Source organism: Plecotus auritus, assembly GCF_963455305.1.
Source record: "Plecotus auritus genome assembly, chromosome: 9".
NCBI classification, from domain to species: Eukaryota; Metazoa; Chordata; class Mammalia; order Chiroptera; family Vespertilionidae; genus Plecotus; species Plecotus auritus.
Window position 1 is genome coordinate 26,589,673 of NC_137783.1, and position 144,179 is coordinate 26,733,851.

Here is a 144,179-nt window from a genome sequence, read left to right on the forward strand (position 1 = left end):
GTGAGCACACTCCAACTACTACTTGAGGGACAGTCTGCCATCTTAAATAGCTCAAACTCTAGAAAATGTTTATGATCTCATATACTCAACAAATTTCAACAAAATTTGCTATAGTTGTACCTGATACTTTTCAATGGAGATTATAATCTACAACTACTATTAAGGATGACAGACAATAAGTTAGGCAATCGAAATTTTAATAACAAAGATACTATTTTTAACATGGTCAAGTATACTTGGCTAAGTCCATATTTTAAAAAACAGAAGTATCTAGCCCAACAGTACGACCATACAGCTTTGTACAGAACATTCCATAGATCAACAGAAAATACATTTGAGCACAAAAATAAAAAATATTTAAAGATAATCTCTAAGCAGCATTTTATTTCTGCAAAACAGACATATATCTTGTACTGATTAAATATCTACAAGTGCTTTTCCTTTACAAAAATACATATATTCTTAATAGACTAAGTCATTAACAATGACCTGGTAATCTTTCACTTCAATTTGAATGATTCATAAGCTAAATCTTACAACCACAAAAAGGTTTTTTATTTGTATTAAGATGTTACCACTTTTGACAAAAAAAAAAAAGCTTAAAATATCTTATATTTCAAAGGAAAATCAGCAACACAACTGTACACTGTACTCTACGATGCTTTTGTTTAACGTGAGGGCTACTCTACAACACTGGTGCTCGCTGGTGCTGCCCGACGCGAGGGCGCAGCAGGACCCGGGCTCCCTCACGGGCGCGTGTCATGGACCACAGCTTCATAAGGACACTTGGGCCCCCACCCCGTTCTAAAAAACACAGCAAAAGAAAACTGACCCCAAACAATATGAGGCTGATCCCATTACATCTCCAATGTGTTGAACCCCTGCTCCAGTGGACTGACGTGTGTCTGTGGATAAATAATCTGTTTACTAACTCTACTGTTGCCCAGAAACATTTAATCTTCATTTGTACTAGATTAGTTTCTTATTCCACGAAGCTCTGGAAGATGGAAGAAAACTAGACCCAACATTTAACAGACATCAGTTGCACTTGATTCTAGGTTTAAAGATAATGAACATTAAAAAGCATTGCTGAACAATATCTCAGTGCTGGCTCCTAGGAAAAGGGGCATAACAGGTACACAGACACATTTTAGTGAGCATTTAAAATTAAATTATTTTTAAGTTTAATTTCATAACTTTCTGAAAAGGAAGTGCTCAAGCATTTTAAGTGTTTGAAAGCATAGTAAAGACTAAGAATTAAACACACTGTATGTGACAACTACATTATACTGGGAAGAGAATCACTTTTAAATTATTGGGGAAATGCCATTGTTGTAGGAAAAAAATGGTGAAAACCTTGTAATGCATATTTAAGTACATTTTAACGAACTTTCAATCTCATGTTTTTCCATCAAAACATTACTGAACTAGGTCTCTCAAGTCAATCCAGCATTGGTTGGTTATTTTGTGCTTTCCAAGGGTTTCAGAGTCTCTAAGTATATTAATATTTTTCAACCTCTCATATGCCAGATCTGGCAGACATGCTATGTTCCTTATTGTGTCTCTGTGTGTCATTTATAATAGCGTTTCACGTTTTTGTGGTTCTAATCCAGGTATTTAAAGTTATGGCAAACACATTCATTTTTGCAATTCTACAACCAACATCTTGAGTATCAAGCTTAGCCTGTGGGAAATTCCTTATGATAAACCACAGTATTTAACAGAGGCTCACGTATGGCCTATCAGAGAGACTTCAGGATGTGAGCTTTACCTGTGAGGTAGCCCACAGCCTGAGCTCCCAAGGAGAATGGTGTAAGAAGAGTGCTTAATTTGATGTATGTATGATCTAGATCTGAGACCCATTTTGCTAATTTGGCTGTGTGGCTGAATTCTAATAACAATAGAGCAATCACTGAGAAACAGGACAGGGAGGTGAAACAAGCCTTTATGAAAATTATGCTTTTGAATATGGAAAAAGCATTTATGTATGTGAATCCAATAGAATGTTGGATTCTATTTTTTATACAAGTAAGCATGTCAACACTTTACCCAAGTCTGTCTTTAATAAAATTTATCGTATTACTAAGAACTCAGGAACCAAATAAATGTAATTTTTGTTTCTATTTCCTTCATGAAAGAAAAAGCTTCTCAAGTTAGAAGACTTTCAAAGTATGTCTTTCTCCCACTTTTCATCCAGAGGAAGGCTATTTGTTGTGTTTATCTCTTTCTCACCTTTGAGGATTTCCTACGACCTGTCAAATGGTGCAGAAAAACAAGGGTATTTGAAAGAAAGTGTGCTCTGCTAATTATAAGAAAAAAACTGCATTTGGTTAATCTCACCATGAAATTTCAATTTAAAGTCTTTCTTTGGTGATATTTTAGCAATTAATCAATGTTATTGCCTCATAAAATTAAATTGCAATAAAAAAATTTCCAAACTCCAAACTGTTACAATTATCTCTCCAACATGGTTGTTCATTAGCAGTAAAATGTCTTTGGTGATAGGTATTTTCTTATGAAAATCTTTAAAAAAGTGATCACTCTAACTTACAAGTGTCTATTTAGATATGAAATAATTAATAAGAGACAGGTACAGATAACTCAAACTGTATGCAGTAAATCTAAAACAAATGCACAGTAGCAATGAGGCACTTTCTCTTAAATATTTCAATAAAGCTAAACAGTTCATAGTATTATATAACATACCTTTTTTCCTCTTAAAGAATCATTTAAATTTAGATTACATTTGAGTATATAACATAGTTGAGCAAACTCATTACATTTATAAAATGTGGCAAATTAGTATGGGAGAGGTTTTCAATGAATAAAGAAATAACACATCTTTCTAAAAGTAGTTAAAAGACATCACCCAAGGTAGCTGTACCCCAGATTGAATGAGCTAATGAGCCTTTTAGTTTCTTTTTTTGTACTTCCTGAAAGTATTTTGTCAATCTAGAGAAAAGGCCATATTCTGATTTTTCTATTAATGGATGTGATTACCTCAGAGTGATGTGTATAAACTATGGACCTTCAAATCCCAGGTTCCTTGACCCTTTTACTGATATGATATCTAAAGCAGAGAAAACAGATTACAAAACCTTTTATGAAAGTAAAGTTCTTTCAGGTTGTTGCTTAAGAAACAATAGACTAAATAAAAACTTACTTTTATTTATTTTCCCAATTTTGCAGATTCAGATGATTATTCCTATAGTTTATTTATATAAAGAGTTTGTTTTACTATTACCCTAAGTTTATAAAACTAACCACAAAAGTTGTCTGCATATTTTTTCTATTTCTGGTTTCTTGCAAATTTCACAACCTAACTTAGGGAATAATTAACTGGGATTTAGTGTATTACTAGATATGAAAGTAGTCCCATACTTAGAAAATCATAGTTGAATATATCAAAAGCGGTTGGCTGAAGAAGTCTGTGGTTCTGTAGTAATACAGCATTACTCAGGACCATCACAAAGTGTGTACCTTGCCCCAATGACAACTGATGTCCTTCTTTATGTAAATTTTTCACACGTTTTGGCACATATTCCATTGCATTTCAGTAAAAATACACAAAAACTATTCTAAATTTCATAATTGCTTCCTATGTATTTTCTTGGAAAATAATGAAATTGCATATGATGAAGCAACAGGACGAATGTAAAGAGACTGTATCCATAAAACTCACTTAAGGTTGTAGGTTTTGGCTGATGCCCCCAAAACGACCAGGTCTCATTTGTGGTTTTTAAAATGTACTCTCAATGCATTTTGCATTAAGTCAATTAAAATAAATTCCCACATGTAAAACATTATTTTAATTACTGACCTAGATGTAACAAATTTATGACAAATTTTGAAACTTTTTAGGGATGCCAGGAAGTTAGCTTTTAGGGCATAAAATCATTGCTGTAGCTAAAGAATAAATTTAGTTTTTTGGTTGAGTATAATGGTAATGGTCTATTCCAACCATTCTTATAGATTTTTAACAAAAAAAAATCTCCCTTTTAAATTCTGCTTGTGAGCCCTTCCAAGCACAAACACCATTTAACAAATGAAATCAAAGTACTGCCCTAACCTTTTTCACAAGTCAGAACAAAAACAACAGAAAGCTTTAATATAGGCTGTTTGACTTGAAACAAAGATATATGGAAAAAGAACTATGATATTTCAGCCTTTTATATTGTGAAATGGATCAAGGCTTAGTTGTATTTTGTATGTGTTTCTTTGAGTTCTACAATGTTTTATTTCTAAGAAGCATTTTGAGATTTAGAAGGCATTAATTTGTGATACAATTTACTGGAAAATGTAGCACATCTACCATGTATACAGTATAAAAACCATGTGTGTAACACACAGATTGTGCTCATGTCAAGTTTCTAAAATAAATATTTTTCCTAACTTTCAAGGTTTTTCCTAAGTTTCAGAGGTTAACTTGTTCTGAAGCAATTAATAAAACAATTGCCAACGAAGTTTTTGGAAAACAAATACACATTTTAAAACATTTAAATGAAATTCTTCATATAATTTAAGGTAACAAGACTTTCTTTGACTTGCAAACTAATCTCAAAATGGATGGAAGACTTAACAAAGCTACAAAATCAAGGCCATCCCATAGCTCTGACTGTAATGAACTTAGGTATGAACAGTAATCCCACCCCTCTGATTGCTGCAGGATCTAAAGTGAAATATCCTCAGACCACTAATTGTGGTTAGCATATTTATCTACTACACTGCATTTATTCTATTTTATGCAAATGGTTTGGAAATGTGATAGGTAACAGTTTTAATCTACAACTGTTTTGAGACTTGAAATCCATAAAATAGCTAATGTTATCTGCTCTGAAGATCCTAATATTTAAAATCATCGTAACCCTCTGCATGCCACAGCAACACATACCTAAGGCCAACTTAAAAAGAGAAACAATGTACTCATTAAATGAGACCAACAATATAGTGATGCATCCATAAAATGGGCTACACAAAGATGGTTCACAGCAGTACCCGCTTGTCATAAGGCATTATGAGAGAAGAGGAACCTTACTTACAGTCATTTTGTTAGAAGTAAATGTGATCAGCTGCCAACATTTTGAATGGTTGTGAATCCAGCTTCAGTTCTCCCAGAATCGCACACATTTTCAACCTGGAGGGCTAACAGGCCCTCCTTGTGCAGTTGGTAGACTACACTGACAGATGACTTTAGATGCCTACAATTTCAATGTGCTCTAATGTTAATAACTGGAATTCTTCCCAAAAGATGAACTATGTTGCACAGAGAAAGCTTACTGAGAATAGGACAGTGGCTCAAAAACCATTTTTCTAAACATATTTGCCATATAAAATAATTTCCAGATATAATAATTACCAGTTTCTTATACAATACTCTATTTGAACAAGAATAAAAGAGAAAGTATGTGAAAACTGTAACACCACAAAGATTGAGCCATATTACTAGTGTAACTGAACATTAGGACAGTCTGGGGACAACAAGCAAAGTATTCCAAAGGCTGCAACAGGGATGCACACCCAGCTGACCTCAGCGTGACTTGTACACTGTGAGACAGCACACGTAACTTACACAGGTGGTTCAGTAGCAGAATGGCACTTGGTTTGCTCTTAATAGAAACGACATAAATGCAACTGACAATTTAGAGACAGACAATGGCCTTATTTGCATGCTGAAAATCTGGTTGTGTCTCTTTAGTCCACACACCTCTTGCTGTGCAATCTGTCCATGAGTAAACAAACAGTGCAGGATTCATCTCAGTGGGGGCCAGGCCCCTTGGTCTAACCGAAGTCAATTCTTGGTCGATACTGCAATACCATGGGATATGACTACAAACAAAAACAGATGATGAGGAAGACTTTTATATGAAAACAATATAGATCATATACAAAAGATTTTAAGGAGTTATAATTTCCAATATTTGCTGATACTAGTGATTATAACAAGGTGACATTAAAACTATATATTTTTTAAAATTTCTTTATTGATTAAAGTATTACATATATCTTCTTTTTCCCCCATTGACTTCTCCTCAGCCACTCCCACCCCCCCAACACATGCCCTCACCCCCCCCCCCAGTGTCTTGTGTCCATTGTTAATGCTTATATGCATGCATACAAGTCCTTTGGTTGGTCTCTTACCGCTCCCCTCCCTGCCGCCCCGCCTTTCCTCTGAGGTTTGACAGTCAGTTTGATGCTTCTCTGTCTCTAGATCTATTTTTGTTCATCAGTTTATGTTGTTCTATATAGTTTTAACTTATTGAGGTAACAACAATGGTTAATATTATATAAATTTCAGGTGTACAATGGTATAATTTGCTATCTGTATACTCTATTGCTTGCTCACCACCCAAAATCTAGTTTCCTTCTATTACCATATATTTGACCCCCTTTATATAATTTGCCCTCCCCTACCTCACTTCCCCTTTGGTAACCACCATTCTGTTGTTTGTATCTATAAAAACTCTATATTTTTAAATTGCCATAATTTTTCTAGAATCAGTAAAGTTTTCCATAATATATGACAAAGGTCAAGTTTAAAGTCCTATAGACCTTGCACTGGTTGCACATGACTAGTACTGATGTGACACTTAGGGGGAGGCAGGGTCTGTGGGCACTGAAAGCTGTGATGCCTCCTTAAAGGTGTGCACCTGTGGGACTGAACAAGCCAAGGCCGCAGGCTGGGTTCCAACAGAGCCGGACTCTGTGAGAACCTACTGAGTCACAAATTAACACACACCTCCTGCTATGAATCTATGAAAGTGGGAGAGTTTTCATAAATGACATTTTTTAAGTCAGTTCGACACTCTTTCTTTTCAGCTTTAAAAAAACACACAAGTAGCTGATTTGTTACATGAAACATTTAGGTTACTGTCTCCTTTCAATAATCAGTTGATCCTATTAAATATTTCGATTTGATTCTTATGTAATTGAATGGTTCAGGTTGTCCTTCATGTCACTCTAGTAGAAAAAGTGCCATCACCAGCACATGGTACTAGAGAGGAAACAGCTTCCGGTAGGCAAATGGTATGTGGCACAGTGCTACCTTTCCATCCGCATTTACCCTCTGTTTTACCACATGTATAGAACCCAAGTCAGAAAGGGTCTGGAGAACCAATGGTTTTCCGTTTCTTAAAGCTGCAGATTCTCCCTTTTAAAATGAAATTTTGAGGAGCTACTTTTATGAAACCAAGAAAGGGCTGAAATGGCCCTTGACTGTTTCCCCTTCATCTCAGTGTGGGTGAATGCAAAAATCCAGTACAGAGAACTGTCTTCTTTATGCAAATCAAAGGGACAGACTGACAGTCTGTAACCCTGACAATGACCTGACAAAGGTCTCAATATTCAGCATAGCTGTGCTACATACTGCGAAAACCCTGGGTTGGATTCTCTTCTGCCATTCAGCCAGGATGGGATTGAGAGTCGGAACGGGAATTCCTAGGATCGCTCCTCCCAGCTGAATAAGGTGGCACCACTACCAGTTTTCTAGGGGCTGGAGTAAAAGTCAGTCTCTCAGCGTTTCCACGGTCAAAATCATTTTTGGTCTAAACTTTGTTTGTTTTTATTTTAAAATTTATTTTGTTCCCTATGAATCAGAGCATCTGGGAGTGGAGACAGAAATCTGCCTTTTATAGAACTGCCTGCGTTTTTGAAGCTCAGCCAGATTTGGAGACCTGTATACTCTATTGCTTGCTCATAGACATCCAACTCTGACTTTACTGCTTCCCATTCTACCAACACCCAGCCTACGGCCTGCCCTTCATCCCAATATGCCTCCCACCTCTGCTTCCACTCCTGATGCTGAATCTGCACACTCTCTGCAAATAATTAAGTCATTGTTCTAGAATCCACTCATAATACACAGGAGAACCCATCACCGATTTTAGTAGCATGAAGGTAGACAGGGAAGTAAAATGGCTTGGTTGTAAGTGGTTGGGACTTTCTTAGTTTTTAGCCAAAAATGGTTTTGCCTCAAAGTAACCATTTGTGTTTGTTTGATTTATGAAAACATATGGAGGTTAATAAATTTATTGAAATGTGTTACAATACTGGAAATTATGATGAACTTTAAGTATTATTTGCGTTTCAGTTGCTTTCTTACTCTAATGAATTATGGCACATCACTCACTCCTCCCGATGTTGTTCAGTGATTGCACTGAATCAACCCACATTTCGCAGGGTTGCTAGTCCCCAGTCTCATCAGGTACTAAAATAAAGAACAGATACTCGAAATATACTTCAAATGTGATGTTAGAAAATCCTAAAATTAACTTTGATGTACTCTTTTTCTTAAAAAAGTTTTTCTTTATCATAAAAATAACTTGGCTTTACTGTAGATTTGGAAAATATAGAAAAGCACCATGAAAAAAAAATTAAAATTTTATTTAAATACTACCATCCAAAGATAACACCATAATCATATCAGTGTATATCCTTCCAGTCTCTTTGCCTATGTACTTCTTTGTTTTTTAAAACTGAAATCATACTACACATATTGTTCAGTAAATAATTTTGTCCATTAAAAAATTCCATACATTTGTTTCTACTCAACTTGATCATTTTTAAAGGCTGTATATAATGCCTTTACAGAAATGAACCCGTAAGTTATCAACAAATATCTTTTTGCTGTACATTTTACTTTATTCATTTTTTTCTATTACAAATTAATGCTGACCCAATGATCTCTCTGCTCTCTACCTCACCTCCTGCCCGCACCCTCCCCCCCGCACCTGGTTGGTCCTAGAAGTGGAACTGCTGGTTAAAACACACATACTTTTAGAACTTTTTGCTAAATGTCACACAAGAGAGTGGCTCCAAGGAAGTTGTTCTATTTTTACATTTCCAAAAGAAATATTCCATAGCCTCATCAGTAATGAGCACTACCCCTTCTTCCTTTTAATTTGGCAACTTAATAAGCATAAAAATATTTTCTTTCTTTTCTTGGCTTCTAAAGAAGTAAATCATTTTTGTATGCTTATTGGGCAGTTTCCTTTTTTTTGTGACTTGCCTAATCATAGCTTTTGCTCATTATTCTATGGAAAGTTGAACTTGGTCCTATAGATTTGTATGGATTCTTTATGTGTTAAGGACATTAAACCTTTGTGTCATATTACTGATATTTCCTCAATCGTGGTATATTTGTCATGTACTTTTACAATATTCATAGTCAACTCAGCTTGTCTTTTTTTCTTTCGCATGTATAAGGAGAAAGGTCATCCCCACGCTTAGAGTCATTATTCAGCTATATTTCCTCCTTTAAATATCTGCCATTTTAAGCCACAAGAAACTCAGGTGTGCAGATTGAATCTGGCACAAATCCTACCAGAGCACACCCCACCCCCAACATCTATGTTCCGAGTTCACCAGTTAGCCCCAAACAACCAGATAAGACCCTCCTCCAGATCTCTGCTCTGTGTTCCCTCAGCCTGAAGTGCCCTACCCCAGATACGTACATAGCTATTTCTCTCACCTCTTTTTGATCAAATATCATCACCAAGAAATCTTTCCTTGGCAAGCTTATCTAATTCTATTTATTAACTTTAATTTTTATTCTAACATCATAAATTTTATTTATTTTTCATCTGTTACCATCATTAGAGTGTAAACTCCATGAATTTTTTTTTTTCCATTTTTACTTCTGTATCCCCAGGACCTAAAAGAATGCCCAATTAAGGGCTTAACAATATTTGTTAAATGAATCTTTTTCTCCTCCATAATTTAAAATACTCTCTTTATAGATTCATACAAACTACAGTCTGTTCGTAAGCTACTCTTTTTATTCATATGTCTGTGTGTAAGTTAGTCCTCTATTTTAGTTACTCCAGCTTTAAAATACATGTCAGTATGTAGCATTGCACATGTCCCCAGGTTGCTCATTTAAAAATATGACTGATCAGAAACACTGATTTATATTTCCTGATGAACTTTAGAATGATTTTGTCAAGTTAAACAAAAAATTGGTAAAAATGTGCTTAGAACCTCTCTAAATATAATAATTTAATTATGGGGAGAACTGACATCTCTAATATTTAGTACACTAGAGGCCTGATGCACGAAATTCGTGCAAGGGGCTCGGCCCTCCCAGCCCCGGCTTCATCCGGAAGGTTGTCTGGAAGGATGTCCGCAGGTCGTTCAGCTGTCCGGTTTCATTAGCATATTATGCTTTTATTATTATATATTATTTAAACTTTTTTGTGAGTGTAGTGGTATTTTGGTTCTATATGAGAAGGTCTTTGATTTTAGATATTATATGCTGAAGTATTTAGTAGCCTATTGTCATGAAACTTGCAATTTACTTTCAATTGGTTTCACAAAGAAACAACAGGTATATGTATAAAGATTGATAAGATAAGGAGAGAGAAAGAGAGAGGGCAGAAAATGTAGCAAAATGTTACTTGGTAAATCTATGTGTAAGTAAAGAATATTCCTTTGCATTATTATTTCAACTTTTTTGTTTCGAAACTTTTCAAAATCAGAAGCTGGTAGGAAAAAGTAGGACTTTTTGCCAAATGCCTTTTCAGCATCTACTGATGATTTTTATTGCTTTTTTTTTTTTTTTTAATATACCTTACTGATTTTTTACAGAGAGGAAGGGAGAGGGATAGAGAGTTAGAAACATCGATGAGAGAGAAACATTGATCAGCTGCCTCCTGCACACTCCTTACTGGGGATGTGCCTGCAACCAAGGTACATGCCTTTGACCAAAATCGAACCTGGGACCCTTCAGTCCATAGGCCGACCCTCTCCACTGAGAAAAACCGATTAGGGCAGATTTTTATTTCCTGCATTACTGATAAAAGTCCTATTTAGTTTTGGTTTCATTCTTTTAGTATAATATTTAGTATACTATATTATATTATTTATCATTTTTATATTTATATTCAAAATAAGATTTGAGTCCTGGCTGGGTAGCCAGCTCAGTTGGTTAGTGTCATCCCATACACCAAGGCGTATGGTCTGGGCACATATAAGAATCCAAAATGAATCCATAAATAAGTGGAACAACAAATAGATGTCTCTCTCTCTCTCCTTCTCCCTTCCCCTGTCTCTCTAAAAAAAAAAAAAGCAATAAAAATAAGATTTGCTAGTTTTCTAATTGGGAGTCAGTTTTTGCTATCATGATTGTGTTACTTTTGTAAAATGAATTCAGAAGAATTTGATCTTTTCCAATGATTTAAAACAATTTAGAATGAGAATGATCTATTCCTTGAAAATTTGAGTTTGTGACCATAAAACTATTTAGGTATTCTTTGAGGAAGTAATTCTTTAATAATTTTTTTATGCCTTTCATGATTTAGTGATTTAAATTTTCTTTCTTCCTAGGTAAATTTTGGTCCACTTGTATTTTCTACAAAATTGTCCATGTCAGGGACTTTATACACATACCCACACACACAAAATATGGGTGGGTTACTGAAAATTTGGTCTTACTCCTACTGTTCTCTTAGTACTTTACATCAATGTTTAGGAACATATTTATTTCTAAGGAAATAGACATCAGTGCCAACTAAGTGTTCCCCTGATATTTCCAGTACCCACCTGGTACCATACATACTTATTACAATACTAGAGGCCCAGTGCACTATATTCGTGCATGGGTAGGGTCCTAGGCCTGGCTGGTGATCAGGGCTGATCTGTGGGGCAACTGGCAAGGTGGTCAGGATCCCTCGCTTGCACCTGCCTTGGCTGGCCTGGGGCCTGCCGGCTGGGGGCAACTCCTGCATTGAGCATCTGGCCCCTGGTGGTCAGTGCGTGTCATAGCAACCGGTCATTCCGTCGTTCAGTCGATTTGAATATTAGGCTTTTATTATATAGGATTATTGCCTATGTTCCCCATGACTATTTTGTGACTCCCATTTTGTACTTCTTAATGCCTTTGCCTTTTTTGTTCAGTCCCCCAACCCCTCTCCTCTCTGACAGCCATCAGTTTGTTCTCTGTATCTATGAGTCTATTTCTGTTTATTTACATTCTTTAGATTCCACATATAAGTGAAATCATATGATATTTGTATTGCTCTGACTGACTTATTTCACTTAGCATAATACCCTCTAGGTCCATCCATGCTATTGCAAATGTTAAGATTTTATTCTATTTTTATGGCTGAGTAATATTCCAAACAATGGGGATTTTAAAGAAATGCTATAATTAATCCATAGATCATCTCTGTATAGTAATTCTTAACTATACCATCCTTAATCCCTTCTGTTTTCCAAATTTATAAAATGTATTTTTATTGATACTTTCCTCAGATCCATGTTCAAGTTTTCTCAGTGTATTATTAGTTCACTGTCATTTCTATGTTAAAAGAGATAACTCAAGTAAAGCACTTAGGGAGGGCCTAGTAAGCCAGCTCACAATTACATTTAGCTGCTGCCATTATTTAGCTTCACCTCATCTGGCATTTTACCTTTCATTGTGGGTGAATGATTAATTTTAAAAAAGTAATACACAAAAAAGTATTATGTGTGGAGCAGAGATTTCTCAAGGGCTAAAATTGGTAATTATTAAAATTAACGCATAAAAAATGGCCTTAACATTAATAATTTCATTTTTAGTTTTGTAAAATTAAATAGGTATTTCAAGAGAACTAAAGTAATGGAAAACTCTGGGGACATAATTTGAAAGGAAGTTTTGTAGCTCAAATAAGTATTAGTTTCACTAAGTTACGTGTCTTAGGAACTCGAGTTTGGGATGAAAGCAGTCCCCATTGTGGCAGCATCGTCAGGGTCATATGTACAGTCGTGAGTGCCTCTTACCTGATACAAAGGGCCATCCTGAGGGCAGACTTGCGAAGCTGAGCAGTTCAGACACCGAAACTGCGGAGGAGATGAACTCATCAGATAAGAGGCATCCACAACTGGATACATATTTAAAACTGATTATTCAAAAAATATAATTTAACGTCAAACATGAGTCAACATGATTAATTTTAAGTAAACACGTTCCAAAATAGGGTAGGGTTTGTTTTTTTTTAAATTGATTTTAATAATAGTGACTGGTAAAATTTAGCTTGAAGTAATTTTAGTATCTAATAAGAGTTTGGCTAATATTCTGCAAATATTTTACCAAAATATTTTACCCGTCCTTTCCATCTCTTCTTCAAATACTAATGCCTAGGAAAACCCTCACCTCTTCTATCCGTCCCGTCCTATGATTAATCTCCTAGGTCTCCTCCTCAACTACCTCTTGAAAGCATCACTTTTAAGGATATTGGAGCTCTGATAGGGGCATGAAATTTGCCTCAACTTGTAAGGGATCCATTTCCTGTTTTAAATTTTGTTCCTTATATTGTTAGCAGGTTAGATTCTTAGTCTCCATATATATTTTAATAATATCGGACGGTGAGCTCCTTGAGTCTCTATCTTATTTATATTTGTAGTATTAGTAGCTAAGGCCCACAGAAGCCACTCAAAAAAATTTTTATGAGTAAATCAATAAACATATTTTAAAACTATGAGTAAGTAAATTCATTTGCAAACTCACTAACTTTAGCAGTTTAACCATTTATATTTAAAAAAAAAATCATCTCCTAATAATGATTTTTCAACATTATGCATATGTGAATTCAACATTGCATGCCTATTCAAAATGGAAAAAAAAAAATGAAAGGTGTAAATTAACCAGGAGAAATCTAACATCCCTGAGCAGCTTTTAAAAATATATACTTTGAAATAACACTTAAGCAATAATTAAAACAAATATATTGAGAGCCTTTAAAATAAAATTTTAGAAATTTTCCATTTCCCCAAAGACTTTAGCAAGTTCCCCCCTAAAAGTTAGTCCTTGCATTTCTGTGTAGGGCTCATTAACATGTCCTAAGATATGCCCAGCACTGCTGTCCTTGGCAACCTTTCCCTCTCTCAAGAGTCTTCAAGCTCGGCCTGGCCGGATTGGCTCAGTGGATAGAGCACTGGTCTGAGGACTAAAGGGTCCTGGGTTCAATTCCAGTCAAGGGCATGTACCTCAGTTGCAGGTTGATCTGACCCCTGGCCCTGGTCAGGTCTCATGTGGGAGGCAACCAATCAATGTGTTTCTCGCACATCGATGTTTCTCTCTGTGTCTCTCCCCTCCCTTCCACTCTCTAAAAAATCAATGGAAAACTATCCTCGGGTGAGGATTAACAAAAAGAAAAAAAAAAATCTTTAAGCTTTATCTATCAGATTTGGACTAACTACACAAGTCCCAAATAGCACTTATTTTCCCTCCATTAATCTCTCTGGTATTAGTTCAGATAGATGTTTGCTTTTTCTAAAATTGCTTGAAAATTCAAATAAAGCAAAGCAAGGTAAACATGATGTAGTAACTTTAGATATGGACTAGCAGAGGTTGCTGGAAGGTAAAATCGACCGGGACCATCTGGGAAAGATGTGCTGTCCCAAGAGTGGGTACTCAACCCTCCGAAGAGGTGAGCAGGAAGAACATGAGTTCATGATTAAAGCGAAGGCTTGAACAGAAAGAGATAAAAGTGAGCTCTTGGATGAGACCAAGTGTAGGAGGAGAGAATTATAATAATAATAAAAGCTAACATAAGCTATTAATAAAATAACTAACAGTATGCTAGGCACACTACTAAGTACTTTATACTATCTCATTCTCACTAAAATTTTTGAGATAGGTAGCATTACCCAAATTTTAAGGCTTAAAAAAACAGAGGCAAAACTAGAAACCAGGACATAACTGGAAGGAAACAGCTTCAACATATATAGCAAAAGGTTAGTATCCAGAATACAAAAAGAGGTCCTAGAGGTCAATAAGAGTCTTAGCCTTGTTGTAGGTATGTGTGTGTAATTAAACAAATCAGTTTAATATAAAAAATGTACTAGAAGCAAGTGAAAGAACCACAAGGTAGACACTAGTTTAGAAAATAAGCTGACCCCAGCCCAAGGCAGAGTGAGTGAGCAACGGCAGCAGGTAAAGTACTGCAAGCTTTTCAGACATCCTGGCATCTTGCTGGCATTGAAAGGTAGAGATGGAAAGGGTACGTGTTTGCTAGTAAGGGTTTAATCAGGAAATGATTGTTTTGCCCTAGCCGGTTTGGCTCAGTGGATAGAGCATCAGCCTGCAGACTGAAGGGTCCCAGGTTCAATTCCAGTCAAGGGCACATGTCCAGGTTGCGGGTTTGGTCACTAGTAGGTGGTGTGCAGGAGACAACCAATCAATGATTCTCTCTCATCACTGATGTTTCTATCACTCTCTCACTCTCCCTTCCTCTCTGAAATCAATAAAAATACTTTTTTTTTTTTAAAAAAGAAATGATTGTTTTATTTATAATTTGTCCATTCATTTCAAAGGTCAGAATTCATCAATTACTATTACAACTCAAAATTAATTGGAGCAAGACAAATATTTAAAATTTATTTAACAAAAAACAATTGGGAAATTGAGATTCAAATGAACAGAATGATCTTTAAGGGTATATTTTACATAACTACTAACCTTATATAAGAAAAATTTTTATTCAGTTTACCCTTTAAACAAATATTTTTTGAGTATCTGTATTAGGCACTGCTCCTGGTGCTGAGACTCAGCAGTGAACAGAGACAAGCCCTGCCCTCAGATATATTTTAACAAACCATAAACAAGAGACACAGGATTTCAGATAGTAATGAAATACTATGGAAAACAGTAAGGCATAAAAAAGGATTTAGAGTGTCGGAGTCAGAGGCCTCACTGAGAAGGTAGAGAAGCAAAATTCTTTGAGCGAAGGGGTAAAGGGAACAAGTTAGGTGGACACTGGGGAGCCGGAGCAAGTCTGGTACGTTAGAGGAAACGGGCCAGTGAGGCTGAGTGTGGGGAAGCCAGAGGGAAGGAGAGAAGGTAAGATCAGAGACATGTCTAGGAAAATCACTTGGGTCGGTATCTATAGGTCCCTGGGAGGATTTTGGCTTTTGTCTACATGCTACTAGATGTTACTGGAGAGTTCAAAGCAGAGAAATGACATGTTCTAACTTATTTTAGAAGGATTGTTCCAGCTGCTGTACTGGACAAAGATGGGCGGGGTGGGGTGGGAGGGAATGGGTAGGAGACTTAGGTAGAAATTCTGGAGGATGGGGCTAGGGGCCTGGATCAGAGTTGTACAGTGGAGGTGGTAAGACATAATGGGATTGTGACTATCTTGTATACTACATAGGTCACAAAGTTTGCTAAGGATGAACAGAAAAAAAAAAACTAACCAGGACTGACTTCAGGAATTTGGTCTGAGAGAACAAAAGGGAACTACTGAGATTATGAAGACTAAGGGAGAAACAGGCTGGAGGAGGGGATCAAACAAAAGCAGGTTTATCATACTGAAAAATGAAACAGGCTAATAATTACTGTTGCACTAATTATAAAATGTGGTGATTTCTCTATTTATTGGTTTTGTTTTTATGTGAATGAAAAATCATATGATACTGAACCACTATTTGAACCACCTTTTATTAAAGTATGCCTTAAATAACTAAGAACTTCAAACTATTCAGAAATGTGGTCAAACACCTAATTGTAGCAAGGACTGACTGAATTTAGAGTCTATTAGTAACAATTTTTATGAATTAGTAAAAATTTTTATGAATTAGCTTTCATGCTTTGACCTTGAAATAACTGGCAGTGTGGGTGACCTTTGGGGAGGGATCTCAGGAAGGACAGTGAATGCTAGCAGAGATCTTGTGGTGGATAACTACTTACATCTTTTCAACCTTAAGGCAAACCTATTCATCATGATGGCTTCAAGCACACACTGAAATGTCCAAAGAATTATCAAAGGAAGCTAAAATTATATCAATATGACATTAATATTATATGCAATATCACCACACATAGGCCCCAACAGAGCTGGGGAAGAGAGAATGGACTGTGTCTATAATCTGTGCTTGGAACCGGAAGCATTAAGTGAGGGTGATGTATGCACAACCATTTAAAAACTAGGAAATGTCATATAAGGGCAAGTAGTAATTTACCAAATATAATCAGATTTTTATTTTCTTTAAAAAACCCTAGAAAGGTTTAATGAGTTCTTCAAGAGCGTTAGTTGGTGACAGGTAGGATGTAATTTTCCTTCCTGGTCATGAGAATTCATCCTCACAAGGAAGGCTTTACCCAAGTGAGACTCAAACAGAAAAAAAGCTAGGTACTTCATTTATTGTATCATATCAAGACACATTTCTTCTTAAAAATAGCCAAATATCCTACCCATTGAATGACACATAAAGAATATATTTTGAGGTTTGTTTCACAGAAGTTCCACAGATGTTGACATTCAATATGTTTTTGAACCATAATGGCAACCCTCATTATATTAGATTCTATATTATCTACCTTTGTGTGAGGTTACATTTCTTAATTATGTGATTGTTTTTATAGTTAATTTATATTTTCATAATCGCCTGGCCGGTGAGGCTCAGTGGTTGAATGTCGACCCATGAACCAGAAGGTCACAGATGGATTCCTGGTGAGAGCTCAATCCCAGGTCTCGGGCTTGATCCCCAGTAGGGGGCGTGCTGGAGGCAGCCGATCATTGATTCTCTCTCATCATCGATGTTTCTATCTTTCTCTTCCCTCTCCCTTCCTCTCTAAAATAAATAAAAACATATTAAAAAATATAATAAAACCTAGCTTATAGAAAGGTTATTACACAGAGTTTAAAAACATGACATTTTGTACCCTAAACACTATAAAATCTTAAGGTCTAAATGGAGGTCATTTAGTCTAACCTTCTAGCCAATCATAATGTTTATTCATGTGATCAGATTATAAAGAGAATTTCTGTTAGCATTACTACTATATTTACTGTTATATATCAATCCCTAGTCCCTAAAATGTCCCTAATACTGTTACATACAACTCAGATAAGATGTGCTTGAACCTTCTAATTAACCCTAATCAAAGATACAGTTCAAAATACAAAATTCTCCTTCGAAGTTTTTTTGATTTTCTTAGTTTTTCTCCTTATGTTGCCTAGGGCCCAAGGCACAATAATCTGACCTGGTATCAGAAGCCACTGCAAACCCACTTACTCTTCAGTCTAATTTAATACAACTAGAGGCCCGGTGCACGAAATTCGTGCATGGGGGTGTGTGTCCCTCAGCCCAGCCTGCACCCTCTCCAATCTGGGACCCCTCAAGGGATGTCCGACTGCCCGTTTAGGCCTGATCCCAGTAGGATTGGGCCTAAATGGGCAGTCGGACATCCCTCTCACAATCCAGGACTGCTGGCTCCCAACTACTTGCTTGCCTGCCTTCCTGATTGCCCCTAACTGCTTCTGCCTGCCAGCCTGATTGATACCTAACTGCTCCCCTGCCAGCCTGTTTGCCCCTAACTGCCCTTCCCTGCAGGCCTGGGTCCCCCCTCAACTGCCCTTCCCTGCAGGCCTGGTCGCCCCTAACTGCCCTCCCCTGCAGGCCTGGTCCCTCCCAACTGCCCTCCCCTGCTGGCCTGATCGCCCACAACTGCCCCCCCCCCCTTGCAGGCCTGGTCCCTCCCAACTGCCCTCCCCTGCTGGCCATCTTCTGGTGGCCATATTGTGTCCACATGAGGGCAGCAATCTTGTGTGTTGAAGTGATGGTCAATTTGCATATTACTCTTTTATTAGATAGGATAGAGGCCTGGTGCACGGGTGGGGAATGGCTGGTTTGCCCTGAAGGGTGTCCTGGATCAGGGTGGGGGCTCCCTTGGGGCGTGGGGCGGCCTGGGCGAGGGGCCTGTGGTGGTTTGCAGGCCCCCTCCCCACACCCCAGCAACCCTTGTGGAGGCCCTGGTATCTGGGATTTATTTATCTTCTATAATTGAAACTTTGTTGCCTTGAGCAGAGCCAAGCCTCCTGCTTGCTCCGTGGCTGCAGCCATTTTTGTTGGGATTTATTTATCTTCTATAATTGAAACTTTGTAGCCTTGAGTGGAGGCCTAGGCCGGCCAGGGTGTGCCAGGGTGTGCGGAAAGCTTGGCTTCCTCCATCGCCGGGGCAACTCAAGCCTCCTGCTCTCTCCAGCTCCGTGGCTGCTGCCATTTTTGTTGGGATTTATTTATCTTCCATAATTGAAACTTTGTAGCCTTGAGTGGAGGCCTAGGCCGGCCAGGGTGTGTGGAAAGCTTGGCTTCCTCCATTACCGGGGAAACACAAGCCTCCTGCTCTCTCTGTGGCTGCAGCCATCTTGGTTGGGTTAATTTGCATACTCGCTCCTGATTGGCTGGCAGGCGTGGCTTGTGGGTGTAGCAGAGGCACAGTCAATTTGCATATTACTCTTTTATTAGATAGGATAAAGGTACCTGAAAAAAAATTATCTAGATTCTACTCTAGCTGCCTCCTCTACCATGACCAAAAAGTAATATATTATCAGCCATTAAATGTATTAGGGCAGAACTTAGTCTTCTTACCCCCACTCCATATAGTTATGTAAAAAAAATGTGAGTGCCACCTTCTCTGTGTTGAGGTTAGCAGAGCTCTGAACATATTTAGATGGGGTTTTAAACTCACTTTGATATAACACAACTGCATTGAACACAGACCTTGGTCTTGTACTTGGGACTAATTATTAGAGTAGTTGAAAGAAACAGAGGAACCAGTTTTTTTCTTTCCCAAGCTAGTTTGTTCTTTGAGTTTCTAAGTACTAGTAATACTATTAAATTTGAGTAACATAATGGTATATAACTAAATATACACATAGGTAAATATAAAAGCAATTTACGTTTTCGCCTCTTAGTCGCCATCTTGTCATGTAGATGAATTCCATAGTGTGATCCTTCCCCATAATTTCACCATTGCACAGCACATCCAACTTTAAAAAGAATACAGACCCATTAACATATGTAAATTTTGAAAATATGTGTTTTACATGTTTTTTAAAATTTCAAAAAGGATTGAAATAGTTGTATTATCCATTTATTTAAAAAGAACACTGTTTTTATTAAAAGCACTGATCCATCTCATAAGTATCTATTCAGACATAAGTACCATGAAGCACTGTTTGTCATGTCCTACTAACCTGTATCTCAAGTTCAACCGATAATTTTGAAATGCATTGTAGAGTTTCTTAGTCCATGTCTGTGCAACCTTTGAGCTGAGACATATTTCTGATTGCCTCTTATGAAATAAGAAACTGTGGAAACCTTAGTTCCTCACAGCACTTTTGCCTTACAGACTCATCTTTCAGAATCCTTTCACAACCCAAGATTTGAAAGAGTTACTTTCCTCTCATTAGTTTGAATTCAAAGAGGTTAAATGAATGAATGTGGACACGTGATTTATGGGCCCTTCGAGGCATCTGAGAATTTTGAGTAATTACCTGTAGCTAAATTGACAGCACAGTTAGGACCATGCCACTGGCCCATGTTTCTTATGGCTCTTGGCTTCTCTGCTCTGCTTGGTTGGTCACTTGCATTGAAACCTACAGGACTCTTTTCTCACCTTGCATGAAACTTCAAAAAAGGGTTGTACTTTTCAATGCTCACCTTTGCTCTAGTGTTGCAAGAACCAAACAACCCCAAATACTTAAGAAGTCTGTAAAAACTGTGACTATGCTAATTCAACAAAGCACAATTAAATGTTTATCATAAGTCTCTATAAATGAAACATTCTGGTTATCTAGCTATTAAAAGCAAACTGACAGAATTTAATTTAAAGGATGGAAAGGGGGAAGAAAAATGGGTTTTAAATAATAGTTTGGCAAGACAGCGAATAGTTCTGAACTTTAAAATGAGTATAGTTCTAATTGTATTAGGCAAGTTATTAGCTAAAATATATAGATTTTTTGGTTATTTATGTGGACTTATATGGAGCTCCAAATGTTTTTCAGGTATCATTTTATGTTTAAAAAAACAAGATAATACTTTCATTTTATCTAGCCTGTAAAATAAACTCATAAGCAAAAAAGTAAAGGGACTTACTTAGGATGCTATTCTTAACCAGGTATACTGCTTCTATTGTTAATTAATAACTAAGCTATCCTGCCCCAATTAATAATGCTGTTACAGAATCTTCAGCTGTAACATTAAGTTATCCCCCCGAATGTTGGGCAGCAAAGTAAGGGGGGGACCAGTAAATATTTCTGAAAATCCTAGGAAAAGTCCTTTGTACTGGGATAGACAAGGAGCTGTCAGCACACTCTCTTCCCCTTCCATCCTCTCCTACAGAGCAGTGTAGATGCCAGCAGCAAGGCCATAGGAGAATAACAGTTCTCCCAGCTCTAACAGCTTCCTGAAAACTAGAAAATAACGAGTCACACTTAAAAGGAAATAAAACTGCACGTGGTACCTTGCAAGAGGGAAATAAAGTGTAAAACCAAAGCATAAAAAACAATTTTACTTTCTATTTTCGCTGTTGTTGTATTTATAAATTGCTATTACCTCTTATTTTTACCAAGTACATAGGGCTTTAACCCTTACAATTTTTTCCCTAATGTAAACTTGATGTTACTGGAAAATTTTTTACTATTTGTAGAACCAAACCATAACTATTTTTAATCCATAGATTAATCAGTCATGTGAGAGAATTTTCAAAAGTAATCACTCTCCCTTCCTTTCTATAAAATAAAATAAAAGTAAGTTCAGGATCAGAGGCTTCCTCAAGATAGAGATTTAATCCCTACCAATGCCCATGTTCAAATCTTATTTCTGCTGTGATGACTGTTCATGTTAATGTTACTGTCCATAAGTCTGGAAACCTGTTGCCTTCGATGTCTTTGTTCATATAGGAAACTAGGCTTGGTCTGTAGCTTTTTGATGCTACTATCAGAAACCAAAGGGGAGGAAGAGGTCATTAATACAAGTTGAAGACTGCCATTTGGGCAGGTGAAAAATAGTAGCTTTGTTTCCTTATGTTGTTATAGCCACAATCCAAGGATCGCAAACATTCTCTAAACATTGAACATTTTACCAGCTGTGCTGGGATCAATATGAGGGCACTTTATCTCTCCTGCAAAAATATTGTTAAACTGCATATATGCAGATACAATACTAAAATGCTAGCTTTCACCTAGTGCTAAACACTACTACTTTTATGCACCATGAAATTAGACATTATTTACAAAATCCCTTTTGACAAGGTTTCACATTCTAAAAAATAAGTCTATGAAGAATTGGTAAAAATGGATCCCAAATGTCTGATTAAAAATAAAGACACACACTAAAGCACACTGGCATAAAAAACAAAGAATCCATTTAACTTGGATATTTATTTTGACTATACTTAATGTTATTTAAATATTGCCTCTAATTATAAAACACTAAATGTATTACATGTTTTAATCAGGATGTTAAATTTTAAAAATACATATTACATAAATGGAATATTGCATTAAATTTTTTTTAACGTGAAAATAACCCAAAGTTTCCACAAATTTTAAATGTATTCTCAGTTTATTTTCACTTCAGATCAGAATTATCAAAATGATCAAGGTTAGATTATTAACTTACCTCATATGAACTTGGAAGTTTTAGTTTTAAACTTAGAAATTTTTTAATAGTTCCCACAGTTACACGTGTAGAACATCGAATGAATTTCTTCATTAAACCCTAAAGGAAATAAAGATTACTAATTAAAATATTCTACCTTGTTTATAAAGAAACCACAGATGTCATTTCCACTTCGAGTATTTTCAAAATGTATTCTGAAAATGTTTCAGTTCACAGCTCTTTAGTACTTGAGTAAAAATGTTCCAAGGACATCTTGCTTCCCCACATGTCATCAGTTTGGCTCAAATAAACACCTATAAAATTTTTTTTAAACGTTCCTAATTCTTAGATACATGATATTCTTCGAGAATGTGTGTATTAAGAAAATCCTGGCAAATAGACAATCTGCATACCTCTAGACATTTTGGTAAAGAACAGATCATTAGTTTAATTGAAAGTAAAGAAAGTTCATAAAAAGCATATACATATTTTATTATACAATATTGCTTTTGAAAGCATTAGGTACATTTTAAAAAGTCTCAAAACCACTATTTTAAAAAGGAGCACTAACTTCAAATGGGGCTCTATGGAGCCCTAGGGGTGAATAGAGAGAGGACAGTTAGTCCACAAGAGCCCTAGAAACCAAGCCATGTAGAATGGACTCTTAACTGGATCTTTTAAAGATATAAAGTATTACTTCTACTTAAATGTATAGAAAATTAGGTAGACAATTTTAAAATGTTCTTTTTTAAAAATTGATTTTAGAGAGGAAAGGAGAGGGAGAGAGAGATAGAAACATCAATGATGGGAGAGAATCATTCATCTGCTGCCTCTTGCATGTCCCCCACAGGAGATGGAGCCTGCAACCCAGGCATATGCCCTGACCTGGAATTGAACCATGACTTCCTGGTTCATAGGTTGACACTCAACCACTGAGCCATCCCAGCCAGGCTTGAAAATGTTTTAAAATCCACTAAGTCAAAAGTAGAATTATCCAGTCAATATGTATTTCTTAGCAAATGTATTCCCAGGAAAACATTTCCTAGCAAAGACCAACAGAAACAACTCTACAGATGATAGTTTGACATCAATCTAACAAAATTCCAACCTGGAATTTAATACTTAATTTGCAGGCACTTAGAAAATAAAAATATAACAATTATGCATTCTCTCTCTATAAACACTTTATTATTATACTAGTGACCCAGTGCATGGATTTGTGCACATTGAAAAGAAATTAATTGGAAGTGGCCGGCGGGGTGGGACTGGGCAAGACAGGCCGGACATGCCCTGGAGCCAAACTCTCACAGTCCTTCCTGGCGTCTGTGGAGTGAGCGGAGTCCCTCCAGTAGCTGGGGTCCCTCAGCCTGGCCTGCAGGGATCGGGCTGAAACCAGCTCTCCGACATCCCCCGAGGGGTCCCGGAGTGTGAAAGGGCACTCTGCAAAGTTGCTGTCATACAGGGTGTGGAATGCAAACGCAAGTGTGCAGTAAACCAGATTCGGGGCCAACAGTGCCCCAGCAACAACATAACCCATGGACGAAGGTGGAATTGTGCAGCGGGCTCCCTCCTCTCTGGTTTCGGGGTGTGCCACGAGAACTGCTGCTGCCAAGTCACTGCAGCTCGGCAGTTCCTGTGATTGTCTGCCCCCTGCTGGTCAGTGTGTGTCATAGCGACTGGTCAGACGGGTGGAGGGACACTTAGCATGTTAGCCTTTTATATAGATAGATCTCTTATAGACAGCCTATAGTTGTACCATAAATTTTTATCCATTTTACCAATCTCTGCCTTTAACTGGAGAAAGTAATCCATTTCCATTTAATGTAATTATTTATGGGGTCGGATTTATATCTGCCATTTTGCTTTTTCTACTTTAAATGCCTTAGGTCTTTTTGTTCCTCTGTTTCTCAATGACTGCTTTATTTGTTAAAGATATGTTATTTTAATTGCCTTATAACTCCTTTCCCTATATATTTTAAAGTTACTTTCTTTGTGATTTCCCTCAGAATTACAATCTAGTTTGGAGTAATACTATCTTGAAATTCAATGGAGTACAAAAATTTGCTCATATGTATCTCCGTTCTGCCCCCCATCTCAAGCAAAGTTTCAAATAAAAAATACATTCTTTTATATTTACCTGTGTGGTTACTTTTACCAGTGCTCTTTACTCATGTAGATTTTGGTTATGGTCTGGTGTCTTCTCATTTAGGTCTGAAGAATGCCCTTCATTATTTTTTTTGAAGAGAAGGTGGTGAGTGTCCTGTTTTTGTTTATCTGGAAATATCTTAATTTTCCCTCCCCTTCTGAAGAATATAGATTTTTGATGGACAATATTTGGTTGACAGCTTTTTTTCCCCTTTCATCTGCATATGTCATCCGACTGCCTTCTGGTAAGAAATCAACTGCTAATCTTACTGAAGATCACTTTATAAGTGACGAGTCACTTCTTTATTATTGCTTTCAAGATTCTCTCTTGTCTTTCAGTAGTTTATGATGTGTCTTGCTATGAATTTTTTTGAGTTTACCATAGCTGAAGTTTGTTGAGCTTCATGCATGTTTAATATTTTCATCAAATTTGGGAAGTTTTTGACACTTATTTCTTCAATTATACTTTCTGCCCCTCTTTCTTTTGGGACTTTATGTGTATGTTGGTAAGCTTGATGGTGTCCTACAGGTCTCTGAGGATCTGTTCAATTTTCTTCATTACTTTTCCTTCTATTACTCAAACTGAATAATCTCAATCTATCTTAAAATTTTGAGGTTCTTTTCCTATGACTCAAATATGCTGTTGGGCCTGTCCAGTGCATTTTTCATTTCAGTTACTATACTTTTCAATTCCAGAATATTTAAAAAATAATTTCTATCTCTAAAAGGTTAATACGCTAAGTTTCCCTCCACCCTCTTTAATATTTTCAATTTTGGTGAGATTGTTCTTGTTCTTGTACTTTAATTTAGGTGTTTAGAGATGGTTTCTTTCAGTTCTTTGCACATATTTTAAATGAATGATTTAAAATCTATTACCTAGTAAGTCCAATGTCTGGACTTCTGCAGGGACAGTTCTATTAATGGTTTCTTTTCCTGTGTATGTGTTATACTTTCTTGTCTCAATTTCTTGTTGAAACTGAAAATTTTAAATATTATGTGACAACCTTGGAAAATCAGATTCCCGCTGACCCCTGTTTCTTCTTGACTTACCTAAACCAACTCTGTAAAGTCTGTATTCTTTACATCTAGGACTGGCTAATGATTGAACCAAAATTTCCTTATACACTTGGAAAAAATAAGTTTCCCAGTCTTTTTTAATTTAATAAATCTTTATTCTTCCGATTATTACAATTATTCCTCTTTTTCCCCCCATAGCTCCCCTTCACCCGGTTCCCACCCCACCCTCTGCCCTTACCCCCCGCCCCCGTCCTCATCCATAGGTGTACGATTTTTGTCCAGTCTCTTCCCGCACCCCCCACACCCCTTTCCCCCCGAGAATTGTCAGTCCACTCCCTTTCTATGCCCCTGATTCTATTATATTCACCAGTTTGTTCTGTTCATCAGATTTTTTTTTATTCACTTGATTTTTAGATTCACTTGTTGATATGTATTTGTTGTTCATAATTTTTATCTTTACCTTTTTTCTTCTTCTTCTTCTTAAAGAATACCTTTCAGCATTTCATATAATACTGGTTTGGTGGTGATGAACTCCTTTAGCTTTTCCTTATCTGTGAAGCTCTTTATCTGACCTTCAATTCTGAATGATAGCTTTGCTGGGTAGAGTAATCTTGGTTGTAGGTTCTTGCTATTCATCACTTTGAATATTTCTTGCCACTCCTGTCTGGCCTGCATAGTTTCTGTTGAGAAATCAGCTGACAGTCGTATGGGTGCTCCCTTTAGGTAACTATTTTTCTCTTGCTGCTTTTAAGATTCTCTCTTTGTCTTTTGCTCTTGGTATTTTAATTATGATGTGTCTTGGTGTGATCCTCTTTGGATTCCTTTTGTTTGGGGTTCTCTGCACTTCCTGGACTTGTAAGTCTATTTCTTTCACCAGGTGGGAGAAGTTTTCGGTCATTATTTCTTCAAATAGGTTTTCAATATCTTGCTCTCTCTCTTCTTCTGGCACCCCCATAATTCTGATGTTGGTATGCTTGAAGTTGTCCCAGAGGCTCCTTACACTATCTTCATATTTTTGGGTTCTTTTTGCTTTTCCAGTTGAGTATTTTTTGCTTCTTTGTATTTCAAATCTTTGACTTGATTCTTACGATCCTCTAGTCTGCTGTTAGATCTCTGTATATTTTTTATTTCAGTCAGTGTTGCTTAATTTCTAGTTGGTCCTTTTTCATATCCTCAAGGGTCTCGCTAAATTTATCGGTGGTTTCTAGAAAATTCTTGAAAAACCTTATAACCGTGGTTTTGAGCTCTATATCCAGTTGTTTGCTTTCCTCCATTTCTTTCATTTGTGATCTGTTTCTTTGTCTCTGCATTTTGGCTGCTTCCCTGAGTTGATAGAGTGGCTTTGTGTGGTAGGTGTCCTATAGGGCCCAGTGGCTCAGCCTCCCCAGTTACCTGAGGTGGACACTCTTGGTGCACCCCTTTGTGGGCTGGGTGCACAGTCTTGTTGTAGTTAAGCCTTGATTGTTGTTGGTATGACTGGGAGGAATTGACCTCCTGGCCAACTGGCTGTGAGGATCAGCTGTGTCTACAATGGGAGAACTTCTGTGCTGGAGACACCCTTATGAGACAAGACTTGCAAAAACCTCTGTGCTCAGCTTGGGTGGGGCGGAGTCTCAGGGCAGAGCAGACAGCCTTGGTTTCCCGTCAGCCCTGCCCTAATAGACCCCTGTGTCTCAGTGTCCCATAGTAATCGCTGCAAGCACCTCTGAGGGAAAGCCACCCTCGAGTTCTGCCCGCTGCCAGACAGTCCAGTTTCTCCCCAAATGAGTCTGGGTCCCCAGAGTCTCACCCGGAACTGGAGTTCAGTGAAGTCAGGAGCTTTTGTCTCCCTCCCACTTGAGAAAGCCAGCCACATACTCGGTTGCCAGCCCTCTCCGCGCGTGCACCTCAGTACCTCTGTCTTCCGCAGTTCCTCTGAGTCTCAGTGTGCTTTTCTCTTTCCTGACAGTCCACTTTCACCCCGTATGAGTTTCCCAGTCTTTGCTGAGGGATTCTGTACTTGTTTTGGGGCACACCTCCAATACTAAATAAGGTTGTTGAAAAATCTGCCTTAGTTTTCACTTCCTTGTGCAGAGCCTCTAGGTCAGCCACGGGGGAGAGCTTCACGTGTATTTGTGTCTTTATGAACATGTTTGGTATATAGTCTTGTGTATGTGCTTGGCCTTTTATTAGAATCCCAAGAATATGTCAGAGCTTTTCAAAGCCCCTTATAAGTGGGGTATTTCAGGAACCACCAGATAAGGTCAAATAAAGACAATTATTTGGCAATTAGGTTTTGAAAGAGTTCCACCTCTGTTTTGTCCCTTTGGTACCTGAGAGGCTGCAGTGGGAATAGGGCTGGAGAGTGGAGAATGGGACCAATGCATGTGAAAATGGCCCAAAGTCAGACATTTTACTTGATTAAATGCTCCATAGACTTCTGCAAGCCTAATTATGAAAATTCTGGAAAAAATTGACTTTATAAGTTTTGGCAAGTTTTTTCATTGCTTTTATAAAGGAGCAAATTTTTGGTGGTCTTTACTATTTTCACTGCCTTCCTGCTCTTGGCACTGGCTTTTAAATTGGCAGAGCAGTAGCCATACTATGTAAACTACTCTAACACTACATTTGAGAATCATATCCTACTGCAAAGGAATGAGATGGTTGAGGAGGCTATATCGGAACATAAACATTGCTTCTCTGTCTTGAAGGGTATAATCATGTTTCAAGGACAACACCAGAAAAAATAAAAAACAGCATCAATGCCTGGTGCCTAAAGGAACACAATAAATGCTGACTTAGTAAGTTATAAACTAAGCCCTAATTGAGTGATAAATGCAAGTCTTACATAGAATTTCAGAGAAGGAATTCACTAGGGTGAAAAAAAAAAGCATCACAAAGAATAGAGGTCTCTGCTTGGGTCTTGACAGAAGCATAGGAAAGTGGTGAGAAGAGGGAGGAACATGCCAAAAAGGAAAGCTTGTTCAAAGTTTTAGAGGGTTTTAAATCTTAATACAAGCCTTTATATATTCTGGATGCAAGTCCTTTGTCAGCTATGAGTGTCAGCATATATGTTGGCACTCATAAAGAAAGCAATAGTCACTTGACTTGAGAGGAAGTTTCACTGATGGGTATAATGGGAGATAAACTTATCAAGATAGGGACTAGTTAAAGGCCATGAATGCTATTGGAAAGGAGTTAAGACTTGATTCTATTGGCTGGAAGAGTGCAAACTATGACCACAGCTCTCAAGCCAAATCTGGCTGGCCACCTCTTTTCTTAAGTAAAGTTTTATTGGAATACAACCATGCCAGGTCATTCACTCTTGTCTATGGCTGCTTTAGGGCTACTATGAGTAAGTTGAGTAGGTGCAACAGAGACCATATGGCCCACAGAGCCTAAAATATTTACTGTCTGACCCTGATATTGGCCTTGACTCTGACTTTCACCCTCTGCCTTACACACAACATTCAGGCTGTGCCTCAACCTTGGATAAGAGAGAAATTAAGGATACAGAAAAAACTGAAGAGACTGCTTCAAAAAGTCTACATAAAAAGTGAGCAGCTAGGATGGAGAATTTTTCAGGACTAAGACAGGCTGAAGGGAAAGAGTATAAGGTCCAAGATGACTCCCAAGGTTGTGAACTTGTATGATTGGTTGAAAGATGGTAATAATAACCGAAATTGCAGGTTTGGAGTACAATTAAGTGAAAGTATAATGAATTTGTTTTTAAACACCTGAAGTTTCAGGTGATAGGGAAACTCCCAACTGGGATACTTACTTTCATACTAGAAATCCTGCAGAAAAGTAGCCTTTACATCTACTTAAAAAGATATTCAATCTACTATATTATAAAGATATTCATATGTAAAATATCAACTTAATTTTCACTATTAGGTAGTAACTCATGTATTAGCTGAAGGATGATCAAAAGCTCTATTTAAAGAAGAACCTCCCCAAAATGGGAATTACAGGAATGATTCAATGAGCAAGAAAAGTAAGGTCATTAAAAACCCTGATGAAAAGACTTAAGAAAAGGTGCTCCACCAGAGCATAAAAAGCCATAGAGAAGCCTGGGAAGGTCAATGGCCACATCTCTAAAGATTTCTGCACTTTATTACATGCCTTACCAAATGGATAATTAAATCAATTATCGTATTGTATTATAACTGTTTGTGTAAGACCTCACCAAAGTTCCTTGAGTGAATTTTTTTTTCTTATTTATATTTTCATTGTCTAATATCCACATAGTAGATTAGTATTCACTGACTCACTATGCTATATTCTTTGTTGCAAGATGCTTGGAACACTTAATTGGAGATGAAAAAATTTTAATTTCTTAAAAGAAATATATCATTAAATATATTAGTGAAAATTCAACCCACTGGCGTATAGATAACACAGTGGAAGTGAAAGAAGAGACACTGAATATAGGTATTTGAATAAAACATGGACTACAATATTCTCAGGGGCTGACATTTGCTAAGACAAAGTGAGAAAAATCTATTTAACCGGTAAAGCAGTGAACCTTTATATTAAAAACAAAAGTTCCTTGTAACAAAACAAGTAGTATGGTGTCTGAAACTCTATCTAGTATAGAGATCTTTACAAAAAGGTTCAATTAGTAGACAGATACAGGGTTAGAAATGGAGATTCTATAGGAAACATCTGGGATCCTTCAAGGACTTTAAGAGTTCAGGCATTTTATGACACCAATTTTATTTCAGAACCAATTATATTATTAAAAAACATGAGGTGTTTTTTTTTATTTAGTTACTAATAAAAATAGAAAAATAAAGGAAGAAATTAGAAGAGGATGGACAAAAAGATTGGAGATACTGCCCCACATGAAATGATCTGAGTTGGTTACCACTCTTAAAAAAGGGAAAACAATGCATATAAACTCCCAACAAAGGTATGGAAGGAGGAGGCTAGAGAATCAGTGGTGTTATTCTCTGATGAACCACTAGGTGGTGGCATTGGCCCAGGATGGTTCAGTTGTGGGGCTTGGAAATCAGGTATGTGGAGTAAGCAATTGCTTGGCCATTTGTAGGCATGGGACTGTTAGAAGGGTATCCAACTTGATTATGTTAATAAAAACTTTGAAAGCAAACATTTTGAAACAGGACAATTCATCAGCAAATTATCAGAGGTTTACAATAAAATAATTGTAAAAAATACAACTGTACTTGTCCACTCACCTTTACTACATTGTCCCCTGACTGTCCATTATTTCGTAAACAATCTAGACATATAGCAATTTGTGGGTCACTTCTGTGATAGTCTTTATCATCTTGATTTTCATCACCTTCTTCATCTACTTTAGGTTTGTCAACTTTTGAAGTATCATCTGTACAATTTAAACAAAACTCAGATATAACCCAAAGTTGATACTGAAGTTAAGCAACAATATTTAATTATCAAAACAAAAATCAACTTTGAAGAATAACTGGAACTTTCAATACTTTTTAAATGATCCAACTAACTCAACAATGAAAATATTTTTTAAAAACCATTAATGACTTACTGATATAGCCTAAGATGTCTAGGCTTACTGGGGCATCCAACTGAAAGATTCAGGACTAGCTACATTTTGTCACAAAAATAATTGCAATTGGTGATTAGATCACTTAGAATATAGACAGGATATAAAAATACTTCCAAATTCTATATATAGTCTAATTTAAAACTGAGTACTTTTTCTAAGTTCTCAAAATTTTAAATTATTAGATATTCATAAAATGAATTCTTTTTAAACATGTTTACAGCTATAAAATGTTAAAACTTTATTAAGGAAATCTGAATAATATACTTCATATTATATCCAAATGTTTTTAACCTATGAAATACCTGCAACCTACATATAGTTTTACTGAGTGCCTGTAACTCTGTTAGATATGCGTTGTGCTAGGCTTGAGGGAACAATATTGAAACTAGAATTATAATCCACATCCTCACTTTACAAAGTGGTCAAGGTACAGGAGGAGAAACAGGTAGAGAAAACAGAAGTCGGATAAGGCCTTTGATGGAAGAGGTAAAAGAGACTATGCAGCCACATAAAGAAAGGTAATAAACATAAACTGTGGGGTGAAGTAGAGATTCAGGGAAAATTTCCAATGGAAAGAATTAGCCAGCCAAGCATTACAGTGTGGAAAAGCCCCGGAAAAAAAGACAGGTTAGCTCCTCTATAATGACTGTAGTATAAGCATTATGGTTGTATCATAAAAAGCAAGTGGGTTCTCTTCTGCATTCTTTCTTCTACATATTAATATGGAACCCACATAGACAGTGTCACCTTTTAAGAACCTAACTCCCAGCTCCAAGAAAAAAATCCAAACTCTCCATCTAAACTAAAGACAAAATACTTTAGAGAGGGAGAAAAACACAAAATAGGTTGTAGTCCTTCACAAGTCAACCTATAAGATACATAGAGCCATGAACTAAATCTAACAGATAGCTTCTGATGACGATCCTCTGGAACCACTCCTCTTGAAAAGGTAGTCAAAACTTGGGAACATTTAGTCAACTTTATATCACCTATGTTTTTACTATAGTACTACTATCTACTTTACACTTGGGTAAAACAAGCCTTAAGTTAAGTCATTTTTTTTTTTTCACGCCTGGTTTCTTTGCCTATTTTGTTGTTATAAGCAGAAATAATCCCTTGCTATCTTCTCTGTCATTCAAAACTATGCTCAAACCTCCCCTACTACAGAAGTTAAAGAAACTATGATCTCAGTTTTATAGATGAAAAGAGAAAAGAATTTTCTGACCCATCTTAATTATTATGTGTAATTGACAATCCTGTGATCTTATGGAAAAGCCAGAGATGGGAAATTAAGCTCACAATGAGCCTATAAAAACACATGTACATATTTAAAGATTTCAGTGGTACTTAGGTCATCTTGAAATCAATCTTATATTAAATAATCCTGAAAGGATACTTTCTTATAATTTCAGGTATGTTGTACTTTTTCTTTTCTTTGTGTGAAAAAGCCTTTTCTCTGCCCAGTAATGTTTATTATTTTGCTAAAATTATTAAAAATTTACTGATTCTCTTCCCAAAGTCCAATTTCCTATTACCTTTAACTGGAGTGATCTCATGATTTTATATGAAAGGTTCATAATATAAGTAAAAGAGTACATGAATTCTGTACAGGAGACACTTGAGCTGGAAGAGAGATATTAGTTGACCAAAGCTATTAAAAGCTAATTTGTGAGAAGCTGTCAGATACAAATGTAAGAAAAAGTCACCTTGTCCATTTTCTTGAGGCTTATTTTTCTTCCAAAACTCAGATTCACGCTCAAGTTCTTCTAATTTAAAAGAAAAAAGAAGTGTAAAAATAATAGAAACAGTCATGAAATGTGTAATAGAAATGTTGATTTCATAAAACACAGAGTTTTGCAAGAAGCCAAAGAGTAACTTACGTTCTCGTAGTCCAGGGACCAGTTTAAATATGATTTCCTCTAATGTATTATCCAACCTTCCAAAGGGGAAAAGAGAATAAAGTAACAACGAAGATGTCAAAATCCAATACATAAGCAGCTGGGGATCTCTATCTTATATGTACTGCAAATGTAGAACATGCAGTTTCAGCACATCTACTACACCAAACCCCTCTGCATGCGGAGCACACACACCTATTTCTAGCCTTTCCCACAGTGGTAGGTTGATAACAAAAACAGTCCTAGTCCCCAGCTCTCTCTACATATACACCAGTGGTTCCCAACCTTTTATGGCCATGCCCCACCTAAGCATCTCTAAAATCCTGATGCTCCCCCTGTGACATATTTCACGTGGAGGAAGTAGGCCACTAACTTGGTCTAAACAAGCTTCCAAAGGACATGGCATCCATAAAAGAGAAAAATAAAAGAATGACAGAACAGTTGAAATACTGAGGAAGACATCACTAAGAAATTGTTAAAAAAAATATGAAGTGCTATGAAATGCATAAATATGTCACAATATATATATTTATATACTGTATATGAGGCCCCTAGAATGTAAGAAATGCAAAAAATTCACTGTTAAAAACTCACTGTGCTTAGTCCTGAGCCCAAGCCTGAAGAGGCACTGCATGCTTTTGTATGCCCTCTCCCAGAATCCTGCCAACCACGGGAACAGGTCTGGAGAATGAGGCACCATGTGTATGAGAACCCTGCTGTGGCCATCTCAGACTAGGTCACTGACAGCCTTTCCCCAATCTGAGAGGCTGTTCTGCTGATCTCAGCTGGTTCTACCTATCCAGTCAACTGCAGTACCATGAGTGAGCCCAGCCAAGAACAGAAGAACCACCTAGATATGTGAACTGCAGAACTGTGAGGAATAAGAAATCTTTTTTATTTTATTTTTTTTAAGGGTGGTTGATTTTGCAGCAATAGTTGATAAACTCACTCTCAAAATCTCTACTACAACTCTGGCTCTTTCCTATAAAGGAAATAATCTCCATTCTTCTCTTCTGAGAAATTTAGACCATTTAGTCATTCTATCTTCCTAGATTAAAAATGCAAATATTTATCTTGACATTACTTTAGTTTTTTCCTGATGAGAGTGTAACCCTTCCTTTTCATTTCTTTACTTTCATTCTCTTGCTCCCAGAACACCCTTTTCTCTCTTCATACCTTCATCCTGCTCAGTAGCATTACTCTTCTCTAACTACAAACATGTATGCTTTCCTTGCATCTTAAAAAATCCAACCTTTATTTCAAGCTGTTGGCTGTTTTTTAATTGGAAAAACTTTGAAAGCAAAATCTACATTATTTGTCACATATTCTGTGTTTTGCTAATGTTTCCCCAAATTATCCATAACTGCTAACTAAATAGGTTTAAAAATTATTTTAGAATTAAAGTTTAAAATGATTAAATTATTTTTTAAAGTCATTTTTCTCCTATATTGCTCAGCAACCGTTTGATAAGGTTGTCTAAAACTGGTCCTTTCAGGAAAGAACAATTGGGTTTTCTTTTTTTCTGCCTACTCTCTCTTGGTCCCTAGTTATTTTTCTTTTCCAATGCTCTGCTCTCTTGACCTTTTCAGTAGGCTTTTGTGACTTCATATAAGCAAATAGCTTTTACATATATACACACACACAAACTACATCTCTGCTGAGCTTAAGTGCCACATTTCCAACAGATGCTTAGTATCTCAAGCACCTCCTTTTGTTCATCTATGTCAACACTGTCTCATCCATCCTCCAACAAAACACTGAATATCACCGTCATACTTTTCAAAAATTAGAAATGAGACCAAAGACTCAAAATGCAAGAATTATCTTAATACATGCACGTACCTCTCCCCACCCCTTGATTCACACGTTTAAATCACTATGCTTCACCAACAGTTCCTTCTCGATATTTCCCCTATATAGTCTTCATGCTTCCCACCCTTCTACTTCCTTAATTACCACAGTACTTGGAGGACAGAATACACCTATTTTCCTTTAACTTGACATGCTCATAATGATCAAATTAATGCTTAAGGAAGATTCACCATTTGCTTTGCTCGAGAACCAATTTCTTCCCACCACATGGCTTCAAGTGATTTTATAACTTGAGTCTAACCTACAAACCATAACTAGTGTTATTCTCTTATCTCTCTTCCTTAGCCAACAGGCCTATTCAATTTTCCATAAGAATGCCTTGTCTTTTTGCAATCTTGTTTCCCTCATGTTCTTTATCCTGGCTCAATTACTCTTTTCCTACTCTCCAAACCAATGTTACCTTATTCTTCAAGACTTAACTCAATTACTAACTTGTTCACAAAGTTCCCCTGACCATTTAATAGTAATATTTAAAAAGTAGCAATTCTCAATTTAATATTTTCATCAAAGTTATATATATATGTGTAATATACAAGTCTAACTTTCCTGTAAATCTTGTATTAAAATAGAACATTCTCATCCTGATTCCTACAACCCCAGAGGCAACCACTTTCAAACCCAACCAGTTTCTTCTAATATTTACTTTTAGCAAGTCAGAGGTAGGGTCTGAGAACTGTCATTTCTAACAAGAGACTCATAGTTTGGGGACCATACTTTGAAAACCACTGGGCTATCTGTAGATAAATTACTCCAACTACAGCTACTAAAATAGAAAAAACAAGTCTGAAATGTAAGACTTGCAAATCCAGATTCAATGGAATGATGGCAAACATCATACAGAAATGAACATTACATAAGGCTATGAATATCTAGTACTGTTTTTAGATGTGTACTTTCCTAAGATCCCACCATTATCTGTGATAGAGCTATGGTAGGAACAGTGGGGGAAAAATAAGTTTAGTGGTAAGGACAGCTGGCTTGAAGCTGGGAAATGACATTTGAGTTTGCTGAGACCTTAGGCAAAGTCATGGTAAATTTCAATTTTCTAAACGGGAAAAAGGGTTTGGATTAGGATCTTACAGACCATTTCCAGCTTTAAAAACATATGATTATACTTAAGTAAATGGCAGTCATTTTTAAAATTCTGAGTTTAAAAAATTTAATAGTACCAAGATTAGTCTTCCTCACTATTAGGTCTGCTCTCTTTCTACTACCATGTAGTTCAACAAAAGTGGTGTATTGTGTAGAATATTAAAATACTGAAGCAAAACTACAACTAAAGTAACTCTGAGAGCCTGAAATAGTTATAATTTTAATTTGGAAATGTATTTCTTAAATATTTAATATGTACAGTCGTATTTTTTTCTATTTCTTCTTAAAATCTGTATTAATTGAGTCAAGGTGCCAACAAAAATATTACAACGCATAATAAAAATTATTAAGCGTTTATGTATTTACTTACCTCAACATTTCTAATGGATTTGTCTCATGAACCTGGTTGCCACACCTAGGACAATCATTGCTATCTTCAAAGTGCTGAACAATACAAGTCTTACAGACTAAGAAGAAAGAAGGTGTTAGGTTAAAATGCATCATTTAAACTAAATAGTCCTTAAAAATTACCTACTTAGGTAGAGTACTATTCTTTAATCCAACTTTATAAAACCTTAAAATTGTAACACTGGAAAAAACCCAACTGAAATAAAGCCTGCTGAAACAATATAAAAAGTATATACCATTTTGTTGTTTTTCTTAAAGAAGTAGGACCAAAATGAGGTTTTTACCTTAACTGAATTTACTTCTTTTGAATGCAAAATAAATATTTCTTAAAAGAAGTTGTGAGTTTTCAACATGTTTGGATTACTTTTCATTGGCAGGGTGCTCCTGGATCAAAGCAGGAATTACAAGGGAACTTCCGGCCCTGGTGGAGCATGAGGGTCTGTCTGCACTCACAGGTTCCATGATCCCATGGAGCACAAAGGCACGAGAGGCAAAGTGAAAGAATGACTGCAAAACTGACAGGGAAAATTAAGATTTTTAAATAAAGATTCTAAACTAAGGTAATAGAAACATGACTTGTGGATTTTTTTTTTTTTTACCACAAACCTATATAAAGTTTACATTTCCTCCAAAAAGTACTAACCTCTCTCACCTTTCCCTAAGCTTCTATTACCTACTATGCCAACTATCTTGCCCAAAAACCTTAGACAAGCTATTAAAAATTTTCATGCACTTCCCTATCCTAATACCGCCACCTCCATTTCACTACCCTTTATAATCTGAAAATACAGATAGGCTTCCACAACCCCTACTTTACAACTCCATTACAAAATATTCTTTTTTCCACTGCTCATGTCCTACACTGTCTAAAAGTAGTAAAAGTTTAAATGACTGAGCAAGAGTAAACTAAAGGATTCCTACCACTGAGATTAGGTCTGAAAAGTTCAAGCAAATTACATATACTAGTTAGAGCAACAATGGTCAGTGAAGAATTCTATTTGGTATCTAACTTTAAAATCATTAATAAATATAGAGAATATCTTGGCACTTCCTTTCATTGATCCAAGGAACATTTATGGAGGGCCAGACTTTGTACTAGGAGCTGGGGTGCAGGAGTAAACAAAATTCATACCCTTATGGAGCTTATATTCTATTTGAGAAGACAATTTAGTAATAAGTGAGACTAAAAACAAAAAATAATGTTAAAAGAACTGGGGGCTGGCAGCTATTTTAGACAGTGATCAAGGCAGGACTTTCTAAGGTGACATCTGAGCGTATTTTTTTTTTTGTTAAATATACTTGAATCCCATATTACCTACTTCTTTATACCATTACATACAGCTATTAGGGAACACCCTTCAGCATAGTTCTCTCAAAATTTGGATAAAACACAGTATTAGAAAACATTAAAAATAAAAATATTTAGATACGAATATAGCCTCCGTCCTCTAAATCTCTTGGTCCCAGTCCAGCTGGAGTGGCTCAGTGGTTGAACGTGGACCTATGAACCAGGAAGTCAGGGTTCAATTCCCTGACAGGGTACATGCCTGGGTTGCAGGCTCAATCCCCAGTAGGGGGCATGCAGGAGGCACCGATCAATGATTCTAATTATTGATGTTTCTATCCCTCTCTCCCTCTCCCTTTCTCTCTGAAATATATAAAAAATATTTTTTAAAAACCCACAAATCTCTTTGTCCCAAAAAGGTTCTAAAAGTCTTTTAAAAAGTCAAAATAACGTTTGGGAAAGGAGGGCTGCCTTGTTAAGCTACACTGTAGTGCAGGATTGAGAAGCAGAATTCCTAGAAGATTCCTGGTATTTGCTCTTTTCCCAGGGACAACAGACAAGTCTCTGAAATTTGGGGAAGAAGGAAAAAAAAAAAAAAAGAGAGAGAGAGAGAGACAGATTAGAGCAAGAATGAAGGGGTATTACAAAGTCTAATCCTGGTGATTCAAAAGGTTTATCATACTCAAGGATTCAGGAATTCCTGGTTGTCTATCAGCCTTGGCCAAATAGAGAGGCACGTGATATGCCTAGAGCAAGCCCTATGCTGAGTCAGCCAAAAGGCTGAGGGTAGGAGCCTGTCCTCCCAAGGACGAAATACTAACCTAGGTTGCTGAAGAAAGAAATGGAAGCTCATCCATCCAGAGGTACACAAAGTTTCAAGAATAAGGCTGTATTAATTGCTTAAGGCCGAGACACCACCAGTGTCCCAGGGTACTGATGGAAAATACTAATCTATATTCCTGATCTGGACTGTCCGATATGGTAGCACTAGTCATGTGTAGCTACTGAGGCACATGAAATGTTGCTAGTTGAACTTGAGATATGCTTTACATGTAAAATACAGATCTCAAAGGCTTGGCATGAAAAAATCTCAATTTTTATATTAATGTTGAAATATTTTAAACACATTGGATTAAATAAAATATTAAAGTTATTTTATTTGTTCCTTTTTAAAATGTGGCTACTAGAACAATTTAAATTACACAGGTAGCTCACTTTTCTTTCTACTGAACAATGCTGTTCTAGAGGAAGATAGAAAGCCCCATCTGGAGGTCATTTTATATTTCACATCAACGCTTATTATTCTAATTTTGCAGATGAAGAGTTTCCTACAGGCAAATAACCTGTCTACTCTGATGAATGGCACAGAGATTTGAATCCAGGTTTTCTGACATGAAATCACAAATTTTACATCAAATTTTAAAGATTTTAACTTTACAAAGGGAAAAAAAAAATGTTATATAGAAATAACATCTCTCCCAGGTATGAGCTCGATCTGTCTCCCTCTCTCTCTAAAAATCAAAACAGCTTTTTAAAAAAACAGTAAAAAAAAACAACACCCCCCTTGTAGTAAATACATCTCCCACATGATTTTAAAAGCTGTTAATAGAGCCCAACCTTATACAAAGTAGAACCTGAGAAAATCCAAGGCAGAAGTTCAGTAAAGATTTGCTTTCCCTAAGATGTTTACAAAATCATCACTGCAAATCTACCCTTTGATTCTTAGCCTTTAATTTGGTTTATACCAGCTATAAAACATATTTTTAAAGTATCTTAAAAGATTTAATGCCAAGCTCTTTAATTGCTCAACTGCTATACATACTGTTTAACTCAACAGGTCCAAGATAAAAAGGTCCAGGTCTGGGTTAAGACTCTATGGAGACTAATTACAATCTTCATTCTCACCAGCCACCTACAGAAAGATGCTGTGGCCACAAGAAACACCTGGGTCAGAACGGGAGTTAGGCTCACCAATGATATTCCCAGTTGAAAAACCACTTAAATAGCAACAAGTGCTAACATTTCCTGAGCCCTAACCTAGTATCAGGCTCTGGGCTCAGGGCTTTGTATAGATTAAAGGATTGTTACCATCCTCCTTTGGCAAATGAGAAACACAGTACTGGAGAGCCTGAGTAGGCTGCCATGACTGCTCACAGCTGCCCAGCTGTGTAGCAGAGATGGCATCCACTCCCAGGCTTGTGCATCTCCAGGCTTAAAATCCAACTACTATTCTAGGCATAATAAAGTCAATAACACTTGATCCCTGGCATCAAGATTTGTTATTTTTAACTGATCTTTATATTTAGCCCAACACAAACATCATAAAACTTCTGCCTAAAGCTTACAAACTGAAATCCTTTTACCATTTCTTAGATTTGAACTAAGCTGTTGCACAAATCAATAGAATCAGGTGTCATCTAAAATGGTGGTTCCCAAATTGAGATGGGCACCACAATCACCAATGAGATTTTTTAAAGAACAGATTAATGGGCCCCATCCCAAAACAATTAAATCAGAATCTCCAGGAGATCAACAACAGGACTAACTTTGCAAAGCTCTCCACCAAGACAGTCACAGAGAACTAGGAAATCCTGGCCAAAGGAGGCTAGAAGCTGGCCACAAAATCCTTACCAGCGAGTACCTCTGATAGGTGCTTTAGGATTTGGCCCTCTGCCAAATCATAATCAGAAGTCACTTTACTATTCACTATTAGGAAATCAGTCATGGGACAAAACAATTGAAAAAATACGGGATGAAGATACTCTCCCTGTAATGCAGAGGCCAAGGTAGGACAGCATAATGCTCTACCAGTGGTTCTCAACCTTTCTAATGCTGCGACCCTTTAATACAGTTCCTCATGTTGTGATGACCCCCAACCATAAAATTATTTTCGTTGCTACTTCATAACTGTAATTTTGCTACTGTTAATGAATCGTAATGTAAATATCTGTGGCTCTACAGCAGCGGTTCTCAATCTGTGGGTCGCGACCCACAGGTTGAGAACCGCTAGCAGGGTCGCCTAAGATCATCAGAAAACACAGATATTTACATTACGATTCATTAACAGTAGCAAAATTACAGTTATGAAGTAGCAACGAAAATAATTTTATGATTGGGGGTCACCACAACATGAATTGTATTAAAGGGTCGCGGCATTAGAAAGGTTGAGAACCACTGCTCTAGACAAAAGACAATCTGGAGGCAGACTGCCTGGATCTGAAATTCAGTTCTATCACCAGGCACATTACTTACTCTATGCTTCTATGTACAAAGGAGATAACAAGGATACCTATCTCACAGGGTTCTTGTAAGGATTAAATGAGATAATACATGTCAAATGTGTAAATAAGTATATCGTAATAAATATTCAACGAATATTTGAACTATCACTAGATGAGCATAAAACCATAACAAGGAGAATCAGTAATTGAATACTGAATGGCAACAGACTATGATTAGTTTGATGTGTCCATCTGAAATAACAGATGATCTTGCTAATGGGACTTTAAATGTCTATTATGTATTGGTATTAATCCTCTGCAGCTATGACAGCCCTAGAAATAGTCTTACAGCTCAAGTAAGATATTTTCTATACATTGCTTCACCTGAATGGGAACTACCCATCTTTGCATGTATGATACTTCTTTTTCTGGGGTGAAGGGTCCAAGATTGAGCAATACTTCTCTATTATACATTCCTTCTTTAACTTTATATCCTATCCCAGTGGTCGGCAAACTGCAGCTCACGATCCACATGCGGCTCGCGAGCCGCAGTTTGCTGCTCTGTTGACTAATGAGTTTGCCGACCACTGGGATAGGGGCTTAATCACAAGGAACAACAACAGCCTGTAATTATTAGAATCGAGAGTCTAGGTCAGTGGTTGGCAAACTCATTAGTTAACAGAGCGGCAAACTGCGGCTCGTGAGCCGCATGTGGCTCACGAGCCACGTTTGCCGACCACTGTCCTATCTTATATAACGAGGTAATATGCAAATTGACCATCACTCCAACACACAAGATGGCCGCCACAAGATGGCCAGCAGGGGAGGGCAGTTGTGGGCGATCAGGCCAGCAGGGGAGGGCAGTTGAGAGGGACCAGGCCTGCAAGGGAGGGCAGTTTGGGGCGATCAGGCCTTCAGGGGAGGGCAGTTAGGGGTGATGGAGCTGGCAGAGGAGGGCAGTTGGGGGCAACCAGGCCTGCAGGGGAGGACAGTTGGGGGAGACCAGGCCTGCAGGGGAGGGAAGTTGGGGGGGACAGACCAGGCCTGCAGGGGAGGACAGTTAGGGACGACCAGGCTGGCAAGGGAGGGCAATTAGGGGTGACTGGACCAGCAGGGGAGGGCAGTTGGGGGCGACCAGGCCTGCAGGGGAGGAAAGTTAGGGGTGACCAGGCCAGCAGGGGAGGGGAGTTAGGGGCAATCAGGCTGTCAGGGGAGCAGTTAGGCATAGATCAGGCTAGCAGGGGAGTGGTTAGGGGGTGATCAGGCTGGCAGGCAGAAGTAGTTAGGGGCAACCAATCAGGCAGGCAGGCGAGCGGTTGGGAGCCAGCAGTCTTGGATTGTGAGAAGGATCCCAGATTGGAAAGGGTGCAGGCTGGGCTGAGGGACACACACCCCCCCCCCCAACCCCGTGCATGAATTTTGTGCACCAGGCCTCAAAATTCCAACATAGTCCTACTGGTCTAGGAGCTACCTTGTTCAGTCTTTACACTTTGCATATACCTGCTCTGAATTACTACTGCATGTTGATTTCATAGTTTAACTAATAAAGGACTATTCTACATCCTTATTTTTCAAGTTCTTGAGAGGTGGGGGTGTTCTTCACAACAGGTACAAGAACCATTGTTGTTGCTATCTTGTATGTATAGTCCACCCACATCTTTATGTATCAGAGAGCTAGCTTTTCAGCTCTGATGACACAAAGTAATCTACACAAATTTCTCTTCTTGACCACTAATCCTGCTCTCATCCTATATAATAAAAGGGTAATATGCAAATCAATCAAACAACAGAACGACTGGTTGCTATGATGCACACTGACCACCAGAGGGCAGATGCTCAACACAGGAGATGGCCCCTGGTGGTCAATGCGCTCCCACAGGGGGAGCGCCACTCAGCCAGAAGTCCAGAAGCCGGGCTCACGGCTGGTGAGTACAGCAGGGGTGGTGGGAGCCTCTCCCACCTCCAAGGCAGTCAGACATCCCCCGAGGGCTTTTGGACTGCAAGAGAGCACAGGCCGGGCTAAGGGAACCCTCCAGAGTGCATGAATTTCGTGCATTGGGCTTCTAGTTGATAATAAAATAATAGTCTTTTCTGTCATGTTGTTGATGTTATCACTCATTGGTAATGTTCTATTTATTAAAAGTGATCAAATGCTGACTCCTTTGGTAAAATCATCCTAAGGTGTTCATTTTATCTGTCAACACAGAAGCACATTCCTTCCTTCCTTAGCACGTTACCATCTTTATGTGCCCTTCTTGAGTAACACTCATTTGATACAGTTTGCTTTGAAAACTTTATTATCTACTAACAGTTTTTAAGTAAACTGTGGTCATCTACAAAGAGAAGAGGCGACAGCTTCCTGATTTTGAGACATATTCTTTTTTTCTTTTCCTTGTGGAACTTGTGTTTTATTTTGTTTTATTTTTTTTTAAATAAATCTTTATTGTTCAGATTATTACAGGTGTTGCTCTTTTTTTTCCCACATAGCTCCCCTCCACCTGATTCCCCACCCCACCCCATGCCCTTACACCGCGCCACTGTCTTCATCCATAGGTGTAAGATTTTTGTCCAATCTCTTCCCGCACCCCTCACACACCCTTCCCCCTGAGAATTGTCAGTCCACTCCCTTTCTATGTCCCTGATTCTATTATATTCACCAGTCCATTCTGTTCTTCAGATTTTTTATTCACTTGATTTTTAGATTCACTTGTTGGTAGGTATGTATTTGATGTCATTTTGTTGTTCATAATTTTTATCTTTACCTTTTTCTTCTTCCTTCTCTTAAAGAATACCCTTCAGCATTTCATGTAATCCTGGTTTGGTGGTAATGAACTCCTTTAGCTTTTTCTTGTCTGTGAAGCTCTTTATCTGACCTTCAACTCTGAATGATAGCTTTGCTGGGTAATCTTGGTTGTAGGTTCTTGCTGTTCATCACTTTGAATATTTCTTGCCACTCCCTTCTGGCCTGCATAGTTTCTGCCGAGAAATCAGCTGACAGTCATATGGATGCTCCCTTGTAGGTAACCGTTTTTCTCTTGCTGCTTTCAAGATTCTCTCTTTGTCTTTTGCCCTTCGCATTTTAATTATGACGTATCTTGGTGTGATCCTCTTTGGATTCCTCTTGTATGGGGTTCTGTGCGCTTCCCGAACTTGTAAGTCTATTTCTTTCACCAGGTAGAGAAAGTTTTCTGTTATTATTTCTTCTAATAGATTTTCAGTATTTTGCTCTCTCTCTTCTTCTGGCACCCCAAAAATTCGGATGTTGGTACGCTTAAAGTTGTCCCAGAGGCTTCTTACACTATCTTCATATTTTTGGATTCTTTTTTTTGTTTTTCTGGTTGGGTGTTTTTTGTTTCCTCATATTTCAGATCTTTGGTTTGATTCTTGGGGTACATTGATCTACAGTTGAGTTTCTGTATATTCTTTATTTCAGACAGTGTATGCTTAATTTCTGACTGGTCCTTTTCCACTCTTTTGGCATTCTCATTAAGATCCTTAAAGGTCTAAGTTCCTCAGCAGTTTTTAGAAGATTCTTGAGTAACCTTATAAATGTGGTTCTGAACTCTATGTCATCCAGTAGTTTGCTTTCCTCCATTTCTTTCATTCGTGACATGTTTCTTTGTCTCCGCGTTTTGCTGCTTCCCTGTGTTGATGGAGTGGCTTTGTGTGGTAGGTGACCTATAGGGGCCAGTAGCTCAGCCTCCCCAATCACCTGAGGTGGACGCCTTTGGTACACCCCTTTGTGGGCTGAGTGCAAAGTCTTGGTGTAGTTAAGCCTTGATTGCTGTTGGTACACTGGGAGGAATTGACCTCCAGTCCAATTGGCTGTGAGGACCCGCTGTGTCTATAATGGAAGAACTGCTGTGCTGGAGACACGCTTATGGTGCAGGACTTATTTCAGTGGGGCTTTGGTGCTCACTGAGTCTGTCTCTTGAATGTGTCACTTATGGATGTGAGGAGTTTCAATCTGGTGTCTCACACTGACCACTAGGTACACTGGCTTCTGGATCTCCAATGGGATGCAGGTCAGCTACTGTCTGAGGCCACCCAGCAAGAGCTACAGCGAGAACTACAGTTTTCTCCTCTTTGCTTGGGGTTTGGAGGTTTTGGTGCTGTCTGACCTGGGCTGCAAGTTTGCTAGGTTAAGCTGCAATAGGGCAGGCCATTCATGTGCTAAAGCCGCTGCTTGGAGCTTGGGTGGGTTTGTAGGTTGTGCGGGGCAGGGTCTCAGGGCGTCACTAGGCTAGGGCATGGCAAACAGTGATGGCTGCCTGTAAGCCGGCTCTGTGTCTCCGTCCGCGTTCCCGCGTCCCATGCCCCAGCGCAGTAAACAATTATTCCTGCGCTCAGCCCTGCAAGCAAGCCACCCTCACTTTCCGACCCGATGGCAGACAGTCCAGCTTCTCCCCGTAGGAGTTTGGGTCCCCCCGCGTCTCCCCAGAAACTGGAGTTCAGAGTAATCGAGAGCTTGTCTTCCTTCGGGTTGAAAAAAGCAGTGCTCCGAGTCGCCCGCTGCCAGCCCAATTCGCGCACCTCCGTACCTCAGCTTTTCAGCGCTTGTGCACGTCTCAATGCTCTTTTCTTCTAGTTTTAGAACTTCCACTCAGCCAGCTTTCCCGTGGTTCTGGGTGATAGACGTTTTGTCTTTTAGTTGTAGTTTTGAAATTGTTGTGCGAGGCAGCAGTTTAGGTGTTTACCTACGCTGCCATCTTGGATCCTCCCCTGATACATATTCTTATAGGTGAAACTGACAATATTAAAAAAGTTTTCCAGTATTTGCTTCCATGAGACAGTATCTCTTGGTTTCACTTATATAAGGATCTAATAACACCTTCCTTCTGTTATGTTATACATGTACATTTCTCTTGAAGGCCCACGTGAGTTGCAATTTCATGAAGAACATTTAGGATAATATTACTTCCTACTGAGAAGAATGCTATATGATTTCACCACCACAGAGGATCAGGCAGCAGCAAAGAAGAAGGATCTTGTGTCAAGCAGGCCAGGAGACCAAAATGTCCTGGAAGGTTGTACTTCCATAGACAGACTTACAGAGTCAGGGTAGAGTTTGGTAGCTCAGTGAGTGCAGCAATGCCCTCATAACCCCCTGATCAATATAAATTCTTATCAATCATAATGATCACTTCTCACACATACTCCTGATAGCTTTGTTCTTCTGTACTTCAATTTTTCTACCTGTCTCTTCTTTCATTATACTTGCTCAGTTAAACTATTAATCCTGGCTAAATCCAACCTACTCTGTTTCTACAACATTATAACTGTGGGAGAAAAACATGCACCTCGCTGATGGTATCTCACTTTAAATTCATGACCATGAACTTAAAGTGGGTCCTTCATCTGCCAGGTGGTCATACTCAACACCCCAAGTCCATTATGCCCTCCATCAATACTTCATACCTTCTCCTCTCTCCTCAAATCCTCAACACATCCTCCCCCAATCTCTCTCCACTGATGACCTCGCTTCCTCTTTTACTGAAAACAAAAGGGAAAAAAAACTGAAACAAAGAGAATTCACATCACCATATGACTCGTATCTGTACTTTGTGCTCCTGCCTGTTTCCAGAAGTTTCATGTGCCTATCTACAACCAGTCTCTGCTCTGTGCACTCAATCCCCTCTAGATTACCTAAGAACGCTGCTTCAGTATTCTCCCATTTCACTATCATTAGTCTTTTGCTATCTACTGAAGATTTAAACATATTTTTCATCTTAAACAACTGTTGACCCTACTTCCCTTGTCAGCTGTCACTCCATTTCAGAGCTACTTATACTCACTCTCTCCAATTCCTCTCTTCCCATTCGTTTTTCCCAACCTCTTTTTTAACCTTCATTAACATGAAATACTTACATAATCACACTATAATGAGCAAAACGAGGGAATTTTCCATCCTCTCACACTTATCCAGACTTTCCCTCTTTACCACTCCATGAAACTGCTCAACAGGATTATCCATGGCCTCTGTGTTGCTAAGTCCAGTGGTCTATTCTCAGTTCCATCTTACTCAACACAGTTGACTTAGCTGATCCCTCCCTCATTCTTGACATTATGTGTGCTTTGCCTCCCAGGATCCTACCCTGCTTTCTCCTATCTTACTGACAACTCCTCCTCAGCGCCCTGGAGCTTGGTCCTCTTCTCTTCTTTGTCTACACTCGCCCCCTTGGTACTTTCATTGTTTAAATATGATCTATATGCTGATAATCTCCAGACTCACACATCCAACTCCCAACTGACATCTCCATTTGGTGTCTCCAAAAATAGCCTCCCGATCTTCCACCCTCAGCCTTTTCTACATGATTGGATGACATCTTTATCCTCAAGTTTCTCAGACCAAAATCTCAAAGATATCCTTTAAGACTCTTTTTCTCTTATGACCCCCATATAGGTTATCAGCAAATTTGGCTTTACTTTCAAAATATAACCAGAATCTGACCACTTTTACCACTACCACTGCCTTGGTGCAAACCATCACTACTTCTTGCCTGGACTATTGCAACCACCTCTTAACAGGTCTGTTTTCAATAGTAGTCTGAGTGATGCTTTTAAACATAAATCAGATAATGTCATTCCTCACTCAAAATGGGTCATTTCTCTAGAGTAAAAGCCTAATCCTTACAGTGGCCCTCTGAGAACTGCACACTGTGCCTGTGGCTCACATCCACCCTATCACCTCCCTGTGCTCTCCTCTGCTCACTGTTGTCTAGCCACACTGGCCTGACCATTTCTCAACATGTCAGGCACATGCCTGCCTTAGACTCTAGGCTCTTTCTATTCCCTCTACCTGAAATATTCTTCCCTCCTTCGTGTAATTGGCTAACTCCTTTACCTCCTGAAGTCTATTCAAATCTCACTTTCTTTTCTTTTTTTCAAATGTCACTTTTTTAATGAGGCCAACTAGAACACAGGCTTATTTTAAATTTTAACACCTTCCCACTGACTGCCCAATTCCCCTTACCAGCTTGACTCTCCCTTTTTCAATACCATTTATCACCTTCAAATATACACTGCTAGAGGCCCGGTGCACGAAATTCGTGTACAGGGGGCTGTGTCCCTCAGCCCAGCCTGCACCCTTTCCAATCTGGGACCCCTCAAGAGCAGTTGAACATCCCTCTCACAATCCAGGACTGCTGGCTCCCAACCGCTCACTTGCCTGCCTGATTGCCCCTAACCGCTTCTGCCTGCCAGCCTGATCTATGCCTAACTGCTCCCCTGATGGCCAGATTGCCCCTAACTCCCCTCCCCTGCTGGCCTGGTCACCCCTAACTGTCCTCCCTTGCCAGCCTGGTCGCCCCTAACTTCCCTCCCCTGGGGGCCCGATTGCCCCTAACTGCCCTCTCCTGCCTGCCTGGTCACACCTAACTGCCCTCCCCTGCAGGCCTGGTTCCCCTTAACTGTCCTCCCCTGCAGGCCTTGTCCCTCTTAACTGCCCTCCCCGGCAGGCCTTGTCCCTCCCAACTGCCCTTCCCTGCAGGCCTGGTCACCCCCACTGCCCGCCTCTGCTGGTCTGGTCACCCTTAACTGCCCTCCCCTGCAGGCCGGGTCCCTACCAACTGCCCTCCCTTGCAGGCCTGGTCCCTCCCAATTGCCCTCCCCTGCTGGCCTGATCGCCCACAACTGCCCTCCCCTGCTGGCCATCTTGTGTCCACATGGGGGCTATCTTTGCCCACGTGGGGGCAGCCATCTTGTGTGTTGGAGTGATGGTCAATTTGCATATTACCTTTTATTAGATAGGATGATTTACTTATTTTCTACTGTGTCACCTAATGTATCCCAGGTGCCCAGAATCGTACTTGGAGGAGGAGGTGCTCAGTGAATATTTATGGAATAAACGAGGACAGGGTTAGGAACAGTAAAGGGAACCAAGTGCACTATTGTAGTTAAGTCAGAAACCTGCCTATGCTTTCAAATAAAGGGAAGAGATTCTGAGTTTACTAGTAATCTTTTTGACAACTAAAATGAGTTAATTCAATATAAACTAAAATCTGTTTCAGTTTTCTAAAATGTTGAGTGAAGAAATGTCAGTAATGAAGTCTCTGAGGGAACATAGCTTTTGTTCACTGGTATTTAAATTTTTGATATAATATAGTACTAGTAGTCTGGGAAAAACCAGTGTTATGAAGCCTCAGTACCTATAAAAAGTCTTCAAAATATCGAAATGGAAATTACCTTTTGTCTTTTTTACAGGTTAGGGGTGGGCAAACTTTTAGACTTGAGGGCCACAATGGGTTCTTAAACTGGACCGGAGGGCCGGAAAAAAAGCATGGATGGAGTGTTTGTATGAACTAATATAAATTCAAAGTAAAGGAGCGGAGGGGAGAGCAAGAGAACCCTCTGCTCTTTCGGCTCCGCGGGCCGGATAGAACAGCTGAACGGGCCGATCCGGCCCGCGGGCCGTCATTTGCCCACGGCTGGGTTAGACTGTACTTATTCTTAATATTTATATTCAATCTTTCTGTTAGATTGTTTTTCAGATTTGACATTTTTTTACTCCATGATGGATGATGGTCATTGCCACTCTTCCAAGCCCCAAGGCCTCTACTTTCACATTTACTTTCACTCTATAGCTTAGAAAGAGCTCAAGTTTTGGTGGCTGACTTGTGATGGGTCAGTGTGGGTGCAGAAGGGTCAGTGGCATTAATCCACCTGGGAATCCAGTAATGGGTCAGCCAGTCAGTCCGGCCTGGGTAGTGGTGTGCAAGGATTTGACAGTAGTAACAGCCTTCTTTAGTTTCAGGTGTTGCAGGCCATGGGCAGCACGTTGGATCTCAACAAAGGGCATCAAATAGAGTTCCTTTAGAAGCCTCTTCCTCTCCTCCTCGGCTTTTTTCAGGAGAAGGGCCTTGTGAAAATATATGTAACCCTGCATCAGTTCATCTGGACCTTTTCCATGCCGTGTTCTTCCTAATGTACTTGGAAATTGGGTACATACGCACTGAAATGCGAACTGTTTGTAATGTCATAAGCTTCTAAGGAAAATGTGACTTGCCACCCTTCTGGCAGCTAGAAAATCAGAACTGTCTTCCATGCCAATCACAAATGTCTGAAGAGGATACTGGACTTGGGCCTCTTTTAGCTGCTTCAACAGGGTGGCAGCAACCAAACTGGAATCCAAGCCCCCTGATAAAAGATACCCAATCCTTCTGTCTGTCATCAAACATTTTAGTGGCAGTGTCAAAAAGGACCCGGAGGCTGCTCTTCATGGTTTCTATCCCAGAACCTGGAAAGTTTCTTCACACTGTCACAGAGGGCGTGCAGAGGTTCCCTCTGCAGTGATTATATTTAACCACTTCCACCGATGCAACTTCACCATTTGGCTTTAAATCCAAAACTTCAGAGAAAGGAAGATGGATGCTGATGGAAAGGCAGATTGCAAGATAGTGTGTAAGTGAGAAAACAAAGGGAGAGTGTGTGGTCGCACTAGGAGTGTTTGTTGGTGAGTTGAGGGACAGCTATACTCCAGGAGACCGTGGGGGACTGCTTGACAGGGCTCCCCTGTCCGAGCAGCCCCCTCTGCTGCTGGGTTCCCTCCCGGAGCAACCTGCTCGGACGCGGAGACCATGCTATCTTGAAGGGGAAAGTGGATGTTGTAGGGAACCTGAAAAGCCTGGGGAATCAACAACTACAGCACCCACCGAACAGCTGAGAGCCTGAGAACACCAGTCCCCAATTGGCGCAAACACATGGATTCAGAGAAGCTCTACACTCCACTATGGAAAGGTCAGATTTCACCTGGTATAATGAGAGAACCACATAATCAGACACCCGGAGAAGAGAGACCATGGGGAGACAAAGAAACAGCCCACATATGAAAGAAAAGCAGGCATCACTAGAAAAGGAAGTGAACGAAATGGAGGCAAGCAACCTGTCAGAGAAAGAATTCAGAGAAATGGTCATGAGGTGGCTGAAAAGAATGGAAGACAAATTTGACAATATGTGTAAGAACCAAGAGGAAATGAAGAAGAACCAAGAAGAAATGAAAAATGACATCGCTGCTGTAAAGAACTCAATAGAAAGCATCAAGAGTACACTAGAAGAAGCAGAGGACCGCATCAGTGAGCTAGAAGACAAGGTAGGAAAAAATACCCAAGTAGAGCAGCTTCTAGAAAAAAATAAAATAAAAAGCAGGAGGAGAGCCCGAGGGAACTTTGGGACAACACGAAACAAAACAACATCCGCATAATAGGGGTTCCAGAAGGAGAGGAAACTGAGCAAGGAATAGAAAAACTGTTTGAAGAAATAATGGCAGAAAACTTCCCTGATGTAGGGAAGAAAAAACCCACACAAATCCAAGAAGCTCACAGAGTCCCAAGCAAAATGAACCTCAAAAGACCGACGCCAAGGCACGTAATAATTAAATTGGCAAACACCAACGACAAAGTAGGAATCTTAAAAGCGGCCAGGGAGAGACAGAAAGTTACCTACAAAGGAACCCCCATCAGACTAGCGACTGATTTCTCAACAGAAATTCATCAGGCCAGAAGGGAATGGAATGAAATATACAAAGTCATAAAAAGGAAGGGTCTGAATCCAAGAATACTGTACCCAGCAAGGCTATCAATCAAAATTGAAGCTGAAATCAGGAGCTTCACAGACAAAAAAGGACTAAGGGAATTTATTACGACCAAACCAGCAATGGAAGAAATGCTAAAGGGTCTGCTGTAAAAAAAAAAAAAAAAAAAATAGGAAGTGAAGAAGAAACATGGGGTAAAGAATAAAAATGGCAACAAATAAGTACCTATCAATAAACTTTAAATGTAAATGGATTAAATGCCCCAATCAAAAGACATAGGGTAACGGATTGGATAAGAAAACACGACCCATATATCTGCTGTCTACAAGAAACCCACCTCAGAAAAAAAGATGCACACAGACTGAGGGTGAAGGGATGGAAAAAGGTTTTCCAGGCGAATGGAAATGAAAAGAAAGTTGGGGTAGCAATACTTATATCTGACAAATTAGATCTCAAAGTGAAGGACATAACAAGAGATAAGGAAGGCCACTTCATAATACTAAAGGGAGCAATCCAACAAGAAGAAATAAATCTGGTAAACATATATGCACCCAATACAGGAGCACCCAAATACATAAAAAAAACTCCTGGAGGATATCAAGGGAGAGATTGACAGCAATACAATCATAGTAGGAGACTTTAATACCCCACTATCAACATTGGACAAATCCTCTAAATAAAAAATCAGCAAAGAAACATCAATCCTAAATGACTCACTAGACCAGATGGAAATAATTGACATCTTTAGAACATTTCACCCCAAAGCCACAGAATATACATTCTTCTCACGTGCACATGGGTCATTTTCAAAGATAGACCATATATTGGGTCACAGGCAAAGTCTCTTCAAATTCAAGATAGAAATCATATCAAGCATCTTCTCAGATCACAGTGGCATAAAACTGGAAATCAACTACAATAAAAACAATCCAAAAAAAAATCAAACACATGGAGACTAAACAGCATGCTGTTAAACAATGCCTGGGTTACCAGAGAGATCAAAGAAGAAATAAAAAACATCATGGCAACAAATGACAATGAAAACACAATAATCCAAAATCTATGGGACACAGCGAAAGCAGTCTTGAGAGGGAAGTTCATAGCTCTACAAGCCTACTGCAAAAAACAAGAAAGAATGGTAATAAATTACCTAACCCTACAACTCAAAGAGTTAGAAAGAGAGCAACAAGAGAAGCTCAATGTAAGCAGAAGGAAGGAAATAATAAAGATTAGAGTGGAGATAAATGACATTGAGACCAAAAAACAATATAAAAGATCAACAAAACCAAGAGCTGGTTCTTTGAAAGGATAAACAAGATTGATGAACCTTTAGCCAGGCTCACCAAGAAGCAAAGAGAGAGGACCCAAATAAACAAAATCAGAAATGAAAGAGGAGAAATAACAACAGACCCCACAGAAATACAAAGGATTGTTAAAAAATATCACGAACAACTCTATTCCAACAAACTGGACAACCTGGAGGAAATGGACAGATTCCTAGAAAAATACAACCTTCCAAAACTCAATCAGGAAGAATCTAAACATCTCAATAGGCCAATAAGTATGGAAGAAATTGAAGCAGTCATCAAAAAGCTTCCAGCAAACAAAAACCCGGGGCCAGATGGCTTCACAGGGGAGTTTGACCAAACATTCAAGAAAGAACTAAAACCTATCCTCCTCAGACTATTCCAAAAAAATTCAAGAGGAAGGAACACTTCCAAGCTCCTTCTATGAAGCCAGCATCACCCTAATACCAAAACCAGATAAAGACAACACAATGAAAGAGAATTACAGGCCAATATCCCTCATGAACATAGATGCCAAAATCCTCAACAAAATTCTAGCTAATCAGATCCAGCAGTACATCAGAAAGATCATACACCATGACCAAGTAGGATTTATCCCAGGAATGCAAGGATGGTACAATATCCGCAAATCAATAAAGGTGATACATCACATAAACAAATTGAAAGATAAAAACCACAGTCATATCAATTGATGCAGAAAAAGCATTTGACAAAACCCAACACCCTTTCTTGATAAAAACTCTCAGCAAGGTGGGAATAGAAGGATCATACCTCAACATAATAAAAGCCATATATGATATACCCACAGCTAACATCATACTCAATGGGCAAAAACTAAAACCATTTCCCCTAAGAACAGGAACAAGACAGAGATGCCCACTCTCACCACTCCTGTTCAACATAGTACTGGAAGTATTAGCCATTGCAATTAGACAAGAAGAAGAAATAAAAGGCATCCAAATTGGAAAAGAAGTAAAGCTGTCCTTATTTGCAGATGACAAGATATTGTACATAAAAAACCCGAAAGACTCCATCAAAAAACTAATAGACTTAATAAATGAATTTGGCAATGTAGCAGGATACAAAATTAACGCCAAGAAATCTATGGCATTTTTATACACCAATAGTGAACTTACAGAAAGAGAGACTAAAAAAGCAACCCCATTTACCATAGCACCAAAAAAATTAAGATACCTAGGAATAAACTTAACTAAGGAGGTAAAAGACCTATATCCGGAAAACTACAGGACACTGAAAAAAGAGATAGAGGAAGACGTAAACAGATGGAAGAACATACCATGTTCATGGATTGGTAGAATCAACATCATTAAAATGTCCATACTACCCAAAGCAATCTATTCAATGCACTCCCCATTAAAATACCAACGGCATATTTCACAGACCTAGAAAGAACTCTCCAAAAATTCATCTGGAATAAAAAAAGACCCCAAATAGCCACAGCAATCCTGAGAAAGAAGAACAAAGTAGGTGGGATCTCAATACCAGATTTCAAGCTGTATTACAAAGCTACTATTCTCAAAACAGCCTGGTACTGGCACAAGAACAGACATATAGACCAATGGAATAGAATAGAGAATCCAGATATCGACCCAAACCACTATGTTCAATTAATATTTGACAAAGGAGGCATGAACATACAATGGAGTCAAGACAGTCTCTTCAATAAATGGTATTGGGAAAATTGGACAGATACATGAAAAAAAATGAAACTAGACCACCAACTTACACCATACACAAAAATAAACTCAAAATGGATACAGGACTTAAACATAAGACGGGAAACCATAAAAATACTAGAGGAATCCACAGGCAGCAAAATCTCAGACATATGCCGAAGCAATTTCTTCACCGATACTGCTCCTAGGGCAATGGAAGCTAAAGAGAAAATAAACAAATGGGACTACATCAAAATAAAAAGCTTTTTCACAGCAAAAGAAACCATCAAGAAAACAATAAGAAAGCCCACTGTATGGGAGAACATATTTGCAAATGTTATCACTGATAAACGTTTAATCTCTAACATTTACAGGGAATTTATACAACTTAATAAAAGGAAGATAAATGAGCTAATAAAAAAATGGGCAACGGACCTAAATAGAATCTTTTCGAAAGAAGACAGAAGGAAGGCCAAGAGACACATGAAAACATGCTCAAAGTCACTAATTATCCAAGAGATGCAAATCAAAACGACAATGTGGTACCATGTCACACCTGTCAGAATGGCAATCATCAACAAATCAACAAACAATAAGAAAAAGGAACCCTCGTGCACTGCTGGTGGGAATGCAGAGTGGTGCAGCCACTGTCGAGAACAGTATGGAGTTTCCTCAAAAAACTAAAAATGGAGCTCCCATTTGACCCAGTAATCCCACTTCTAGGAATATATCCCAAGAAACTAGCAACACCAATCCCAAAGGATATATGCACCCCTATGTTCATAGCAGCACAATTTACGATAGCTAAGATTTGGAAACAGCCTAAATGCCCATCAGCAGATGAGTGGATTAGAAAACTATGGTACATCTCCACAATGGAATACTACGCTGCTATAAAAAAGAAGGAATTCTTACCATTTGCAGCAGCATGGATGGACCTGGAGAGCATTATGTTAAGTGAAATAAGCCAGGCAATGAAAGAAAAATACCACATGATCTCACTCATTTATGGAAAATAAAGAACATTATAACCTGATGAACAAAAAGATAGATACGAGGCAGTAAATCACCAAGCAGACTGTCAAATTACAGCAGGAACGCTGGGGAGTGTTAGGGAGGGGGGGAAATAAATCAACCGAAGGACTTGTATGCATGCATATAAGCGCAATAAATGGACACAAGACACTGTGGGGGGTGGGGTGGGATGAGGGCATGCAACAGGGGGTAAGGGAGGCTGGGGGAAGGTCAATGGGGAAAAAAAGGGAGATATATGTACTACTACATGTAATACTTTAAACAATAAAAAAAATATATTTTAAAAAAATCCAAAACTTCAGTGTCCCAGAAGAAAAGGCTCCACTTAAAAAAAAAAAAATTGTGGAGTGCTTCAAGTTAAAAAGACCTTTAGCTTCTGAACCATAGCCAAAAATCCATCCTCAATTACAGCTTTAAACAAAGGTCTTACTCCATAGGTATCTCTGCCCAGGAACACTTTCTTATTGGCCGTATCCAGTAAAATAAATGCAAATACACCATCCAACATACAAATCACGTCTATTCAATTCTTCCTTTGACATAAAGATGGATTATTTCACCATCCACGTTAGTGTAATATTCAAGTTCAAAATGGCATTGTAGCTTCTGGTGGCTGTAGATTTCTCTGTTGTAACATAGCCACAAATAAGGGTATTCTTCACTCAAATTGGCTGCATTCCAAATAGCTGGTCAACCACGACCAATCGGGAAAAGTCCAAAGCAGCAGTTGGTATATCCATTGACATTCTCAAAGCAAAATGCATCTGGACCGCTGTGTGCAACCTTCATAGCTTTCAGACAATGAACAGAAAGGCATTCAGTGCTGCCAAAGAGGGCCCAAATGCCACACATGGTGCAATGGAGCTATGGGCTCTCTGGGAGTGAGTAGTTTGGGTGAGCAGGTAGTATGGCAGTAGCAATCCAGGCTGTGGATAGCAGGCAAACAGGGCTTCTGCTAGACTCTTAAACATACCTGTGCACTCACCATGAGTTCTAATTCTGAATACATATTTTAGGTTAAATATTTTCTTTCAAATCATCATTGGTATCAGTTCCAACTCATTATGACATAGATATATTTCTTCTCAGAAGCCAATATAAAAGACAGTTTTATTTTTTATCTATCTTTTAGTGTCCACTCTGATGTTTTGCTCAACTGTTTAAACGTTCTTATTTAGTGCAGCAAGTTTTCAACCTTTTATCTCATGGCACACACAAACTAATTACTAAAATTCCATGGCACTCCAAAATATATATTTTTTGCTAATCTGACCAAAAAAGGTATAATTTTGATTCATTCACACTGGATGGCTATTGTTGTATTGGCTGTTGGGATTTTTTAATTTGACAAACTAAGGGAAAAGGGGCCAGTGCCACTAATAAATAAGTATTGCATGTTTCAAAAATTCTTTTGGCACAGGTTGAAAATTGCTAATCTAATGCATAGTTTCAAAAGCTAAAAGAACCATATATCTCATATAATTCTTCTTTAACATTAATAATAGATAACACCTAGATTAAGACCTATAATTATTCTTCCTTATTTAAAAAGAATCATCAAAATGAGCACTATAATCACTTTCATGAATGAGTGACTAGTTTCTGCCAGAATACTATTTGAAATATGTATTATCAGTATACCAGGGATCTCATTTCTAGTATAACCCTAAAAAATTATATTTGTACCAACTGAGACTTTAATATAACTTCTTAGGCCTTTGATTTTTTTCCTATTCTCTTAAAAAAAAAAACACCCAAAACAATTTATTTAAACTAACAAACACACAAAATAAAACCAAAAACAGTTCATCCATTTCTCCCCTACTTCCGGTAACCACCAATTTATTCTCTGTATCTATCAGTTTAGGGTAAAACAAAACAAAACAAAAAACCCATCTTATTTAGATTCCATCTATCAGAGAGATCATAAGGTATTTTTCTTTCTCTAACTTATTTCACTTAGCATAATGTTACTACAAATGGCAAGATTTCATTCTTCCTTATGAGTAATATTCCAGTGTGTGTGTGTGTGTGTGTGTGTGTCTACCATATTTTCCTTTCCCTATTCATCCACTGATGGATACATAGGTTGTTTCCATATCTTGCCTATCCTATATAATAATGAGCTAATATGCAAATGGTTGTCACACCCTCATGCCAGGGCTAGGGGACCTGAGGCCGGGCCAGGGCACATGAGGCCACGCTGGGAGACCTAAGGCTGAGCCCCCCGTCTAATGGGGCTTGACGGGGGACCTGAGGCTGCGCCCCCCACCCGGCAGGGCTTGATGGGATTGGGACCGGCTGGGCTGGGTCTCGCACGATTTTGAGGCGCATGAGGGTGGGCAGGGACTTGACTCTGGGTCCTGCAGCACTCCCCTGACTCTGACAGGAGGGAGATTTTCATATACATTTTACTAATTTTCTTTAATCTTTGACACTTCTATTATAGAGAAAGGGCAAATAGCAATATTAAAATATTTCCTCTAATTCCCTTTTAATGTGCATGAATTTCATGCACCGGGCCACTAGTCTATATATATATAAAAAGCCAGCGACTGGAATGCTATAATGACCAGAACGACTGGTCGCTATGATGCCCACTGTGGCCAGTGAACTGGCCCGATCTGGGGGTGAGGCTTCTCCCATGGCCTCTCTCCCCCACTCACCTCTCCTCCCCACTGGCCCCGCCTGATAGCCCTCCTACCCCAATAGGGGGTGGAGCTGGCCAGCCAACCTGCTGCAGCCCCTCCCCACAACAGGCCCTGTCCCTGATGGGCCCCCACCACCTCAATTGGCCTGCTCCGCCCTTGATTGTCCCCCTCTACCTGAATAGAGGGCAGGGCCAGCTAGCCAACCTCCTGCAGCCCCTCCCCCCAGCAGGCCCCACCCCTGATGGGTCCCCACTACCCTGATTGGCCCACAGCCACTCTCTCAGCCTGCCCTGCCCCTATTGCCCCCCTACCTCAATAGGGGGCAGGGCCAGCTGACCAACCTCCTGCAGCCCCTCACCCTACCCGGCCCCACCCCAGATTGGCCTGCAGCCCCTCCCCCCAGCCAGCTCCATCCCCAATCACCCCACCCACCAATTGGGGGTAGGGCGGCTGGCCAACCTCCCACAGTCCCTCCCCCCAGCTGGCCTGGCCCTGATCGGCCCTGATCAGGGGTGGGCTGGCCATCCAACCTACCACCGTCTCCTCCTCCCGACAGACCGGGTCCCGGATCCGCCCTGATTGGGGTTGCGCCGGCCGGACCCCACCTGTGCACAAATTTGTGCACTGGGCCTCTAGTTGTAAATAATGCTGCAATAAACATGGGGATTCATATATCTTTGCGAGTTAGTGTTTTTCTTTTCTTCTGATAAGGACACAGAAATAAAATCGCTGGATCATATGGTGGTTCAATTTTTAGTATTTTGAGGAAACTTCATACTGTTTTCTATAATAGATGCACCAATTTATATTCCCATCAACAGTGCACAAGGGTTCCCTTTTCTCCACATTCTCAACAACACGATACTTCGTGTGCTTGATAATAGCCATTCTAGTAGTTCTGAGGTGATAGTGCATTACAGTTTTATTTTGCATTTCCCTGGTGATTGGTGATGTTGAGCACTTTTTCATGTACTTATTGATGGCCATCTGTTATGGCTTTTTGGAAGAATATCTATTCAAAATCTCTGCCCAGTTTTCAATCAGATTTTTTTTTTTTTTTTTTTTTTTGCTATTGAGTTGTATGAGTTCTATATTTTGGACATTAGCCTCTTATTAGATATATGACTTGCAGTTATTTTATCCTATTCAGTATGTTGCTTTTTCCTTTTGTTGAAAGTTTCCTGTGCTGTGCAGAAGATTTTTAGTTTCATATAGCCCTTCCTACTTGTTTATTTTTGCTTTTAGTGTTAGATTCAGAAAATCATCACTCACCAAGACCTATGTCAATGAACTTACCACCTACGTTTTCTTTTAGGAATTTTATGGTTTCAGACGAGTTTTACTTTCAAGACTTTAATCCATTTTGAGTTCATTTTTGTGTATGGTATAAAAGAGAGTCCAGTTTCATTCTTTTGTGGTGGCTGTCCAATTTTCCCAACACTATTTATTGAAGAACTTGTCTTTTGCCCATTTTATATTCTTGGCTCCTTTGTTATAAATTAATTGACCATAGATGCGTATTTATTTCTGGGTTCTCTATTCTGTTCCATTGATATATGTGTTTTTATGCCAATATCACACAGTTTTAATTACTATAGTTTTGTAATATAGTTTGAGATCAGGGAACATGATGCCTCCAGCTTTGTTCTTTATTCTCAAGACTACTTTGGCTATTTGGGGTCTTTTTTGGTTCCATAGAAATTTTAGTATTGTTTGTTCTATTTCTGTACAAAATGTCATTGTGATTTTGATAGGGATTGCACTGAATCTGTATATTGCTTTGGGTATTAAAATTTAATATTAATGCTTTTAATGGTATTAATTCTTCTAATCTATGAGCATGGAATATCTTTCCATGAATTTGTATCTTCTCCAATTCTTTCATTAATGTCTTCTAGTTTTCAATATACTTTCAACTCCGTGGATACAGTTATTCCTAGGTAATTTATTCTTTTTGCTACTATTGCAAATGAGATTTTCTTCATTTCCCTTCCTGATAATCTGTTGTTAGTCTATAGAAACACAGCAGATTATTGTGAACTGATTTTGTATCCTGCAAGTTTACTGAATTCATTTATTAGCTCTAACAGTTTTTTGATGGAATAAAAAGCTTTGACAGACCTTTGATTTTTATTCTAAACACAGGTCTTGGCTCTAAAAGTCAAGTGTTGTAAAGAGTACATTATTAAAAAGTTTGATTTAGATTTTTTCTTCATTATAATGGCTATTTATTCAGAATCAATAATAGATTCAGATCCTGACTGGCTATATAAAGATACACTAGAGTCCCGATGCACAAAATTTGTGCACTCGGGGGGTCCCTCAGCCCGGCCTGTGCCCTCTCACAGTCTGGGACCCCATGGGGGATGTCCGCCTGCTGGTTTGGGTCCAATCCCCCTAAGCCGGCAGTCAGACATCCCTCTTGCAGTCCAGGGCTCTTGCAGTCTGGGATTCCTCGCTCCTTACCGCCCGCCTGCAGTGGAGGCGGAAGAGGCTCCCACCACCTCTGCTGTGCTCACCAGCCATGAGTCTGGCTTCTGGCTGAGTGGCGCTCTCCCGCCTCTGAGACAGCGCTAAGGAGCAGCCAGCCCAGCTTCTGGCTGAGCGGCACTCCCCCTGTGGGAGTGCACTGACCACCAAGATGCAGCTCCTGCATTGAGCGTCTGCCCCCTGGTGGTCAGTGTGCATCATAGCGACCAGTCGTTCTGTTGTTTGGTCGATTTGCATATTAGGGCTTTATTATATAGGATTTTAAATTCACATGTTGTTAAAGAATTTTTAGAAAATATAGCCAAGCAGAAAGAAAAAAAAACAAAAACAGGAATATGACAATTTAATATGAAGATGTGCCCGAGTCAGCTCTCCAGGAGTCAGAACCCAGGGCCAGCACTTACTAGCTGTGTCACTTTACCTTTCTGAGTCTTTGTGAAAAACGCTGGAAAATGAATCTGAAATACTCTGCCCGCAAACCTTCTCATAGCTTGCTCCTTCCTATTACTCCCGTCTGCTCAAATGGTAACTCCCAAGAAAAAACTTGCTCTGTTTTATTTTTCCTCATAGCATTTGATACACACAGCACTGAAATCATATTGTTTATTCATGTATTGTCTGTCTCTCCTATTAAAACATAAATCCTAGGAGGGCACACACTATACATGTTCTTTACTGTTTTGTTTCCACTGGCTAGGATAAAAACTGATAAAATGTAGCTACAAATCTGTTAATGATTAAATACTACCACCTAACTAGAAGGATCCTTGGGAAGATTACATAAGACAATGAAAGTAAAGCTCATGACCTCAAATATGACATTCAATAAATAACAGCTATTAGTTTAATCTTTCATTAGCATTTATTTTAATTACTCTATAATTAAAAGTACAAGCTGCCTAGTTCAAGAGATGCTAGTATTATAAATGTCTGGTCCAGAGCAGTGTTTCTCAAACTTTAGTGCACCACAGAGTCACCTGGAGACTTGTCATTACACAGACTTCCAGCCTTATCCCCAGGGATCCTGACTCAGCAGGCCCACAGTAAGGCCCACAGATATGCGCTCCTAACAAGCTCCCAAGTGATGCTATGAGTGGATGCTTCTAGTCAGCACCTTGCATAGCAAGTATATGTACCACAAGATTTTTAAACACTGAGTATCAATGCATCAAAAGTTCTCTATAACTTAAACACTTGTGTATTTATAATAGTTGTTCAAAAACAATAAATGGTTGGTAGTACTTAAATTTTACCATTTTACAATTAAATTGTTCCTCCATTTTCCATATTACCACATAAAATCATGTCACTTAATTGTCACATTAACTATTTAATTATCAATTAACCCTTGTTCTTTGCTTAAGTTAACAGTAAGTACAACGTTGTGTTTTTCCAAATAATTCATTCTTAGGGGATTAATGTAATAATCTCTGAAAGGGCAAAAAGAATAAAACTTTCCTATATCATACCACAGAATTCTGTGTCTACACCTTCCTCTTTTTCCTGAGAAAAGAATAACCAGATTCTTATAGCATGCTAACCACAAAAGGGTTTAGAACCAATGCACTGTGTTCTCTACACATTTTAACTATTGGAAAAAGGTCCTTTGTTCTTAGTTTAAGTGAAAAGTTTTCCATTTTAAATCAACAACCTATACAGCCTCTATGTAACCTTAAAAAGCTCCTCAGAACCCTAGTGCAAAAGATAGAGCATCCCTTAACTTAGAGCCATCAATCTCCAGTCCTCAACCCAGCATCTCTCCCTCTATCTGCCTAAGGCACAAAAGATTCCCACCTATATTTTAAAAAGGTAGTTTTAAAAAATTTTAAGTGCTAACCAACACTATCTACATGCCTTTCAAGCTACCTATCACTGCATTTGAATCTCTGAAAGGAAAAACACACAAAATAACCAACCGACTGGCTATTTACTTATTCATGTAAGCCTTTATTGAGCACTCAAGTATCAGGTACTAAGAATACACTTAACCCAAATCTGTCTGTGGTAGCAGGTGGATGGCATATCTTGGAGGAAATGATTTTTGAAGAATCAGTAACTGCTAGCCAGGTATACAAGAGAAGTGCATTCCAAGCAGAGCAAGCTGCTAAACAAAATATTTGCACATGGTGTATGTTGGATGGTGGGACAGAAACCGGTCATACCTAAGTAGCTTTAATTTATCCTGAGGGCATTAGGATATCTATAGGAAATTCTGGGTCAGCTGAAGAGTGAGTGATGAAGACAGCAAGATGTTTAAATGATCACCACTATGACAGTGGTTAGGAGTGGGCTGCAGTGACTGGTGAGAAGTAATGAGGACCCGGATAAACAGTCATGGGGGAAGGAAGTGAAGGGGCATATTTAAGAGATACTAAGGAGAGAGACCAGTAAGGACTTTGCCCCTGTTTTGATAGTGAGGGTAAAGGGAGTCAAGTGTGGAATACACCTCTTGTTTGGACAACTGAGTGTTAGAATCTCATTCATTCATTCTTAGATATGTTGAGTTCCACCAACTTTAGGTCATCTAAGTGGACATCCGGTTGGATTCTGAAACTCAGAGGAAAGGACTATGCCAGAAATAAAGATTTGGGAGATATCAACAAGGTAAATGACATCTCAGAGTAGATGAGCTCACACAGAAAAGAAAAAGATCCAAATACATGTGTAGAAATTTCTTCTTGTCTTATGAGAAGTTTTGCTTGATAGAGTTTTAAGTTCCCAATTATCTTTTTTTTTAACCAATCTAACCCAGAGGCTAGCAAAGAACCAATTATTTATTTTTAAAAACTCAATCATTATTTGTGAGAACATATTTATTTCCTTAGGTTTGTTGGATTATTAAAATGATCTTATAGACTTTTAACTATAGTAAATGCAGATTTAGTTCCTCTAGTATTTTCTCATTTAAAACAAAAAACTCATATTTATGTTTTAAATTTTTAAACTTTCATCTTTTTATAGAATGTCATTGGCCTGCTGAAGGGAAGTGATGTTAGTAAGCTTTATAAGTCCCCTCCCCCCCTTCTTACCAGGATCCTGGGGCACAGCTTACCCTGCCATCTCTGGCTCCCCTTCCTTCTGATTGGCTTGCCCCTTTCTCCTCCTTCTACTGAGCTGAAGTGCTAACAACATCAAGGGCTGCTGCAGTCAGCCATCCTGCTGGTCCTTCTGGCCCTTCCTTCTACATCTACATGGAAGCCAGTCAGTGTTAGCTCCAGAATTTTTCAATGGGAGAATGGGGGAGCAACAACCTCTCTGATTTGAAGAGAGAAAAAGAGCTGACCTGCCTTTGCAGAGTATTTTGAAAGAAGAATAAAGCAACTTAATTTATCCATATCAAAGCAGGGAGAGCCACTCATGATCCCTACTTCCTACCCCAATGCACCTCTACCGCCCAAAAATTAATGTCCCTGCCTGAGAAGACCTAGGACCTATGGCTTTAGGACTTTCAGAAAACATTTTAGTTCCTTCTTTTGCATTCCATTCTACTGCAATAACCTGACACATACCTGTTATTTTATCACTAGAGGCCTGATGCACGAAATTCGTGCAAGTTGCCGCTGCGGCTTTGTCTGGAAGGTCGTCTGGACAGTCGTCTGGACGGTTGTTCTGCTGTTTGGTCTAATTAGCATATTAGCTCTTTATTATATAGGATTCTGTTTCATTAGTAGTATTTTCATCACACTTAACATCCAATTTTATTTTATACATTTCTTTTTTTAAAAAAAATATATTTTTATTGATTTCAGAGAGGACGGCAGAAGGAGAGAGAGAGAGATAGAATCATCAATAATGAGAGAGAATCATTGATTGGCTGCCTCCTGCATGCCCCCTACTAAGGATCAAGCCAGCAACCAGGCAGGTGCCCTTGACAGGAATTGAACCCGGGACCCTTCAGTCTGCAGGCTGGCGCTCTATCCACTGAGCCAAACCAGCTAGGGCTTTTATACATTTCTTAACTTGATTACTCTATCTTTCTTCACTTGACCAGAAAGTCCAGAAGGGCAGATTCCATGTCTGGTTTTGCTCAGCACTATTTACATATTTCAAACTTGAACAGTAAGACCAAAATCTTTTATTTATAATTAGCTTCATAATAAGAATTATTCTTTACTTATAGTATCATAAAAGTACAGTCTTTATACAAAGTTATCTTAATAAGATATTCTTTTTATATGACTAAGTCAAGACTGAAAATATTATGGAGTATCACAATGTCATTTAATACTTCTCACTTTCTTCCTGTCCCATTTGGTCATCTTACTTTTCTATTTTATACTGCTCCCAAATCACAATGCCACTCTATCTGTCCCACATTATACATAAGAAAACCAGGAAATATCAAAGACCAACCAATGACTGAAAAACACTACTTTCTGGTGCTATTTATTTTATCAATACTAATAAGAGGATATTTTACTAGTGAGATAATTTTTGCCTTATATAGGCCATATTGTAACTACAAAGAAAAAAAAATACATAGAATTCCAAGGACTGGACGTGCATAAAGGTTAGCACTATGGAATCCTCAGACACTGGGTTGAGTACCTGACTCCATCATTTACTCTGTTCTTTGTTCTCTGTTGATGATAAAAGGTCACATTTGTTTTTTTCCACTGTCTTTTAATCACACTGCTGTCATTTTTATTCTCTCTCAGTAAAGGGGCTTAACTTCCAAGTGATTTTTCAGGACAGAATGACTGAAAATGCAGTTAAACTGTCACTCACCCTTTTATACCTTATTGCAAGCATAAACATAACCCATGCTTATAAATGGATTATTTATACTTCTAGAATCTTTTGTCTTTCCTCCAAAAAAGTTACATTTAAATTGGGATTTCATTATGCCCCAAATATTTTTTGAGAAGAACAGATATAAAATCTATATTATATAGGTAGAAAATGAAAAATTTGTGCTTTCTTATTTTCTTCCAAACGATTTGGCAGTTATTGCTGGAGACATCCAAATATAAAAGCAACGCACACATGTTAGAAGCAGAAAAGCAAAACAGACTGTGGATCATGTCCAGGTACCACGCTTGGTATAGTGCAGTGGTCGGCAAACTCATTAGTCAACAGAGCCAAATATCAACAGTACAACGATTGAAATTTCTTTTGAGAGCCAAATTTTTTAAACTTAAACTTCTTCTAACGCCACTTCTTCAAAATAGACTCACCGAGGCCGTGGTATTTTGTGGAAGAGCCACACTCAAGGGCCCAAAGAGCCACATGTGGCTCGCGAGCCACAGTTTGCCGACCAAGGATATAGGGCAATAGTAAATTAGTACTTCAAGACAGTTCATAGTTAATTGCCAATTGAACAGCATGGGCCAGTAACACCCAAGGAAGTATACACTAGCATCACCTGGAAAGATTTTTCAAAATATAACTGCCCAGACTTCACAACATCCACCAAACCTCTCCAGGTGGAATTCTGAACATGAGAATGTTTAAACTGCTTCCTAGGTGATTCCATTTTCTACAAATTGTGATAAAATACATATAACATAAAATTTGCCATTTTAACCATTTCCAGGTGTTTATATTTTGCATCCCTGTTTAAAACTATGGTATAATATTTCAGTTCAGCAGAGGTAATATAATTGAAAGGAAGGATTAAAAAAAAGAGAGAGACCATTTTATCTTAGAAAGAGCATGGGCTTTGGAGTTGAATACAGGTCCACTACTCATTAGCTGTGAGACTAGGCAAATTATTTAACTCAAAGTTTCCACACCCACAAAATAAAGATAACCTTTTACCCTCTCTTTCTTCCCACTCCAAACTGCTCAAAGGTTACTCTAAAGCTAAAATGAAATCTAGTAGATATATAAAATATCTAGTTTTGTGCAAATAAGCATTAAACTAGAATTATTGGAATTACTTTAATTGAAATAGAAAAATAAATTCATATTGGCAGAACCATTAAAGTAAAATCCTGGCATAAGTGGCTATAAAAATTTTTTTCTCTACTGATAGGGCAGATGAGAAAGAAACTTGGGAGTTCCACAGATATGATCATCTTAGAACAGTAATTCTGAAACCCGAGTGCCTCAGAATCCCATGGAGAGCTGGTTAAATGCAGATTGATGGGTCCACTCCCAGAGTTTCTGATTCGGTAATTCTGGGCGGGGCCTGAGAATTTGCATTTCTAACAAGTTCCCAAGTGATGCTGAGCTACTAGTTATTAGTCCAAGGGCACAAAGTTTAGGTTATCCTAGATGAGGAAGTCCTGAGACCTACTGTACAGCATGGTACCTATGGGTAACAATACTGTGTTGTATACCTAAAATTTGCTAAGAGGGTATATTTAACTTTGGGAGGTGATAAATGGGTTTATGGCATAGATGTGGTGATGGTTTCACAGGTGTATACTTGTCTCTAAACTCATCAAGTTGTATACATTAAACAGGTACAGCTGTTTATATGTCAACCACACCTCAATAAAGTAGTTTAAAAAATAACAATGGTTTAAAGTATGCATATTCTAACAAAGTCTCTGAGCAGATTAATTCCTTAAGTATAATTTTTTTTAAATATTTTTATTGATTTTAGAGAGGAAGGGAGAGGGAGAGAGAGATAGAAACATCAAAGAGAGAGAATCATTGATTGGCTGCCTCCTGCACGCCCCCTACTGGGGATCGAGCCGAAACCCGAGTATGTGCCCTTGACGGGAATCAAACCGGGAACACTGGTCCATAGGCCGTTGCTCTATCCACTGAGCCAAACCGGATAGGGCTTTCAGTATAATTTTTAGCTAAAAACCCAAAACAGTTTACTTAAAACTATAACCAATAATTACGCTTATTATTTTTAGAACATTTAAATGTCAGCTAAAAACCAACTATTATAATTTAAATAATATAAGAATAATTTCATGCCACTAGTATCCAATGACAAATGCAATCCTGAAAATATATTTAAAGTGAAGATAATTATTAGAATACTCATTATTTTAAAAGTTAAAAACTGGATAAAAACAAAATGTGGTAATTTTAAAAGAGCAAGTGTAACCCATAACTTCTGATGAGTACATGACAAAATTACTTACAGGTATGGAGGCATTCCGTCACTGTAGTTGGCTTGATCAGATACCCTTTACAGATGTAGCAGGTGATGTAAGGATTGAAATCTTTCACCAAGTGTTTCCTTTGGGTAGCCATTCGTAGTTAGCTAGGGCTAGCTTCAGTAGTTCGGGAAACGAAAGATTTTAAGTGGATAAAAGTCTGATCCCAAGAGCTGGTATGGAGTTCCCAACTGGATATCCTGAGGCATGAGAACTAACATCCAGATCTATCACGAGATTGCTGGTCATCACTCCTTTTGGTGGTTCTGCTTTCCCATACCTGTTTCCACAATAATTTAAGAGATAAGAGAAAACGGTATAGATTTGTCATACTGTATTAATACCATTATACCAGCAGCAAGTGTTACATGTCCTAAATTAGGTAAACAGGTGAAGAGAACATTGCCTTACTGTAACATTAGTCTGTAAACCTGCTACAATTTAATTCAGAATAATGGCAAAACTGATCCACTCCTGAAGCCTCAACTATCCACCTCTAAACCAGTGACATTAAGGCTATTAACTCCAGTTTTGCCATCTTTACCTCTTTAGTAATGCACTCTGTCTGCTTGACTGCTCTATTAGGAGCTCCTGGCGATACAAGTTAAAGGATTAAAAATTAAAATCATTATTGACCCTATCAAAATGGTCCCTTTCCATTTTGTACCCCATAGCCAGTCAGTAGTCAAATCAAGTTGATGTCCTTTTCCTTTCCATCCACATACACCTTGACGCCATCTTATATTCTGCTACCAGGTTAGCAAAGAATGTCAAAGAGTGACAAAGAATGTCAGTGTCTCCTCTTTACAACCAGAAAAACGTTTAAATTTCTTAGCTTCTGGAGGCTCTATGCCCTCTATCAACAACCCCTTCCTCTCCTCTACCTAGATCATCGGTTTTCACCTGCAAGAAGCACACTGGTGTGCCACAAGAATTTTTAAAACATGCAATACCTGACCATTTATCAGGGGCACTGCCTTCTTTTCTCTTAGATTGTCAAATTAAAAAATGACAATAGCCATCTGGTGTGAATGAATCCAAGTTACCTATTTTTCTTTGTCAGATCAGCAAAAAATCTATTTTCTGGTGTGCCACAGAATTTTAGTAATTAGTTTATGTGTACCATAGGTGGTCTAGAGCCTACCTATCCTTCAAAACCCTTCTCCAAAGCTATCCTTGGTGTAATCTCTCCATGGTTTTTAACCCTTCTTTCCTGTTATATTTTCCTCTTACATATTTTTAAATCTATTTTTATTATTTCAGAGAGAAAGGGAGAGGGAGAGAGAGATAAAAACATCAATGATGAGAGAGAATCATTGATCGGCTGCCTCCTGCACGCCACCTATTGTGGATTGAGCCTGCAACCTGGGCATGTGCCCTTGATGGGAACTTAACCCGGGACCTTTCAGTCTGCAGGCTGACGCCCTATCCACTGAGCCAAACCGGCTGTGGCTCCTTTTACATATTTTGATTTATAGTTATACTAGAGGCCTGGTGCACAGATTCGTACACTGCAATCGGGACCCTTCAGGGGACATCGGACTTCTGGTTTTGGCCCGATCCCCGCAGGCCAGGCCAAGGGACCCCACTGGTGCACAAATCCTCTAGTATGCATATAAGATCTTTGGTTAATCTCTTCGTGCCCTCCCTCCCCCGCTTCCCTCTGAGATTCATCAGTCTGTTCCATGTTTCCATGCCTGTGCATTGAGTGCCCCCTGGTGGTCAGTGCGCATCATAGCTACTGGTCCAAGGGTGGAACAGTCGCTTAGGCTTTTATATATAGAGAGTCACTCTTTATCTCCTCTATTACACAACAAAACTCTTTGCTAGAAACTGGTCGAATTTAGTAAATGTCTATATAACCTGGGCAATGTTACTTATCCTCTCTAAGTCTGTTGTTTTTTGTCAAACTGTAAAATAAAAATAATACTGTCAGTCTCCTAGAGTGATGAGGATTAAATGAGACAATATACATACAACTAGCACAGAGTAAAAGCTGAAAACCATTAACTTTTTTTTCCAGACACGTTTAGCATAATTGACTTGTACATAAGATTACTTAAAAAAAAAAAGCTTTAAAAGTTTCTTATAATAAATGTATCCTCTTAGGAAACAAGCATGAAAAAGGTGATTTCCTAAATTTAATTCTGTAAACAGCAACTTTCTTCCTATCTTAGCTGTTCATTCATTGGTAAGTATACATAAAGCAACCAGGAAGGTAAGAGGCATCATCGCCATTGAGAATGTGCAAGAAACAGGCTCTGTGAGTCATCATCCTATCCGCTGGGAAGACTGTGCGGCGGGTGTAGCAGAAGGAGAGCACTGACAGACAGGGGTCTGGGTTCTGGTCCTTAGCTCTGCATGACCTTCAGCAAGGCATTTGCCATCCGTGTGCGCGTCGTCCGCGCCTTCCCCTCTATGCACGGCTTAAGGGCCCGCCTTTCCCACAGGTAGGGTTGCTAGGAAGCTCCAAGTAAGAAGTTCTCGCAAAGGGGAAGCGCACGTCCGGACCTGGGGCGGAATTGAGATCCTAAGCCACACAGCTCTGTCACCACGACAGAAAGGAAGCGAGGACGTGCAGTGACAGCGTAGGGGCGGCAGGAACTTTTCCGCGTCCTCCAGCGGCGGGACCGGCAGTACGTCCCCGGGCGCCCCACGCACAGTCCGCCCCGCCCGCCCCGCAGGTGCCCGGCCCCGCGGGCGCGCCGCTCGGCCGCCCGCGCTGCACTGGGGAGGACGCCCGCCTCCCGCGGCCGGGCGCCCGCAGCCCTCTCCGCCCCGAAGGGGAGGCCGCGCCTCTGAAGCCCCCAAACCCCGGCCGCCGCCGCCCCCGATGGAGTCTGCGGGTCCAGACGGGGCGGGCCGCGGCAGGTGCCTGGAGGGGCCGGCGCTGCTACCCCTCCGGGCCCAAAGTTGGACGGGAGCGCGGGGGCGGCGGGGTCCCGGCCCCTCGGCCGCCCTCATACCCGCCGGATACCTACCAGCGGCCGCCGCCGCCGCCGCCGCTCCTCGCCCGCCAGCGCGCCGACCTCACAGGAAGGAAAGTGAAAGAGAAACAGCGCCCGCGGAGGCCTGGCCGGTCCCGCCGCCCCGTCCGCCCTCCCCCTGCAGGCGGGAGCGCGCCGGCTCCGCGGGGCCACTGGGCTCGGGCACGATAGGGCGCGACGGGCCTCGGGCCCAGGGCCGGTGCCGCCCCCAAGGGCAACTCCACCCCCTTCCAACCGCCGGCGCCAGGGACTAGCCCCGCCCCTGGTCCCGCCCCGGCACCCCGCCCGCAGGTCACGCCCCGGCCACGCCCCCCGCGACACGCCCGCGAGACCGTGCTCCACGCAGGTGCGGGCCGCCCCGCCCGTCCCGCCGCGCGCTGCTGTGCGACACGTAGCTTTGGCCAAATTTTATCTCCGTCCATCTCTCCACCACCAACCCCTCCCGGTCATTTTTCATCATAACAATGTCTGGTATAGTTTTCCTGGCGGGTTTAGCAACAAAGGTCAGTGTTAAGAATGAGTCACCTTGCAGATCTCTACTGGGCTGCGTCTTCCCCAAGCCAGTCCCACCTGGGCCAAGAGGGGGACGAAGACATCCTTTCATTTGTGCCTTATTTTAAAAAATCATTAACGAACTTGCTACTGTGGGGTGGGTCCCGACAGCATGACTGTTGACAACTGTAAGCACTGGGGAGCACGGTGGGGGTGGGGGCTTTAGTGGAAAGGTAAATAGTTATGACTGTAAGGGTCATAACTTGTAGTGGACTTTGAGATCTTCAAACGACCATTCATTGCAAAAATAAAAAGTATTCAAGAGCATGCATTAAAAGATTCTTCAAAGTCATTCAATCCTATTCTGCATTCTACAAACTTACAAATTTTTACTACAACCATTATTTTGCTAAACATCAATTAGATCTCCTTTTTCGCTTCTTAGAAGACTGCAATCCAGTAATCTCAGGGTTGCAGGGAAAACAGTGTCATCTCCACCCATAAAACAAAAGTTAAAACTAACGTGACAAAGGGAATCAGCAAAGGGCAGCTTTCAATCTTGTGTAGTATTAGAAAGAGGAAAAGGTGTTGCAATTACATTATCTTTGCTTCGGTAGAAGTGAGAGCAGTGATGGTTGGTTAGGGAGTTGACAGTAGTGGAAGGGGAGGGGAGAATTAATGCAAAGTATTTGCTTTATCTCCAAAGTATTTGCTTTACCTCCAATTGACAGGAGTCACCTTGGTTATTACCAGAGTGATCAACTGTGAAGAGGGCTCTAGTGACAAACCAATGAACCCAATGATCATTAAGCCAGCAACCATCTAGGTATTCAAAGATTCATTTCAAATTTAAAATACACCAAAAAGTAGACCAGGACAACTTCTTAAAATATCCAATTTATAGTTAAACTTATGTAGACTGTACATAACTTTTAAAAATTACCATTTGAGCCCGGCTGGTGTGGCTCAGTGGTTTAGCATCGACCTAGGAACCAGGAGGTCAGGGTACAATTCCCGGTCAGGGCACATGCCCGGTTGCAGGCTCCATCCCCAGTGTGGGGCGTGCAGGAGGCAGCTGATCCATGATTCTCTCTCATCATTGATGTTTCTTTCTCTCTCTCCCTTCCTCTCTGAAGTCAATAAAATATATTTAAAAAATAAAAATTACCATTTGTAATATAGCAGGAGCAATACATTTTCGGAAACAGCATTCAATTACCACATTTTTAAGGCAACATGCCCATTTTTAAGCTAACATGCCCATTTCCAAGGTCAATCAACTTCAACAACACAGCAATCACAATGAGAATGAAAAACAAGTCAGGTCAAATGACTTTATAGCTGAAGGATTACTCTTCAGATCTCTCATCTCGGAGACTAAACAGATCAATATGTGAAAAGTCATTCTATTTCTAGTGTATTTAAAGTATGTAATGGAAGATACTACCATACATACTACAACATATACAATATGACCTGGGATGTTCCTACTCTGCACGTGAACCTACTGTAAGTATATATTTTAAAGAATAACATTTCATGAAGTCCAGGAGGCTTCAATGTGATTGGTGATCAACATTGAGTGGAGTTAATTAGCATTCCCTGAAGAAATGAGCTTGAGGATGGATGTTAGGAGGATTTACATTAACAAAGGAGGGAGGAGGGGTCACAAAGATGCTATAGAGCAGCACCACACAACAGACGTGGAGGTGGGTTGCCATAATCGAAAGTGCAAATGGTGGACTTGAGGGTGGAGGAAAGAGTTACAACCTTTGTAAGGAAATGTGTCCCTAGAGGCAGCATGGTTCGCAAAAAAATGTTCAGTGGTCTCTTCTTTCCCTTCTTCAGCAACCACCCTACCTTTCCCATCCCCCACCCCCAAAAAGCATAAGCACAAAAAAGAAAAAGAAAATAAAAAATTCAAACATCTGTCTGATTAAAAAAAATAACAAGAGAAGGCAAGAGAGAATGTTACCAAGGGGTAAGTTTCCTGACCTACCTGCACGATCTCAGCATTTAAGCATAAGACTTTCAGCTGCTGTGATGCCTCCTTTTCTCCCCTGGGGCAGCTCTCTAGTAGCTCACTCTTTAGTTCCTTGGTTCTGACAGTGGGGGCTGTAACAAATGTCTGAAGCCTCCATTTGAGGGGTGGCTCTGATAACAAATCTCAAGTACCAGTGGGACCCTCAGTAAACAAAGGCCTGGAAGCAACTGGATATGCAGGGCCAGGAAAAAGAAAAGGCAGATAAAAGAATCATAGCTGGGAGTCCCCTTATCACTAATCTACTTCAGCTTTCTCGTTTTACAGAGGTAGAAAGCAAGATCCTGAAAAGTGGCAAATTCATAACCACAGAGCTGATTTTGGTAAAGCCAAGAACAAAATGAAGGTACCAGTTCCATACTGTTTTACACCTCTCAAGAGAACTTCTCAAGTCCAAGAATTGAAGGACGGTCTGGTAAGAAACAAATTAACTTTAAAGGAACAAAGGGAGAGAAGAATGGATGAAGAGAGGGCAGGAAATAGCTGTTTGGATGGTATTTAGGAGTGAACTGGACACTGGTGATTCCCTATCAAAGAAGCATAATCCCAAAGCAGTAACTTGTTTCATTTGAGCACTGATCGACATTCGCACAGGGAACCACATATGGCTCTTGATAACCCTTGGAACTACTTGAAATTATCTATATACCTAACAAATGTTTTCATTACTTTATATTTTATGTCTAGATTTTTATTTCCATTAAGGCTGGGCAATGGATGGGTAATTCTGTACTGAAAAGTTCAGATTCCTTCTTTATCTAATGAATATATCATCAATGAACTGTTGAACTGCTGTTTAATGGTATAGAATTTAAAAATAGGGTTATATCTTTACATTTGCCTGAAATATTAAATAATATGACTTTTTTTCTTGTAAGTTATTTTATACTAGAGGCCTGGTGCACGAAATTCGTGCACAGGGGAAGGGTGTCCCTCAGCCCAGCCTGCACCCTCTCCAATCTGGGACCCCTCAAGGGATGTCTGACTGCCCATTTAGGCCTGATCCAGGTGGGACAGTCGGACATCCCTCTCACAATCCAGGACTGCTGGCTCCCAACTGCTCGCCTGCCTGCCTGCCTGATTGCCCCTAACTGCTTCTGCCTGCCAGCCTGATCACCCCCTAACCACTCCCCTGCCAGTCTGATTGACACCTAACTGCTCCCCTGCTGGCCTGATTGCCCCTAACTGCCCTCCCCTGCCAGCCTGGTCACCCCCAACTGCCCTGCCATGCCGGTATGGTCCCCCACAACTGGCCTCCCCTGCTGGTACGGTCCCCCACAACTGCCCTTCCCTGCAGGCCTGGTCGCCCCCAACTGCCCTCCACTGCCACCTGGTCGCCCCTAACTGCTCTCCCCTGCAGGCCTGGTCCCCCCCAACTTCCCTCCCCTGCAGGCCTGGTTCCCCCCAACTGCCCTCCCCTGCAGACCTGGTCCCCCTGAACTGCCCTCCCCTGCAGGCCTGGTCGCCCCCAACTTCCCTCCTCTGTCAGCCTGATCACCCCTAACTTCCCTCCCCTGCAAGTTTGATTGCCCCTAACTGCCCTCCCCTGCAGGTCTGATTGCCCCTAACTGTCGTCCCTTGCAGGCCTGGTCCCTCCCAACTGCCCTCCCCTGCAGGCCTGATTGTCCCCAACTTCCCTCCCCTGCAGGCCTGGTCGCCCCCAACTGCCCTCCCCTGCAGGCCCGGTCGCCCCCAACTTACCTCCTCTGCCAGCCTGGTCACCCCTAACTGCCCTCTCCTGCAGGCCTGATAGCCCCTAACTGCTGTCCCTTGCAGGCCTGGTCCCTCCCAACTGCCCTCCTCTGCTGGCCTGATTGCCCACAACTGCCAACCCCTGACGGCCGTCTTGTGTCCACATGGGGGCAGCCATCTTTGACCACATGGGGGCGGCCATCTTGTGTGTTGGAGTGATGGTCAATTTGCGTATTACTCTTTTATTAGATAGGATACCTTAAGTATGCTATTTAGTCTTTTAACATGGCATCTCTCTCACATAAAACTACCCTTTGTATTCTAAAAATCTTCTTACAGAGATTTTAGAATAGATTAAAATTTAAAGTGTCCTACTGGGTCCAAGTGTATTTATTTTATGGCTACAGATATTACAGCTCAAAATCTATGATTACCTAAAATCAATGGTGGATGAATGGGAGGGGAAGAGAGAACTGAAAGACTTCCAATCACTCTTGACCATGTCTCATTTTCTCTTATGCAGCCCTCCCCTGCAATCAATAATTCTCAAGGACTTTCTCTGCTAAATGTCTCTTGAATCCTTCCCCTTAACCTACCCTGGTTCAGATCACTCTCATCTCTACTTTCCATTACTTCCATGAACTCTTAAGCAGTCTCCCTACAACTCTTCTCTGCCAAAACATTCTCCACAGCACAGCCAGAGGACTCTTTCTAACTACAAATTTGATCATGCTGCTCCCTGGCCTTAAAAAAAAAAAAAAAAAAAAAAAAAAAAAAAAAAAAGCCCTCGTTCTTAGGATAAAGCCAAACACTTAATAAGCCCTTTCTGGACCCCTGTCACTTCTACACAGCCTCTCCCTTGAACTTCATGCTGTAGCCATAATGAACCTTTTTACCCTCTGGCTAGAGAGAAGGGTCTTCTTGCAAATGAGCACCCTGTCTCAATCTTCCCACTCTTGCTAAACCTGACCAACTGTTACTTATCCTGTTAGGTATCAGATTATCTCAAAGGCCACCTTCCCAGACACCTCAAAGTTGCTTAAGAGTTTCCTCAATATACATACACCACATACATACATAACAACTCATACTAATTCTCTCAAGTCCCACATCACACTGTCTTGGATTATCTGATACAATTGTCTGGACAAACTACTAGTGTAAGCCCAGTAGACACACTGCTTGACTGTACATCCCCAGCAGAGTGGATGGCAAATGGTAGGCATTCAAATCAATACTGACTGAAAAGCTGAATGATTGCACACAATCTAAAACATATTCTGTGTATTCTTCCTTCAGTTTCTTCTTAGAGGGATCTTTACAAAGGATGAGCTGCCGCTAGGACTACTGATTAAAATCACACCAGGGAGTACAGACTTACCCACAAGAAACAATTATAGAGCGATACACCACATTTATTAATAAAATGTTAAGTGGAACCTGATCAAAAGACAAAAACTCCAGTTGAAAGATGGAATACCACGGGTGGTTAAGAAATTAGTCCCATATGATTGAGACTCTGCCAGTTACAAAGACAGCAAGGTAAAACACCAAAAGCTATGGTGTTAAATGAGAAAGCCAGAAAAAAGGAAGAGAAATTAAGTCAATATACTAAAAGTGGGTACAGATAAGTAGCATAAGTACAGGGACAAGATTAGTCTGTGAAAGGCTGTGCAACTAGCGAAATAAATATTTCAAAGTGCTTGAAATACATTATGTTAAAGAGACAGGTCGACAAAATTTTTCCCCTTTGAGAGTCAGAAAAACTAGCTGTATTTCCTTTACTGTGATGTCAACAGTTGGCTGAAGCTAGTTCCATTTATACTGAAAGAACAGAGACTATCACTAAAATAGGTACAGACTCTAAGGAAAAACTGGATTTACTCCAATGATCAGGGCTGTGTTATTTTAAAACATAACTATAGAACCACAACTGTTATTCTGGGAGATCAGATTAGATCTCTGAAGATCATAAACGAACAAATAACTTAAATGCAGACACTAAAAATATTCCATCAAATCTGAATGTGGATGATTCTAAGTTAGGAGTGGTTGTGGAAAAGTTAGGGGAAAAAAGTCCTACCAAATAAAAAGATGTGAAGTTCATTTGGAGCAAATGCAGTACGGAAACGCAGTAACATAATCATTCAAGTATCAAAGGAGACTAAGCACAGGGAGAGAACAGCTCCTGATTTTACAGGTAGCTATGGCTTCGATTTGGAACAAAGGTCCCCAGACTCAGTCAAGCGAACGTGGTTTTCAGTCAGGACAAATCACTTAACTTCCTTTGGCTTCATGTTCTTCCTACGGAAATTGATATATCATCTTCATCACTGGTCTACAGGGAAGACCTTCTTTATATACTTGTATGTTGTTATAATGAGCATATAGAAGATGAACATAAATGAGATAACTGAGAAGTGTTTTTTTTACATTGAAAACTATAAAAAAATACAAGGTCTAAGTGGTAATTTTGTGAACCACCAGAGTGGAATAGTACCACCCAGCAGAGGTCCTGATACTAAGACATATCCAAAGATTGTGGGACACAGCATAAAATAAGGCATGCAATGGTCAGAAAGTACTCCCTCCCCTGCACCCACGTTCATCACACCCATTTTAAAAAAATCAAGATGTGGAAACCTAACTATTTCACTAAGCAATTCAAAATCATACAAAGAAAACCAGTTCCCCCAAAATGTTTAATAATTTGGGTTAGTTTAACAGTGTAGACCAAGCATGTTAACTCGTGGCCGCCAGGCCACATGCCTCGTTTAAATAAACATAAACAAGGCATGCGGCCCGCCAGCAGAGAGTTTGACATGCTTGGTGTACACTTAGTGTGTTAAATCTTTATCCACTCCCTTCAAATGAAGGGATAGCAGAAATGTTTTCCATTAAAATGCAAATTCTCCCGGCAGGGTCATAATTAAGCCCTTATGAGTCATCTTTTGAGCTATCTATTCCCAGCTCACCCGGATTAGTAGACTTCTTACTCCATAGGAGAACAGGAGGTTTTAGTTATAACACTTTAGCAGGGTATTAACTGAAACATTTTACTGGCTGGGAGGCTGGGAAGCCAGAAGGATGAAAGAAAGAGTATCTGCAAGAGGATGGCAAACCACCAAATATGCTTCACAATTTTGTCTTGGATCAAAAACAACAATAACAACAAAAAACTTCTTGAAAACAAAAGGGCAAGTTAATATGTCCATACTGTCTTCAACTTGACTAAGATACGGGTTGATTTTTAAATATGTTTGCAGAAAAAGCTAAGAGAAAACTGGCATAAATTAAAGCAGTTGACAGTAGCAATAATATAAGCTAGACATCCTTAATTCTTGACCTTCAGGGTGATAAGCCCTCCAATAGTCTCAGATGCCGTGATAACTTGTCCTTGATAGTTCAAGAAGAAAGAAACAATATTTGTCTTCAATGGTTTCCTCAATTCTGCCTGTTGAAAGAAGTCATCCTAGCTGACTGGAAAAATTGCCATTTACCAAACATTCATTTGATACCTTCCTTAATGAGAAGCTGTAAAACACCAGCATCGAAACATCATAGGAGAGGTAATGAATGAGAAGACAAGATGGCTTAATAGAAAAGTGGTTAACAAAGTCTGAGCTCTGTGAGGGCAAGGTATTTATCATTACTGCTGTATCCCTGGAATCAAGTCTACAACATAATAGGCGCTCATTAAATATTGGTTGAATGAATAGACAAAGGAACATGCAAATAAATGAAATCTGAATTTGCAATCAAGACTGCTCACATTCAAATTCTGCCACAACCTCTTACTGGCTAAGTGTCATAGGGCACAGAACTATTTTGGGTCTTAGTTTTCTTATCATTTAAATGGATATAATAAAAGTACAAATCTCAGGAGTTTTTAAGAAGATTATATGAGCTAATACAAGTAATGCACTTAGTACATAGTAAGCAAACAAATGCTTGCTGGATTGATTTTAAGAATTTCATATCCATACCCTTTCCTGCTATTGGGACAAAACAGCAATAAAGATAGGATATAATTTAAGGCCTGATGGCCAACAAATACTTAGACAAATGCCTTAGTACAATTTATTTTCTTTTAAGAAGTAAATGGAGCCAGCATTTGGTCACCTAACTTTCCAGCCAGGTGCCCTTCCTCCCTCTACAAGAATGTCACAGTAAGTTTTATCTCTAAGTGCTGAGTAAAATATGAAAAGCATGGCTTAAATTACTCATCTCAGGTTGAAACCAGGAAATAGCATGTTCATGGGAGTCTAAAGAGTTTCATGAACACTCAGAACTCCAGCTGAGTGACCTGGGTATAGTCTTACAAAGGCAGAACTTAAATGTGACATAGTAACCTAAAATGTAACCAATTCTATTCTAGCCTGTCTGAAGTAACTTTGTGTAAATAGAAAAAGAAGGAAGAGTATGAAGCTCACAAAAGGGAAGTACAAAGCACAAGATGTGGACAATGTGTAGGCAACACTGTCTTGGACAGGAAGACACTGAACTTGACAAGCTCAGAACTAGTCACCAGAGAAGTATGCTTGATCCTACCCAGGAGTGGGTCATGAGACCTGAGTTATCATCCTTCATCTTTGGCTCTGATTCCCAAAGTCACTTTATGAGTATTATTTTGTGTTCTCACAAATACCAAAATACCGGAAGCACATACCTGAGCTGCAAAGTTAATATTTTGTGACTATTCCACTTAAATTTTGAGATCTTCCTTTGTAATTTTAATTGACTAACATCATGATATTGTGTTGTATTCTTCAGGAAAAGATGTATCATTTTAGAGCTGAGGACATTAAGAAAATTTGATCAGCTTACTCCGGACCAAGTCCAGTGGTGAATCAGTTAGGGACAAGGCTGGACTTCTCCTGTTTCTGTAAAGCATATTTCCTTCAACTAAAAATGTTATGGGTAAGCCAGACACAAAAGGACAACTATTATATGACCCCACTTATATGAAATACTTGGAGTAGTCAAATTCATAGAGACAGAAAGTAGAATGGAAGTTCCAGGAGCCGGGGCAGGGGGAACAGAGCGTCATTGTTTAATGAGTACAGAGTTTTAGTTTGGGAAGATGACAAAGTCCTGGAGAAGAATGGTGGTGATGGTTGTACAACAATATATTCATATTACGAGCAATTTATTCATATTGTTGTACCAATATATTCATATTGTTGTACTTAATGCCACTAAACTGTACACATAAAATGATTAAATGATGAATTTTTTGTTCTGTGTATCTTGAAATAAAAAAAGTTATGGGGGGGAAAAATCTTCTCTTTTAGAAAAAGTAAAAGGAAATCACCAACAAACAGTAAGACCCTTGGCAAGTCATTTCATGAGCTCTGACCTGCTGCTCTATAAAATCACTTTAGACTTGAAGTACATAATCTCTAACAGGCCTTGAAATTCTTCAATTATTTATTTGCACAATTACGAAACATTACCTAAAGTAGGGGTCAGCAAATTTTATCTGTAATGGGTTAGTTGGTAAAAATTTTAGGCTTTATGGACCATAGTTCCAACTATTCAACTCTGCCATATCAGGCAAAAGCTACCAAAAACTGTATATAAAGGAACGTATGTAGCTGTGTTCTAAGAAACTTTATTTAAGAAACAGACAGTGGAACAGATTTGGCCCTTGGGATAGTTTGCCAGTCCCTGACCTGGAGATGATCTCTGTGAACGTGCATAGACGATAGGAATTAGAAGCTTCCTGTAGCCCAGGGTCGATCACTTCTACAATTCCAATAGCTTAACTCCCAAAAGGGGGTGGTATCCGCCTCCTCACCATCACCATCATCAAATGGCTCAGAGAATTAGAAACCATCCTTGATTCTTCCTTGTAAAGGTCTGCCATGATCTTTTTTTTTTTTTAAAAATATATTTTATTGATTTTTTACAGGGAGGAAGGGAGAGGGATAGAGAGTCGGAAACATCGATGAGAGCGAAACATCAATCAGCTGCCTCCTGCACACTCCCTACTGGGGATGTGCCTGCAACCAAGGTACATGCCCTTGACGGGAATCGAACCTGGGACCCTTGCGTCCACAGGCCGACGCTCTATCCACTGAGCCAAACCAGTTAGAGCTGCCACAATCTTATCTTTCTCCTATGTCACAATGGAGAAAGTTTACCAACAAAGAGAAAGGGAGTATTAAACCAAAACATTCTCTCCTGTTTGCCAAGGAGTAGGTTTGTCTCTCACCTCTCTCTGCCTTCAAGACACCAAACAGTCTTAGTGGCATTTAAAGAGAAAGTGTTTTCCCATTCTACCTGAGATTCTAGAATTCTGATCTAGAGAAAACAAAGGGCTTCAAGGGGTAAGCTATCTGCTCCCTTAGAGATAGTGCTGCACGCTGGCCTGGCATGGGAAGTCAGGCTGGAGGCATGTGTATGTCTGCTCCAGCCTCACTGTGACCAGCCTCAGCAGCCTGCATTCTGGGCTGAGAAGAGGCCCTGAAAGACAGGGTGGTGAGAACTCACCATCTCGTCTCCTTTGAAGGATCGCAGCTGCAACAAGAGAGGACACACTTGAAATAAGAAAGCTGCAGCTATGAGAACTAGACGTGACCTGACAAACTAAGGAGACAAAAAGGATGCTTTTAATTCTCTGATGCTGAAAGGAATTTATGCAGCCGACAGGTACTGACAATATTCTCCCCTTCTAGATTTTTGGATGACTGTTATATGCAAATCAAGAATAATCTGTGAAGAGGGTAAAAGAGTTTCCAAGTAAACTTTTCATATAAGTGATCAGACTGAGGTCCATTCACTACCTATATTGTTGAGTTACAAATGAGGAGCTTTTGATATTCAGCATTTTAATTTACTAACTTAAGAACACTGCAGAAAAAATCCAAGGGAGAGAGGTAATTACACATATTAACTTATTTTTTTAAAAGGTAAGGTTTGTCAAGAATTGTTCTTGATTTAAACAATTTATAATGATACTTCACTTCCTAAAAACTTTAGAAGGATGATGCTTATCACACATACTGACAAGGGAGTTAATTGGAAGTTGATGATTATAAATTAATAGATCACCATTTCCTTTACAGTATTTCCTGAACAATTTATTCTTTAATCCTTTTTACCAATAAAGTCTAAAGTTTTAAGTGGGGTGCTCATTTCTATCAGAAAAGGAAATAATTTTTGTAAGTAGAAACTGAACTTACAAGCATAGGCATGAGTACCTGATTGAACACTGTATGTTACACACTGAGTGGCCAGATTATTATGATCTCTGAATGCATAATAATCTAGCCACTCAGTGTGTGTGTGTGTGTGTGTGTGTATAGGAGGCCCGGTGCATGAATTCGTGCATGGGTGGGGTCCAGCCAACCTAGGCAGGGGGAGGGGACATGGGCGGTTGGCTGGCCTGCCTGCTGGTCGAACTCCTGGTCGAGGGGACAATTTGCATATTAGCCTTTTATTATATAGGATTATGTAGGATATACACTGAGTGGCCAGATTATTATGTGTTCAGAGATCATATTAATCTGGCCACTCAGTGTATAAGTTAATTCACTTTAGAAGTATCAAATAATAAACTAGTCATTAATAACACTGAATATGTAGAAGACAGCTTTTAAAAGTTGACATTTTTAATACTCATACTCAACAACAATCTGAATGTTTCACACACCTGTACTCTGATTAACTTCATTGTTTCAATATGCCACATTAAACACACATACTTCACATACATGTTTATTACATGTTAAATTTGCACAGATTTATTCTACATGCCTGTTATGGGTTGAGTTGTGTCCCCCCCCCAAAAAACAACAACAACAACAACAACAACAACATGTTGTTGAAGTCCTAACCCCTGGTACCTATGATAGTGACCTTATTTGGAGATAAGGTCTTTGACAGTATAATTAAGTTACAATGAAGTCAGACTAGCGTAGTTGGGCTCTTCATCTAATAGGACTAGTGTCCTTGTAAAAACAGGAGACAGACAGCCAGGGAGAATGCCATGTGAAGACACAGATGCACAGAGAGAAGATGCCATAGATGACATGGCAGGGATGGAGCAGCAGCAGCAGCAGAACTGCATGCTGAAGGGAGGGGAACAAGTACCCTTTACACTGCACGTAATTCTACATATTCTTTTGAATCAGTTCAGAGGAACCTGATATCCATGGATACTTACACTATCTGGCATAGAACTAATTATGTGCTATGTTTAGCTGAACAGTTACAGAGATTATTGATACATATATGCATAAACATATAGTACATATATACATGTACATCCATGCATATGATAGTATATTTTCAAGACCACATGTACTATGAACTAGAGAGATATGTGTTTTTTTGGTGGGTTTTTTGGTTAATCCTCACCCAAGGACATTTTTTTCCATTGATTTTTAGAGAGAGGAAGGGAGGGAGGGAGGAAAATAGAGAGGGAGGGAGAGAGAGAAACATCAATGTCAGAGAGATACATTGATTGGCTGCCTTCTGCACCCACCCTGACGGGGGTGGACATGGAACCAACAACCCAGGTATGTGTAACCCAGGTATGTGTAATCCAGGTATGTGTCATCCAGGTATGTGTCATCCAGGTATGTGCCCTTGACTGGGAATGGAACTCTAGGCCCTTTGATGCACTGGCTGATACTCTAACCTCTGAGCAACAGAGGCCAGTGCAGAGAGATGTGTTTTAACAGAATAGTCACACTCACTTTTCTGTTTATAAGACACAAACATCAAGACTTAATTAACAACTGATGTCAGTAAATGCATGGCATTATCTTTGGAGCGCTATACCAGAACTGTTAGCATTTATAAGTCCTGACCCTTGAAACCATTTAAATGGTACATATGAATACTCCATACCATATATGGAAACATCTATAATATTCAGACTCAAAATATAGACAAGCAGACCTTAGGAAGTAAAACTTACTGTGATAAACAAAAAATGTGTTTAGTAATATTATCCATTGAAGATGCTGTTTCTTCATGTATTATAATGCTTGTGCTATAAAAATTGTCATACAACTTCCACCATGAAGATAGGACTGAGGTACAACTTATTCATATCTTTACAAAGACAAAAGCTTACTAAAAATTCAGACCTCCTACTGGATGAAAAAGAGTTCCTTTCAGCTCAAAATCTCATAGTTAAAAAAAAAGCTTCAAGGAAAGGTCTGAAAAGAATTCCTGTTTTTATATGGAGAGCTGCCACCCATTTTCTTACCCACACAAAGGGTAAACACAACAGAATTAGCATGCACCTGTTATCTCAGGCAGGCACAATTCTTACAGGGACAGTCATCATCATTTTCCATTTCCGTTCATTCAGATTCAGTTCTCTATCTCATCCCTGTCAGCATAGCCGTCTCTGGATACAAAATATAAAATATTAACCAAGAAACAAAAAGGCAAGCAAACTTCCAGTTACTTCTGGCCCAATAACTCACTTCCTCTCACTGACCAGCATGAGAGTTCTCTGTGGCTATTAAGAAACACGGCTAACTACTGTGACCAAATCATTCCTGAGTGACTGTCAAGCATGATCATTCTTAGAATCTGTGAAATGGAGACGTGAAAACAGACCGGCTTCCCTCAACACATCACCCTGTCCACGTTCCTGTCCCCTCCTGTGGAGTCTGGAAATGGTGGTGACACCTCTAAATTCCTGTCTTCAGCTCCATCCAGGTAAAAGGCATCGCCACAAAGCCTTCTGAAGATTCAGCCCATGAAGTTTTCAACAAATGGAAACCCACCCTGCATATCAAAGTCGGCTTCCTAAAGCAAAGCTGTCTCTGCTCCCTTCCCTTGCCTCGTAATGAGGATGTAAGGACTTCCAGCAAGTACCCAGCTCTGTGCTAAGAGATTTACGTGATTCTTATTTCTTTTTCTCCCTACAGCAACCCTGCGAGACAAATAAAATCCTTGTCCTCACTTTACACATGAGGAAACCATGCCACAGAGAGCTGGTATGACAACCTAGATCACGCAGCTCATGACGAATGGAGGCAGGAGTGGAACCCAGCGAAGCAGCTCCAGGACGGTCCCTGTGCCGTCCCACCGCCTTCCAGACCACTTTGATCTGCGGCAATGCCTCTGGGGCCTGGCACCTTATCTCCACTCTTTCCAACTCAGAACCTCTGCTCCACAACTGGACCAGGCTCCTCACTGTCCCGCAAACTCAAGGTGAACACCAACCTCTAGCCTTGCTTATACTGCTTCCCAAGGAGTGGACGGCCCTCCTCCTCATCATTAACATCCATTATTATACAACTCTACGTCTTCCCAGCCTCTTCCCCTCATTTGAGTCTTTCCTGCCGGAGATCAGTGCGCCTGCTGTTTAACCAGCACAGTGTCAGCACTGGTGTTTCAGGTTCTCTATCAGTGCAGGTGGCAAACGATCTGAAGGCAGGGACAGACAGGGCTCCACACACGTCAGTAACTGCCGCCTGAATTTATAGTATCCCCTATGGCCACACGGGAAGTAAAATTAATGCAGCATACCGTCATGGAGTGACCCTCTAAGACATCATCTCGAGACTCTTTGGGTAAAATTTAACGGCGCACCTAACTTTCAGAGCAATCTGCAACCTCCCACCCAATCCCCCCAGTTAAGCACGTCAACTAAGTGGGCACTTCCGTGTTTGGATATAGCCCGTCAGCCTATGCACATGTGTTCAAATGCAGCCCTGGAAATGTAATGTGGAGTCAAAATGTTGTTTTGAAAAAGCTAGTAAGATGGGAAATGACAAGAAAATGTGCCCAGTTGCCATTCCTTTTTGCTTTGGATCATTTGTTTTGCAAAGGCTTCCTAGTACCTACATGTTAGACATTGTGTGGGGCACTGTGAAGGATGCCACCACAGTCCTCCCGAGGTGTGTGTGCGTGTGTGCATGTGTATGCATGTGTGTGCACGTGTGTGTGCCTGTGTGCGCACCTGTGTGTGAAGCAGCTTGAGGATTTTTCAATGTCAGAATGATATTCTTGTACATCAGAAACAGAGAATAGAGGAAACTTGCTCTCTTACTACTATGGCCACATTTTGCACACAGTTTTGAGAGGTTATAAAGATACATAGAGATCTGGGTCCGAATCTGAAACATTTCTGATTTTCAGTGACTTTTTTAAAAGAGGGAACAGCAGAAAGCAGGTGTGGTCTAACTGGTACCAGGTGTCTAGCACTCAAGGCACTGAGACAGCCTTTCTGTTTCCACAGAGGCCTGGCCCCCCGCCATGGCCACACTCCTGAGTACCTAACAGTGGCCTGCACAGACCACCAGTTCTGCCGGCCCCGTGCTTCTATAGCAACCATGAAAGCTCTGTGGGGCAATCAGCTCTTACCAGGCCAAGCCCATTATTGCAATTTGATATTAGAAATCTTCAGGTGGCATCTTCTAACAAAGAAAACACAGAAGGCATCTCCTTGTTTATGCATCTAACCAGGAGATTCCCAGGGTAGGTTTTAGAAGTAACGTTTTCAGAGTGCGGCTATGTAACACACGCATTACTCGGAGAGGGAGAATAAAACCCCTCCTAACTCCACACAGTTCCATGAGCACTAGGCATGTGCTGCGATCAAGAAAGGCATCACAAGAGCTCCACACTTCCTGGGAGAGAAGGGCTGTAGCGGCAGGTAGAGTCTTTGCAGAAAGGGGAAGAGGGCCGAGCACCCCTCAGCAGGGAGGGGGGCCGGGAGCTGGAAGGAAGGGGAGCTGAGAAAACACTGGGACACGGAAAGCTGTGAATCGTTCATTCCTAAGTCAGACACTGCCCACGCTTTACTCGAGTTTAATACTATTGTCAGCTATCTATCCTGATGCTAGAAACCGCAAAACATACAAATGGTAGAGATTAAAACAAACAAACACAAACAGAACATTCATTTTGGAAATCTTCCAGATGCAGTTAAATGAGTTGGTGCGTGCACCACTGGTTGGTTCCACACCCCTTCATTCTCCAGTGCTCATTAGCAGCTGCTAAACTGGGATGATTACATAATTTTACCACAACCCATGTCTCAGTCAGTTCAGGCTGCTGTAACAAAATGTCATACACTGGGGGAGGGGGAGCTTATAAACAACAGAAATTGGTTTCTCACAGTCCTGGAGGCTGGAAGTCCCATATCAGGGTGCCAGCATGGTTGGGTGGTTGTGAGAACCCTCTTCCAAACTGCAGACAGCAGACTACTGTTGTAACCTCATGTGGCCAAGAGCAGAGTAGATGTAGCAAGGTCTCTAGTCCCTTTCATAAGGACTCCACACTTAGGACTACCTACTCCTAATGACCTCCTAAAGGCCCGTTTCCTAAGGACAGCATACAAGGTGGCAGGATTTCAATATACGAATTTGGGAGGGACAAACGTTCAGTCCATAACATCAGGTATCCTCTGATTTATTTTTTTAAAAATATATATTTTTAGTGCTTTCAGAGAGGAAGAGAGAGAAAGAAACACCAATGATGAGAGAATCATTGATTGGCTGTCTCCTGCATGTCCCTGACTGGGATCGAGCTTGCAACCCAGGCAGGTGCCCTGACCAGGAATCGAACTGTGACCTGCTGGCTCATAGGTCGATGCTCACTTAGGACTCACCTGCTGGCTCATAGGTCGATGCTCACTTAGGACTCACCTGCTGGCTCATAGGTCGATGCTCAACCACTGATCCACGCCAGCTGGGTGGGTATCCTCTGATTTCTAATGTGTCCTCTGAGACCTCCACAGAAGGATTCCCTTGATTGTAAAGTTTTCTTCCATAAGGACGACCCCATCCATTTTTAATAGAATGAAGTAAGGGAACATGTAAAAGTCAGATGACAGATGGGTAAGGAAAATTATGTAAGGAAATAAAAAGGATTACTGATTAAAATGTAAACAGATTAAATAAGATCACCAAGCAATGCAAAACACCATGTACATTTGGAATTTTTATGGCTGCAAGTGGTCGCAAACTGCAGATGCCGGCATGCCAGCAACAATCTGTCTAGAAATGGCTTTAAAAGGGAAAGAGAAAATTATTTGCCCCAAAGCAACTGAAATCTGCCAATGACAGAAAGCTCGTAATTCCCACAGAGCAAAAACATTGAACATTTATTTTTTGATGAAGAGAGCTCAAATTGCCTCCCCCCTCCCCCCACATCAATAACGTTTGCTCTGACTAATGGAGAATGCTGGTAGAGACGCATCCTCTGCTCTGGGTGTCACCTGAAGGCAGCTCCTGGAAAGGTCAGGATTTCTAGGAAAATGTAAAAACAAGCCCGAGGGAGGGGAATACAGCCCACCTCATTATCATGGTTTCTGAGAATTAAGTAGCTGGGTGTGGCTGTTCTCCCCCCCCCTTGCCCCCCCGCCTGCCTACCAGAGCTCATACACTTCAAAAGATGAGTCTCTTCTATGTAAAGGAGGCAAAATTTTCATCCTAATAAAGGGAAAGCAAGACATGTTTTAAGTCTTCCAGATCAGCCTGCAGACTCTACACCTTTGCTACTTCAGCTGCAGTCCACAGCCATCAGCGTCAGCACCACCAGGGAGCTTGATAGGATGCAGAAACTGGGGCCCCAGGTGATTCATACACAATTAAAATTTCAGAAGCATTGTGAACGTACAAAATATATTTCTTACTCCTGGGATTAGATATTTCTCTCCCCAGATGCTAGGGATCAGTTAAGTTAGATAGGCCGATCTGACAATCTGAGCATCAAAATGAATGACAGTAAGGGATTATAACACACTGATTTTAAAGAAAAGAATCCATGAATCATTACTTATAATAAGGAAATAAATAAATGGGTAAAGCGAAAGCTCTTCTTTATAAGAGAATGCCAATTTATCTATAATAATAAAAGCGCAATATGCTAATTAGACTAGACAGCCGAACGACCTTCCAGATGTCCTTCCGGACAGCCTTCCAGACGACCTTCTGGACAAAGCCAGGGCTACAAGGGCGGAGGCAAGCTGTCGTGGCTGCAAGGGCCAAGCCCCTTGCACGAATTTTGTGCATCGGGCCTCTAGTAAATATATAAAGAACGAAAGTTAGAAAATCACCATTTTGCAACCACCATCGTTATAATGGATTCAGGCAAGAATTTCCAGAGATCCTAAAACGATCAGGTCAAAGTTTGTTGGGGAGTAGGTTACATGGTTTTGTAGCTGTCCTACTCTCTCAACAGACTATTTCTAAATTACAAAGGGAAAAAGGGACTTTTCCAGTGAAGAAATCTGTTGGATACTACCTAAACCAAGTGACCAAATTCAATGTCATTAGTGATGTGAGCAGACATCATGTACCTGCTGAGGTGATGCACTTAGAAGGTTGGAGTATCACCTGCCAAAAATGCATAACCTAACTCTAATCATGAGGAAATATAAAATAAGCCCACATTGGGAAACATTTTACAAAATAAACGGCCTATATTTTTTTAAAATGTTAATGTCATGAAAGGCAGACAGAAAGATTAAAGAGGCTTAATAGCTAAATGTAATGTGTGATCCTAGACTGTTTCCTGGATTGAGACTTCCTCCCTGTTGTTATATGTATATTGTTGTTAGGAAGGGCATCATTAAGACAGGTCTGACATTACATAATGCTACTGTATCAATGCTATACTTCCTGAGTGTGGTAACTGTATCTCCTTTTTAGATGATACAAACTGAAGTACCTAAGAGGTGAAGAGTCATAGCTGCAACTTATTTTTTTAAAAATCCTCACCTGAGAATATGTTTCATTGAATTTAGAGAGAAATTAAGGGAGAGAGAGGGAAATATCAATGTGAGAGAGAAGCACCCATCAGTTGACTCCTGTATGAGCCCTGATGGGGATCGAACCAGCAACCTAGGTATGTGTCCTGACTGCGAATCAAACCTGCAACCTTTTAGTACACTGGCGACACTCCAACCAACTAAGCCACCCAGCCAGGGCTGCAATTTATTCTTAAATAGTTCAGTGAGAAGGACTAGGATTATAAACTTGTAGGACATATAGTTTGATTTACCCATAAAATTTTAAGTTGTTTTATATAGATACAAATTATAAAATTTTAGATTATATGTATATATGTTATAACATATATATACATACACACACACGTTTCTTAAACTTGGTGACCTATACAGTATCAAATCAATACGTAAAGTACTCATTTTCAGCAAAAGAAACACAAAGAGGAGGAAGAAATTTGAGAAAGAGAAAGAAAAAGGGCAGAGCAACAATGAATTGGGGGTGGGGGAACTTTTGCGATGACTAATTGGCTTTATCTTCTAAGCTATCCCTCTTAGCATTTTCTGGGTTCCTATGTTTATCATCTTCTGAGGCTTTTGAGACTGTGAACCAGGAGGTCAGGGTTTGTTTCCTGGTCAGGGCAGGCACCAGGTTTCAGGCTCCATCCCCACCCAGTGAGGGGGGCACGCACTGCAGGCAGTGATGGATGGTTCTCATCATTAATGTTTCTATCTCTCCCTCTCCTCTCCCCTCTGAAAACAATAAAAAAATTATATATATATATATGTATATATATATACACACACACACACACACACACACACACACACACACACACACACTAGAGGCCCGGTGCACGAAATTCGTGCACGGGATGGGGGTTGTCCCTTAGCCCAGCCTGCACGCTCTCCAATCTGGGACCCCTCGAGGGATGTCCGACTGCCTGTTTAGGCCCCGATCCTCACAATCCAGGACAGCTGGCTCCCAACTGCTCGCCTGCTTGCCTTCCTAATTGCCCCTAACCACTTCTGCCTGCCACCTTGATCACCTCCTAACCACTCCCCTGCCAGCCTGATTGATGCCCAACTGCTCCCCTGCCGGCCTGTTTGCCCCTAACTGCCCTCCCCTGCAGGCCTGGTACCCCCCAACTGCTCTCCCCTGCAGGTCTGGGTCCCCCCCAACTGCCCTTCCCTGCAGACCCAGTCACCCCCAACTTCCCTCCTCTGCTGGCCTCCCCAGCAGGCTTGATCACCCCCAACTGCCCTCCCTTGCAGGCCTGGTCCCTTCCAACTGCCCTCCGCTGCTGGCCTGATCACCCACAACTGCCCTCCCTTGCAGGCCTGGTTCTTCCCAACTGCCCTCCCCTGCTGGCCATCTTGTGTCCACATGGGGGCAGGATCTTGGACCACATGAGGGCAGCCATCTTGTGTGTTGGAGTGATGGTCAATCTGCATATTACTCTTTTATTAGATAGGATAGAGGCCTGGTGCATGGGTGGGGGCCAGCTGGTTTGCCCCAGATCAGGATAGGGGTTCCCTTGGGGTGTGGGGCGGCCTGGGCGAGGGGCCTGTGGTGGTTTGCAGGCTGGCCACGGCCCCCGGTAACCCAAGCGGAGGCCCTGGTATCTGGGGTTTATTTATCTTCTACAATTGAAACTTTGTAGCCTGGAGTGGAGCCAAGCCTCCTGCTCGCTCCGTTGCAGCAGCCATTTCTGTTGGGATTTATTTATCTTCTATAATTGAAACTGTGTAGCATTGAGTGGAGGCCTGGGCTGGCAAGGGCAGGCGGAAAGCTTGGCTTCCTCCATTGCCAGGGAAACCCAAGCCTCCCTCCTGCTCTCTGTGGCTGCAGCCATCTTGGTTGAGTTTATTTGCATATTCCCTCCTGATTGGCTGGTGGGCGTGGCTGGTGGGTGTAGCGGAGGTATGGTCAATTTGCATATTACTCTTTTATTAGATAGGATATTAAAAAAAAAAAACCACAACAAACTTAGTGAAGTAGCATTCTCTGTTAAAAACACCCCTCCCCAAAAAAACAAACAAAAAAAACACACCCCAAAATAGCTCTACCATTTCATATCAATTTATTCCCCATTATTTCAAGCAGGATAATTAAAAAAAAAAGGCGAAAAACAAAATGCTGCAGAGAATGGAAGTGTTTGGCACAGATGACTAATAAGAGAACTCAGAGGATCTGTTATGTCCCCATGAGTCTCGCAGCTTGGTGAAGTCCTGGATTACACATGCAACCACACTCAGCATTCACAGCATTTGAAATCATCTGTCTATTGTCAAGGTCTTCACGTATCCTTGTTGTCTGATGAAGTGAAAGTGAGCAGGTAGTGATTCGGTCAGGCCAGAAATATTTTGCTGAGGGCCCACCATGTTCCACGTACTAGGCCAGGTGCTTGGAACCCAATGTGGATTAAGTAGTCATGACTATCCTCATGGAGTTTACATTCTAGGAGAATTAGATATTAATTAAATTAAATTAATATCTATTAAGTACATACTAGTTAAGACTACCTAAAACAGTGGAGAGCAAACCTCTAACCAAAGGAGGGGAGACTAGTACAAAAAGTTTTCCATGACAGCCTTAGGATCACATAACTTCAACAACCCAAGTGACTTTAAAGTCCACAAGTCCAGTTCATTATCCAACGCTGAAGCCCCTAACAAACAGCTTTCCTCCCTATTGCAAGACTTGTCAGAGTACTTTATAAGGAGTAACGATGGACAGAAACATATACAAATTAAAAATTATGTTCATAATTCTAAAAAATGTCTTTATAAAAGCAAATAACTTAAAAAATGTCCTCTAAAATTATCACTGTCTCATTTGTAGTTATGGTTACAGGAAATGGGACATTTTTACAGTTTTTGATGTCACACTCTGTAGGTCTTGCTGAAATCATTAGGTTCACAATGAAACTTAGCCTAAAACAATCAGGTTTAAAACTTTTAACGACCTATGTTTACTGCTACTCTTCACAGAATGCCTACATTAAAAGAATAAAAGACCTATAAAATATATTTCCATTTTGAAATTGCAATGAAAAGCAAATGAAATTTTTAGAGAAAGTAGAAAACAATAAGAAAGAAAATTTCCATTAATTGGTAGTTAGTTTGTTGGGATACAGTTTTTAAAAATTAAAAATATGACTCATACCAATATTAACTGGGCATGTGTCAAAAATTTGTTGAAATTATTAATGAGGAAACCAGCAGGATGATACATCTGGTTCAGTGGATTACAGAAAAGACTGAAGTGTATATAATCAGTGAAAAACAGAATACTGAAGTAAGATTACTAATTTAGATACAAAGTTGGGTTGATGTCCTATAGTCGGTAAAACTCTATAAGCTTTGGGGGTTCTCTTCTTTATCAAACAGAAATCACTTGCAAGTCATCAATCTACAATTAACATTTAACTACAATGAGTCTGGGTCCTAATTGAAGTAATTAGTGAGTTACATAAAGTAGATTTCCCTAGAGAATTATGTGATCCTGACGATGCTCCTGCATAACACTGAAAGGAGTGATCGTTCTTGTGCCTTATTCCTTAGGATTCGGTAATTTTACATTAATACGCAATAAACGCTCAGCTATACAAAACCCTTTTGCATAGGTTAGTCTCGATAGGGGCATGCTCCGGAGACCTAAATTAGCCCTTAAAATGCTTAGCACCAAGGAGTACGCTGTTGGCTGGTGCTGAACATCTCCCCCCACACACACACCAGGGCTGCAAAATCACTGTGTGCTTGCTTCCCTGTTTATTTTTTAATCACATTTGGCCTCTACTCTTCTATATCAGAAAATCTGCTGTCTATCCTGTGTTGTTTCTGAGTGGGCAGACCCATCTATCCCCTTGTATGAATACTAATCATGCCAACCTTTTACTGGTAACCCAAAAAATCCACTCCTTCAACATAAATACTAGTACAAGTTCTGAGTCACACTTTGATAATAAGCATCACATGATATAGTATAAATGGTCAAGCCCTCCACCACCACCCCTTGTCCCAATAGTAAGAGGCACACTGAAAATATTTATTATTTTAAGTTCAACACCTTAACCTCTGCTAACTGAAAACCAGTTAAGATACAAAAAGGAATTTTATAAAGCCTTCTGAGGAGTCAATCTGGTAAAAACTTCTGACTCTATATTACATCACAGCTACAGTACCCCTCATTTAGAGCTGTAATAATTAGTAATAATGATGGCTGTGATACAATGTGCCAGATACTGTGCTAAGGGCTTTATAAATCTTACCCTATTTAATTCTCACAACTAGTTTGTATGATTAGAGCCATTATCCATATGAATAGACTAAATCACAGAAGATTAAGTTAACTTTCCCAAAATCACAACGGTGGTGGGTTTCAAATCTAGGTTATTTAGCTTCAGAGCTCACAGGCTTACCCACTGTGCTACGAGAAAACAGAGAAATTGTAAAAACAGGAAGGAGAAGAAGAATACTTGTATGTCACTTTTTATATGCAGGCACTATTCTAAGCAATAAACATATAAAATTTCTCACAATAACCCTGTGGATTAAGTATGACTATCATTCCCAATTTATAGAAGAAAAAACTGAGGCAAAGCGTGGTTACGTACTCGTCCAAGGTCACAGTGCTAATAAGATGCAAAACTGGGACACAAACCTGGACAGTCTGGCTCCCAAGTCCTTGAAGCCACGCTGCTTCTTGTTGCAATTTGAAAAGCACAGTGTAAGTAAACAGTCCTAACTCTTGAGAACCTCTGAGGTTGGAAATCACCACATTAAAGCACAGAACCGTAACTAAGTGTTCATTATGATAATCAAAATTCATCAAGAACAGATTAAAAGGTTTTCATTCAGCCTTGTTAAGAAGGCAAAAAAAAAAAAAAAAAGGAACACTTAAGCAAAATTTCATCCAAGTTGAGTTTCTAAAAAAAAAAAAAAAAAATGTTTTTCGGGAAAACCAACTCAATACAGAAAAAATGAGGTGTTACAGTAGCTTTTACAAACCCTTCTAAAAGAAACTGTTTTTGTTCCTGCAGCTTTGGGGTTTCTCAGAATCCCTCAGGGGCTGTGGGTGGTTGAGGAGGAGGGCGAAGACAGGACCTCTGCTTCCCCACGCCACTTTCAAGCGAGCAGCTCTGTTTATATCTTTCACATGTTGGGTTTCCCCACAAACTTTCACTTTGATGGGACCGAGGCTCCCATGAGAACTTGGTCTGAGTGGGCAGACCTTCTCGACTGATAAAGCCTCCCTCGTCCTCCCCCAGCACCCCAAGGTGGTCCTTCACAGCCTTTCTCCTCTTGCTTCTCAGATCTTGTACGCTAATCATTCTCTTACTTGACTTTCCCTTTCCCTTCTCCTCTACCAACAAGAAATGACCACAGCTAAAGACCAAACTCCCACACTCAGCACACTTTAGGTCAGACGGGGTGCACTGAATTCGTTCCTTTTACTAGCCCTACTTTATAGAGGATCAAGGGAAGCTTAATTCACCCACTGTCCAAGGACCTGCATGAGGGAAGTAGGATGGAAAACTGGACGGCTCACTCCGATGGCCCTCAATTCTCAACCAGTGTGCTATTTACCTCTCGGTCCACACCAATCATGTTCAATTGAGACTCTGTTCCAGACTCAATCTCTTGCAAACAAATGAACAAAAACAAAACAAAAAACACCTTTCCTTCTGGACCAGCCCTTCGCAGAAGCACCTCAGCACTGACAAGGCCACACTCTGCCTTCAGTGCAGTATCATGCACCCAGTTGATGGGAATGCGTATGAAATCTTCTCTGTGTTCTTTCAGACACGAATGTGCGCTTGGCTCTCCAATTAGACTGTCTCCCAGAAAGAGGGACTAAATCCCCTGCTCCTTCTACAGCCTCCCTCTCCCCACTAGTTAGTTACTCAGACAGGTTTGAGCACCGTGTAGGGAGATGGTCAATAATCAGTGTTAAGAGCCCTGGCCGGTAGTCGGGACACCTGAGTTCTAGTCCCGTTGTGGGCAAGGCCTTGTGGGAGACTGTCATTGTCTCCCACCCCCTCCTGTGTCCTCAAGGCTCACCCCCTCCTGTGAACACCTGTGGCTTTTCCTCTGGCTCTGGGAGCAGGCCAGGCCTGCAAAGAGAGCTAGGATGGATGGGGAAGTTGCTGGGCAAATATCCCAGCTTCCTTGCCCTGTGGGTAGGACTCTAAAGTCTGTGGACTGTCTCCCTGAGTTCCCTCCGGGGACTCAGCTCCACATGTCCACAGCAGTAATTGTCTTGAAGATCATCTTTACTGGCTTCCTCTTATTCCCTCCCACTTGCCCACTTCCCTGGGGGTTTGGGGGAATTCTTCTCCCTATTTCTGAGGAATACCTCTCAGATAGATCACTTACTCTCAAATCCTTGTCTTGGGCCTGTTGCTGGGGAAACAGAATTGAGATTTCCTCCCCTTTATTACTCCTTTTGTCCATCCATTAAACCAGAGGGCTGGAGAGAGGCTCTCTATGGCGTCTTCAGGCTCTAACATCCTATGCTTTCAATGAAATAAAGCAAATTTCAACATCAAACTAAAGCTGACAATGGAGGTTACTTCTTAACGAAAACCCTGCATCCTATCTTGGAGCCGTAGCTGCACTGCACCTACATCAGTGGGGAAGAAGCGGGGAGGTACTGCCCAGAACTGCCCAGATCCCTCATCACACGCCCTCTCCAGCACTTGCCGGGGATGCTGCTGGCCTCAGCTGTGGAGACAGATCCTTGTTGCCCAAGGTCATGCACTTTCCCAAGGTGCATGCAACGACTGAGGGATGCTGAAGTATAGAAACCTGGCCATCTCAGCCCAAGCCAAGACTACTCTGAGGAGCGATTCTAGCGGCAGGCCCCCCATGGGGCCAACCAACGTTACCTTGAGCTTGCACACCCCTAAACTTTTCTTCTGCCTCTGCTTCCTTCCCCCACTTTGAAGATGACTCCTCAGTAAACATCCTGAGCACCACATCAGCGTCTGCTCCCCAGGGAACCCAACCTGTAACAATTACATTTTAAATTTTGTTTATTATGTCATGAAAATCATAGACTCTGGAACTTTGCCGAGGAAGCAGGGCTGTTCCTTTTCCTGCTGGAAGACCAGAAAGTGGTTGAGACGAGGGGGAAAGGCTAAGTTTTTAATAAAATGGAAACGAGGCAGATATAAACCAGCTATGTATGAAATGCAGTTTCAGTTTCTGAACAAAAGTTAGAACTACATAAAAGGGCAGCATAGTTAGTGAAACTGAAAGCCGAGAACTCGGATGAGGCTGTCACAGAGGGTGCAGACACAGAGAACCGTCTCGTGGAGAAGGAAAACAAGCATGGCCTTGCCGAGGAGGAGCAGACTAAACATACCAACCACACCCAGTCAAATTCACGGGGGAGAAATACTCCATCGGGAAGAGGGCCCTTTATTTCAAGAATCTACATCCAGTCCACAGGAGAGATCAGACCATGTATGACAAAGGCAAATGCCACCCAGGCACTTCCCACTAACTCAGTTCTGGGCTGGACCATGCGACTAAAGAGGCCGGAGATTCCCAGGGTGCAGCCATGAGGTGGGGCCTTTCCTGAGAACTCTCCCAACAAAACTGAAGACAGATACCTCTCCAACCCACAGACAGACCTGCCCCCAGGAGGAATGCTGCTCTGCCAGTGGTAGTCCCCAACTGGTGGTGCCTGGCCACCTCCTCTGCTGGGCTGTGACCTCCAGGAGAGTAAGGAGTGATAGGGTAAGGAGAGCAAGTGACCTTTAAAACAAGGTGGTCAGGAAAGGCATCACTGACCAGGTGACACCGGGGCAAAGACCAAAAAGAGGTAAGGAGTTAATTCGGTGGTTATCTGAAGGAAGGGTGGCTACGTAGAGAGAAATGAAAGTGCCACAGGCAGAAATGATGCTGATGCCAAGGAATAGCAAAAGAGAATAGCAAGGAGGCCAGTGTGGCTGAGAACTGGGCGCTGAGGTCAAGGGGATGAGGACCATGTCTGTATGACCTTCTGGACCACTGTAAGGACTGTGGCTTCTACTTGGAGAAGATGGGAAGCCATGGGAACATAACTGGGTAGAGTGACATGATCTGACCCCTCTATTTCCCTTCTCCAGACTGATTTTTTTCTCCATAGCATTCCTCACCATCTATTTATTGACTGTCTCAACCCATTGGAAGATAAGCTCCATGAGGGCTGACATTTTTGTCTATTCTGTTCACTGCTGTCAATTCCCCCAGTGTCTGGCACCCAGTAGATAATCAACATTTATTGAATGAATGAATGGATCACCTTGAGAGGAACCTGAAGAATTCTTTTCCTTAAAAAAAAAATTTATATATATATATATATATATATATATATATATATATATATATACACACACACACACACACACACACACACACACACACACACACACATTGATTTCAGAGAGGGAGAGGGAGAGAGAGAGAGAGAAACATCAATGATAAGAGAGAATTATTGATTAGCTGCCTCCTGCACGACCCCCACTGGGGATAGAACCCACAACCTGGGAAAATCAAACCGTGACCTCCTGGTTCATAGGTCAACACTCCACCACTGAGCCACACTGATGGGCCTGAATAATTCTTTTCTAAATGGCAATATGAATCCAGAGAAGGAGAAGAATGTTTCTATTTCCTCAGACGGTCTGTGCTTAAATCAACAATGAAGCCAAAACAATGAATACCTACTTATGATCTTTTTTAGGCACCAGGAGAGGTCCTAAAACTAAACGTATTTCTAATTTCTAAAACTGGATGCCTCGATGCAGGGGAAATCACAGAGGCACCAGCAGTTTTGGAAGGTATTGCATTTATGGAATTCATTTATTAAACACATATTGAACAACAGTGTCTTCAAAATGCTCAACGGTGAGATTTAAAATGAATAAGATTTCACAGATATTGCCTTTCTGAGTGCTACAGTCTGGCCATTCTCAAGGCAGGAGGGAAGAGGTTGAGAGGAGGAAGGAAGCATTTACAAACTACTCTATCTTTATCAGGATGGAGAATCCCCTTTGAAAATCACTGACCTAGATGATCCTCAGAGGTGCCTTCTGGGTGCATCTTACTTAACTCATTAGCAGCATTTGTCACAAGCAATCATTCTCTCCTCCTTGATCTGCTTTCCTCGCTTGCCTTCCAGGGCATCACCCTCTCTTCATTTGCCCCCTACCTCCTTGCTTGATCACTCCTGAGGTGCTTTGCTATTTCCTTCTTTCTTCCTAACCTCTTGATGTTGACTGCCAAATGGTTCAATGCTTTGTCCTCTTCTCCATCTCTACTCATTCTATTGCTGATCTCATTCAGTCCCTTGGCTTTGAATGCCATCTCTATGCTTTCAACACGCATCTCTCTCTCCTCACCTCCAGATGTATCTCCAAGCGCGTACACTGTGTTAGTTTTCTATGGCTGTAGTAATAAATTTTCACAAATTTAATGGTTCAACACAGTGATTTCCAACCTGTTTCATCTCAGGGCATACACACTAATTGCTAAAATTCTGTGGCACAGCAAAACATACATTTTTTGACGATCTGACACAAAAAATAGGTATAATTTTGATTCATTCAAATCAGATGGCTATTGCGTTAGTTGTCATTGTTTTTATTTTATTTTTATTTGACAATCTAAGGTAAAAGAGGTCAGTGCCCCTGACTAAATAGTCAGGTATTAAATGTTTTAAAAATTCTTGTGGCACACCAGTGTGCCTCTTGCGGCATGCACACCAGCTGAAAATCGCTGGCTTAACGCAATGCAAATTTATTATCTTAACTTCTTGCAGGTCAGACATGGTTCTCACTGGGCTAAAAGCAGATGTTGGCAGGGCTGTGTTCCTTTCTTGAGACCCTAGGAGAGGATTCCTTTCTTTGCCATGCCTCTCGTCTAGGGGCCACCTTCATTCCTGCCCCATGGCCCCATCCTCGATCTCCAAAGCCGGCAATGCTGTATCCCTCGGACAATCCTCCCAGAGTTGTATTTCCCTCTGGCCAGTGCTGGAAAGATTCTTCACTTTTAAAGATTCAGATGGTTTATATGGAGCCCACCCAGATAATCCAGGATAATCTCTCCATCTCAAGGTCCCTAATTAATCACACTTGCAAAAATCCCTCTTGCTGCCTAAGATGACATATTCATAGGTTCTGGGAATATGAGGGCCATAATTCTACTTACTATACTCTGCATCTCCAAAGGGATGTCTCACAGACACCTCATTCCTGGTATGTACAAATTTAACTCCAATTCTCCCCTCTACCCTGGATCTCCTCCACCCACAGCTTTCCACATTTCAGTTGATGGCAACTTCATCTTCCTAGTTGTTCAGGCCCCAAACTATAGATCATCTTTGACTCCCCTCTCTCTCATATTCCACATCAAAGTCACAAAGAAATAGACTTGGTCTTCAAAATGTATTGTGAATCTGACAATTTTTCACCATCTCCACTACTACTGGTCTAAGCCACCACCATTCAGAGTAGAATTTCTGCTGTCCCTTCCTAATTGGTCTTCTAGTTTCCCTTCTACAGTCTGTTTACAGAACAGCCGGCATGACCCTTTAAAAAATTAAGTCAAATGATAATGCTTTTCTGATCAAAATCCTGCAATGTCTCCCTAGCTCATTTGGAATAAAAGCCAAAGACGGCTATGGTCTCTATTCTCCACCCAAATTGCCTTTCTGACCTCATCTCCTGCTACATGACCCCTTGCTCTCTCCACTCTAGCCACACTGTCCACACGCGTCCCTTTAACAGTCCAGGTGGACCTCACTTTAGGACTTGGCTCTCCTTGTTCTGTCTGCATGGAATACTCTTCCCCAACACCCTCGGCTCATTTCCTCATCCCTTGTATTAGTTTTCTATTATTGCCGTGAGCAATTACTACAGATTCAGGGACTTGAAACAACAGCCATATTATCTCATAGTTTTGTAGATCAGAAGTCTAGGTACAGCATAGCTCGGCTGGTCCATGGCTCAGAGTCTAAAAGGCCAAAATCAAGGTGTCAGTAGGCCTGCATTCCTGTTTAGAGGTTCTGGGGATAAATCTGCTTCCAGGCTCATTAGGTTGTTGGCTAGATTCAGTTTCTTGCAGGACAAGTCCTGTTTCCTTGCTAGCTGTCAGTCAGAGGTTGGTCTTTGCTTTCTTCCCATGCTTTCCTCATGTCCCACCCACCCACTTCAGTATTGGTAGGTTGAGCCTCTCCGTATTTTGAATCATTCCAACTTCAGCCACATCTCTCTGACTCAAACCACTACCCTACTTTTAAGGGCTCACTGATTAGATTGGACCACCAGGATAATCCACGATGATCCCCATTTTAAGGTCTATAACTTTAATTAAGGCTGTAAAGTCCCTTTTACTATGGAATTTGATTTACAGGTTCAGGGATTAGGGCATGGGCATCTTCAGGGGCCTTTCTGCCCACCTCACCTACTTCTCTGACCATGGTATTTCCTCTGCAACCCAGCTCTCCAACTCCCCACCCACCTTTCACTTCCCTTTTCCTGACTGACTTTTTCATTTTTCTAATAGCTCTTACCATCTTATAACAAACCATCTATACTAATAAAAGGGTAATATGTTAATTAGACCGGGAGACTTTCAGGAGACCTCCCGGACGTCCTTCCGGACAAAGCCATGGTGGTGGGGCCGAGGCAGTGGCGGTTAGGGGCGATCAGGCCAGGAGGGGAGGGCAGTTGGGGGCGAGCAGGCCGGCGGGGGGGGGGGGGCAGTTGGAGGCGATCAGGCCAGCAGTGGGGGGCAGTTGGGGGCAATCAGGCTGGCAGGAGGGGCAGTTGGGGGTGAGCAGGCTGGCGGGGGGGGGTGGTGGCAGTTGGAGGCGAGCAGGCTGGTTGGGGGGGGCAGTTGGGGGCGATCAGGCCAGTGGAGGGGCAGTTGGGGGTGAGAAGGCCAGTGGTGGGGCAGTTGGGGGCAAGCAGGCCGACAGGCAGAGTGGTTAGGGGTGATCAGGCAGGTGAGTGGTTAGGAGCCAGTCATCCCAGATTGCAAGAGGGATGTCTGACTGCAATTGGACATCCCCCAAGGGGTCCCAGATTGGAGAGGGTGCAGGCCGGGCTGAGGGACACCCCCACCCCCGTGCACGAATTTTGTGCACAGGGCCACTAGTATAACTAATATTTATTTTTGTTTGTCTTCCCCTGAGAGAAAATAACTCCATTACATCAAGGAGCTTTGTTCACTGATAATCCAATGACTACCCAATAGACACTCAAAGAGTATTTCTTGAATAAACAGATAAACTTAACCTACCCTAGAACATTCTCTAACCCTGTTTCCACAGATTTTTTTTTTTTTTTTTTTTTTAGTTTCAACAGTTTGAAAACTAAACAGATTCCTGATTGATGATTAGGAATATGGGTAAATATCAAAGACCTGATATTTTAATATGCCCCACAGCTAAGATCAATAGTATCTATTGATCTTAATTCCCATTAATAAAGACTCACAGCAATGCATGCTGGAAAAAAATGTTTATTATTTCTACAAAAATGAGAACAATTTATTTTTATGTTATTACCCAGATATACAAGTAAAATGAATTGAGTTGTTGAGTTGATCTGGTCTCAAAATGTACAGAAAAATAAATGGAATAAAATTGTCACATAAGCCTCTACAAACGCCTGTGGAGCGGGAAAACTATCCACAGTGGCTTGAGGAAACACCAGGAGAAGAGACAGGGATTAGCTGAGGTTTAAGATTACCAATTGCCATCAGTCCCTTTAGGGCTGGATAGAGGATGACCAAGTTATAAAGAAAAATAATAAAATAATTTTGGAGCCAAAGGCAGTTTAGAAATCAAATCCCAACATTATACAGAATGGAACTGAAGCTCAAAGAGGGTAAGTGATTTGTCTAATGTCACACAGCTAGTCAGAGAAAAACAACTGTTACTTAAGGATCATGACAAAATCTGTATTTACAGATATGGACTTGTTGCTAGCAGGAAGGCAAAAATGAAGAAAAGCATATTTTAAGGGAAGAATAAATAAGGCATATTTTGAATAGGGTTCTCACACAAACTAGCAGGAACTGATGCGGAATAGTTTCTAAATCACCACCTCCTGCCTTCTGAATACCTACAACAGGAGTGTAAAGGCGCACAATAATTCAGGTCTATATTTAAAACAAGAGCTTGTTTATTTGGTATTTAAGGCAATCTTTCATTCACTTTTGATAACTCTTCATTATGGGGAAAAAAAGAGATTGGTTTATTAAGGCAACACACACGGAATGATTTACTCAATGGGAGAGCATCAATGTTAGGCAGAGGGAGAAAGTAAGTCTATTTTTGGAGTCACCAATCAACTTTCCTCACCATGGTTACCGGCTGTGTTTCATAACTTTCCAGAATCACAGATGATTCAAAATGACCTTGGTAATAATTTAGACCAAACCTCATATTTTATACATGGGGAAACTAAAGCTTAGAGAGGTGGGAAACATTGTCTGACACAACAGCCTTTTAATGACACATCACAACAGAACCCAAGTCCCCTCCACTCCTATGGAAAAATCATTACTTCAGAAAAAAGGTACCATGAATTTCTCTCTGGGTTTTATTCATTTGTCAACTGTATGAAATTGTTTTGGCAGTTAAAATCTCCATATGTTTCTACATGATTGGGAAAAACCTTTTGAAAACTACATTCTGATACTGCTAACTTCAATACAACTTGAAAATATAGATGTGTTCAATCCTGGCTGATACGTTTCTTAGGTTTTAACCTGTTTCCTACCAGACGAAGAGGCCCGCCTGAAGGAGAACAGATAAACCATGGGCACTGTGCAAGCCCCCATGAAGTTTGTTATCTCAGACACTTAATAGTCATACTCTTTGATCTCTCTAACTTTCTTCCACTTCCATGTAGATATATACGTATGTGCATATACACACATACACATATATGTGTATATTTGGAAAGATCTAACTTGGATATTTGGTAGGGGTAAGTCAGACTAAAAAATAAAGCCCTAAAAATTTTCACGCCATATATTACTAAGTTGAATTCACTTTTAAAATGACCTTTATTCAGTAAGAACAGATTCTCAACACTTCACAGAGAAATCCTGTATTGATTCGTCCAGCATTTATTATACTAGTAAGTGTGTACTCCATGCCAGGGACTGTGTTATGAACTGGGGTACCAAAAGATCACACCCCTGCCCTTGTTGAATTCACAGTCTAGCAGAGACGGCAATGAATGGACACTTGTCACAGCAATGGTAAGTGCAATCACAGTGGCTGGTTAATGGAACAATGGGGACAGAATGGAGGGAGATGACCAAATTCCACGGAGGTGACAAAAGACTATTTGGAAAGAGAAGAAAATTATCAGCAGGGCTTCTTAAGGGAAGAGAAGAATTTTTTTCCAGGCAAAGAAGATGAGAGATGTGTTTTAGATGGAGGACCCAGCATGTACAAAAGCAGAGACAAATGTGGAATGGCTTAGTCGGGCAGCTGACAGAACGCCGGCTCCACCTCCTCCACACCTGTATCCCTGAAGCCAATGCCAGGTGGTCTCCCTGTATACCCAACACCTATCTCAGGGGACCTTCACTGCCACCAGGCAATTGTACTTCATGTCCTTGTGCTACTTACCCTCCCACTCACCTAAACCACTCTTTCATACCCTTATCTTTCTATAAAGCCTCCAGTATTTCCTCCCAGGCCTCAGCCAAGAAGTGAATAAACTGCTACGTAAGGAAGTGACAGGTGCCAGAGTGGAGAAAAGGTAGGGCCAGGTCAGAAGGCTCTAGATGACACCCTGGAGATCGGAACTTTATCCTCAGGCACAGAGGACCATGGAGACCAGAGAGGACTCTGGCGGAAGGACTGTAAAGGGCAAGACTGGAGGGAGGGAGGTCCGCTGAGGAAATTAACGTGAATGAGAATTAACTGACGTCAGTGGCCATGAGGGAGACAAGGTAATTTTAAGAAAATAAAATCAAAGGCCTATTTTATCATTGAATGGTGAGGAGACAGAGGAGAGGATTCCAATTTCTTAGCAGCATAATTATATTTAATTTTAATCTGCTAGTTTGAAAGTTTACTGCCTCCAAGAAATTGTAATTAACAATTTTTAATATACATAAAATTGTATTATCTGCTTCTAGGAACATCTTTGTAATAATAACAAAACAATTAACCTTCGAACTGAGCTAAGCCCTATGATTTCTGAGAAAATCGAATCATCAATCTGTCATTAGCATTGGAAGCCCCTGAGAATAAACAGCCCCTTCATCAAGATGGCAAGTCACTCAATTTTTAGGATAAGTTAGGACCCCAAAGTAAATGTGTAAAAATAGTAAGAAGTAAATTTACAGACTTCTCAGAAGAAAAAACAAAGCATCAAAGTTTATAACGTATTTTTCCATGATCTCTTACTAAAAGGATGAAGGAAACAGAAGGATCCCCTGAATAAAGAAATACCAACTTTGTATTTCACTCATCACTTCAACTATCCTTCCTCTATCAGATGACACCTGGGTTTAGATGAAAAGGCCAGTTTTTCTTCTTAGGTATGCCCCCTCTGACAGCCACCTTCACCTCATCTCCAGGAACTTAGCAATCCATAAAGCAGGTGGATTCATATCATAAAGGCTCCAGAAGGTGCTTCCCAGGTTGCTACAAAATCCACATAAGAGCTTTACCTCTGAGTCACAGCAAAAGTGTACAGAGCTCATAACAGTGGCTCTCAATCCTATTTGCACACGAGTGTCAATTGGGGAGTTAAAAAATATATATATATACACATACATACACACATGTGTATATTATGTCTGGGCCCCACCCGAGATCAATTAAGACAGAAACACTAGGGATGGTTCTCAATAATATATTACTGGTAGTTCTTGCTAAAGAGCAACCAGGGTTGAGAACTATTAGCTAGACCCTTCCTTCCCTAAGTGTGATCTGTGGAACAGCAGCATCTCGTGGGAATTCATAGAAATGCAGAATCTCAGGCCCCACTGAGATGAATGAATTGGAGTCTGCCATGTAATGCCATCCCTAGTGATGTATGTGCACGTTCAAGTGTGAGAAGCACTGGCCTGGATGAGTCAGCCAAGTGGGCAAGCTCTAAATAAGACTTATTGATGAGATGAATCAATCCCTCACCTTGGCCCAGCTGTATACTTGTATCAGGTGTAAAGTAATTCCTCAGGAACTGTCAGCACAGCTCCCTACATACTGGACAGAAGGCTAGCGGCCAGTGCTATCGCAGTCTGGCGTGATGTGTAACTGTCACAAGGAGATCAAAGATACACCCCATTCATGAGAACCGAAGAGTCTAGGGAGGCAGGAAATGGGCCCAGGGAAAAGTACAAAAGAAACTTGAAGTATCCCTGTAATTATTGATGTTTTTAAAAATCTGAAATTAGATTAAAAAAACAACAACTGTTCTTCCCTGAGGTCTTAAATATTTCTCTCATCCACACAACAACCATTTTTTTCTTTTATGTGTACAGAATCTCCAGTCAAAGGCCAATCCAACAAGATGTCTAACCTTGGTAAATATATAATTCCAATATTCTTTCCTTGCTAATCGTTTTGGCTAAGAATTGCCTCACAGAAAATGAAGGAACTATAAAAACTGCTAGTGATCCCAGGTGCAAAACCGAAATGCTGTTATTGGCGAACATCCGGTAGATCACAGCTAGGAGCACCGGGGCCAAAACCGGAGGTGAAAGTTCTTGAGGGCAATCTGAGGGTGCAGCTGATTTAGTCCCAGGAGGCAACACCGAAGACAAAGACATGACATAATGTTATTAAATTCAAATTTACTTGAACTTGAGCTTTAAAATTGCTCCATCAGAAATTCAAGATAAGGTCATCAATTAAAGTAGTTTCTGAAAAATAGAAGGAAACAAATATTGGCTCTGGGCACAGCCATTCTCATTAGCCACGGTCACCCCAATGACCTCTCCCTTTCTCTCCTCCTACCCTTCTGACCCCAAAGAGACCATATTAGTTCAGAATTGAGAGACAGAGAGGCTAGGAAGAATACAAGAAACATTTAAGAAACAAAGGTGTTTAAACCACTGGGCTAGTAGCTAGCCCTACCTGTACATCAGAAGCAGCTGGGGTTCTTTTAAAAATTACTGATTCCTTGGGGCCTAATGAAAACCAAGTTAAGTCAGAATCTTGGGATGGAGGAAATCATCTGAATTTTAAAAAGGCATATATTAAACGTTCAAAATGTTGTTTCGAAGTTAGGATCCTTCCTCACAACTGTGATTCCAGCCCTCACTCTGTCTCAGAATCATTTGAGGGCTGGAATCACAGTTCTGAGGAAGGATCCTCACTTTTTAAAGCTCTGGGTCCATTCAAAATCTTTCCCTCATCCAGTGGTTGCCAACCTTTCAGAACTCATGGACCGCCGGCTGGCAACCACTGATCCCAAGGTTTCCTTAAAGCAGCGGTCGCCAACCTTCTGGACCTCACACACCACCAGTGGTCCACGGACCACCGGTTAGCGACCACTGCCCTAATCCACTTTTTAGCACTGCATTACTATTTTTTCTCATTCATTTTGTTTTTATCAACATGACCCATGCAAATTATGTAAAAACTCAAACAGGCCGAAACCGGTTTGGCTCAGTGGATAGAGCGTCGGCCTGCGGACTGAAAGGTCCCGGGTTCGATTCCGGTCAAGGGCATGTACCTTGGTTGCGGGCACATCCCGAGTGGGAGGTGTGCAGGAGGCAGCTGATCAATGTTTCTCTCTCATCGATGTTTCTAGCTCTCTATCCCTCTCCCTTCCTCTCTGTGAAATATCAATAAAATATATTTAAAAAAAAAAAAAAAAACCTCAAACAGTACTACCGGGCTTAAAATGAGAACACAGCAGTAATCCACATTACCTCTCCACTCACCCCCAAACCCACTTCCCAAAGGCAAACTACTTAAAAAACATTTAGCTATCTCATTTGATATTTAATTATATATTCCTAAATAATGTATTACTGATAGTTCTTGATTTATTACTTTTCAACTTTAATTTTGTAACTCATATAACAGCTGATGCCCTGTTATGCACCAGCTCACTCTCTTCCAGGCGCCACACATAGTTATATCAGCATTGTCTCCAGCCTCTCCTGCAGTCACAAATGGTCAGGGTTGATATTCAGTCTGTATGTTCCAGTGCTGTTGTACTAATTGTTATTAAAATACTTCCACACTGGCTGGTAAATGGCTGCTGTTCAAGCGGCTCTCAACCCCTCCTAGGGGCCCTTTTCTGCCCCTATTTGCCATAATCTGGCAAACAAAGGGCTAACGTTTGATACAGCAAGGAGCTTCCAGAGCACTCTTTTTTTCTTTTTTAAAATTAATTAATTTAATTTTTATTTTTCAATTACAGTTTACACTCAATATTATTCTGTATTTATTTCAGATGTACAGCAAAGTGGTTAGAAAGTCATGTACTTTACAGAGTGGTCTCCTAATGCTTCAGTGACCCACCTGGCCCCCTATTATTAACTACTAGAGGCCTGGTGCATGGAATTCGTGCACTCGGTGTGGGGGGAGCAGTTCCCTCAGCCCAGCCTGTGACCTCTCACAATCCGGGACTGCTGGCTCCTAACCACTCACCTGCCTGCCTGCCTGATCACCCCTAACTGCTCACCTGCCTGCCTGATCACCCCTATCTGACTGATTGCCCCTAACTGCTCACCTGCCTGCCTGATCACCCCTAACCACTCTGCCTGCCTGACCGCCCCTAACCGCTCACCTGCCTGCCTGATTGCCCCAATCCCTCTGCCTGCCTGCCTGATCACCCCTAACCACCTCTGCCTCAGCCCCCGCCACCGCGGCTTCGTCCAGAAGGACGTCTGGAGTGACATCCGGAAGGTTGCTTGGCTGTCCGGTATAATTAGCATATTACGCTTTTATTATTATAGATTCCTTGCACTGTAATCTACATCTCTGTGACTATTCTGTAACTACCAATCTATACTACTTAATCCCTGTACCTTTTTCACCTAGCCCACCCACTCTCAGTCTGTCTTCTGTATCTATGAGTCAGTTTCTGTTTGCTTGTTTATGTTGTTCTTTAGATTCCATATATAAGTGAAATCTTATGGTAATTGCCTTTCTTTGACTTATTTTACTCAGCGTAATACCCTTTAGGCCCATTAATGCTATCACAAAAGATTTCCTTCTTTTTTATGGCTGAGTAGTAGTCCACTGTGCATATGTACCCAAACACTCCTGCTCTATAGCGGACCTGTGTTAGGACTGGTCAGTGTCTGGGTTACCATTTGTTGAACATTTTGAATATTGTCCCGAAGTGTGGCCTTGTGATTAAATTTTTGCCACTGGAATATGAGTGAAAGCGATGTGTACCACTTTCAGGCATGGGCCTTAAACCTTTGCCCCTCATTCTATCCTCATCTTATGAGCTGGAACATAGATATGCTACCACCAGGTTTTAACTAAGCAGATCAGGACAGTGTCTCAGAGGATGGCAGAGCAGCAAGATGGAAGGAATCTGGGTTCCGTGGAGTCTCTATTAGAGCAGCTTAGTCCTCTACTATAGTACAGTAGTGATTTATACTATGACCTATGTACATGTTATCTGTGAATCCAATCTCATTCTATATATCTTTTCTTGTGCTATTATTTTTCTAGAGTTTGTAATCATCTTTTTTTCATTTACTAGGTTTTCTGGATCAGTAATTCATCCCAAATGCTCCACGGGAACTGGAAAGCCTCTCTGAAGAATATTTTGCACTTGGCCAAAGGGATCAGATTGTCTATCAGTTTTGTTTTTGTTTTCATCTGGGAACTCCTGGCGGATCGTCCCTATTCTGATCTGGACTGGCTTATCTCTAGATCTGCTGCGCTACCAGCACCTTGAAATTTCTCTTGGCTGTCATCCTAAAATTTTCCTTTGCTTTTTTCCTATGTTTGACTCCCTGTTTCCAGAATCCCATTCATTATTCTTTCTTGGTTTATGCCCACATTTTGGTAAAATATACCCTCCGGTGGTTTCTTGTAAAATGATGCATAAAGATAAACTTTGAGACCTTTCATGCCCTCAAACTGTCTTTTTCTACCTTCCAATTGATAATTTGTGTTGAAAAATTTAGGTTGCAAATAATTTCCCTTGGGATTCTGAAGGAATTAATCCATTGTCCTCAGGTTCCAGTGTTAAGAAATCTGGTACCGTTTCAATTTCCAATCTTTTCGCATGTGATCTGGAGTTTCCAGCTTCCCCCCACCCGACAGGATTTAGGATATTTCCATTTACTGTGTATCTCGAAATTTTACAATGGTATGTCTTACACATTGGTGGTGTGGATCTTTTTTCATTCTCCTGGCTATTTTGTGAATCCTTTTAACCTACAAATGTATGTCCTTCAGTTGTAGGAAAATTCTTGCATTACTTTTTTGGCAATTTCATCTAATTTTCCCTGTAGTTTCTTTCAGGAAGTCTTATTAGTATGATATACTCCGTGCTAAACTGATCATCTAATTCTGTTGTTTTCTCTCCTCTTTCCTTTTGCTTTTATTTCTACGTTATTTTCTGGTCCTTCCAATGTTTTTTTGTTTGTTTGTTTGTTTTGTCATGTTACTTTTAATTTCCCAGATTGTTATTCTCTTATTACTTTTTTACAGTCCTGTCTTATTGCGTTAATTACATGTAGGTTGGCTTTGATTTTAATTTTTATTCTTCTCCTTGCAGTCTATTTCCTCCATGATTTTTTTCTCATTTTTTCTGGTTTCTGTCTTTTCAAAAAATGGAATGCTGTCTTTAAATGTCTCATACTGCATACTCATTGGCTATCTATTTGTATTTAAGGGTAAGACACTAAAAAGCTCTTTGCGAGTTCCATGTTCATGGAATAGAGTGAGTAGAGTTGTTGACTAGTGGGCTCACTATAGGAAGAATGGGCAGTAAGTCAGTTTTGTTATTGTGGGACCTCAGATGTCAGTATCTATATGACTTTTCTCTAGGGCAGTGGTCGGCAAACTGTGGCTCGCGAGCCACATGCGGCTCTTTGGCCCCTTGAGTGTGGCTCTTCCACAAAATACCATGGCCTGGGCGAGTCTATTTTTAAGAAGTGGCGTTAGAAGAAGTTTAAAAAATTTGGCTCTCAAAAGAAATTTCAATCGTTGTACTGTTGATATTTGACTCTGTTGACTAATGAGTTTGCCAACCACTGCTCTAGGGGGCTTCATTTTATCCAGAGAGGGATCCTTTAATATCCTGCCTGGGTAGGTAATTACTTAGCTATCCTAAGATCAGGATAGGTGAAAAGAACATAGGGTCTCACTGTTTGGTATACATATAAGTTCATTAAGTTCCTGTTTTCAGCTGAGCATTTCACCATTCCTCTCTTTTTTGCCTGGTATCCCTAAATCTGGCATAACGTTCATTTACTTCAATTTCTCCAGAGAAAAAATGTCCCGTCTCTGGCAAGGACTTCACCTCACTGCATGCGATGGGGAAAGTTAACTGAGGATGCGGTTCCATTTACAGACTTTCAATCAATCCCTTATTGTCAGCCTTATGGTCCACTTCAAAGCCTCTAATTCTAGAGCCTTTCTGAGATGGGGGGAAATAAACTGGCTATTTCTTCCCAGTATCTACTCCCAACCTCCTTCTTCAAGGGCACTTAAGTATCAACTTTCTTAACTACACTACGTCAGCTGCCCCAGGTCTCTTTGCTTTTCATCCTCCAAAAATTAGTTGGCATCTCCCATCTGCTGTTGCCTCCTCTCAGGTTCACCATTTCTATAGTGGTGTTTCGGGACGGACTGACAGTAAACACATGTTCAGTCCACCAAGTTCTAAAGTCCCTATAACTAAATCTTACAACCATAGAAACTGCCCCAAAAGATGAGCCTTTGCCAATTTTTTAAACACTCATAATTTTTCTGTTTTTACAGACACACCAGATTAGCTAAGATAACTTTTCCAATTATTTCAATGTTTATCATTTTCTTTTTTAATATAAAACATGTATCAGGAAAACTTTTTTCTGGGTGCCCCAAAAGACTTTTGATTTACTAACCCTTTTAGTTTTAAAAGATGGTAGAATTTAGAACATTAGATTATAACTAAACCAAGAAAATACAGATTTTCATGCAACAAAGCTGTTTACTTTGACTCCTTTCTTGCCACTTCATATCTAGTCAGTGGTGGCCTGAGCTGAAAGGTATTTGCCTTGATAGTGATCAAGTGCTTTCCAGGAAGATGTCTGGCTCCTGCACCAAGTCACCATCAATATTGGAGTCTTAGCTGTTTTGCTTCCAAAGATAGGCAAAGGAGAGATGATCAGAACATTTAAAAAATAATTAAGCACGAGGCCTTTTCTCATATCCAAAGGATCACTTTTCCCCTCCCATTCAGAGGATACAAAAGTGAAGACTCTTAGCCTGAAGATTTTGATCTTGAAGGCTGGAAAATCCAGGACTTGTCCTAAACACCAAATTCATAGTTATAAAAACAAGAAATAACTACAGAGTAAAAGTAAAATAAACACAACGCGAATATTATGCCTTTGATGTAATTCCACCCAAAAACACATATTCTGGACCTGTCAATACTTATTTTTGCCTCTGGCTACTACTCATGACCTACCTGAGAAGAAAGCCATGTATCTAACAATGAAAAGCGATTCCTAAGGGGAGGGGGAGATTAAAATGTTCTATTTCTTAAGCTGGGTGGGTAGTTACATGGATGTTCACTTTTTAACAATTCACTGAACTGTACATTTACATTTTAGAAGTTATATATTGTCACATTTAATAATAAAAAAACTTAAAATATTTTTTAAAATATATTTTTATTGACTTCAGAAAGGAAAGGAGAGGGAGAGAGAGATCAATGATGATCGGCCTCCTGCACGCCCCACACTGGGGATTGAGCCCACAACCCGGGCACGTGCCCTGACTGGGAATCGAACCGTGACCTCCCGGTTCATAGGTTGACGCTCAACCACTGAGCCACACTGGCCAGGCAATTAAAAGACTTTGAACGGTTAACAGAAATAAATGAAAAGGCAGAAATTTCATTTGTTGTGAAAACACAGGGCTTTCATCTCACTTGGCCATATTGTTAGACACACTGACAGTGACAGAAGGAGAAAAGTCATCCTGATTTACCCTTCAATGCCTAAACAAGAGTCCCACCAAACTTCAATAGTCATCTCAGTTGTTTTATTTGAAACACATTAATTAAAGGAGTTCTTAAACTCCATAGTTTACCTTGCATCCCTTAAGGTAATATGGATACCTTTGCATAAGACTATTTATTTGCAAAGAGTTTTCACGACGAATCCCCGGGAAATAGAACAGGTTATTTTTTTCTCCCATGCTGCAGATAAGGAAACTAATGCACTGCATAGTTATTAGTAAGGTCACTAATAGTGACAGAATCAGGACTGATTCCAGGCGTCCCATGTCCAATAAGGGCTCCTTAAATATTTTACGAGGAGAAAGAACTTTCAAGTTCTGAATCCAACAACACAATATCAAAGCTGGTGGTTTCTATGACATCTGTGGGTCTCCTGGCATTCCCTGGAGGGAAGGGAAGATCCACTGGGTATGGCTATGAAATCTGAGTCATTAACTAACCATTCTGAGTCATTACACTCATTTCTAGTTAAAATAAAAATTCACCTGCTGTTTCAGAAGTTTAACTCAAATGCAAACAGAAAGCTTAGGAGTGGTCACTAACTTTATGTTTAAGCGGAACGAACGCCTCTTTCCCTTCTCAGTTTCCAAAGGAGGCGCATTCCTGATGCACGTCTGTCTGCTTGCCCTGCACTATCTCCTTCCCCATGAAGTGGAGCCGTTTATTTGGTTGGTGTGTGACAGCCATGGCTCTGTTTCTATCAAATATACTAGCCATGAGAGATCTGGCCTCAATCTTTCTCTGTACCTGGACAGTGAAAGGCAGAAACCTGGGTATTTCTGCTCTGCAGACTCAAACTTTCCATCAAGTAGAATCGAAGTCTAGACTAGGCTGTAGATGGTGCATGAGACTATTTTGGGCTTCACACCAAGCTATGCTTTCTGATCCAACCTTCATCAATAATAAAGTTAACATTTTGTCTATTGGCCGAATTCTGATCTGTTCCTTGATTGGTGAGGAAGAACTGGTGCTTTTCATGAGTCCTCCTCAAAAATGGACTGGATTCCTCGGCTCTCCTCGGTGGAGGTCCAGGTCCACAAACAATGGTGTGGGCAAGCTGCATGGTGAGGAAGCTTTCTAAGATCCTGTGCAGTGGGTACCTTAATTCCTCCTACTGTCCTACAGAGGAATACTAAACTAAGGTTCAGATTCTTCCCAGAAACAGCTCTGCCACACTTCTGGGATCTGGGTAAGTTGCAAACTTTCCAGAAAGTCTTTTAAAAGATGTTAGCTTCCTCATCTTTTAAATGAAGGAATAACTTCCCAATCTTTAAGGTACTTTCCACTCTATGGTCTAAAAGCTCAGAAAGGCTTTAATAATAAATGTATTCCAGCATGTTTAAAAGACATGAACGTTGATATATAATCATTTTAACACCTTGGCCTCACAGATCCTGAGGATCAATGACCTTCTACCTCATGCCTTTGTCACTTCACCATCCTCAAATTCAGCCATACTTAGAATTTACATAATTGCTCATAACTGATCCCTCCATGAGGATAAGATACTCTGAAAGTTCCTCATACCCTTTGCCACTAGCCTCAGAATCATCCCTCCACACTCCCATTTCTCTTTTCCTTGTTCTTGCTAAACCAGCCATTCACTGCACATTCTAATCTCACATCTCCTGCTCATTCTCCCAGACCAGTGGTGGGCAAACTGTGGCTCGCGAGCCACATGCGACTCTTTGGCCCCTTGAGTGTGGCTCTTCCACAAAATACCACGTGCAGGAGCACATGTACAGTGCGATTGAAACTTCGTGGCCCATGCACAAAAGTCGGTTTTCGGCTCTCAAAAGAAAGTTCAATCGTTGTACTGTTGATATTTGTCTCTGTTGACTAATGAGTTTGCTGACCACTGTCCAGACCATCAACAATCTGGTTTCACTTGCCTTCCTACTTAACGGAGCACCCACATGGAGTTCGAAGTCTCCATGATACTCATACCATCTCCATGTCCAACTTTTTGAGTATTGCTGGAGAAAGCCATACATACAGGGAAGATCTGCTCTATCAGAAGGCTAAGGCTAAGACCCTTTAGCAACTTGTCAGGCCCTCATCACCTTTGGCTCCCTGTCACGTACAAATCCACAGCTATTCTAAACCATTTCCACTCTCCTTCACCTCCCAACTTCACCTCTCACTCCCAACTTATGTTCAGCAAATCAACTGGTCTGCTCTGTTATTTTCTTTTGTTCCCAACAGAAAGGAACCAACCCACTTCAAAGGCCGCCTCCATCCCTCCCAGCTTCCAACTTTCCTCTCTAAATCTGTTTTCTCTTTGCCTTCATTTAACCTCTTTTTCTTTCCAGGTCACATCTGTTTTTTCATGAGTAACTACGTTATCTGTGTCATGACCAGGGTCATCAAATAATTTATTATTCAAAAAGGGACCTTCTGTTAGAATAAAAACGAACATTATTTCTCCAAAGAGTATCACATAATTAAACTGGGGTAACAGGTGTGAACTGAGACTGCTGGGCAATCCGGATATATAGTCACCTATCTTGCTCCTGTCCTTCCTACTTGCGGAGAGCCTGGTACATTAATTACCTTCCCACTCCTTCTCTTGGTCTTCAGTTCCTTCCTCTCCACTGATAGCTACAACATTCTCAAGACTCACTTACGGTTTTGGTTTTTAAGAAAGTTTTCATTGCCTGAAGTCACGTCCTCTCAGATTTTCAGTCCAATCATAGTTTATACTGACTCTCCTCAGGTACCTGGCTGACTTTTGCCTCCATTGCCCCACTGACCCTGACCTCAAAGGTGATTGATTGTCAATGGTCGCATTGACAAATCTAATGACTTCTTCCCAGTCTTCAATCTCGGCCCCTCTACCCTATCAGCCTCCTCCAAATTCTCCTTTCTCATTTTTTTTTTTAATTTTTTAACCCGATCTTTTCCTTGTTTTCCTCTCACTTCTTTCTTCTCAGCATCCTATCAGCCTCTATCTGTCTCCCCCTCTAGGCATACAAACAGTGGTTTATCAAAAGTCCTATGCTGGCCTTTTATTCTCTCCCTCCTCCGCCCCCCGTGTCCCCCTCCACATACACACTCTGAACCATCAGAGCTTCACCATCCCCCTTCATAAGGATGTTCTCAACTCTTCCTCTTTTTTTTTTTTTTTTTAAATATCTTCATCTGAAGATATTTTTTCTATTGGTTTTCAGACAGAGTGGAAGGGAGGGAGGAGATGAAGTGGGGGTGGGGGAAGAGAAACACTGATGTGAGAAGAGACACATCAATTGGTTGCCAACTAGAGCTGGGGATTGAACCTGAAACCAAGGTACATGCCCTTGACTGAGAATCAAAACAGAGACCCTTCTGTCCATGGGCTGATGCTCTAACCACTGAGAAAAACCAGCCAGCGCTCTTCCATCCATCTGGATAGGCACAAAACGTTAACATACCCAAATTCAAACTTATAATCACATTAATTATACAAACATTGCTGACTGCACACTATTTGCGGTGCTTCACTAGTGGCCCTTCCTGACTATTTCTGCCATCCCCATCCAAAGTTACTGTTTCAGTCTTTGACTTCTCCCTCATCCAATTTGCCAACAAATCCTCTTGCATTTACTTGTACAGTGTCACACCCAACCCACCTGCCCCCACCCTAATTTAGATTCTCATTGCTTTTCTTCTGGAGACAATTTTAATAGCGTCCTAACTGGGACTACCCATTACTCCTCCAATGCAGATTAATCTTCTCAAAGCACATCTTTAATTACTAGCACATCATTCCCTCCACTTCAAATACCTTTGATGGTTAGCTACTGCCTACTGAATAGGCTCCTTAGCCCGAATTCAGGGTGTTCACAATATCCTAACCTTGCCATGCAGCCTTCTGTCCCACTATCCTGTCCCCAGGTTTTTGTCCCTCCATTTCTGGATTTCCTTCAAGTCTTAATACAGGCTGATCGCTGCCAGTTGAAGTCCTACCAATTCTTTACGGCTTTGCTCAAGATTCCTTAATTAAGTCTTCTCCAATTTTTCCTTCTCTGAAATCACAAAGCATTTTTGCTATGACTCTCTTCCACGTAATTTGGCTTTTGGTTTCCTTTCTTATGCTCCCTACAAGCCTCTCACAGAAAGGGTGTCCATGACTTATTAATCTATACACTCCATATACTGCCTTGTATATAAAGCTGAGAGGTTGAATTATTAAGTTAATTTTGTATCCATTAAATAGCACATAAAATAATGAAAATGTACTTAATATCACCAAAACTAATTATGCTAAATTCTTAGGAATGCCTAGAAAGTAACCATTTTTGTAGTTCTCTTGTTAGATCAATATAAATCATTTTATTTAAACTAAAACTACAGGAAAGTTGTGCATTCTTATTGGTTTCTTAACTATAGAGATGGACAAAATCTTAGAGATCATTTAATTCCCACCCCCTCATCTCAAACACCAATTCTCGAGGTAAGAAAACTGAAGTTTAAGCTATTCCCATGATCACATAAGTCAGAAATCATAATTATAGCTATTACCATTCATTAAGGGCCCAGTGTACACCAGGCACTTTACCTATGTTATCCCACTCTTACAACAATCCTTCAGGGTAAGTGGTATTACATCCATCCTCTTTAGAGATGAGAGAATGCTCAGAAAAGTTAGGTAACTTGCTACAGAGAGCCAGCCCTGTCTGTTAGGGCCAGAGCTGAGCTTCAGGCCCAATTCTATCTGGCTACAAGTTTAGGCTTTTCTAATTAAACACGGTGGCAGGTGTCTTTCCTGCTGTTTCTCCACCAGTGAGTAATTATGCTAAGCAAGCACGCACACTTGTAAGTTGTAAGACATTTTATTTGAAATCCTGGAGGCATGAAAACTCAATAGTAGCTTCATTGCTATAAAAGTTCTAAGGTTAATTACTGCCAACATTGTGACTCTGTCAGAAAACCTCTTCAATTTGGAAAAGATACATGTTTTCAATTCTTAAGTATACTTTCCATTTTAAACACACTGTTTGTCCTACCACATTCAACAAGTATTGGTTGAGCCCCTAGATGTCCAAGACACATGGGAGGGTACAAAATCGAGTAAGATACAGTTTTACTCTCTGAGAGTTCATAAGCAAGAGGCAAACAATCAGCTAATGGTAGAAACCACTCCTCCCCCACCTAGGGGAGCTCTGGCTAATTCAGGGACAATCCTTGGTTCTCCTCCCCACCCTGCACCTTGGGCAAGTCATCTCGGTGTGTCTTCATTTCCTCAGAAAGCAACTGGTAAAAAGCAATGACTTGTGCCAAGCAATTTCAAGGTCCTTTTTACCTTTACATTTCTATTATCTCTGAGCTCACTCTTGAGATTATGCTTCTGTAAGTGACCACAGCCACTGTGAAGGGAAGGGAACTGCTGGATGCCCAACCTTCTTTAGAAGGGACTTTGGAAGTACAGAGTTCTAAAAAATACCGCCACAAGATTAAGGTAGACTAATATTTTAGTATGTATCACAAAATCAAGTTTACCCTCTAAGGAAGTAGTATTGAGCACTACATTCAAATCATCCTCCCATTATATCATTGGCTTAGTATTATAGCTTTAATTCTTTACAATCCACTCAAGATGTTTAAAATATAATTTTAAATAACTTCTGTCTAGTCTTCTGTGGATTTAAGTTAGTGACATTAACAACAGAGTTAAGAGCTCTGCAGAGATGTAAATCCTGTACTCATTTAGTTAAATTAATACTTCATAAGTTATATCTGCTACGGACCTTCCCGAGCTGCAGCTACATGTGGGGTTGATGCACAAGCAGTGGGAAGAGGAGACTATAGAAATATCACTGTTTTAAATACTAGTGGAAACCTACACTACGGTGGGAACTTGGCTTTGCAGATTTCAATTCAATATCCTCGCTTTTTTCAACTAGCACATACAATATTTTTTTTAAATATATTTTATTGATTTTTTACAGAGAGGAAGGGAGAGGGATAGAGAGTTAGAAACATCGATGAGAGAGAAACATCAATCAGCTGCCTCCTGCACACTCCCCACCGGGTATGTGCCCGCAACCAAGGTACATGCCCTTGACCGGAATCGAACCTGGGACCCTTGAGTCTGCAGGCCGACGCTCTATCCACTGAGCCAAACCGGTTAGGGCACACATACAATATTTTTAATCGTCATCACTGACGTACACCGTAACACACTTTCTCTTGGACAAGGCTCCACATGCCTTCTCTTTCTTCAGACTCAGCATCTGAGGAGGTGATTCATGTGCAAACCCACCTTGTGCTGTAAGTTAACACAGCACAAAGGAGGAAATCAATCAATCAATCAAAAAAAATTGGATGAAAAAAAAATTAGAACGGTACCCTCTTAGTGCCTGACCCCGAAAGGCTCTGAATTTCTACTGTCGAAGATATTCCCACCAAGAAATCAGGAAAAAAGAACTTATGCTAAGCACAAATACTAAGTGCTTAATATGTGCCAGGCACAGTTCTCGGTGGCAGTTACAGCAGTGAACAGAACAGGCAGAGAGATTCTTGCCAGAGTGAAGCTCCCGTTCTAATGCAAAGAAACGGGATTTAAAGAACAACTCTAAACAAGATCATTTCAGATAGCGATGAAATACTATGAAGAAAAGGAAATAGAACTAGGAAGCGATTCTTAGAGTGAGGGATATAAAGCTACTTAGTGATCAAGAGGGCCTTGCTAAGTAAAGTCCTAAGTGAAGAGAAATTTTTATTCTTAATCTCACAGGGGTGCGTTGGGATGGGAATGAGTCGTTAGTCTTTCAGGGAGGTTACAATGATCAAGTTTCATATTATTGGCAAACTATTAGGATTTGGCTATTAATCCCCCCCCCAAAAAAAACACACCCACAAACTCCCACCTAAACCTTTAAGTGGGACTTCTCTGCTTAGGAGCCACTTATTTTTCTTTTAAGAGCCACTAACTTTTAAAGTTGCTAATTATTTCAGAAGTTCTTAGGTAGAGGCAATTACTAGAAGGATTCTCTCAGAGCCCAGTACCTCATTTGACACCATCCAAATACTGAATGAGACAGGTCCCAGCCCTGCAGCGAATCAGCGCTCCTCCACCGACTCATTAATTCAGCCAGGTGGAGTCTTGTAACCCTTCCAAGAACGTGCAACAAGCCTTGGGAAATCTGGGCCACTTGGCACCCCCAAAGTTTCCCCAAATTGTGAAAGGGGAGAAGAAATAAACCGCTCCGCGTTTGCATGAACTCTTCCCCGCCCCTCCAGGCGTCGTCGCTGCAGCCGGGCCGCTGTCCGCGGGTCAGAGGCACGCGGCGAGTACGCGCGCCGGTACATTCCCCGCATGAATCATCGGTGCTGGGTCCGCGGGGCGATGATTCATTCACCGCTCCGGAGCTCGCGGCCACACGTCCCCGGCGTACTATGACGGCCGCACACGCAGCTTCCTTCATATTAAATAAATGTTTCAAAGTACAAACGGCCGGAGCCAGCAACGTGTAGACCCAGGCCAGGCGACCGAGAGGAAAGGCACCTTTCGGCCGCTGCCCGAGTTCCCGGGTCCGGGAGGAGGGCGGCGGGCAGGTCCTGGCGCCCCCTCGGGCCCCACCTCCGGCACGCGCGGACAGCGCCGCAGGGGGCGCGGAGGGCGCACAGGTGGGGCCCCGCCCGCCGTCTCCCGCCCCTCCCGCCACGCGCGGCAGGCCGACGCTCCTCGCCAACGCGCCTCCCGCTCGCCCCTTTCCTCTCCGTGACATCTTATATAATAACTCGAGCGGATCAAAACGGAAGCAACGCGCGCTGCCGGGCCCGTCCCCCGGCGGGACCAGATGCTTGCGCCCCCAGCCCACGGCCCCCGCACGAAGCGCCCGGGAGCGCGGCTTCCCGGCGGGGGAAGGGCCGGAGCGGCGACTCGGCTGGTCCCTCCTCGGAGAAGGCGCTGCTGTGGCCGGTCCCCGTCAGGAAGCCGCGAGCGTCACCAACTGCGTCAGCTTCTTCAAACACATTTCATGGTCTCCTTCCAGCACGGGAGCCGGCTGCTCCGATGGCGGGGCCGCGGCCGCGGCTGGAAGGAAGCCCTCCGAGAGGAGAAAGTTCCTCGGGGCCCTCCCTTCGCCCGCCCCGCGCCCGGTCCCGCCGCGCCACCCCGCCCGCCAGTCCGCACCAATGTCAGGTTGGGCAACTTGTGACCCCCGGGAGCCGGGCCGCCTCCTCCTGCCCGCCAGGCTGGCCCGGAGCCGGGGCCTCCCCCGACCCAGCGGAAAACAGCGACGTCAGAAACTTCCCCGGGCCGCGCCGGGCAGAAAAGCCGCCGGGTCCGCGCACATCGCCCTTACCTTGCTCTCCAGAGGCCACGATCCGGGCGGGCGGCGCGGGGCGCGTGGTGCGTGAGCGAGCGCGCGCGTGGGGCGGTAGGTGAGGGAGCCCGCGCCGGCGGGGGCGGGGCGGGGCGGCGGGGGTGCGAGCCGCGAGGGGCGGGGGCTGGGCCGGCCCGGCGGGCGGGCGCGAGGAGCGGCGCGGGCGGCGGGTGCAGGGCGAGCGCGGAGGGGGCGGAGGAGTTGCCGCGGGTTTGTTTACGCATTGCTGCCCGGCTCGGGGCACAGCCCGCACAACCTGATTGGACACAAACTGGGGCACAGCCTCTGGCGGCCGGCCGCCCGGCCTCCTCGAGCAGCCGCCGCGCAGCTCCCGGAGCGCCCTGCTGGGCTCGGGCCCCCGGCGGCGCCCGGGCCTGGAGGGGACGAACCTCGGCGGCAGTGGAGCCACACGTTTGCCCAGAGCTTGCAGTTGCCCACCTGTAGTGGCCGATTGGCAGGGAGAAATTAGAAACTTCTGACGCTGGAGACTTCGTATCCTCTAACCGTAGAAGGGGCACTTCTAGAAGGGGCACTCCCCCCCACAGACGAGGAAGCGTGCCCTTGAATGGATGGAAAGGCCGCTCAAATGTTGATAATGCCCCTTGGGCGATGGTCACGCCAAGGCTTCCTGTATAAGCCATCCCTAGGGGATGCAGTTCCTTTCCGTCTCCAGCTTCTCTGCTTGTAATCCGTCCCCCTGCGCAGCATTCAAAGTTGCCACCCCAGAAGTGACCTTGCCTCATGGTGCTCAAGACCCTCCGATGACTCCCCATGTCCTCAAGCCCCAATCCTTTCGTCTCAGAGTCCCCACGGCTGGGCCTCTCCCTTTCAGTCTCCTCTGTACTGCCCAACCATCACCCCAATAAGCCTGGTCTTCAGATACCTCATCAGATGCCTCTGACCTTCCACAAATGATTTTGATCTCACTCTGTTCTCTGCCAGGAAACGGAAAACCCCAGGGCTCCCTCCACCTGTCAAAGCCTCATATACTCAGCATGTCTAACAAGTGCAGCCTCCCCGACCCCCCGCCCCACCCCACCTTCACGCGCAGAATGCCCCTGTGGCTGGCATCAATGTGGCTTGAAGGTCAGTCCTGTGCCCACTCTGTGCCCCCACTGTCTGTGGATCCTGAAGCACAGGAGCCCGGTTTTAACAGGACTCTGAAGATGGGAGAGATGAACGCTGCAAGAATGCAATTGTCTGAGTGTCTGCAGTTCTGCTGGGACTAGAAAAACTCCAGTCTATCAGGAGGGTCTCCTGATAGAGGGTTCACAAACCTCATTTTGCAAAAAGCAAACACTTTAAAAAACTGAGAACGCCCTCCATTTCTTCTATCTCTCTGTGTCTCCCCCCTGCCCCTCATCACATTTAGCTATGTACCCTCTATACACATGATGGGCACTTAATAACCTCGGAGGAATAAAACTCAGATGTTCTTTAAGTGAAGGCTCAAACGATCTAAGTGAATATAGTAAATCAGGAAGGAATAGACATGCCTGGCCATGAACCCAGCCATTTTATAGGTAATTTCAAGGCTCAGAGTCCCTCAACTCTGACAGTGTCACTCTCCAATCAGACACTGGGGAAGTGGACCCTGACCCATCCTGACTCCTGGGATGGCTGATTTCTTCCTTTCGTGATGTGCTGCTTCCACTGGGGAAGTTGTCTTTGGACTCTGAGGGTGAATCCAAATGAGAGTCAAGTTTTCTTGCCCAGACAATTCAATAGTGACTTAGTTACACAGGAGTTGAAAGAACTGGAAGGGTAACCAGGGTAAGGCGAGGCAATCCTGAGGTTAGCAAGGACTGGATTCATCTCCTCCCCTAGGGCTGCTAGAACCACGAAGGGCTTGTCCAATGGGAGTTGGAGCCTGGAAGGAAATGCATCTACTGCTGGGGCTGCCTCCCAGAGCGGAGCGGGAGAAATCCCCTGACTTCTTCCTTCCTCCAGCCCTCCAGGGCCACCCAGTGGCAGAAAGCAGGAGAAGCCAATGGACAAGATGACAGAAGGCAGGGTCAACCTCCCACACAGGGAAGAGCAGGAAAAGGAGAATGGGTCTGAGAGAGCAGTGGCAGGTGACCAGCACGCCCAGCATGGGTGCTGCACCCGTTGCCTCTGGGACTCTTTCTCAGAGCCGGCAGCGGCAACACAAACTTTTATTTTCCTCTTTGCCCTTTTGCTTCCATTTATCCATCTATTCTCTTCTCTACCATGTATCCTCATTTCTAACATGATGCCCTTATATTTCCCTTTTCTCTCTTACTGTCCTATCTCTGCCTCTCATTTTCCTCTTTGTGTTCACATATACTGCTCCTGACCTCTTTTCCCCACTGAGTCTCTTCTCACCTCTGCTTGTCCTACCCCTTCCTGGGCAGGATGGCAGCCTTCTTCCGCTGACGGAGATGAGAGGCTCCTAGGGGAGGCAATGGGACTCAGAACTATCATATTGTTGTCCCTCTAGACACTGTGCTAGATAGTTAACATACTATCTCATTTAACTTCCAACTCACACCTATTAGCTGGGCACCATCTATCTATATATATAAAAGCTAAGCAACTGGAACGACCAGTCGCTATGACATGCACTGTGGAGGCCAACCGGCCTGATCGGGCCCAATCGGCACCCCCAACCTCCCACGGCCCCTCCCCCCAGCCGGCCCCACCCCTGATCGCCCCCCCCAACCCTGATTGGGGGAGGGGCTGTCCAGCCAACCTCCCGCGTCCCCTCCTCCCTACCCTCCCAGCCCCGATCAGCCCCTATCTGGGTGGGCCTGCCAGATCCCACCTGTGCACGAATTTGTGCACCGGGCCGCTAGTTGAATATAAATTTGGTGGCTTTACTATTGCCCATCACAGAGAAGGCTTTGCTAGCATAGGTTGCCTTCAACTTTGTGACAGGTCTCTATCTTTCCTCATCTATGTGTCATCCTCCATTATTTCTCCATTATTCTACATCTTTTCCTTTCATTAGCACACATATCTCTCCCAAATCCCAACCCTCTAGAGCAGCCGTGGGCAAACTATGGCCCACAGGCCGGATCTGGCCCATTCGGCTGTTCTATCCGGCCCGCGGAGCCGAAAGAGCAGAGGGTTCTCTTGCTCTCCCCTCCGCTCCTTTACTTTGAATTTATATTAGTTCACACAAACACTCCATCCATGCTTTTGTTCCGGCCCTCCGGTCCAGTTTAAGAACCCATTGTGGCCCTCGAGTCAAAAAGTTTGCCCACCCCTGCTCTAGAGTCTAATACATCTCCATTCTAAATCTCCAAAGACTGAGAATAGGTACTTGGAATAAGTGGCATTTCAGCTGGCTTTTGAAAGATAGGTAGAATTTCAGTAAATGGAGGTTGAGGAAGGGCATTCTTCGTGGAACAGTGAATATTATGATCCAACTTAACTGAAACCCAAAAGACAGCTAGGAAATAAAGCCAGATTTCATAAATTTGTTTTTAGGTCCCAGTTCTTTAAGACAAACTACTCAGAAACTCAGATTAACCCTAACTGTATTAAGTAGAGATGTCATTCATACAATTAGGAGCATAGCATTTTAAAGCCAGAAAGACATTGTCTAGAGTAGACATTGGCCCAACTTGTCCATTTTTAAGTGAGGGAACTGAGGACTAAAAGACAGTTAAACATGAGCACTAGCGTTTGAGTACCTGTATTTGACTACCTGTATTCAAATCCCTGCTTTGACAAATGTTAGGCTAGATGACCTCAAACTTATTTGTGTTTAAGTTTTCTCAGCTATAGAATAGGAAAAAATGATAGAATCCACCTCAGCAGTTTGTGGAAATTAAATGTTTTTATGAGTAAAAGGCATGGACTGGTGCCTGGTGAATATGATTATGATTTCCCGTGGCTATTCAGCTAGTAAATACCAGAGCCAGAGCTGGTCCTTCAAAGTCTTGTCAGCCATAACTGAGTTATCCCCATTACTGGAAGTTATGTCTTAGGGTGCTTGTTGAAGGCCACCTGTGAAAATATGGTGCTCCTCCCATCTGCTGCTTAAAGTTCTCAGTAATCCTTCTGGCTCCCATTCCTTACACTTCCTGCTGCCTCCTCTGCCACCTGCGCCTGCAATCCTGCTGTGCAATCAGTACCACACTGTGACCTTCCAGAGAGAAGGGGGTCATGAAAAATTAGCAATGGACATGCATTCCACAGTCAGCAATACGGTTTACAAGTTCTGATACAGACATGTTTTACTAATTGAAATTTCAAAGGACCATTCACATTTCGAAAAATCATGAGACTAAAGGCATTTGAATCGTCTGTCATTCCTCAGCCTCCAGAGTCAAAACCGCCCGCTTCAATTTTGGCAGTTTCTTAGAGGAATTCGCTGGTACCAAGAAAAAGCCTTTTTCTAATTGAGTGTCCAATCCTTCAACCAGAATGAGATGGGAGAGAATCTTCATTGTCCCTCCACCTTTCCTTTCTGAGTCCCTGGTTTCACTTTTCAAAACTCCTCAGCACCATGGTCTTCGTGCAGTCTCTCCTCTGGACTAGAAGCTGCTAGACCTTACTTATCTCTAGAACCTAGCTTAGGATTGGGGCATAACAGGCATCCACGTGTTGTTGAGCCAACTGACGTGAGCAATGCCACACATACCAAAAGCATCCCTCCTTCTCCCCCCTCCAAATCCTCGTCTCCGCAGCACTGTCCTTAGCTAGTTGTCAGATGCTACACTAGTTCACCGCAAAGCATGACAACAGCTGAATGTGAAAGAAATGTGCACCTTACGATACAAACTACATTCAAAGGGGTTTATTTTAAGGGTGTAAATCCAGGCAGTATTTTAAGAAGGTCAGGAAGACATTTTGGGGGCATCTGGACTCTCCTAACACCTTCACACAAACTGAAGCTTATCTCTCTTGTAAATAAAGGCTATTTGACTTGCATTGTTACCATTTTACTTTAGAGTTCTTAGGTTAATTTGTACATGGCCTGTTTCTACAGGTGGCTATATTAATGATCCTGCTAAAGTCATTTCTTAAAAGGCACAGTTTTCTTTGTCCCACTTTTCTCTTTTACTTTAAAGCCAGACTGATGACCCAATACCCTGATCACTCACTGACTCTTTTTCATTGACATCTTCTATTTCATTTACATGTTTCCTCTAGGAAGCTGGAAGGAATCCAAAGGACGAATTCTAGATTAACTCCTCATTTGATAAAAGAGAAAGCTGGGCACAGAGATGTTGGTGGCAACGCTCTCATCCCATGCTCTGTCCACCTAAAGGTGAACTTCCCATCACCAGCTGCCCTCCTGACTGCCCCATTTTTGCCCATCACCACTATCCTTTGTGCCCTTTAGGATTAATACGAGTGATGGTTGACTCTCCTTGTCTTCAGGCCTCCTCTTCCACTTCTGGGTATCTCCTCTCTGACTTGTCTTCCTAGAGTGAACTGGCCCATGGTTCAGGGCATTTTCTTTTCACAACTCTGTCTCCCTCCAACCTTTCTCTTATAGCAGAACCATCTTAATATAATTTAATATTTTTACAGTTATAATAAAACAATTCTATTTTGATATATAAAAATCAAAATCAACATGCATTTGGACTATTAATCAAATACAAGTTTATTATTGTCAAGCCTTCCCAACTCTGAAACGTGTACCAGTAACTAGCTGTGTGACCTTAGGCAAGTTGCTTAGCTTCTATGAACTGCAATGTGCTTAGTCTGTTAACTGGTGTTATTATTGGTACATGTGCCTAACTCTTAGGGTTGTTTGAGAATCAGATGGAATAGTAAATGTAAAGTAATTAACAATAATAGTTGATAATGGCTAATATTTGTTGAGGTCTTACTCTGAACCAGGCATTATTCTAAGCTCTTTACATGAATTATCTCATATCGACCCTACAATATAGATTCCATTATTATTTGTAAATGGAAAAAAAAAAATGAAACTCAAAGAAGTTTAAAAACTTTCCCAAGATCAACAAGCCAAGAAGTGACTGAACCAGGATTCAAAGCTGGGCAATGAAACCTGAACAAACCTGTATGCTACAGACTGGGACACAGAAAGCACTTAGTAAATGGTAGCTATTGTTGTTGTTTATTATCAGTATTATCACCTTAAAGAAATGAGAAAAACCTTTTCTCTGATTTCCTTCCAGATTTCTTTCAGAAATTGAGCCTTTACATCATTTTAGCAGGAGACAGGTAATTCATGATAATCCAATTTGCTGGGTACCACTTGCTTCTGCTTCCCGAAGACAGGCTGGAAGGATGGTTAGGGGTTCTTGCACTGCTGGGGCTCTGTAATCACCCAGGCCCCCCTCATCCTCACTGGGACCTGCAGTATTCTTGATAAAATGGGAATCACTTAGGCGATCTCTGACCCAAGAACAGTTCACAGTGACAGCCCAGAGATTTGTTCTGATTGTGCTTACACTTAGGTGTGGCCTTTCTCGTGGATGGGACAGAAGGGTCTCTGTGTCTAGCTCTGTTTGTCAGACATTTCTGCCTCAGAAGACAATTTAGAAAAGAGAATTTCCCTAGTGGTGTCCCAGGAAATAATTCTTTTGGTCTCTATTACTATTTCAGTTCCTTCCCTTAGGGCATTTTTTTTGCTCCATGATCATCAAACAGTCTGATTTAACTGTCTTACTCCCTTTGATGATGCTTAAAACAAAACAAAACAAACCCCCTCGTTACTGGTTTTGATGTCCCTTTCCAGGTGTTCTGTGCGTTAGTCTTTGCCCATGTATTTCTAAACTGTACTTGACACTCCATGCCTTCCATGTTCCCTTGCTTTCCTCGAGTGCCTGTTGCCCTGTGAGCATCTGATTGTTTATATTTGAACATCTGGTCTTTTTTGATTCATAGTAAATATTGACCTTGGCCTTCTAATAATGAGGTTTTTATAGATCCTAGAATCATAAAATGCTAAAGCCAGAAAGACTTTGCAGATAACAAAGGTCAAATAATTCCTTGTATAGTAAGTAATCAAGACCCAAGAAGTGAAGTGTCAGATGCAAAATACACAGCCTGGGATGGGGGAAAGCTAGAACCAGACCCAATATTTCTGCTTCATTTGTTTCTTATCAGTTAGATTATGATTCCTGGAAATAATGGTATGATGAATTTAAAAGCGTTTTCTACTGAAATGTTTGTATTTTCACATCAGTGGTTTTCCTAATACATTTCCAGGAGGCTCAGAGGAGTAGATATTCCAAGATAGCAAAAGTATCACCAGAAGACAACATGAATTACAGAGCTGGGACTGTGTCCCTAAATTATCATCTTTCTTTTCTCATGGTACTTTGTACAGTGTATACAGCAAAGTCTCAACAATGATGAGGTTGAGGATGGTGGTTAATGATGACCAGTTCTGATATTTCTCTGCTCTCAGTCCTTTCCTGCTGTTTCATTCTCTCTAGTTGCAGCTATTTCTGGGTTTCAAGCCTCCTGGAAGCCTGGCTCATTGAGTTTAGAGTTCATGAGGGTGATGGATAGGTATTCAGTAGCTGTCTTCTACAGTGATGATGATGATACTTCAAATGGTTAGAGATCTACCCCAAACCATACCCCGCCCTGCCGCCACACACACACACACACACACACACACACTCTGAAACTTTTCTGAAATTGAGGAAGTGTGTTCCTGAAACAATACCAGCTATTGCATAAAAGAAGCATTTTCTAGTCAGGTAGTTTGAAAAAGACTGGGTGAAACAGAATTAAATAGTTCAGGATTAATTTGTTTTGTTTTCAGTGGAATTCACACAGGACCTTTAAAACACTAATGTGAATCCTGAATTTCTAAAGGAAGGTGATGAAATATGTAGAATTTTCTCAAACACATTTGGCCATCAACTCATGTATTCCTTAAATGTCTTTCTCATGGAACTGGTGTAACATGGAATGAACTTTGGGAAATGTTAAATATCCTTTGGGTTTCAATTAGAGTATACAGTACTCCATTTGTTCTAAACCTATCTGTTTCACATATTAAGATGCCTTTCCCTGGGGTTTGTTTTCTTAGATATAATGACTTAGCCTGTGCCTCTCTTCTCATTATTTATTATTTCAGAACCTAGATGGTATTACTTCTTAGCCTGAATTCCTCCAGATAGAGAAATCATAAGTTGTTTGACCTCATATGTGAGCTGCTAAATTCCATAATCATTTCAACTATCCTGTTGTAATCTATAGTTTTCAAGGTGCAGGGTCAAAAAGTTAATGATGACTATAATAATGATAACTAACATTTTTGAGTGTGTATGGTGGGCCCAATATTATGCTAACAACTTTACATGTAACTTCCCACTTAATTGCCACCGTAACTCTATAAGGTGGATATTACTATAGGTTTCCCTTTCACACATGAGGAACCTAAAGTGCACTTAAGTAACTTTGCCCAAGAAGGTCCCATTTAAGGCTGCGAAGCTGGGATTTGAATCTGATTGTGTTAAACTATTAAGGATTACCAGACACTGCCCTTCCAGTGTTAGTTCTATTTTTTAATGTAAGTGCCCCCCCCCCCGCCCCCGAACCAGAATCCTTTAAAAGCAGAGGACCTCAGTTTCTTGGCTACTAACCAGAGGCTAGTATAGTAGCCTCAGCTGCTTGCCACTTGGCCCTCTTCATGGGCCATCTCACAACACGATGGCTTACTTCTCCAAAACAAACTAGAGTTTCCTAGCAAATTGGGTTATGGTGTTATGTAATGTGGTCATGTACATATATCCACAGACATCCTGTCACATTTGCTGTATCCCATTAGTTATAAGCAAGTCACGGGTCCCATTAATACTCAAGGGGAGAGGATCACTTAAAACATGAGCACCAGGAAGTTGGAATTATGGGGATCACCCTGGAGCATTATCTACCACAATTGGAGAATCATAAAATGTATGTGAGCATTAGAGTAGGGGTGAAATTCTAGGAGCCACCCCATCTCTAAAACGTGCCCACATGAAAACCTTGCAACAAGGGAAGCATTGTACTTCTCTCTCATTCTCCATTTCAGAAAGTGCTCCATCTATAGCTCAGCCCTCAAACAGAGGAGATATCTCTAGCCAGCCCATCCCCCAACCCAATCCATCAAATAGATACTAAACATGGCCTTCCCTCTCTTTACACTGTTTCCCCAACATTCTCAGTTACCACTGTCTTTCCCCCAAACATTGTTTGACTGCACCACTCAACGGGCTTCCGGATCCCACTCCTTTACGAATCCACTCCTCAGACAGCAGCCAGAGTACATTTTCTCAAAACACAAATCGGCCCCTGCTGTTCTCCTGCTTAAAATCTCCCATGGGATGGCTTTTGGATGTGAGTGAAGTTCCAAACTCCCTACAGGAACTGACCTTTACCTGTTTCTCCAACCTCATTTGTTTTATTACATGTCTATACACAACTGTATTGTTTAATTTGTTATAATGACATATATTTTAGATTTCATAACCTAAAAATAATTTAAAGTAGCCCTAGCCAGTTTGACTCAGTGGTTAGAGCATTGGCCTGTGGACTAAAGGGTCCCAGGTTTGATTCCGGTCAAGGGCACATGCCTGGGTTGCAGGCTCGATCCCCAGTGTGGGGTGTGCAAGAGGCAGCTGATCAATGATTCTCTCTCATCATTGACGTTTCTATCTCTCTCTCTCCCCCTCTCCCTTCTTCTCTGAAATCAATAAAAATATATTAAAAATAAATAGATAAATAAAAATAATTTAAAGTAAATAAAGTTAGTGTTATAAACAATCTAACAAAGAACACGATATCACTTGAACAGGGTAAAGTAAATTTTAATAAAGCTAAGCACTTGAGGCTAAATTTTTTTGAATGAAAGAAACATTATTTAGCAATTACAGTTTTATGGGTGATCCATTGCATCATGTTCCAGATAATTTGATCCAAAATGAGATATCTTAAATTAGATGAGGGTTTTTTTTAGATGAACTTTTGAAATAATATAAAATCTTAACTTAATCTAATATATATTGAAGCTAAGTAACAGAAGAGGTTTGTCTATAAAGTGGTGAGTATTACTATGTCAGGAGAGGGGCAGACAAAATTTATTATATATGTAGCTTATTCACTGAGCTTAATCAAAATTTGAAGTTATAAAATCATGTCCATAATAAAATCTAAAAATAGGATAACACATTTATAGAACTTACTTTTCTTACATTTCTAATTGGCTAGAATCAGAAAAATTCACTTTCTGTTTGGGTCCAACTTATTCGTTTATCATGGACTACCCAAGCCACCTGGGTATGTTTTCCCAGATGAGACGCAGAGGGAGTGCTCAGCCTTAACAGAAAGACGGACTGGAACTGAATCTGAATTCTACAGCCCAATAGCTGAATAACCTTATTCAGTACATTCAAATTTTCTGAGCCTCAGTTCCATCATAAGTAAATAGGGATAACCTCTCAGAGTTATTTTAAGGATGAAATGAGGCAACTTACTTATTGACACAGTGTAGGTATTCGGTGTCTGTTATTTTCTCTTTTTTTTCCATCACAGTTTGGCTAATCAATCCAAAGTAGCATGAATTGATCTACTTTCTATTTCTTTTCCCATTAGGGTAGACCTGGGATCAACTTGGACAGGAGAAAAAAATGAGAAAAAAATATCATGAAGGCAGAATAATCAAGACAAGTCTGACATAGAGAAAGAATGAAACAGAAGCCACACCTGGGACAAAGATTTCAGTGGGAAGTGATAAGCCACATAGGAATGCTGAAGGAACTTGTTTATTTGTGGATAGGTAATTTATGGAAGTTACTGGACACTTTTTGGGAAATTATATTATTTACTTATTGAATAATTTATGCCACTGTTCCTCTCCCCTGCATTTTGAATGTAATGAATATTAATTTGAATTAGAAAATCTGAATGTAATGCAAATGTATCACTTATATTTCTCACCAGATGTAGTTTTATCAGAAGAGTATTCTTTCACTATTATTTCATTTCCAGAGCAATGAGGCCTTTTGATTTTTTTCAGATTATTTTTGGGAGAAAAGACATTGCAGTTGCTTGCAACTTCTTTTAAGGCTTCCCACTTCAGGATGCTGTTAGATTGTGTTGGCATGGTAGGAAGAATCTTTTTATAAGTTCTACAAACTCTTGGTGGTTTTAACAGTGTAGATTCTAAAGTATCACTGCATAATTTTTATTATGGAGAATCACTGTTTCATTAACTTCGCCTGATTTGGTTAATAACCTACCAAAACAAACACAATGAAAACTCCTTCCCGTTCTTTTTTAACCCTGAAAACAGCAGCTTATTCCCTGATTAACAATGGTGTGAGGTAATAGAAAACATACATTGGTCTCTGCCCCTCGTTCCTGGCACAGAGCTCCCAAATCCCTTGTAATTTCCTAAGTAAGAAGAGCACTTGAAGCATCTTTTGTCTAATGAGGTGACTCCAGGTGGGCTCCTGGTTGGCTCTTGGATGGGGTTGGTCACCAGAAAAACCAAGCCATGATTAGGAGCTTGGAATTTCAGCTCCCTCAGCCCCATCCTCCAGAGAGGGGAGAGGGGCTATGGCGTTACTAACTGATCATGCCTATATGAGAAGCCTCCATAAAATCCCAGCAGTATGGGGTTCAGGGAGCTTCCAGGCGGGTCAACACATCTACAGCCATGGGGACAGAAGCGCCTGTGCTCAGGACCCTCCCAGGCTTTGCTCTGTTACCTCGTCATCTGGCTGATCATCTGGATCCTCTCTCACAGCCTTTAATAAACGGCTAGACGTGTCTCCCTGAGTTCTGTGCGCTGCTTTAGCAAACCTTGTTCCTCGTATTCCTTTAAGGGGAAAATTCTGTACTTTAACATGACTATGATATTAGATATGTTTTTTGGAATAAAACCATTATGTTTAAAGTTTTCTTCTGTTCCTATTTGCTAAAACTTTTTTTTAAGATATTGCTGCTGAATTTTATTAAATATTTTTTCTTTATCTAGTAAGACAATTAGAAACAGTTTCCCTTTATTCTGTTAATAGGATAATTTATGTGACAAATTCCTTGTGTTTTGGGACTAACCCCAAGTTTTCCGTGATTGTGTGTGCAAATAGGGAAAACAGCAAATTTGAAATAACTAATCTCTGAGAAGTGAGATTAGTGGGAGGTGACAATGGGAACCTTTTTTACTTTATATATATTTGTGGACAATTTTAATTTTTGAAAAAGGATATGCATTTCTTTGATAATTAAAAGGTCTTGCTAGAAAAGCACCAGCAAGATCAATAATCAGGGAAAGGGCCTAATTTGAATGCCCATCCCCCAAATACTGGGATAGTCAGGCAGTCCATCAGGACTCCTATTTACATGGAGAACTCTATTCCTGGGATAAATGATTAAGGGACTCTGAAGCTGATAGTCAGATTCTAAGATACTTGTCATATTGCTCAACAGAGAGGAGATAGATAGAGTTGTTGAACCTCTGGGGTCAGCATGCCTCCAGGAAGGTGGAGCATTTACTGTGAGGAGAAAAATTATATTTATGAGTGCTTAATACATGGGTGGTGATGACTCTTCATTTGTCTTTTCCATTCCCACTCTGCAGAGATTTTATCAAGTCCCTCTCCTAAGGTGGCTGAGCAAAAGAGACAGGCCATCCTAAAAGCTTAAAAATAACTGTAACCAACCACTCTCTCAGACCTCCAAGACTGGATAAAAATATTGTCCCAGCATCTAGAACTTCTTCAGTGATGGCTCTAAGGGCAGTAGAGCCTAGTACTAGAGGCAATGGAAGGCATGGACACAGTGTTGGGGTGCAGTGGGGTTCTAGGTATGTGTTGGAAGAAGCAGTGCAGAAGGGCAATAGTTGAAGAACCCACCAGAAGGTCATACACTGGGAAGTAGAGGGTGTCAAATAGGATCTCTTAAGGTGGATAGACACAAATGCCCTCACACTCATTACCCGCATGGATGCCAAGACTGCTGCAGCTCATAGAAACAAGGGTTATACAAAGAGGGTGATGGAGCCTTAAGGCAGCTGTGGTAACAGGTGTTCCTGCTGCCCTCCCTCGTTCTCCCAAAGCACTTTGTCAGTGCCATCAGAGTGGCTCAAGTCAGCCTGTCTCCCCCATTCGAGTGGACTCCTGGGAGCTCAGAGAACACTGTGTGTCTAACCTTTCATATTGTTTTCCATATTTGTATTCCCAGAGCACTTATCCCAATGTGTATTCAACAGGGTTATTGAACTAAATGATGAGCCTGGGCTGACACTTTGTAATAAGGAGGGAAGCTACAAAATTAGACCAGATGATAACAGCCAGAGACTTAACACCAAAAGGAGGATTTATACACATTGCAGCAGTGCTCCTGGACCAGATATAGAAACAAGAAGCTTGAGATAAAACAAATGATTGTTTAAAAAAGAAGCCCAAAAGGGAAGAAATACATTGTATTCTGTCAGGAGTGGTGATCAGGAATCCTATATAATAAAAGGCTAATACCAAAATTGTCCCCTCAACTGGGAGTTCGACTGGGAGTTCAAACAGGGGGTGGGGCCGGCTGGCCAACCACTCGCAGCCCCTCCCCCCAGCTGGCCTGGCCCGATTAGCCAGACCCCATCATACATGAATTTGTGCACCAGGCCTCTAGTAGCTACAGAAAGTAGCTGTTTGTGAGCTGTCACATAACAGTGACAACACAATTGAATTCAGAATCTAGAGGGAGAGGAAAAGGAAGAAAAACATCCATTAAGAAACTTAATTTAAAAAAGGAAATAAGACTAAATTTCTAGATTGAAATAAATAACTGTAGTTCACTTATAAAATAATATAAAAACTTTAAAATATCTTCTTGAGAAAAATGTATGTTGTTCACTAGAGTAGTAGACGAAATCACCGGAGGTAAAAGGGTTTCATGGGAGAAGGGAAACATTCTACAAATGACAGAAAAGGAAAGCATGTAACTTCTGTCAGGTCAAATTTGTATCAGCAGTTGGGCAGTTAGGATCACAAATGACAAGAAATATCATTTTAATGAGAACCACCACTGAATGACTAGGACTCTATGGAATAAGTCACTGGAACTGGGAGGAATACTGAATCAAAGAGAAATTCTTTGGGGAAATTGTTCTGTAAGGACAAATCATGCCTGAAAAATGCAGATTCTCAAGGGATTACAAAAATCTATAGCGAAGGGAACATATGGATGTGGTCAATACTGAGTATTATCAGCTTCCACTAGATTGCACGCTGGAGATAACCCTAAATGTTGAGATTATGTGAAACTGAGGGCAATGTTTAGTAAAGGATAGATAGTTGTGTTTGAGACAGAAAACATACAAAGCTAAATGAGGGACCTTTTGGGTTAACAATTACAGAGGGAAATCCTACTTAACATCTTTATGAATGACCTGGAAAGGCAAAATCTCTAAATTTTCAAGTAACACTGAGCTTCTCTGAGAAGGGAGACACAGAATGTTCTTCAATCAGGACATGTGAGCCACCATACAGGAGCCTCAGTAGGCAGGGGTCAGATAAGACACACGAATAAAAAATAATCCAGTTTACACTTGAAAGATGTTGGGTTCATACCATAAAGAGGTTACTCCCTGCTAATAGGTTATGAACAAGAAAGAAGACCTACAAGTTGAGTTATTCTAGACCAGTGGTTCTCAAACCTTTTGGTCCCGGGACCAAAAAAATTAAAATTTATTGCCCTAGCTGGTTTGGCTCAGTGGATAGAGCATCAACCTGGAGAGTGAAGGGTCTCAGGTTCGATTTTGGTCAAAGGCATGTGCCCGGATTGTGGGCTCGATCCCCAGTGGGGGGCAAGCTGGTCAATTATTCTCTCTCATTATTGATGTTTCTATCTCTCTCCCTTCCTCTCTGAAATCAATAAAATATATTTTTAAAAAATTTATTGAGGACTCCAAAGAGCCTTTTATTAGTTCATTTTTAAAATTATAAGAAACCCATTACATATTAATATAAATTAAACAATTTCAATTGACCATATTTTCCAAATTTAAAAAAAAAGTGAGAAGAATGGAATTGTTTTTATGTGTGTTTTTTTGCAAAACTCTTTAATGTATGACTTAGGAGAAAAGAGTGGCTGATTATATTTGCCTCTGCATTTAAACTACTTCAATGTTGTTTTGATTGAAGTAGAAGAAAATCTGGTTTCACACAGTTATATAGATGGAGAAGGAACATATTTTCATAGGCTTTTAAAGATAATTGTAGACATTGTTCTTTGATACTACACTAAAACTCACTAAGTGATTTTTTTGGGGGGAGCCTATTTGCAATATGGAGTCTGAAACTATATTAATTATCTTTTCATGTTCTGTTATATTAAAATTCATTTACCTAACACTTTGAATATCTTTAAAAATGTAAACCCATGCATAATTTGTGTAACAATTTTTCATTTGGAAATTATTTACTGACTAAATTCTATAGTTCTTCCAAATGTTGATGTTTCATTCTACAATATAAAAATGCATTTACTAGTATCACTATATTTTTCATCAGAAAAGCCTTTAAGCATTGAGAAGCTTCCATTTTCAGTGAGGAATACACATTTTCCAAAATTCTAATTTTTGCTTGAAAATGCAAATTTTATTATTGGCAACATATACTGTCAGCTTTATTTCTTTGAGTGACAGTTTTACTTCATTCATTTTGGAGAAAATATCTGCCAAACACTATAGTGGTTATTCTTTCAGGCTTTTTTTTTTTTTTTTTTTTAAGTAAATCTTTATTGTTCAGATTATTACAGGTGTTCCTCTTTTTTTCCCCCTAGCTTCCCTCCACCTGATTCCCCACCCCACCCCATGCCCTTACCCCCCGCCATTGTCCTCATCCATAGGTGTAAGCTTTTTGTCCAGTCTCTTCCCGCACCCCTCACACCCCCTACCCCCTGAGAATTGTCAGTCCACTCCCTTTCTATGTCCCTGATTCTATTATATTCACCAGTCCATTCTGTTCTTCAGATTTTTTATTCACTTGATTTTTAGATTCACTTGTTGGTAGGTATGTATTTGATGTCATTTTGTTGTTCATAATTTTTATCTTTACCTTTTTCTTCTTCTTCCTCTTCTTAAAGAATACCCTTCAGCATTTCATGTAATTCTGGTTTGGTGGTGATGAACTCCTTTAGCTTTTTCTTGTCTGTGAAGCTCTTTAGCTGACCTTCAACTCTGAATGATAACTTTGCTGGGTAGAGTAATCTTGGTTGTAGGTTCTTGCTGTTCATCACTTTGAATATTTCTTGCCACTCCCTTCTGGCCTGCATAGTTTCTGTTGAGAAATCAGCTGAGAGTCGTATGGGTGCTCCCTTGTAGGTAACTAACCGTTTTTCTCTTGCTGCTTTCAAGATTCTCTTTTTGTCTTTTGCCCTTGGCATTTTAATTATGATGTGTCTTGGTGTGGTCCTCTTTGGATTCCTCTTGTATGGGGTTCTGTGCGCTTCCTGAACTTGTAAGTCTATTTCTTTCACCAGGTAGGGAAAGTTTTCTGTCATTATTTCTTCTAATAGGTTTTCAATATTTTGCTCTCTCTCTTCTTCTGGCACCCCAAAAATTCGGATGTTGGTACGCTTAAAGTTGTCCCAGAGGCTCATTACACTATCTTCATATTTTTGGATTTTTTCTTTTTGTTTTTCTGGTTGGGTGTTTTTTGTTTCCTCATATTTCAGATCTTTGGTTTGATTCTTGGGGTACATTGATCTACAGTTGAGTTTCTGTATATTCTTTATTTCAGACAGTGTATGCTTAATTTCTGACTGGTCCTTTTCCATTTTTTTGGCATTCTCATTAAGGTCCTTGAAGGTCTCACTAAGCTCCTCGGAGGTCTCATCAAGTTTCTCGGCGGTTTTTAGAAGATTCTTGAGTAACCTTATAAATGTGGTTCTGAACTCTATGTCGTCCATTAGTTTGCTTTCCTCCATTTCTCTCATTCGTGACATGTTTCTTTGTCTCCGCATTTTGTTGCTTCCATGTGACGATGGAGTGGCTTTGTGTGGTAGGTGACCTATAGGGGCCAGTAGCTCAGCCTCCCCAATCACCTGAGGTGGACGCTCTTGGTACACCCCTTTGTGGGCTGAGTGCAAAGTCTTGGTGTAGTTAAGCCTTGATTGCTGTTGGTACACTGGGAGGAATTGACCTCCAGGCCAATTGGCTGTGAGGACCCGCTGTGTCTATAATGGAAGAACTGCTGCGCTGTAGACACGCTTATGGTGCAGGACTTGTATTAGTGGGGCTTTGGTGCTCACTGAGTCTGCCTCTTGAATGTGTCACTTATGGATGTGAGGAGTTGAAATCTGGTGTCTCACACTGACCACTAGGTACACTGGCTTCTGGATCTCCAATGGGGTGCAGGTCAGCTACTGTCTGAGGCCACCCAGCAGGAGCTACAGCAAGAACTACAGTTTTCTCCTCTTTGCTTGGGGTTTGGAGGTTTTGGAGCTGTCTGACCCGGGTTGCAAGTTTGCTAGGTTAAGCTGCGATAGCGCAGGCCATTCATGTGCTAAAGCCGCTGCTTGGAGCTTGGGTGGGGTCTCAGGGCGTGACTAGGCTAGGGCGTGGCAAACAGCGATGGCTGCCAGTAAGCCGGCTCTGAGGCTCTGTGTCTCCGACCGTGTCCCCGCGGCCCGGGCCCCAGCACAATAAATAATTGTTCCTGCCAGCAGCCCTGCAAGCAAGCCACCCTCACTTTCCGACCCCATGGCAGACAGTCCAGCTTCTCCCTGTAGGAGTTTGGGTCCCCCGCATCTCCCCAGAAACGAGTTCGGAGTAATCGGGAGCTTGTCTCCCTTCGGGTTGAAAACAGCAGCGCTCCCAGTCACCCGTCGCCAGCCCGATTCGCGTGTCTCCGTACCTCAGCTTTTCAGCGCTTGTGCACCTCTCAATGCTCTTTTCTCTTTCCTTCTAGTTGTAGAACTTCCACTCAGCCAGCTTTCCCATGGTTCTGGGTGATAGACGTTTTGTCTTTTAGTTGTAGTTTTGAAATTGTTGTGCGAGGCAGCAGTTTAGGTGTTTACCTACGCCGCCATCTTGGATCTCCTCTCCAGGCTTTCTTTCAAGTAAAACTGGTGCTTCATGAAAAAAAGCAATGAGTATGGCTCATAATTAAACAAGCATGAGTGCTTGCCTCCAGACAACTCTCATATTCATAATGCAGCAGAAGTTGTTTATCTAGCACCTGTGTGTCACACAGGATATTAAAAAGACAATCTCAAGGGTTAAAACTTAATACCATTAATTTTTACTGTTCCATTAAGGGCATTCTTAAGTGAAATGGGCTTTTTTATTTTTATTTTATTTTTACTGTGAGTGCACGGTGAGGAATCCAATGGCCACTAGGACTGAAGGGTCAGCAGTTTCACCCACCGTTACTTCTGCGCCATCAATGCGAACCCAGCACAGTAACAAGTGCAAACAATTTCTCAGTAATGTTATGGAAGTAGTTTTCTTTTCTTTTTTTTTTTTTTAAACAACAGTTACTTTATTTTATTTTTTTTATATATTTTATTGATATTTCACAGAGAGGAAGGGAGAGGGATAGAGAGCTAGAAACATCGATGAGAGAAACATCGATCAGCTGCCTCCTGCACACCCCCCACTGTGGATGTGCCCGCAACCAAGGTACATGCCCTTGACAGGAATGGAACCTGGGACCTTTCAGTCCGCAGGCCGACGCTCTTTCCACTGAGCCAAACCGGTTTTGGCGGAAGTAATTTTTCACTCTGTGGACACTCTGGGAGGGTCTCAGGAACACCAGGGCTTATGGACCACAGTCTAAAGGCTGAACGCATTGCCTCACCTTAGCTAGTCAAGAAAATGCTCTGTCTCATCCACCTAGTATCAGAAACTAAATACAAAGTATTTTATAAAATATTAAATATCTGCTTCTCTTCTGTAGCTGAGATACTTTTCTTTGAACATAAAGAAGATTATTTGTAGATTAGTAACTATAATTATTCAGGACTGGATGAACTATGTATTTGAGAAGAAAGACAAATAGTTAGGATCTTATTTGGGAAAGAGAGAGGTTTGTCTGAAGTTTAATAAGTCCTGATTTAATTAGACTGGTATTTATGAGCACCTGTAGAGTTTTGTGCCATATATAGAGGTATATATCCAGGTTCCTGCTCTAATAAGAACTAGAGTATAGTTGACAAGGCAGGATTCATAACTATAATAAGGGAAATGAGAATTCAAGAACTAAATGAAGATGCAGGACAATGATACCAGAATCGCTGCAAGGCAACATGTGATCCAAAGCTAAAGGAGTGGCACCAATGATCAAGATTCTACAGTTGTGGGTGTTTCTCACCAGTCCTGGCCCTGAGCTGTTTCTCACTGTCCTATCACCAACAGCCTCCACCCAACCCATCTTCTGATCCTGCCACCAGTGAGATCAGTTTCACAGGATAGAAGGTGCTTTGTCTTGACTGACATGGCGCCCTTAACGAGTGTTTATTCCCACTGTTTTCCTTCATGTTCCTGGCTTCTGGGGCATGGGCAAGGCTGTACTTCAGAAGCTGCTGGAGGTGATACACTTTTCCTTGCGTCTGTGAAAGCCTGAACATTGAAATTGAGAGAATTACGCCAAGTGGCATGGGCAGTGCTATAGATTGAATGTTTGTGTCTCCTCAAAATGTACACTAGTACTTGGAAACCTATCCCTCCACGTGATAGTATTTGGAGGTGGGGCTTTGGGGAAGTGGTTAGGTCATGAGGGTGGAGCCATCATGAGTGGATTAGTGCCCTTAAAAAGATAACTCCGAGAGCTCCCTTGGCAGAGCTCTGTGCCGCCACGTGGGGACACAGCCCAAAGATGGCCACCTGTGAACCAGAGTGTGGGCTTTCACCAGACACCGGATCTGCTGGTACCTTGGTCTTGGACTTCTCAGCCTCAGAACTATAGGAAATAAGGGCTAGCTTGTCAAGCTACCCAGCCCATGGAATCTGTTATAGTAGCACAAACGGACTAAGACACTTGGGGAAGGAAGAAGCCACAGCAGGTGTGAAGTGGTTCCTAAACCAAAGAAAGGCAAAATCTAGTCAAATGGACAATGTGGGTAGGAATTGCAGACATCTATGAGAAGAATAAAAACTAAGTAATGTATGAAGGTTGAGTCCAGAGAAATAGATTACTTACCCTCCTTTTTTCTACCCCATGAACACTTTGCAGTTATAAAGTCATTTCCATGAAAACTAATTGGATTCAAAGTATTCCATCACTCTTTCCAAAGAAAAAAATGCTGACAGTTCCCCCACTGCTGAAATCACTGATCATTTTGTAATCTCATGCTGAGAAGGCCATTTCCCACATTATAGGAGATAGTAATCCCCAAACTGTGCAGTGTAATAAAATAGTTAATTTAAGGATTAAATATATTTTAACTTTGAAAAGATTTAGAATTGCATAACATGTTTCAAGAAAATAGCCGAAACCGGTTTGGCTCAGTGGATAGAGCATCGGCCTGCGGACTAAAGGGTCCCGGGTTCGATTTCGGTCAAGGGCATGTACATTGGTTGCGGGCACATCCCCAGTAGGAGGTGTGCAGGAGGCAGCTGATCGATGTTTCTCTCTCATTGATGTTTCTAACTCTCTAGCCCTCTCCCTTCCTCTCTGTAAAAAATCAATAAAATATATTTTTAAAAAAAGAAAAGAAAAGAAAACCCAGGAGCATGGCCAGTAAAGATGGTGGTGTGGGTAAATGTGTACTCAGAACCTCCCACAACTACATAAAAAATACAACTAAATCACAGAACAACCAGTCAGAACACCTGAAATTTAGCTGAACAGAAGTCCTATACTAAGGATATAAAGAAGAAGCTACATCATGAGACTGGTAGGAGGGGCAGAGATGCTGAACAGGATGGTTCCACACCCAAGGGTGGCAGGTGAAAATCAGGAGGGATACCTTGGCTGCAGAGGTCCTCCCAAGGAGTTAGAGGTCCAAGACCCACATCAGAACCCCCAGCCCAGGATTCTGATGCCAGAAAGAGAAGTCTCCATAACTTCTGGCTGTAAAAACCAGCTGGGGTTGTGGCTGAGAGGAATGGAGGGTGGCTGGAGTCCCAAGCAATTCCTCTTAAAGGGCCTGAGTACAGATTTACTCAAGTTTACTCCCTCTAAGCTTGGCACTGGGGCAACAGCTCGAAAGATGCCAAGGACATACAAGGAAGAATTGAATTGTCTGGCTTCAGGAGGAGGGCTGGAGGAGCAGCTTTCTCCCAGACAGAAGTACTGGCAGAGGCCATTGTTCCTTTTCTGAGCCCTTCCTGCACAGAGCCGGCAGGCAGGTGCCATGTGTGAGTCTCCATCAACCTGGCTATCACTGTTAGCCCTGCCCGGGTGATTCCCTGACACCCTGTCCCACCCAACTTGTGGGCCTGCATTGACTTACCTTTTTCTTCCAAGTTGTTAGGAGGGCAAGAGCTTTGACTTACCTGTTCTTCAACAGCTAGTACAGAGCTAGTGGGTGACTGATAGGCATTTGTTGAATAAAAGAATTTCCTTAGAAGTATCATTGCATACAGTTTACATTACCACCTGTGTGCACATACCTCTTCAAACATACGAATATGACCGGATTCTCAAACTCTTGCTAAGGCATCTCTCTAGTTATAGTAACAGCAGTAGTCAATATTTGTTAAACTCTTAATGTATGTGCCAGACACTGTCCTAACTGCCTTACTTATTCTTCACAACATTTGAGAGGGGTACTGTTATCATTTCCATTTAGTTAAGGGATGGATGAGTGACATGCCCAAGGTCACAAAGGTAGTAAGTGACAGAACACAGCAGGATCTGACAGTCAATCAACTGGCTTCAGGGTTTGCCCAAAATGCCCAGGTAGAAACTTAAATGTGTTGACCTTCAACAGCCAGCTATTTCTCCAGCAAAATGGGTTTATGTAGGAACAACAAAGAATTGCAATGTTGGACATGTAATTCAATGCAGAACCTAAGAAACAGAAGAGAGGAAACTCTTTATTATAGAACAGTTGGATCACTATTATAAACAAAGAGTTATTCCTGTTGAGCTCCACAATTGACATAGGGAATGAGAGCTCCTCCTTCTGGCCTCCCAATTTAATTTTAAATGAGGTTTCTGTTAATTAATTTTTACAGATGCAATTTATATGGGACCTTATCATTGGAAGAGACTTCAAATATCCTCCTGTCCCAGTAACCTTCAATTGGGAGCATTTGTATTCCCAAGGCCATGAGAAGATTTTTTCAAGGAGTACTTAAGTATGGAGATTTGAAAGAGATTGGGGTTATAATTTCTGAGAGAGCCACTTTCAGGAATCTCAGAAAGCATGGGGAAGAGCATCTATTTTCAGATTCTTAACTTCTATTTTATTATTAAAGTTGATCTTTTTATTAAATTTGATCTGCCTGCCTGGGTTGGGGGGCTGGATGAAAAAGGTGAAGGTAAGAGGTTACAACTTGGCAGTTACAAAATAGTCACAGAGATGTAAAGTATAGCACAGGAAATATACTCAATAATAATGTAATAACTATGTATGGTGTCAGGTGGGTGCTGGACATATCGGGGGACCACTTTGTAAGTTATATAAATGTCTTACCACTATGCTGTACACCTGAAATTAATATTGAATATTAACTATAATTTAAAAACAAAAAAAAAAAGATCAATTTGATCTGTCTGAGAAGTGGCTCATTTCCCCACCTCACACAAGGAAGATGTGGTCCTTGATTATGTAAAAGCTTACTTTGGTGCCTTGCTTCAAGGTGCAAAACTTCTTGGGCACCAAGCCAAAGGGAAGCCTTCATTAATGAGGACAACATGCAGCCCAGGACAGCCAATGAGTAAGTTGCAGCTAAGCACTATCAAGAGAAAAATAGTGAGGAGTGACAGAGAATAACAAGGAGATAGGTGTCTACTTAGAACAAGTGGTAAGGTGACACCTTTCATTTAGGTGATATAGAAGATGACACTGAAGGATGAGGCCATTTTCCTGTTTTCTGTTCTAAGAAGCAAAAAGCGGGAAGTAATATTTGTTGAGCATTGCAGAATACCAGGAGACTTATACCATCTAACTAATTCCCATTTTACAGAAGAGGAAAACTAGAGCTCAGGAGGCTAAACAACCTTACTAAAGTCACACAGGATTCAACCCCATGAGTTGAAAGTATGTGCTCATGTCAACACCTGTGAGTATTGCTAAGGAGAATGAATCATCAAAGAAAATAATCTTCTGCAAAGAACCAGGAAC

The 144,179-nt window shown here is 40.9% G+C and overlaps 1 protein-coding gene and 1 pseudogene across 3 annotated transcripts; both read right to left on the minus strand.

Moving 5' to 3' along the window:
• Positions 1-2,593: 2,593 nt before the first annotated feature.
• Positions 2,594-121,142, minus strand: PCGF5 (polycomb group ring finger 5). Of its 2 annotated transcripts, XM_080688480.1 has the most exons (10): positions 120,975-121,142; positions 67,564-67,858; positions 36,284-36,380; positions 32,932-32,987; positions 32,758-32,817; positions 30,705-30,853; positions 22,384-22,482; positions 19,659-19,748; positions 12,754-12,813; positions 2,927-5,826 (listed from the first exon to the last, which is right to left on the minus strand). In XM_080688480.1, exons 2-10 carry the CDS (start codon positions 67,673-67,675, stop codon positions 5,779-5,781), a joined length of 771 nt encoding a protein of 256 aa, XP_080544606.1. In that variant the 5' UTR covers positions 67,676-67,858; positions 120,975-121,142; the 3' UTR covers positions 2,927-5,778. The 2 variants fall into 2 exon arrangements, with proteins under 2 accessions (XP_080544607.1, XP_080544606.1); XM_080688481.1 differs by lacking the exon at positions 12,754-12,813 and having other exon boundaries at positions 2,594-5,826; positions 120,975-121,105.
• LOC308257701 (asparagine synthetase [glutamine-hydrolyzing]-like) lies at positions 49,508-56,225 on the minus strand (annotated as a pseudogene). The gene is made up of 2 exons: positions 55,671-56,225; positions 49,508-50,196 (listed from the first exon to the last, which is right to left on the minus strand). The product of its transcript is annotated as an asparagine synthetase [glutamine-hydrolyzing]-like (transcript).
• Positions 121,143-144,179: the final 23,037 nt, after the last annotated feature.

Excerpts from the sequence above, each read along its gene's own strand:
- PCGF5 (XM_080688480.1), bottom strand. The coding sequence starts at position 67,675 with ATGGCTACCCAAAGGAAACACTTGGTGAAAGATTTCAATCCTTACATC. Across the intron at positions 32,988-36,283 it reads AATCCATTAGAAATGTTGAG|GTTGGATAATACATTAGAGG; the intron begins GTAAGTAAATAC and ends CCCCTTTGGAAG. Across the intron at positions 30,854-32,757 it reads GCCTCAAGAAAATGGACAAG|ATGATACTTCAAAAGTTGAC; the intron begins GTGACTTTTTCT and ends TAAATTGTACAG.